We start from the raw sequence: 144,179 nt of genomic DNA on the forward strand, positions 1-144,179 counted from the left end.
GTGCTTCTTGGGCACCAGGAGGAGGTTGCCATGGCAAAGCTATGCTGAGTAATAAAGGATGCACTGTTGTCTCGCAAGCAAACAGACTTGGTGTCCACTAGTTACCACAGCCACAAAGTCAAAATTGGCTATATTGTAAAAATTGAGTTCTGGTCTTAATTTAAGATTAGGCATAATGTTAGCAGTGAGGTTAAGGTTATTGTTAGATTTAAGATCACATTTTAAGAAGAGAAAAAGAAGGGTTTATGACTCTGGTAACTTGTGTCGACCGACAGACAGGGGAGAAAGTCTCTCTCTCTCTCTCTCTCTCTCTCTCTCTCTCTCTCTCTCTCTCTCTCTCTCTCTCTCTCTCTCTCTCTCTCTCTCTCTCTCTCTCTCTCTCTCTCTCTCTCTCTCTCTCTCTCTCTCTCTCTCTCTCTCTCTCTCTCTCTCTCTCTCTCTCTCTCTCTCTCTCTCTCTCTCTCTCTCTCTCTCTCTCTCTCTCTCTCTCTCTCTCTCTCTCTCTCTCTCTCTCTCTCTCTCTCTCTCTCTCTCTCCAATACAACAGCAATTTGAGATCAGCTTGGCCGGGATTCAATCAAAGACACATTGTCAACAAACGCATTGCACTTGACTTTTAAATGTAATTTACACCTGAGCTGACATCCACATCGTTTACTGTCAATGTCACATCTATGAACATCAGGGAAATTGTCTTTAAAAGTTTACATTTATGGCATGACTGCTATTGGAGGTACTCACCTCAGAGCCTGCAGGTCCAAGACTACTGCTAGTTTCCCTTTTCCATGGTACTAGTTTTGATTGTTTAAAATAAAACGTAATTTGTCACATGCGCCGAATGCAACAGGTGTAGACTTTACCGCAAAATGCTTACTTACGAACCCTTTCCCAACAACGCAGTTAAAAAGTACGAAAATTAGCTAATAAAAATATAAAATAGTAACAGTATAACAATAATGATGCTATATACAAGGAGTCCTGGTACCGAGTCAATGTGCTGGGGTATGAGGTAGTTGAGGTAATATGTACTGTAGGTAGGGGTAAAAGTGACTAGGCAATCAGGATAGATAATAAACAGAGTAGCAGCAGCGTATGTGGAGAGTGTGTTTTGTTTGTGTGAGCATATGTAGTGTGTGTTGGAGTGTCAGTGTAAGCATGTGTGAATGTGGGGGTAGATTCCAGTGAGTGTGCATAGAGTCAGTGCAAAAAAGTGTCAATGCAGTAGTCCGGGTAGCCAATTAAAGTCACTGATTGGCCATAGATTCCACTCACCTGGTGTCCTGAATCAGTTCCTGATTAGAGGGGAAGAATAACAATCAGCAGTGTCTTGGAGATACCAATCATAGAAATAGAATCAACACACACAGACCAATAAACCACTTAAAAGACATGTTTACATTACTATTGTCTCTCATAAATGATTGATATCTGTTTTAGAGTGAATTAAGTCAGAGCGTGAAGTAAGTCCCTGTTCATTCGCATACTTGACTTGAGTTCCCAACCTCTGGGTGAGGCAGCAATTTCAGTGGAAAGTGAGAAACGTTTCAATATTCATGTCATCCCCATGTTTTATTCTCTTAAAAGTGCAGAGAACATTTTCTTAACCAAGAGTCAAACTCTTTGAATGGAAGGTGCCTTAGGGCTGAAAAACATCAGAACTCTTTTGTGGGTGTGCAGACTGACGTTCCTGTCCTCAGTTGGTTTCAAATATGGGGGTGAAACTAAGCTCGCTACGTCTAGGGGTCCTAGGTCTACCTAAGTTGTCCATAATCGGATATAAATGTGTTCATTTCACGTGAGAAGTCAGTTAAGCAATGCATGTGTCCTTATGGCAGACAGTGTACTCGGCAGGGTCCAGGGTAAGCTTGGTCCGCCAGGCCAAGCAGGTTATCAATGTTCATGAAAAGAAACAATCAATCAATCAAATGTATTTATAAAGCCCTTTTTACATCAGCAGATGTCACAAAATGCTATACAGAAACCCAGCCTAAAACCCCAAACAGCAAGCAATGCAGATGTAGAAGCATGGTGGCTAGGAAAAACTCCCTAGAAAGGCAGGAACCTAGGAAGAAACCTGGAGAGGAACCAGGCTCTGAGGGTTGCCAGTCCTCTTCTGACTGTGCCGGGTGGAGATTATAGGAGTACATGGCCATTTAAGGCCATATTGTTCTTCAAGATGATTCAATGTTCATAGATGACCCGCAGGGTCAAATAATAATCACAGTGGTTGTAGAGGGCGTAACAGGTCAGTACCTCAGGAGTAAATTTACATTTAAAATGTAAATGTAAATGTCAGTTGGCTTTTTATAGCCGAGCATTCAGAGGTCGAGACAGCAGGTGCGGTAGAGAGAGAGAAAGATTCAAAAACAGCAGGTCCGGGACAAGGTAGCACGTCAAGTGAACAGGTCAGGGTTCCCTAGCTGCAGGCAGAAGAGTGGAAACTGGAGCAGCAGCACGACCAGGTGGACTGGGGACAGCCAGGAGTCATCAGGCCAGGTAGTCCTGAGGCATGGTCCTAGGGCTCAGGTCCTCCGGGAGGGGAAGGAGAGAGGGAGAGAGAGATAATTAGAGGGAGCATACTTAAATTCACACACGGGCATATCAAATGAAAAGTGTCCAAGCAAACACAGGAAAATGCTTCCGGGATGGGAGGCTACTCAATTTACCTCTCACTCCACCATTTACTGTCAATAACTTGCACCTACCTGTAAGCAAGGGTTGGAACCGGTTCAGAACAGAAAACCAGAAAATAACAAAACATTTGTAGTAACAGAATCAGAACCGGGAACGAAAGTGATATATACTGTGCTGGAACAGAACCGTTATTTTAAAAGCATGGGAACCAGTTAATAATGTAAATTTTACAGCTTCTACCCCCAAGCCATAAGACTGCTGAACATTGAATCAAATGGCCACCCAGACTATCTGCATTGACACCCCCTTTTGTTTTTACACTGCTGCTCTATCCGCACTGATTGGTGAAGTAATTTAATGTCGAACTAAATGTAAACATTTCAGAGGTTTAAAAAGGAACAGAAAGGAAGAATATAAACCGTTACTTTTTTGGGGGTCGAACCAGTTCAGAACTTTATTTTGCAGGTTGGAACAGGCAGGTTCCAACCCCTGCCTGTGAGCAATCACTCTTTCTTAACCCTGTTGGCACTTAAAAGGACCTAGCCTGGCCACTGCTGCCCCTAGTGGTGGGATGTGTATATTGAAAATGGACTGTCTAACTGTGTACACTAACCGCTAGAATACCTAATTTCCTAGCAGTGATAGAAAATGTCCCTTGCAGATTGAGAATCCTTTTAAATAAATGAATAATTCACAGGTTAAATTATTTGTTTTGTATGGTAATCAGTGGGGTAACAACAAAATAATCAGCATTATAATAGGCATCTCTTGTTTGGCAATCAATTTGTATTGTCATTTTTAATTATGACAATTAAGCAATCCCAATGTACGGTAAATATGCAATCTCTAAGACTTAGTGAGTGCCTTTACAGCTCAACACAGAAGTGCATTGAGTATTGTGAACCATTTTAGCTTCACTTCCTCTGTGACATGTCATGAGGCATAATATATTTTTCTAATGTGCAGACATTGTTCATGTACAACCATTGTTGAATTAGTATAGTGTTGTTGTATAGTGTTCTCTCAACTCTCACTTACCTTACCTGCTACGCCCCCTATGGACATTATTTATCCTGCTGCTCCCCTGCATGTTGGAGTTCGAAGCCTACGTTTTTCACTGTACCTTGCAGTCACACCTGCAACCCTGTACATGTGAATATTAAACAATCTGAATCTATGCTCTATTGGAGTTAACACATACAGTACCAGTCAAAAGTTTGGAAACACCTACTCATTCCAGGGTTTTTCTTTATTTTTACTATTTTCTACATTGTAGAATAATAGTGAAGACATCAAAACTATGAAATAACACATATGGAATCATGTAGTAACCAAAGAATTGTCAAACAAATCAAAATTTATTTTATATTTGAGATTTTTCAAATAGCCACCCGATGACAGCTTTGCACACTCTTGGCATTCTCTCAACCAGCTTCATGAGGTAGTCACCTGGAATGCATTTCAATGAACAGGTGTGCCTTGTTAAAAGTTAATTTGTGGAATTTCTTTCCTTCTTAATGCGTTTGAGCCAATCAGTTGTGTTGTGACAAGGTAGGAGGAGGGGGGGGGGGGGTATACAGAAGATAGCCCTATTTGCTAAAAGACCAAGTCCATATTATGGCAAGAACATCAGTACTTTAAGACATGAAGGTCAGTCAATGCGGAACATTTCAAGAACTTTGAAAGTTTCTTCAAGTGCAGTCGCAAAAACCATCAAGCGCTATGATGAAACTGGCTCTCATGAGGACCACCACAGGAATGGAAGACCCAGAGTTACCTCTGCTGCAGAGGATAAGTTCATTAGCGTTACCAGCCTCAGAAATTGCAGCCCAAATAAATGCTTCACAGAGTTCAAGTAACAGACACATCTCAACATCAACTGTTCAGAGGGGACTGTGTGAATCAGGCCTTCATGGTCGAATTGCTGAAAAGAAACCACTACTAAAGGACACCAATAATAAGAAGAGACCTGCTTGGGCCAAGAAACACGAGCAATGGACATTAGACCGGTGGAAATGTCTCCTTTGGTCTGGAGTCCAAATTGGAGATTATTGGTTCCAACCACCGTGTCTTTGTGAGACTGTCTGTGATTTATTTAGAACTCAAGGCACACTTAACCAGCATGGCTACCAGAGCATTCTACAGTGCTACACCATCCCATCTGGTTTGGGCTTAGTGGGACTATAATTTGTTTTTCAACAGGACAATGACCCAACACACCTCCAGGCTGTGTAAGGGCTATTTTACCAAGACAGAGTGATGGAGTGCTGCATCAGATGACCTGGCCTCCACAATCCCCTGACCTCAATCCAATTGAGATGGTTTGGGATGAGTCGGACCGCAGAGTAAAGGACAACAAGTGCTCAGCATATGTGGGAACTCCTTCAAGACTGTTGGAAAAGCATTCCAGGTGAAGCTGGCTGAGAGAATGCCAAGAGTGTGCAAAAATGTCATCAAGGCAAAGGGTTAGGTGGCTATTTGAAGAATCTCAAATATAAAATATATTTTGATTTGTTTAACACTTTTTTGTTTACTACATGATTCCATATGTGTTATTTCATAGTTTTGATGTCTTCACTATTATTCTACAATGTAAAAAAAATAGTAAAAATAAAGAAAAACCCTTGAATTAGTAGGTGTGTGTCACACCCTGGCTCTGGGGACTCTTAAAAGTTGAGCCAGGGTGTGTAGTGTCTATGTTGTAGTTTCTACGTTTTTTGTTCTAGCTCGTGTTTTCTATGTTGACCAGGGTGGTTCCCAATCAGAGGCAGCTGATTCTCGTTGTCTCTGATTGGGAACCATACTTAGGCAGCCTGTTTTGCACAGTTGATTGTGGGATCTTGTTCTGTATAGGTTTGTGTTGGTGAACCTTTAGACTTCGCGTATCGTTTTGTTCATGTTGGAAAGTACTCATTAAAAGATGTACGCCTATCACGCTGCGCCTTGGTCTGCCTCTTACAACGATCGTGACAGTGTGTCCAAAGTTTTAACTGGTAGTGTATATATATAAAAAATCATTAGCCATGTTTCAAATGTCCACTAACCTGCATGAGCTGGAATCCACTTCTCGACCCTTCTCTGTGAAGTGTGCACTGTTTTATAACAGACTTTCTGTGGTTCTTTTGACTCCACAGGAATCTACAAAGGAAGCTGTCTTCGGATCAATCACTTCCCAGAAGATAACAACTATGACACAGACAGCTCGGAATACATCTTACGTAAGTGCTTGTCTCCCGCCATCACATCCGGATGTCTTTTCATCCTTTGTCATCGTGTGTAAAGCACACAATGCCCATAGATACACAATGGTTGCCCATAGATACTCAATGGTTGCCCATAGATACTCAATGGTAGCCAGTGGACATGGGGTGCTTTATCTGTCATAACTCTCTTGGCCCTGGCCCATAACAGCATGATGTCATGAGAGTAATTGGAGCTATGTAGAGACAGACTGTGATGGCATAAGTCCTGGGTTGATATAGAGCCATCAGTGGTGAAGAAATTACCCAATTTTCATACTTGAGTAAAAGTAAAGTTACGTAAATAGAAAATGACTCAAGTAAAAGTGAAAGTCACCCAGTAAAATACTACTTGAGTAAAAGTCTAAAAGTATTTGGTTTTAAATATACTTAAGTATCAAAAGTAAATGTATAAATAATTTCAAATTCCTTATATTAAGCAAACTATTTTTTTTACAGATAGACAGGCGCACACTCCAACATTGACATAATTTACATAAGTTAGGGAGTCCGCCAGATCAGATGCAGTAGGGATGACCAGGGATTTTCTCTTGATAAGTGTGTGAATTGGACTAGTTCCCTGTTTTGCTAAGCATTCAAAATGTAACGAGTACTTTTGGGTGTCAGGGAAAATCAATGGAGTAAAAAGTACGTTATTTTCTTTAGGAATGTAGTGGAGTAAATGTTGTCCAAATACCCCAAAAAACGACTTAAGTAAAAATGCTTTAAAGTACTACTTAAGTACTTTACACCACTGAGAGCTGTGTTTAAGAGTGGTGTGAGTAAGCAGAGGGTGTCTCCAGTATGACTGATAGAGGGTGTGCTAACCGCTGCTAGCACTCTGCCTGCTGTGTATTGGCAACACCCTTACAAAAATAAATGTATAAAACGATGCTGTCATTTTTATAGAACTAAGAAAAAAGGGCTTGTGTCATAGTTTTATTTAACTTTTAAAAAATAAACTTCAAAACTGTGTGTTAGTGACGATGCTAAAATGTTCTAGTCCTTTACATGTGTTGGCTACATGCATGTAAAGCAATAGCAGCCAAAATGGTGCACACTTCTCTGTACATCCATAATGGATTGACACCAGAAAATGCACAGATAGTGAGTTAGTGACGATGCTAAATGTGCTAATGCTGTAAACATGCTAATCATCCTAAACATACTAATGTTGTAGTCATGCTAACATTGTAAACATGCTAACCATCCTAACTGCTATGTACTACACAGGTATAGTGCGGGCCTCCAGCCTCTTCCCAATCCTGAGCAACATCTTGTTGTTGCTGGGAGGACTGTGTGCCGGGGCTGGGAGGATCTACAGCAATAGGAACAACATCCTGCTCAGCGCCGGCATCCTGTTTGTGGCTGCAGGTAGGTGGCATCACACAGCTATTGACAATATTGCAATGGCGAATCCCTGCATATTTAGCATTGCCTTTCAGTTGACATTACCCACTAATTTATGTTTACATATACTGTATAGATTTTTGAAAACACTAAGCTACTATATGGGCAAAGCCCTACAAGTCCACCTCTCAGTTCTACCTCTTTCTCTATGTATCTCCTCAGGTCTAAGCAACATCATCGGCATCATCGTCTACATCTCCAGTAATGCCGGTGACCCCAGCGACAAGAAGGACGAGGACAATAAGGCCAGCTATGGATACGGCTGGTCTTTCTACTTCGGAGCTCTGTCCTTCATCGTGGCCGAGTCCGTCGGCGTTCTCGCTGTCAACATCTACATCGAGAAGAACAAGGAAACGCGGTGCCGGGCGAGGCGTGAGTTCATCAAGACCACCTCGTCCAGCTCGCCCTACTCCCGTATCCCTAGTTACCGTTACCGGCGGCGACGCTCCCGTTCTAGTTCCCGCTCCACCGACCCGTCCCGAGAGACCTCACCCGTTGGGGTGAAGATGGGAGGAGGAGGGGGAGCAGGCATAGGAAGTGGAGCAAGCTTTGGGATGCCCATGGGTGGGATCTCCATGTACGCCCTCAGTAGGGACTCTATGAAAAGTGGGATAGCTGGGTACTGTAGTCCAGAGCGTGACACAAGCTTCCTGCAGGTCCACAACTGCTTCCAGAAAGATCTGAAGGAGGGTGTGAACAGGAGAACGACACCCGTATGAGCGTTGGAATGCATCTCTAAACTTGGTAGGATACAGGAGACTTCACAAAACTGTAAAGGAAACAGTTGGACAGCACAGGATCCAGGATCATTGTGGCAACTACAATACCCAGACTATCTTCCATGTTGAAAGGTCATAGTTCATATGATGGAGTGTGTCTTTTCTTTCGTATAACACATTTCAGTCTGTCTTTGTTTGGATGTGGAGGAGAAACTTTGGTAAAGCTACTATAAATGAACTTATGTAATAAGTTCATTTACAAAAAGACTACAGAAACCCAGACCTTTAGTAGCAATGCTTTTGTTATACAAAAAAAGTGTTTCGCATATCCCACAACAAATGGTCGTCATATCTTGTTGTTTTGATGTTGTTAAGTGATAACTCACTGGAGGGGTTTGATTTTGCCATTGCAACTGGTGCTATACACTTTCAACAACTTTGAATATTCTGATTACACTCTTAGAAAAAAGGGTTCTTCGGCTGTCCCTATAGGAGAACCCTTTTTGGTTCCAGGTAGAACCCCATGTGGAAAGGGTTCTATACTGAACAAAAATGTGAACGCAACATGTAAAGTATTGGTCCCATGTTTCACGAGCTGAAATAAAAGATCCCAGAAATGTTCCATAAGCACAAAAACCTTATTTCTCAAATGTTGTGCACAAATTTGTTTACATTCCTGTTAGTAAACATTTCTCCTTTGCCAAGATAATCCATCTACCTGACAGGTGGGGCATATCAAGAAGCTGATTAAACAGCATGATCATTACACATGCGCACCTTGTGCTGGGGACAATAAAAGGCCACTCTAAAATGTGCAGTTTTGTCAAACAACACAATGCCAAAGATGTCTCAAGTTTTGAGGGAGCGTGCAATTGACATGCTGACTGCAGGAATGTCCACCAGAGCTGTTGCTAGAGAATTTAATGTTCATTTCTCTACCATAAGCCGCCTCATACGTCGTTTTAGAGAATTTGGCAGTACGTCCAACCGGCCTCACAACTGCAGACCACGTGTAACTACGCCAGCCCATGACCTGCACATCCGGCTTCTTCATCTGCGGGATCGTCTGAGACCAGCCATCCAGACAGCTGATGAAACAGGAGTATTTCTGTCTGTAATAAAAACCTTTTGTGGGGAAAAACTCATTCTGATTGGCTGGGCCTGGCTCCCCAGTGGGTGGGCCTGGCTCCCTAGTGAGTGGGCCTATGCCCTCCCAGGCCAACCCATGGCTGCACCCCATTCATGTGAAATCCATAGATTAGGACCTAATTTATTTATTTAAATTCACTGATTTCCTTATATGAACTCTAACTCAATAAAATCGTTGAAATTGTTGCATGTTGCGTTTATATTTTTGTTTAGTATACATGAATCCCAAAAGGGTTCTACCTGGAACTAAAAAGGGTTATTCAAAGGGTTCTGTGATGCGTGTGATAGAAGTCAGGCGCAGGAGAGTAATATGCATCCAAAGAGTTTATTCTGTCGATAAACAGTTGCGCAAGCATGTGACAACAAAACTCAGGCACAGGGGAAATATCTACCCTGGCAACAACAAGGTCAGGGTAGCTCAACCGAACTACACACAGCTCACTACAAACAATCACCCACACAGACAAGGAAGCAGAGGGAACCCTTATACAATGACTAATTGGGGATAAGAACCAGGTGTGTGTGATTAATTAGACAAGTGGAGTGATGATAAATGGATCGGCAGCAGCTAGTAAGCCGGTGACGACGAACGCCAAAACCTGCCCGAACAAGAAGGGGAGGCAGCCTTGGCGGAATTCGTGACAGTACCCCCCCTTGACGCGCGGCTCCTCTGGGACGGCCAGGAGGACGCGGAGCAGGGCGAGCCGGATGGCGACGGTGGAAATCCCATAACATGGAGGGATTGAGGATATCCCTCACTGGAACTCAGCACCGTTCCTCCGGACCGTACCCCTCCCACTCCACGAGGTACTGAAGGCCCCCCACCCGACGCCTCGAATCCAGGATGGAACGGACCGAGTACGCCGGGGCCCTCTCGATGTCCAGAGGAGGTGGAGGGACCTCCCACACCTCAGACTCCTGGAGCGGACCAGCTACCACCGGCCTGAGGAGAGACACATGAAACGAGGGGTTAATACGGAAATCAGGGGGAAGTAATAACCTATATGTGACCTCGTTGACTCTCCTCAGGACTTTGAACGGTCCCACAAACCTCGGGCTCAGCTTCCGGCAGGGCAGGCGGAGGGGCAGATTCCGGGTCGAGAGCCAGACCCGATCCCCCGGTACAAAGACGGGGGCCTCACTGCGGTGGCGGTCAGCGTTGGCCTTCTGACGACGCACAGCACATTGGAGGTGAACGTGGGCAGCATCCCATGTCTCCTCCGCACGCCGAAACCAGTCATCCACTGCAGGAGCCTCGGTCTGGCTCTGGTGCCACAGTGCCAGAACCGGTTGGTAACCTAGAACACACTGGAAAGGCATTAGGTTAGTGGAGGTATCGAGTTCTGGGCATATTCTGCCCATGGCAAGAACACCGACCACTCCCCCGGCCAGTCCTGGCAGTAGGACCGCAGGAACCTACCCACGTCCTGATTTACCCGTTCCACCTGCCCATTACTCTCGGGGTGGAACCCAGAGGTCAGGCTGACCGAGACCCCCAGACGTTCCATGAACGCCTTCCAGACCTTGGATGTGAACTGGGGACCTGAGTCAGACACTATATCTTCTGGTACCCCGTAGTGCCTGAAGACGTGAGTAAACAGGGCCTCCGCAGTCTGCAGGGCCGTGGGGAGACCGGGCAGAGGAAGGAGGCAGCAGGACTTTGAGAAGCGGTCCACAACGACCAGGATGGTGGTGTTACCTTGGCAGAGGGGAAGATCAGTCAGAAAATCAATGCTAAGGTGAGACCATGGTCGTTGTGGAACTGGTAATGGTTGTAGCTTATCCGCTGGGAGGTACCTAGGTGCATTACTCTGGGCGCACACCGAGCAGGAGGAGACGTACACCCTCACGTCCTTAGCCAAGGTAGGCCACCAGTACTTTCCGCTCAGGCAGCGCACTGTCCGACCGATACCTGGGTGACCAGAGGAGGGTGACGTGTGTGCCCAGAAGATCAGACGATCACGGATAAGAGCAGGCACGTACTGCAGCCCACCTGTACACTGCGGTGGAGATGGATCTGTGCGTAATGCCTGCTCTATATCCACGTCCATCGCCCATACTACCGGCGCCACAATGCGGGAGGCCGGGAGTATGGTGGTGTTGTCTCTGGGCCTCTCTTCTGTGTCATACAGCCAGGACAGTGTGTCTGCCTTTACATTCTTTATACACGGAATGTATGACAATGTAAAATCAAACCGGGTGAAGAATAGGGCCCACCTGGCCTGGTGAGGATTCAGCCTCCTCGCTACCCGGATGTACTCCAGGTTACGGTGGTCCGTCCAGACGAGGAAAGGGTGTTTCGCCCCTTCGAGCCAATGCCTCCACACGGTCAAAGCTCGGACAACAGCCAACAGCTCCCGATCACCAACGTCCTAGTTCTGCTCCGCTGGGCTGAGCTTCTTTGAGAAGAAAGCACAAGGGCGGAGCTTGGGTGGCGTGCCCGAGCGTTGGGATCGGACAGTGCCCATCCCTACCTCGCACGCATCCACCTCCACCACAAACGGTAGTGATGGATCGGGGTGGGCTAGTACCGGAGCTGAGGTGAACAGACCCTGCAGTCTCCTGAAGGCCAGAGCCGCCTCAGCAGACCAGCGGGGCCAGGACGGCCCACCCTTCAACAGGGATGTGATGGGAGCTGCGACTTTTCCAAAGCCCCGGATAAACCTTCGATAGTAGTTGGCAAAGCCAAGGAATCGCTGCACCTCCTTAACCGTGGTTGGAGTCGGCCAACTACGCACGGCTAAAATGCGATCTCCCTCCATCTCCACCCCTGAGGTGGAAATGCGGTATCCAAGGAAGGAGATGGACTGCTGGAAAAACACTTCTCTGCCTTAGCATAAAGGTCATTCTCCAACAGTCGGGCCAGCACCTTGCAAACCAGGGACACATGCTCAGTGTGAGTAGCGGAATACACCAGGATGTCATCGATGTAGACCACTACACCGCGACCAAGCATGTCCCGAAACACCTCGTTCACAAAGGTCTGGAAAACTGAGGGAGCATTCATCAAACCATAGGGCATCACCAGGTATTCATAATGCCCCGTGGTTGTGCTGAATGCTGTCTTCCACTCATCTCCCTCTCGGATACGCACCAGGTTGTACGCACTCCTGAGATCCAATTTGGTGAAGAAGCACGCCCCATGCATCGATTCAACCACTGAAGGAATGAGGGGGAGAGGATAACTAAATCTGATTGTCTCCCAGTTCAGTGGTCGATAATCAATGTACGGGCGCAGACCTCCGCACTTCTTCACAAAGAAGAAACTCGAGGAGGTGGGTGAAGTGGAGGGACATATGTCCCTGGCGCAGGGACTCGCTGACATATGTCTCCATAGCCACTGTTTCCGCCTGTGACGGGGTATATATGACTCCTGGGAGGTACAGCGTCTACCCTGAGGTTTATCGGGCTATCCCCCGCCCGGTGAGGTGGTAACTTAGTCACCTGCGTTTTAGAGAACGCTTACGCCAGATTGCGGTATTCGGGGGGAATGCACACGGTGGAGGTACTATCTGGACTTTCCACCGTGGTTGCACCAACGGAAACATCTAGACACCTACCCTGACACTCACGCAACCACCCCGTGAGAGCCCTCTGCGGCCATGAGAAGGTGGGGTTGTGGAGTGCTAACCAAAGGATACCTAATGTGACAGGGAAAGCAGGAGATTCAATAATCGAAAATATCACCTGCTCAAAATGATTCTCCTGGGTGATCATGGTGACTGGTATAGTGACTTCCGTAACAAATCCGGACCCTAATGGTCGACTATCGAGTGCTCTGAGGGGACGTGGAATGGAAATGGAATCAATGAAATGCCTATCCATAAAGTACCCAGCTGCGCCTGAATCGACTAGCGCCTTACACTGGCGAACTACCATGTGATTGGGAAAGTGGATAGGTAGGGTACAGTGTGCAACAGAGGGCTCTGAACAAGTGTGGGTGTTCGATACCTGGGGTGATGCGTGAGTACCCTGCCTTCCGCCTCCAGGCCCAAAAAAACGTTGACTGCGATGTGTGGTGGATTGTCCCTTCGTGCCACCAGAGTGGCACTGTCGCTGTCCTCCTCCGCTCTCTCGACCGGCGGCTCCACCCAGCTCCATTGGCTCGAGGTCAGAGTCTTCCGGGGTGGAAACGGGCAGACCCCTACCAGGATGTACTCTGGCTACCAGCAGGTTGTCCAACCGAATGGCCATGTCCAGCAGTTTATCAAAGGACAACATGGTGTCCCGGCAGGCTAGCTCCCGTCGGACGTCTTCCCGCAGATGGCACCGGAAATGGTCGATCAGTGCCCGCTCGTTCCACCCGGACCCCGCTGCCAGCGTCCGAAACTCCAACGCAAAGTCCTGCGCTGTCCTCGTCCCCTGCCTCAGGTGGACCAGTCGCTCACCCGCCTCTCGACCCTCGGGCGGGTGGTCGAATACCGCCCGAAAGAGGCGAGCGAACTCGCTGTAGTCCTCCAAAGCGGCTCCTCCTTCGTTCCACACCGCGTTGGCCCACTCCAGGGCACTCCCGCAGACTCCGGAAACGAGGACGGACACCTTCTCCCGCTCCGATGGTGCCGGCCTGATGCTGGCGAAGTAAAGCTCCAATTGGAGGAGGAATCCCTGGCACAGCGCCGCTGTCCCCTCAAACGCCCGTGGTCGGGATATCTGGATCCCTCCTGGTGCTGGGGTGTACAGTGAGGGAAAAAAGTATTTGATCCCCTGCTGATTTTGTACGTTTGCCCACTGACAAAGAAATGATCAGTCTATAATTTTAATGGTAGGTTTATTTGAACAGTGAGAGACAGAATAACAACAACAAAAATCCAGAAAAACGCATGTCAAAAATGTTATAAATTGATTTGCATTTTAATGAGGGAAATAAGTATGTTGCTCTGGATAAGAGCGTCTGCTAAATGACTAAAATGTAAATAACATTTTTGACATGCGTTTTTCTGGATTTTTTTGTAGTTATTCTGTCTCTCACTGTTCAAATAAACCTACCATTAAAATTATTGACTGATCATTTCTTTGTCAGTGGGCAAACGTACAAAATCAGCAGGGGATAAAATACTTTTTTCCCTCACTGTAGGTGGCTGGATCCGGTTGGCCAGCTGGTCTCGACAGATCGGGTCTGCTCCTCTCCAGGCGTTGGACTACCTGACCAACCCGATCCATCGCTTCCCCCAAGCTGGCCAGCATCGTGGAGTGCTCCTGGACCGGTGCCACGACTCCAGGCATGCGCTCTTCTCCCGCTGACTCCATAGCGGGTGGGTGATTCTGTGATGCGTGTGATAGAAGGAGTCAGGCGCAGGAGAGTAATATGCATCCAAAGAGTTTATTCCGTCGATAAACAGTTGCGCAAGCATGCGACAACTCAGGCACAGGGGAAATATCTACCCTGGCAACAACAAGGTAAGGGTAGCTCAACCGAGCTACACACAGCTCACAACAAACAATCACCCACACAGACAAGGAAGCAGAGGGAACCGTTATACAATGACTAATTGGGGATAAGAACCAGGTGTGTGTGATTAATTAGAGAAGACAAGTGGAGTGATGATAAATGGATCGGCAGCAGCTAGTAAGCCGGTGACGACGAACGCCGAAACCTACCCGAACAAGGAGGGGAGGCAGCCTCGGCGGAAGTCCTGACAGGTTCACATATGGGGACAGATGAAGAACCCTTTTCCGGTTCTAGATAATACCTTTTTTTCTAAAACCTGGGAATTTTGGTAAACTTACTAGAATTTTGCAACACTAATCCTTCTCTCCAACTGTCATGTGATACTCATCTATCTATCTATCTATCTATCTATCTATCTATCTATCTATCTATCTATCTATCTATCTATCTATCTATCTATCTATCTATCTATCTGTCTATATGTCTGTCTGTCTGTCTGTCTGTCTGTCTGTCTGTCTGTCTGTCTGTCTGTCTGTCTGTCTGTCTGTCTGTCTGTCTGTCTGTCTGTCTGTCTGTCTGTCTGTCTGTCTGTCTGTCCTCTGTGGTCTTTGTATTGGAGGGAACTGCTGTACCTATATGCTACGTATGTTTGTACTATGATCTGACCCACTGCCATACTCTTACTATTAGTACATATCCAAATACAAACCGTTTGTCGATTGAAAATAAGTAAGGGGAAGCTGTATTGGTATTAACTCATTTACACCCTTATGAAGCATTACCTATTAGGGATATTACATAAAAGCATTTATGTTGTTATATCTTATCTAACGCCATAAAGTCATCAGTGTCCACAAATAGAGGTGAGATCACACTGTAGGCTATGTCTTGTTGTTTATGAATCTACCTATTAATCATGTGCTTCTGTAGAGGACTTTGTGTATGGCAAGCTCCACGTAGAAGTTAGCCATAGGCACAGATCTAGCATCAGCTTACCAAAATCCTAACCATGAGGCGAGAAAACGCAAAACTGACCTTGGATCAGCATCTTGAGAAAGTGTCATGCCCTTATGTGTTGGAAAACTAAAGCCTTGTTCACATTGGCAGTTTGAAGTGACTACTCGAATCTGTTCTTTTTCCTGCAGTCTGAACAGCCAGAAAGCACATGGAATCAGATATTTCAAGCCACATTTCAAACCACCTCCATAGTGTAAGAACGCTTTAAGTGTTCTTACACTAAGATTTAGAACATTCAAAACAACTGGGAAACATCCATGGAAGGCATTGCTGTCACTTTAACTTGCTACATAACTTCTGAGTGATAGGAAGTACGAGCACCACACACACGTTGTTAGTATGACAACTAGCGTAGCCATGTCAGCAAATGACTTCTGTCTGAACACACACAAATCTGATTTGGTAACTTGCTGTGGACAGTCAATATTCCAAAACGGATTTGAAAACAAAATTGATTTGAGCATTAAGGCCTGCGGTGTGAACAAGGCTTAAAAGGCCCCTATTCAGAGTAAACTTGTCACAAATAGGTTTGACGCTAAACCTTCCTTTAAATTGGATCTTCTGTGTAGCACAGCACACAACCTTCTTCCCACAAACGCCACATTGTTCATAATGTTCAGTTCCCCCTCACATTGAGCTAATGAGGCAGGCTTGATAGGCCTGTAATGCTCCATTCTGTGGCAGCACGAAAGGCATTAAGACATTACGAGCATCCACAGGGTGTGAATGAAGGGAATCAACATCAAGTCACTTCAAGCATGAGTCTACTAACTCTCCTCTCTTTCCCAACTGGAGACCTTGGAAGGGAATTGGGTAATAGACCTATTACATCACCGGTGTTCATTTAGAGTTCAAATGACCCTTCATTGGATCCTAGTGTTAGATTCACGGTTGTTCTTCTCGTGTTTATTTTTAGCGGCCATTTTGATTGATTTAATTAGGTGACTCTGTGCGACAAGACTATGTTGAAATCATCAGGGTTGGTTGCATGGTTCTGCTGCTTCCTTTGCTAGTTGTCACTCACGACTTGTGGAGACAGAGTTTGATGTCTTTGTTATGCAATAATGGTCCACTGAACATACTTCCTGTTCTGTTCATCAGCCATGAATTTGAACAATTCTCCCCCCTCACCACCGATAGTGTCATCCATGATAAAGCTGAGCTTGTTCTCCAGTGATTTTCCTCCCCCTGTAATTGAGACAGAAAATACAGGATTTTGTGTTCCACGTGGCCAAGGACTTAGCTGTTAGTTAGCTAGCTACTGTGTGACAGCACCTCTGCACTATCTATGTTGAACGATTGGTCTGGGTCTGTCAGTCATAACAATTGAGGATAACATGACCGACAAAACAGTGAATGGCAGTCCTCTTAGGAACACATTTAATCATTAACCTTTTCCATGTAAGTTTTAATTTGAATTTCACACAGCTTCATTAGATTTTTTATCATGAACTTTCAATCATCATTTACTTTAACCATGGTCCATGGCCATAACATGCTTTGCACTGTATATATTTTATTTATTTCTTAACAGCTTCACGCTAATGATTTTGGTATGCTTCAACAATAGAGAAGAGAGCTCTTCCCAACGATGCAGAGTAAAAAAATTATAGAACAAATAATAATTATATAAAATAATACAAATAAAAATAGTAACACAAAAGGAATAAAATACACAAGAATGAAGCTATATACAGGCAGTACCAGTGCCATATCACTGTGCAGGGGTACGAGGTATTTGAGGCAGATACACTATATATACACACAAAAGTATGTGGACACCCCTTCAAATCAGTGAATTCGGCTATTTCAGCCACACCCGTTGCAGACAGGTGTATAAAATCGAGAACACAGCCATGCAATCTCCATAGACAAACGTATGTGTGTGTATGTAGTGTATGTGAATGTGTGTGGTTTTGTGTGAGTGTCAGTGTAGTGTGTGTGAGTGAGTGTATATATAGTGTATATACTGTGTAGTCTTGTAAGTGTGCATTGCGTCAGTGCAAGATGGGTAACCATTTAATTAACTATTTAGAAGTCTTATGGCTATTTAGCAGTCTTCTGGCTTGGGGGTAGAAGCTGTCTCAGAGCCTGTTGGTCCGAGAGCCAATGCTCCGGTACCGTTTGCCGGACGGTAGCAGAGTGAACAGTCTATGGCTTGGGTGGCTGAAGTCATTGGCAATGTTTCGGGCCTTCCTCTGACACCACCTAATATACAGGTCCTGGATGGCAGGGAGCTCAGCCCCAGTGATGTACTGGGTCGTCCACACCACCCTCTGTAGCACTTTGTGGTCGAGGGCGGTGCCAAGTCTCTCATCGCCGTCGGTGATCAGGCCTAACACTGTCGTGTCATCAGCAAACTTGATGGTGTTGGAGTCGTATGTGGCCACACAGTCGTGGGAAAACAGGCAGTAGTCGTGGGTGAACATCCACTTTATGTTTTTTCTCTCTCAATATAGGTATTGATGTCTGCCATCGTCTTGGTAACAGCCAGTGCTACTTTAATGTAATGTTATTCCGGGAAGATAATATTAGGCTACAAGCCTTATTTTGGCTAATCTCTAGAAACTCTATTGGGGCACATGAAAGTGAGAATATGTGTGTGGTGATGCTGTCTTGGTAAACCATTTACGCCAATGATGAGGGTACTGTGTGTGTGAATGAGATTTTACATTTTAGTCATTTAGCAGACACTGTTATCCAGAGCGACTTACAGTTAGTGAGTGCATACATTTTTCATACTGGCCCCCGTGGGAATCGAACACACAACCCTGGCGTTGCAAGCGCCATGCTCTACCAACTGAGCTACACAGGGCCCAGATAGAGAATGAATGCGAGTAGCTCCATCATCTGCCAGGCTTTTTGTCTTCAAGGCTCATTCTTAGTGTAGGAACACACAACAACATCAATCCACTGAAATCTCTGTCAGGCATCCCTCTAAAATATACTTACTGTATATGATTCCAAGTGTCTTTGAACATTTGTTTTAATTGAATAGAAAAGTCCTTTTCACTGTCTGAAGTGTGATTTGATTCCAAGATATTGTCTGAATTCTCAAACAGATCAAAACACAGAACTGGAAGAAAGCACTGCCATCCTAATACATTTTTCCCTCTCAAAAGCTTCCTTTGAACATGAATCCTCATTTTCAAAATGGCCGACATTTCTCATTGTGGGGGTTCAATCCCCTAGCGTTCCTAATCACTCTGTAGAATACATCCATGTGTGAGGGTACATTTTTTATTAAATCTAATTATGTTTGAGGACTGTATTGTTTTGGAAGGCGAAATGTCAGACACTGTTCTACCGTAATTGATAGCAAATCTGAAAGTGTGGTCGAATGCTTCCTTGCCCTCTCTTTTGTGTTTTGGTTTAGAAATTAACATAGAAAGAAGTTTGCTGTGCTAAGATGAAGTATCTTCTTTTCCTTCTCTCTCAATTCCAAAAAGTATTATACTTTTACTTTAAGATAACAATGAAAAACAACTTAAAGTTGAGATTTGTAGATAGTATAATAAAAGGCTCCGTTTCAGAGAACAAGCAACAAAAAAAATTGGGAGGCAATCGTCACGATAGAATGTGTCTGGTTTCAGTGTGTTGAATACAACAATTGTTTACAAACATAACAATGCTTTTTGTCCTAACACACTAGCATAAAGTCTTCAACAAACAATGTGCTGTAAATGCATTCTGTGAATTTATTAAAAGTATGTGGACATGCCTTCAAATTAGCAGATTAGTCTATTTCAGCCACACCTGTTGCTGACAGGTGTATAAAATTAAGCACACAGTCATGCAATCTCCATAGACAAATATTGACAGTAGAATGGCCCGTACTGAAAAGCTTAGTGACTTTCAACGTGGCACAGTCATAGGATGCCACCTTTCCAACAAGTCAGTACATCAAATTTCTGCCCTGCTAGAGCTGCCCCGATCAACTGTAAGTGTTGTTATTGTGAAGTGGAAACGTCTAGAAGCAACAACGGCTCAGCCGCAGTGGTAGGCCACACAAGCTCACAGAAGGGGACCGCCGAATGCTAAAGCACGTCAAAATCGTTTGTCATCGGTTGCTGTTCGTCGGGAGCTCCATGAAATTGGTTTCCATGGCCGAGCAGCCGCACACAAGCCTAAGATCACCATGTGCAATGCCAAGCGTCGGCTGTAGTGGTGTAAATCTCGCCATTGGACTCTGGAGCAGTGGAAACGCGTTCTCTGGAGTGATTAATCACGCTTCACCATCTGGCAGTCCGACGGACTAATCTGGGTTTGGTGGATGCCAGGAGAATGTTACCTGCCCCAATGCATAGTGTCAACTGTAAAGTTTGATGCAGGAGGAATAATGGTCTGGGGCTGTTTTTCATGGTTCGGGCTAGGCCCCTTAGTTCCAGTGAAGGGAAATCTTAACGCTACAGCATACAATGACATTCTAGACGATTCTGTGCTTCCAACTTTGTGGCAACAGTTTGGGGAAGGCCCTTTCCTGTTTCAGCATGACAATGCCCCGTGCACAAAGCGAGGTCCATACAGAAATGGTTTGTCGAGATCAGTGTGGAAGAACTTGACTGGCCTGCATAGAGCCCTGACCTCAACTCCATCGAACACCTTTGGGATGAATTGGAACGCCGACTGCGAGCCAGGCGTAATCGCCCAACATCAGTGACTGACCTCACTAATGCAATGTTCCAACATCTAGTGAAAAACCTTCCCAGAAAAGTGGAGGCTGTTATAGCAGCAAAGGGGGAACCAACTCCATATTAATACCCATGATTTTGGAATGAGATATTCGACAAGCAATGACAGTGTCATTGAGAGGCATCCATAGGAAGGCAAATTGATTCAGATCAACTTGTGTCTAATTACAATCAATTAGATGTAGCTTTAAGTGGTCTAGTGGTTTTCCGGGGGCAGTTGAATGATGTGATTTAACCAGAAAGGTTTTCAGTCTTATAGAGGCCCCTGGAGGACTTACCCATCCACTTACAGTTCCATTAAACTCCCGGACCACTTGCCATTAAACAGACCCAAAGGTCAAAAGTCAGACAGCTGAGGTCAGGGGTCATAGCTCCAAGGGATGTCTTCATACAGTACGCCAACATGATCATTCAAAATGATTAGCGCAGCTACATTTTGAGAAACATCGTAACAAATCTGAACTGTTGCTGTTAAAGGGTAGTGGCAGGGTGGGACTGACTGACTGGTGTCCTTTCTAGGTGTTAACAATAGTCTGCATCATCACAACCCAAGCAGAAAAATACATATTTAAATATACTTAACTCATATTTCATTAATATATTTAAGTATCTGTGATAAATATGCTTTTGTGTATTTAAAACGTTCTAAACAGGATTTTTTATATACATTTAATGCATTTAATATCAACTTTATTAGTGTTTTATTAGCATTTATGTATATTAAATACATTGAAAATGATCTAAATTGGGACACTTTTTTATACTTAAATATATTCTTAGTATATTAGATAAAGAGCACAACAAATATATTTGGAATACATCTTAAGTACATTTTATGTACACTACCGTTCAAAAGTTTGGGGTCACTTTGAAATGTCCTTGTTTTCTAAAGAAAAGCAATTTTTTTGTCCATTAAAATATCATCAAATTGATCAGAAATACAGTGTAGACATTTTTAATGTTGTAAATGGCTATTGTAGCTGGAAACAGCTGATTTTTAATGGAATATCAACATAGGCGTACAGAGGCCCATTATCAGCAACCATCAGTCCTGTGTTCCAATGGCACGTTGTGTTTGCTAATCCAAGTTTATAATTTTAAAAGCCTAATTGATCATTAGAAAACCCTTTTGCAATTATGTTAGCACAGCTGAAAACTGTTGTGCTGATTAAAGAAGCAATACAACTGGCCTTCTTGAGACTAGTTGAGTATCTGGAGCATCAGCAATTGTGGGTTCGATTACAGGCTCAAAATGGCCAGAAACAAAGAACTTTCTTCTGAAACTCATCAGTCTATTCTTGTTCTGAGAAATTAAGGCTATTCCATGCGAGAAATTGCCAAGAAACTGAAGATCTCGTACAACGCTGTGTACTACTCCCTTCACAGAACAGTGCAAACTGGCTCTAACCAGAATAGAAGGAGGAGTGGGAGGCCCCGGTGCACAACTGAGCAAGAGGACAAAGACATTAGAGTGTCTAGTTTGAGAAACAGACACCTCACAGGTCCTCAACTGGAAGCTTCATTAAATAGTACCCGCAAAACACCAGTCTCAATGTCAACAGTGAAGAGGTGACTCCAGGATGCTGACCTTCTAGGCAGAGTTGCAAAGAAAAAGCCATATCTCAGACTGGCCAATAAAAAGAAAAGATTAAGATGGGCAAAAGAACACAGACACTGGACAGAGGAAGATTTGAAAAAAGTGTTATGGACAGACGAATCGAAGTTTGAGGTGTTCGGATCACAAAGAAGAACATTTGTGAGACGAAGACCAAATGAAAAGATGCTGGAGTTCCAGTCACTTCTACTCCGGCCCAGACACACGGCAATTTCTACCTACGCCTCTGACAGACAGACAGGGGCACACACTCCAACATTATTTGCAAACGCAGTATTTGTGTTTAGTGAGTCCGCCAGATCAGAGGCAGTAGCGATGACAACGCTTTATATTAATAGCTACGTGAATTGGACCATATTGCTGTCCTACCTGAGCATTTGACATGAAACAAGTACTTTTTGTTTCAGGGAAAATGAATGGGAGTAAGAAGTACAGATACCCCAAAATACTGCTTAAGTAAGTCTTTCAAGTATTGTATTTTTTGGGGACATTGGTGAAGCTCACTACCATGTATTATCAATCTGAAATGTGCCTGAGTTTGGCATAGAGTCAGTAATGGCAGTAAAGGTAATACCTCTTGAGTCTGGTTCCTTGAGGGGATGTCAAAGCCACTCTCATGCCTGCAGCGAGACAGCTGCTGTTTACAAACACATTTAGTCCTTATAAATAGTTTACAGATACATAGAAACTCAGACCAAGCAGTTTGAGGATAGTAACAACACAAATCCTTTTAAAACAGCATCCACTAATTGCCATAGCATGAACATGAGCGGTCAGTACCCCAATGCAGTTGTAAACCTTCCGGAGACATTTGAAACCCCACCTCTTTAAGGAATACCTGGGATAGGATAAAGTAATCATTCTACCCCCCCCCCCCCCCAAAAAAAAAGAAAAGAAAAAAAAGAAATACATTGTAAAGTGGTTATCCCACTGGCTATAAGGTGAATGCACCTATTTGTAAGTCGCTCTGGATAAGAGTGTCTGCTAAATGACGTAAATGTAAATGTAAATGTAAATGAACTGATAAAAATGGTAGGTCCTAGACTTACTCAATGACAGCACATATATAGTTCACTGAGATGTTTGCCAAATAAAGTGTGTTGAATATATTACGGTAAGTACCGGGAGATAAAAATAATTGATGTGACTAAGTCCCTTATCATGGCACTTTACACATTCCCACCCACTCGGATGTAACCCGATAAAGACAGCCTGACATCTTGAATCACTGCACACATTAATAGCAGCAGACCCCCCCCACTCCCATACCCCACCATGGCAGTCGGTCATCAACGTTCCTGATCCACCTTAACAGCTGTAGTCTGAGGCACACAGGCCCCCCTCAGTCAACACATAGTCAGAGAAAGGAGAGGGCCGTGAAAACTAGGGCACAGCAAAACTGACCCCTTTCCCTCAAACCAGAGGCACAGATCCAACAGAGAGAGAGAGACAGAGAGTGAGAAGGTATAGGCTGGGGAAGAGAGAGACATTTGTGGAAGGCTGTGTGGCTGTTAAGGAGTGAAGCCCGCGAAAATCCACCATCGACGTCCCCACAAGTCCGAAGTCCCCACAAGTTTGACATCCCTTCAAGTCTGAGCCAAGTGAGGACCTCGGTGCTACCCATTTCTTCTTCTTTGGACATCTTCTTGTCAGTGTTTCCACGTACCAACTGCACCATGCACAAGCGTACGAAGGTGAAGATCACGTTCTTTGTGATCCTGGTGGGCATGGCCTCCATGTTTACGGCGGTGGTGACGGACCATTGGGCCGTGCTCAGCCCGCAGGTGGAGCAAGTGAACGTAACGTGTGAGGCGGCCCACTTTGGCCTCTGGAGGCTGTGTAAGAAGGTCATCTACATCAGTGAGGCGGACTACAATGGAAAGGGTTGTGGCCCCATCAGCCTACCTGGAGGTAAGACAAGATACAGGGAGACGGCTTATAGCTTGGACCTGAAAATCTGTACTGTCTGTGCCTATCCTAACCCTGAACCTTTCTATCCTATGTCTGAAGCTACCTAATGTTACCTAATGTAACACAGACCAATGTGGCACTTTAAAACATTGTCTGTGTCTATAACTATTGTTAAAACAGATACACACTAACTGCTGATCAAGAAATATGTGCTATCACACAGTATTAAAAACAGTATTTGGAGTGTTGGAACAGGCCTGAGAGATTGGGTTTGGTGGAAGGGGGTCAGTTAACTCTTATTTAGGGCATGGTTCAACACTTAGCAGGTTAGCCATGTCACCAAGCACCAGTCATCTTTGCAATGTGGCCAGCTAATGTTCCTCTTAACCACAAGCCTTCCTGGTGTGGAAAACTACTTGTCAGACAATTCTTTAATTGAGATATTGGGGCTTCAGAAGCCTGGAAACAAGAGGTACAGTGGGGGAAAAAAGTATTTAGTCAGCCACCAATTGTGCAAGTTCTCCCACTTAAAAAGATGAGAGAGGCCTGTAATTTTCATCATAAGTACACGTCAACTATGACAGACAAATTGAGAAAAACAAATCCAGAAAATCACATTGTAGGATTTTTAATGAATTTATTTGCTAATTATGGTGGAAAATAAGTATTTGGTCACCTACAAACAAGCAAGATTTCTGGCTCTCACAGACCTGTAACTTCTTCTTTAAGAGGCTCCTCTGTCCTCCACTCGTTACCTGTATTAATGGCACCTGTTTGAACTTGTTATCAGTATAAAAGACACATGTCCACAACCTCAAACAGTCACACTCCAAACTCCACTATGGCCAAGACCAAAGAGCTGTCAAAAATTGTAGACCTGCACCAGGCTGGGAAGACTGAATCTGCAATAGGTAAGCAGCTTGATATGCAACTTTTCAGGGAAGTTAGGAACCAATATACACAAGCAGTTAGGAAAGCAAAGGCTAACTTTTTCAAACAGAAATTTGCATCCTGTAGCACTAACTCCAAAAAGTTTTGGGACACTGTAAAGTCCATGGAGAATAAGAGCACTTCCTCCCAGCTGCCCACTGCACTGAGGCTAGGAAACACTATCACCACCGATAAATCTACAATAATCGAGAATTTCAACAAGCATTTTGCTACGGCTGGCCATGCTTTCCACCTGGCTACCACTACCCCGGCCACCAGCTCTGCACCCTCCGCTGCAACTTGCCCATGCCCCCCCCCCCCCGCTTCTCCTTCACACAAATCCAGACAGCTGATGTTCTGAAAGAGCTGCAAAATCTGGACCCCTACAAATCATCTGGGCTAGACAATCTGGACCCTTTCTTTCTAAAACTAGCCGCCGAAATTGTCGCAACCCCTATTACTAGCCTGTTCAACCTCTCTTTCGTAACGTCTGAGATCCCCAGAGATTGGAATGCTGCCGCAGTCATCCCCCTCTTCAAAGGGGGTGACACTCTAGATCCAAACTGTTACAGACCCATATCCATCCTGCCCTGCCTTTCAAAAGTTTTTGAAAGCCAAGTTAACAAACAGATCACCGACCATTTCGAATCCCACCGTACCTTCTCCGCTATGCAATCCGGTTTCCGAGCTGGTCATGGGTGCACTTCAGCCACGCTCAAGGTCCTAAACGATATTATAACCGCGATCGATAATAGACAGTACTGTGCAGCCGTTTTCATTGACCTGGCCAAGGTTTTCGACTCTGTCAACCACCGCATTCTTATTGGCAGACTAAATAGCCTTGGTTTCTCAAATTACTGCCTCGCCTGGTTCACCAACTACTTCTCAGATAGAGTTCAATGTGTCAAATCGGAGGGCCTGTTGTCTGGACCTATGGCAGTCTCTATGGAGGTGCCACAGGGTTCAATTCTTGGGCCGACTCTTTTCTCTGTGTATATCAATGATGTCGCTCTTGCTGCTGGTGACTCTCAGATCCACCTCTACGCAGACGACACCATTTTGTATACATCTGGCCCTTCATTGGACACTGTGTTAACAAATCTCCAAACGAGCTTCAATGCCATACAACACTCCTTCAGTAGCCTCCAACTGCTCTTAAACACTAGTAAAACTAAATGCATGCTCCTCAACCGAACGCTGCTTGCACCCGCCCACCCGACTAGAATCACTACTCTCGACGGGTCTGACCTAGAGTATGTGGACAACTACAAATACCTAGGTGTCTGGTTAGACTGTAAACTCTCCTTCCAGACTCACATTAAGAATCTCCAATCCAAAGTTAAATCTAGAATCGGTTTCCTATTTCGCAACAAAGCCTCCTTCACTCATGCTGCCAAACATGCCCTCGTAAAACTGACTATCCTACCGATCCTTTACTTCGGCGATGTCATTTACAAAATAGCCTCCAACACTCTACTCAGCAAATTGGATGTAGTCTATCACAGTGCCATCCGTTTTGTCTCCAAAGCCCCATATACTACCCACCACTATGACCTGTACGCTCTTGTTGGCTGGTCCTCACTACATATTCGTCGCCAAACCCACTGGCTCCAGGCCATCTATAAATCACTGCTAGGCAAATCCCCGCCTTATCTTAGCTCATTGGTCACCATAGCAACACCCACCCGTAGTATGCGCTCCAGCAGGTATATCTCACTGGTCATCCCCAAAGCCAACACCTCCTTTGGCCGCCATTCCTTCCAGTTCTCTGCTGCCAATGACTGGAACAAATTGCAAAAATCTCTGAAGCTGGAGACACTTATCTCCCTCACTAACTTTAAGCATCAGTTGTCAGAGCACCTTACCGATCACTGCACCTGTACACAGCCCATCTGAAATTAGCCCGCCCAACTACCTCATCCCTATATTGTTATTTCTTTTGCTCATTTGTACCCCAGTATCTCTATTTGCACATCATCTCTTGCACATCTATCATTCCAGTGTTAATACTAATTGTAATTATTTTGCACTATAGACTATTTATTGCCTTACCTCCATAACTTGCTACATTTGCACACACTGTATATATATATTTTTTTCTGTTGTATTTTTGACTTTGTTTTGTTTTACCCCATATGTAACTCTGTGTTGTTGTTTTTATCGCACTGCTTTGCTTTATCTTGGCCAGGTCGCAGTTGTAAATGAGAACTTGTTCTCAACTGGCTTACCTGGTTAAATAAAGGTGAAATAAATACAATCGGTTTGAAGAAATCAACTGTGGGAGCAATTATTAGGAAATGGAAGACATACAAGACCACTGATAATCTCCCTCGATCTGGGGCTCCACGCAAGATCTCACCCCGTGGGGTCAAAATGATCACAAGAACGGTGAGCAAAAATCCCAGAACCACACGGGGGGAACTAGTGAATGACCTGCAGAGAGCTGGGACCAAAGTAACAAAGCCTACCATCAGTAACACACTACGCCGCCAGGGACTCAAATCCTGCAGTGCCAGACGTGTCCCCCTGCTTAAGCCAGTACATGTCCAGGCCCGTCTGAAGTTTGCTAGAGTGCATTTGGATGATCCAGAAGAGGATTGGGAGAATGTCATATGGTCAGATGAAACCAAAATATAACTTTTTGGTAAAAACTCAACTTGTCGTGTTTGGAGGACAAAGAATGCTGAGTTGCATCCAAAGAACACCATACCTACTGTGAAGCATTGGGGTGGAAACATCATGCTTTGGGGCTGTTTTTCTACAAAGGGACCAGGACGACTGATCCGTGTAAAGGAAAGAATGAATGGGGCCATGTATCGTGAGATTTTGAGTGAAAACCTCCTTCCATCAGCAAGGGCATCGAAGATGAAACGTGGCTGGGTCTTTCAGCATGACAATGATCCCAAATACACCGCCCGGGCAACGAAGGAGTGGCTTCGTAAGAAGCATTTCAAGGTCCTGGAGTGGCCTAGCCAGTCTCCAGATCTCAACCCCATAGAAAATCTTTGGAGGGAGTTGAAAGTCCGTGTTGCCCAGCGACAGCCCCAAAACATCACTGCTCTAGAGGAGATCTGCATGGAGGAATGGGCCAAAATGCCAGCAACAGTGTGTGAAAAACTTGTGAAGACTTACAGAAAACGTTTGACCTGTGTCATTGCCAACAAAGGGTATATAACAAAGTATTGAGAAACTTTTGTTATTGACCAAATACTTATTTTCCACCATAATTTGCAAATAAATTCATTAAAAATCCTACAATGTGATTTTCTGGATTTGTTTTTTCTCATTTTGTCTGTCATAGTTGACGTGTACCTATGATGAAAATTACAGGCCTCTCTCATCTTTTTAAGTGGGAGAACTTGCACAATTGGTGGCTGACTAAATACTTTTTTCCCCCACTGTAACTACCCAACAGTGCTAGGATTAGCCTATGCTACAGAAATAGCACAACAATAAGATCAACTAAGCTTAGTCAATCACTTTCAGACTGACCACAACACTTTCAGACTAATCTTGACCTTTAAAGTCCCAATCCAGCTACTTCCCCACAGTAATTAAACGATGCGGTGTGTCTTTCCCCCAAGCTGAGGTGTTTGCCAGCTCCTCAGCTCTTAGCAACTAAGAACGGTTGAAGCTGCAGTATTCCCTGAGTGCCAGCTCTAACAAGGCTAGCTCCAAGACCTTAAAATACACTCTATAATTACTGCAGTTGTCATTCATTCCAATCAAAACAGGACCTAGGGCAGGATTCAATCCGGACCACGGAAGATCCGTTTTGTAGCGCGGTAGCCTGGCTACTGTTATTTTACTGCTGCACAAATTTATTTTACTGCTGCTCTTTAATTATTTTCTATTTTATTTTTTACTTAACACTTATTTTCCTTAAAACTGCATTGTTGTTTAAGGGCTTGTAAGTAAGCATTTTACTGTAAGGTCTACACCTGTTGTATTTGGCGCATGTGACAAATACAATTTGATTTGATTTACATATAAAAGGTCATTTCTGATTTAACCGACATCTGCAGCGTTTTCTTTGAATGCGATCTCCGCGGCTGTGGTAGCATTGCCTTTAAATGGTCCATAGCCAAAAAGGGCAGATCGGATTGAATGACAACTAATGCTTTGATCCCGCTACACTAACTTGTGATGACTCTAACTTGTGAGTCAATATCACATTGAGTGAGAAAGAAACGCATAGACAGGAAGGGGACTAATTGAGTGGAGCTTGTGAAAGCAATACACAACACATTGTAGCTTTAGTAATGGTCTGATACAAAGCAGAATGAAGGAAACACACTTTCTGATGACTTATGCTACGTTCAGCCTTGCGTTTCTTGAAGTCTTTCTGACTGCTCCGCCATTTAAAAGCTTCAATCAGCAAAGGTCCCTTGCCTGAACACACACACCCTTAGGACAATCTTGGCTGGATTCAGTGAAGCAAAAGTGCCCACCTCATAGATAGCTCTGCTATGGGCTTCTGGGAATTCCATATGTCGACTGGTGTAGGCACATTCATGAACAGATGCAAGTGCCTGGTTGGGGCTTATTTTGTAAACATTCTTGGCTGACCCCTCCTAGCTATAAAGAATCAAGGGATTTACGATGTTAAGCTTGGGGCATTCCCGAACCAACAGCACAGTCAGATGGTGGTAGTGTGTTTAATGTAAGGGTCACTGTTGGCCAGGCTACTTAGAGATACCCAAACTTGCAATGTCTTATTAGATACATGGTGTTATGTACCATCAGACGTAGGCCTATCATGGATACATTTGGTGGTCAATGTGGGTGAGATACTCTTGGTATCTCTCCAAGTAGGGCTGGCTTTGACATTTTTGAATGATAACTCATTGGCGGAACTACAGACAACTCGCACTCCTTAACTCTGATCACAAATGAAAAAACCTAAACTTATTTTCAAATAGTCTTTATGGGAAAAACTCAATGAATATCATGTTGCTAAAACTCCTAGTGGCATTGCATGTGAGAAGCAATGCAGTGGATTGGTGCCAAGATTAATATAACCTTTTGTAGGATGTGCAATGCCAGACGCCAGGGTTTCATTTGGTATCTATATCTCTATTTGGGAATGAATAGCAATATTTATTATAGCCCCACATCTTAATGAGAGAAATACCAACCACTAGGACAGTTCATGCCACTCTGTCGTCTCTAGGATGATGGAACTGTCGAAGTGACCCTCCATGTGTTTTGCCATCTGAGTTGGAATAAAAAAATGTATATATATATATATTTTAGCTGATAGTCTACAAAGATCGAATTCTGTATATATGTACATAAATGTTGCTTCCCACTTGTTGATCACCTTGTTTGCCTTCCCAAATAATCAAAACAGATGGTTAGAAAATAAGAATGACTGTAAAACAGGATATTGATATAATTGATTTCATATGAATACTTTCCAGAACAGCAAACATGCAATCTAGGTTAGGGATGTGGCGAAATGATCAGCCGAAGCCAATATAGCAACTATTACAGAAACAAAGATATCAGTGGGATTTTCTGTTGTGCGCAGCACTATGCAGCCGGCCAATGGAGGATAAATATAGGTTGTGTAAATACCCAGCTGTCCTGGGGTAAGAGCCGTGAGGGAGTCAAGTGTGTGCACACCTTCAGAGCCCAACTGAGTGACAAGGCCACCTGCACAAGCCAGGCATAGCCCTTCAACCCCTAACCCCCGCCCTGGCGCTGCCCCGCTACCCAACCTCCAAAATCATTTCTCGTCCCCTGGGGGTGGGCTACAAGGGTCCTGGGGTGGACTAGTGAAAGCCCTGGCATGTAGGCAACCGGAACTTCAACCACATACCAGTGATGGGAGGGACACCCCGGCTGTGGAAGTGCCAATGATGACTTGCTCCCAATGTTGCATGTTGGTCTTTCTGGTTTGCTTTTCTGTATAGAACGATCTCGATGGGTAGACTATTTAATGGTTATTTATGTTTCCTTATTTCGATTTTAGATGTGAGCTTAAATGTGTGTATTTAACTTGTGTCTCGTATTCATCCTAGCTGGCACCATCGGATACAAGCTAGAGTCATCTGGGGGGGATTTTTCAGGGTGGGTCATTTTCACCTACAACACGACACATGCTGCTAGCTATAGCCTATGCAACAGGCAAAGAGAATGAAAACATGGGGCTCAGAGAAATGGCTGACTTAGCACCTTATGTTGATGAAATGGTTGTTAATAGACAGGCAGACAAACTCACTGTGAAGCACCTCAGTACAACACGAGAGTAAAGGCTTATTTTGATCTCCTCACTTAAAGACAGATTAAGGATTGTTTAGTAGTGCGTAGTGTTTCTGTTTTGAGCAGGTCAGCTGATTGAGACGCTGTTGACATACCAGTTGAGTTCCATTGGGTGCTATTACTTATCGTCTCCTTGAGATGTTGACGTCGACGAAGTGGCTCCTAGTTAGCGTGCAGTTTGGACTCCTCCACTCCCACTGAAATATACCACCAGTAAAGATCCTTGTTTCACCATCCTTGCCTACTGCCTACTGTCTATCCTGCACCGCACCTGGGTCACACCTCACACCAACCCTTACACATTACTAATCTACTCACTGATAGATAGAGCATTGTCTTGACATGTGCGAGTGATAAGGTTCCAGGGTGGAATTAATACAACACAAAGGGAGCCATGGCATCTAGTCGTGTGGGGCTATATTCATGGGTATGGATAGACATGAGGGGGAGCCTTACAAGCCCTTATAGAGACCTGGGTTTGAATTCCAAGCACATATACTGTAAGCCAGTTCCTGGAAGGCCTGAGTCTCTTCTACCCATCATTAGAGAGACTTTATGAGTGTCCTCCAATGCCATTAGAGAGCACAAAGGCACAGACCGTGTGTGTGTGTGTGTGTGAGTGAGCATGCATGTGTGCTTGCCTGCCTGTGTTCATAGTGTTTGTGTATTTGTGCCAACCTGACTGACTGCCTTCATAATGTGTGTGTGTGTGTGTGTGTGTGTGAGCATGCGCGTGTGTCTCTAAAGGTGAGGATGGGAGTGCGTAATGAGGACATCAAAAGCTAATGAGGCGAGCGATGCCTCCGCATATTTTGGCATAATCCCTGGATTTAGTGTTTCAATTAACAAACACAGAAGGACAATGACACAGCTCCAATGCCTGTCCAAGTGTCTCACTTTAGATAATGCAGCGTGGGCTATCTCTCCTCTCAGCGCAATGAAAGGGCACTTGGTCATCAGCATGATGACAAGAATCACTTCTGGTCCATTATAGTTATTAACACAGGAGTTTGTTGTGCGGAGAGATACTACCGAAGCTAGAGCCGAGGCTTTTGTTTAAGGGGTGAATGACTCAAAATGGCTGGGTTGAGCTGAGGTGACTCAGCAATTGACCTTTTAAGGACCGAATCTACTCTGACTCTTCTATAAATTAGCGCTCTCTCTCTAAACCAAAACATTGAATTCTGTGGCTAGCCACAGGTGTCTAGCCTCCTTTTCATTCCCCTGCCCGCCTTACACAATAAAAAGAGTAGAAAAGCCAGTTGCTAAGTAACCACCTCTGGGTTTTCCCTTGATGGCCAGTCTCTGTCCTCATTCACAAAAACATCCTCTATGTGTGAGAGTCAAAACTTCATGGTCCTTTCCCTTACCAAAACCAAGGTTTTTCCCAGCGGGCAATATTGGTTGCAATTATGTTTTTATGACATCATTGTCAGGCTGTATACTAGTTGTATAAGGATGTTTTGTGAACATCTTTTAAGAAACCAGAAAAATACATCTTTATCTGGTTCAAATCTAGTGATCTGACTAGATAACAAACAAAATATGACATATTTCCCTTTAGGTTTTTATCCTGTCCTGAAAAAGACATCTTTACCTGGTTTTAACACAGACCAGTGGGTTGTAATCTGGTTATATGATGTCTTCAACAAGAAAACCAGTTTACACCGAGATAATTAAGTCATTAAGACATCATGTGCCACATTTGGGCTGCTGGGTTCTACTCAATAGAGTGCTTTGCTGGTGGCATGTATGGGCGCCAAATCCAGCTAATTGAACCTACACATACTTTGTGTATCTTTCTTTATTAGCCATCTCTGAGTAATGCATCCAAACTGTCAACCCCACCCACCACTAACTCTATATTCCTGGGTGTCCTGGGAGAAGGGGAATTATCTCCAGCCCATGTCTATGTGTGGATATGAGGAACGCTGGAGCCGATGTGATAACATGCTTAGCTCACATAATTCTACATGAAAGCCTGTCACTTACTCCCCCGTGGTCCCTGTGGTTGGCCCGGAACATTAGATGCCACGTATCTGAGGCAGAGCAGGCCTCTCCGGTGACAGAACAACGTTGAGCGACTCTGAAGTTTCCCCTAACGTCTGAGAGACGAGAGACACAGCGGTCCCGCCGCCGCCGTGTACAAATATAATGTTGTTTCCCTGGCGAATGGATGTTTTGACGTTCTGGCTTAGCATCAAAGCGTAGGGCGATACTCCTAGCCCTCTGCAATCGCTGTGATCGTATGCTATGGGTCAGCTTTTACTTGTGCTTAGCACGGATGACCAGGGGTTAGCACCTTGTCTGGGCCAAGCAAAGTGAATGGGATGCCCCCACAGGTTGCGCGTGAGTTTCAAATTAGGGGAAGATAAAAATTAATCACACAAAAAAATAGCCTTTCTTTATAATAAAATATTGCATGCATCTATCTATTTGCAGACTAATGTAAGATAGCCTTCTATTCCTAATGTGATGAGTAGATTGGATTGTCTTAAATTAGGCTAATAATATAACTGATTCACTGTTCGCAAAAAATACCCTTCTGCTTTTCTTTTCCTTTCTTTGCAAACATCCAGAGCTCAGCCCCAGCTAGATGGACATTTTTATGAGGGATCCGAAAAAATCTGAGAAAAAATGTGGCCATTTATAAACATATTTCATGCAATTCTACAACACTTTAGTCTCCATAGCTGGAGACAATAGCAGAATCTTTAATGCCACAAAAATGACAGGGTAGGCTACTCTGACAAACTGAGATGAATAAAAACGACCTTGAACGAAACCATCGTTGGCTGGCCCTCACTACATATTCGTCGCCAAACCCACTGGCTCCAGGTCATCTATAAATCCCTTCTAGGCAAATCCCCGCCTTATTTTAGCTCATTGGTCACCATAGCAACACCCACCTGTAGTATGCGTTCCAGCAGGTATATCTCACTGGTCACCCCCAAAGTCAACACCTCCTTTGGTCACCATTCCTTCCAGTTCTCTGCTGCAAATGACTGGAACGAACTGCAAAAATCTCTGAAGCTGGAGACACTTATCTTCCTCACTATCTTTAAGCATCAGTTGTCAGAGCAGCTGTATTTTTGTATACAAAGGAGTAATTATATAATTTTAGCAAGTTCCATTACATTTACTTCCTATTGGATGCGCCGCCTATGGACACCCCACATAACCTATGCTAACAAAAAAGCAGACACTGTCAATCAACATTGTGCAGATAGATAAGGGTCTTATGTAAACTCAGGCAAACCATTAGCAACTGTTACATCACAACTACAGAATGCTTATTCATCGGTACTGTATAAAAGTAGTTCAAAGCTAGTCCAGGGAAAAAGCATCAAAATCCTTTTATCTGTTTTTAGAAGTTAGCGTCTTTACATTTGTGGAAGACTCGTGAAACTGTTTTTGGTAAACACATTACTCTATTATGCTACTGTATTGCAAGTGTTGTTGCATCTATTATAAAGTAAATATAGCTATTTTCACGATGGTTTAGTAACTTATGTGATGTTCAGTGTATTGATGAGAAACTGCACATTGCCTGAAGTGCTACGATCTGAACCTTCAGCTAACTTTGTGTTTTCATGTCTCCCACAGTGGAGAACTGCACCTACTTCAAACACTTCACTCCAGGGGACGAGTCTGAGATTTTTGAAGTCAAAACCCAGAAAGGTAAGGTTTATTTTGTGCCTCCTCCATACAAGAGTTAGTCATGGCCTAACAAACACACCATGATTCTGTTTGGTAACTTTCATTTACACTGAGTGTACAAAACAGTAGGAACACCTTCCTAATATTGTGTTGCACCCCCTTTCGCCCTCAAAACAGCCTCAATTCGTTGGGGCATGGACTCTACTAGGTATCGAAAGCGTTTCACAGGGATGCTGGCCCATGGTGACGCCAATGCTTCCCACAGTTGTGTCAAGTTGGCTGGATGTCCTTTGGGTGATGGACCATTCTTGATACACACGGGAAACTGTTGAGTGTGAAAAACCCAGCAGCATTGCAGTTCTTGACACATTCAAATCAGTGCACCTGGCACCTACTACCATACCCCGTTCTAATGGCACACATGCACAATCTATGTCTCACTTGTCTCAAGGCTTAAAAATCCTTCTTTAACCTGTCTCCTCCCCTTCATCTGCATTCTCCATAGACAAACATTGGCAGTAGAATGGTCGTACTAAAGAGCTCAGTGACTTTCAACGTGGCACCGTCATAGATTGCCACCTTTCCAACAAGTCAGTTCGTCAAAGTGGAAATGTCTAGGAACAACAACGGCTCAGCCTCGAAGTGGTAGGCTACACAAGCTCACAGAACGGGACCGCCGAGTGCTGAAGCGCGTAGCGCGTAAAAATCGTCTCTCCTCGGTTTGAACACTCACTACCGAGGTCCAAACTGCCTCTGGAAGCAACGTCAACACAAGAACTGTTCGTCGGGAGCTTCATGAAATGGGTTGCCATGGCCGAGCAGCCACACACAAGCCTAAGATCACCATGCGCAATGCCAAGCGTCAGCTGGAGTGGTGTAAAGCTCGCCGCCATTGGACTCTGGAGCAGTGGAAACGCGTTCTCTGGAGTGATTAATCACGCTTCACCACTTAGCAGTCCGACGGACGAATCTGGGTTTGGCGGATGCCAGGAGAACACTACCTACCCCAATGCATAGTGCCAACTGTAAAGTTTGGTGGAGGAGGAATAATGGTCTGGGGCTGTTTTTCATGGTTCGGCTAGGCCCCTTGCTACAGCATGACAATGACATTCTAGACGATTCTGTGCTTCCAACTTTGTGGCAACAGTTTACAGAAGGCCCTTTACTGTTTCAGCATGACAATACCCCCTGTGCACAAAGCAAGGTCCATACAGAACCCCATCGAACACCTTTGGGATGAATTGGAACGCCGACTGCGAACCAGGCCTAATCGCCCAACATCAGTGCCCGACCTCACTAATGCTCTTGTGGCTGAATGGAAGCAAGTCCCCACAGTAATGTTCCAACATCTATTGGAAAGCCTTCCCAGAAGAGTGGATGCTGTTCCAGCAGCAAAGGGGGGACCAACTCCATATTAATGCCCATGATTTTGGAATGTGATGAGCAGGTGTCCACATACTTTTGGTCATGTAGTGTATCTTCAAGAACAGAATAAGTGTATTCTTTGATGTCCTTCTGACATAATGTTTCATAAGAGAAGATTCAAAGGGAAGAGTTATAAAAATAAATAGGTAACTCGGGATATGAAACATGGGTGGTGAATAATACAAATGAAAGTGGATACATCTCAACTCAAACAGTCCATGGTAGGCACAAGGCAGGGCTGCCCTTTGTCTCCTTCTAAGTTTCATGGACAAATGCTAACAAAAACAAACGCACAAAGAACCAGACATACCCCTTCATTCTAAGCTTTGCACACATAACCAATGGTGCTTTGGACATTCTTAGAATTTGTCCATCAGCCTTGAATTAATTTCAACACAAGCAGAAACATTTAAGTATATAGAGTTTTCCCAGGATATTAAGGGTTGCGGCCAAGTCAACTGAGTAGATATAAGCTCTGGCAGGTAGCGTCAATGGAACTCCATGTGACAGAGCTAATCCCTGTCATCGCCCATTCCGTTCTCTTCTGGATATTTTCCTTCTCCCATCTCCCCACTAGCCCCCTTGGTGACCCTGCCTGTACTGTGCACAAGCTTGGCCCATTAGACACATGTACACTCACATATGACAGGGCTTCCATGTGATGCACATAAGGGCGCCAAGCACAGGCAGGGCCTTGTCAGACCCAGAGTGTAAATCAGAATAGATTTACACACATCCACACACACACACACACACACACACACACACACATATCTATGTCTTTCTATACTTGTGAGGACTTTTTGGAGACGAACAATTGATTCCCATTCAAAATAATTTTTTCCCTAACCCCTAAACTAACCTTAAACATAACCACAACCCTAACCCTAAACATAACCCCAACTCCTAACCCCATAATTCTAACACTAAACCTAAAATAGCCTTTTTACAAGTGAGGACCGGCAAAATGTCCTCACTTCTCTGACTTTTAGTTGGTTTACTATTCTTGTGAGGACTTGGTACTTTAGTATAGTAAATCATGTACACACACACACACACACACACTTTAAACCCCCTATGCTCCTTTGAAACCCCTCTTTCAAAGTCACTGAGATTGTTGTGGAAAATAATCACTATACTATTACAAATCAGTCCTTCCAGAGTGTTTGTGGGATTAAGAATGACTTTATTATAATGTCAACAAAGCCAATCTGCAGATTCGCCCCCCTCTCTCCCTCCCTCCTACCTATAAAGTCTCCTTCCTCCCACCCTAGGTTCAAATCCCTCCCTCTTCAGTTTCCCGCTCTTTATTACTCCGCCCACTTCCTTTGTCTCTGAGGGCGGCTAAATTCGACTTTCATTAAGTTCAGAATCACGTAGTACTACAATCAATCAATCCTTATCTTGCAAAAACACTCATGTTTAGTTTAAACTCTGTTCAACCCCGGCTCTTTTCACTGTGTTTGAAGATAGAATCAAAAGGTCCAAGCTAGTTTCAGTCTTTGATATGTAAAGACAACCATGGATCTAAGTAAGAGCAAGCAATTTGACCCTGGGTCAGCTTCCCTCTTTACCCCCACACACACAGTGAAATGACCCAATTCAATTCCTGGCCCAGTAACAAATAACTCTATGTTCGTGATTAACCCAGTTTTATCTGATAATCCATTAAAAATACACATCAAGATCTCTTCTTATAGCCATGGTAGCCAAAATAATTGGCAACTGGACATTTTTATACATGACCCCTAAGCATGGTGGGATGTTTTTAATTGCTTAATTAACTCAGGAACCACACCTGTGTGGAAGCACCTGCTTTCAATACACTTTATATTTACATTTACATTTTAGTCATTTAGCAGACGCTCTTATCCAGAGCGACTTACAGGAGCAATATCATTCATTTACACAAGTGTTTTCTTTATTTTGGCAGTTACCTGTATATTGGTTTATACTGTATATCTTCAAGAACAAAATAAGTGTATTCTTTGATGTCCTTTTGACAGAATGTTTCCTAAGACAAGATTCAAAGGGAGAGTCATAAAAACAAATAAGCAACCTGGGATATGAAACATGTGTGGTGAATAGTACAAGCCAAATTGGATACAGCTCAACTCCATGCTAAGCGCAAGGCAGAGCTTCCCATTGTCTACTTCTAAGTTTTATGGACAAACGCTAACAAAGACCAAAGCACAAAGAGCCAGAAATACCCCTTCATTCTAAGATTTGCACATATAACCAATGGTGCCTTGGGGCTGGATTCAATCTGCATTGCCAAAGTTCAGCACTATAGCGCGATTGAAATGTAAAAGTAATTTCCGATTGAGCCGACATATGGAGTCTTAACTGTCAATGCAGTCTCCGCTGACGCGGGAGGATTGCCTTTACATTTCTAACCCGCTGTAGCGCAGCTCTTCAGCGCTACGGATTGAATGGGGCCCTTGGTCTTTGTTAGCATTTGTCCATCAGCCTTGGTTTCAACACAAACAGAAACATTGAAGTATATGGAGTTTTCCCAGCATACCAAGGGATGTGGCCAAGTCAACTGAATGGATAGCCAGCTAGCACATTTGGTCCCTTGGAAGTTGTGCGAACAAAGCCATACGTTTCATGACCGGTAGAACTGAACATTTTTTAAACGTTCTGAGAACAGTATGAAAAATGCACTCACTAACTGTAAGTCGCTCTGGATAAGAGCGTCTGCTAAATGACTAAAATGTAAATGTAACAGAAGTGAAACCTATGATTTTCTGATCTCTATCCATGGAATTAGCCCACTGTGTCACGAGGACGGAGTTAGCTTGCCATGTTTTTTTTTTACTCAGCTGTTTACAAAGCTGCTCATTTTAGTCTATTCAAACAGACACCATTTCAAAGGAAACAAGCACTCATTAACATCAGGTGTGGCCAATTAGTGGGCGGGGACAACACACTTGAACACACTTAGCAAGATAGAGGCTAGAGAGAGTTTTGCTGACGCTGAGAACAAAATGTATATGTTTAAAAATATATATTCTTAGAATGTTCTTTGAACTAGTGTTGTCATGATACCAGTATCGCGATACTACGATACCAGATTTTCCATGGCAAAAAAGAAAACACGAAGCAGACTCAACTCTATGGTCCTTTAAAACCTAAGTTTGTTAAATATTGTGTGCTATAGCTTGGAAAATAAACAAATGTGACTCTGGGTGACAATATAAGGCTTCTTGTTTCCAACATTAGCACGGTTTCCCTCAAGAAATGTAGTCTGCTTCATAATTTGTTTCTTTTTCTTCCTTAGTTCCGAGTATCGCGATACTGGTATTGTGACAACACTACTTTTCTTGTGGTTTTTATGGAACGTTTTCTTAATGTTCTGAGAACATTACTTTAAATAGAACCATGAGCAAACTTGACAACACTAATTTTCTTGTGGTTTTTATGGAACGTTTTCTTAATGTTCTGAGAACATTACTTTAAATAGAACCATGAGCAAAGCTGCAGAAAACGTTATGCTGAAGTGCTGAAATTCCCACGGAAGAACAATGTTTCTTAACGTTCTCTAAACGTTCTGAGAACATGACTTTAAATAGAACCATGAGCAAACCTGCAGAAAACGTTATGCTGAAGTACTGAAATTCCCACCAAAAAACATATAGTTCTCAGAATGTTATGTGATAGCTGGGTATACGATCCGGCAGGTAGCTTCAATGGAACTCCATGTGACAGAGCTAATCCCGCTCAAGCCCATTCCCTTCTCTCTTGGATATTTTCCTTCCCCCATCTCTTCACTACCCCCCTCTGTGACCCTGCCAGTACTGTGCACGTTTGGCCCATTCAATGTATGTACTCTCACATATGACAGGACTGCTAAGCACATGCAGGGCCTTGTCAGACCCAATCAGTAGGGTGTAAATCAGAATATATTTACACACACACACACACACTTGTTTTTATAGTTTATGATGCCAGTCAGTTTATAACATGGTTTATGTGGACCCACCTTTCCCATGGTCCTATCAATGAAATGAACACATCACATTTTTTTTATTTTGTATGTAGAAGATACATCTGACTTCAGATTTCAGATTTGTTCATTGGATCATATTGAAATAATATACCTGTAAATTCACAGGCTTGTAAGGACATATGGTTTATAAGGACACTCGTTCATATAGTGGTTTATAAGGACATTGTGTATATGAGTACATATAAGGAGAGATGTAATGGATATTTGCTCAAATGAGCAATAGGAAGCAGCATAATGTCTCAGAGTAATTGCCTCGTGTGCCTCTGAACGAGCATTGCTGGTGTGAGACTGGCTACTGTCAATCTGTGATGTAATATTTTCAATATTTTCTGTAAAGAAACGTAAAAACAGTTTGCATAGATCAGGAGATACGAGCATGTCACTGTTTTGACGTCCAGGTGACCATGACAAAACCCTTTGACGTTCCGAGGACGTCCTAACGACTCATTTTTGTTTGCAGGGGTCACTGGGGAGGTGATTTCTCACAGTCAAAGTCCTGCAATATGATGTTAATATTTGTGTAAACTCTTCCGAATTGTAATCTGTGGGTGTCACTGAGTAGGCTGATTCTCCATTTCATGGGTGCACACACTATAGGTAAAGCTATATAAATGTTCAATACGTACAATAGGCTGAATAGTGAGGTGATTTCACACAGTTAAAGAGCCACTGAACACACCGATTGGCACGTCTGTTGTTCTGTTGCTCATTAGAACATTTTGATTTCAGTCTTAGAGGTGTGTTTCCTGACCGATTCCGCGTTTGGTTAATGATGTTTGTCCGCCATGAGACACTGTAGACGCGGAAGCCTATTTCACTTCCTCAAAATCCCCAGAATGAATCTAAGATAACTCAAGAAATCTGTAATTAATTTTGACGTTTTTGCCGCGGATGTTTTAGTTGTGCAATTTTACATCTAACTAAGGTGTTTGGTGCAGTATTTCCCAAGTAAAAAAATGCATGACCTGTTGTCTTATGTAAACAAAGTCGCTGGGCAGGTCTGTCTCACTGTCTATGCTATTGGATAGAGAGCAATCACTGCAGCTGTTCACCCCATGTTAGTGGGCAAATGGACATCATCAAATCAAAACCCAACCTTCATTTACCCGATGTGACGCACGGATGTTCCAAACTCCGTTTTAGACCAGACTGACTTCATTATCCTATCTACACTTTGCAGTACATTTTGACACTGGAATAACCGTTTCTGAGTCATATCGATGCCACAGGCTGTTTTCAAAGGGATTCGTTGCTTTTTAAAGGCAGTCGCTCTTTAAAGTCCCGCAATAAGCATGGTTTGAGGACTAACAACATGGTGTTTGTTGAATTACATGAGTACAAGTCTAAAACACGGTTTATGACGAAATACACAAACCTGTTTAAAGCAACAAGCAGAGTGTGGGTGCAGAATTTCAGAGGGAGAAGGATGCAGTGTATTGTGGGATGAGCAGTGGGCTCTCTCTTGTTGTAGGACTTTGACTGTGAGAAATCACCTGCCCAGTCAGTCTATTGTGTGTATTGGAAATGCATATTGCAATGTACAGCCTTGCCTATGAAGTGTGCACCCATGAAATGGGGTATCAGCCTAGTCAGTAACAACCACAGATTACAATTCCAAAGATTTTACTCAAATATTAGTATCATAGCTCTTATTGCAGGACTTTGACTGTGAGAAATCACCTGCCCAGTCAATCTATTGTGCGTATTGAACATTTGTAATGGACTGTAAAGTCCTGCAATAATAGCTATGACGCTAATATTTGTTTAAACTCTATGGAATTGCAATCTATGGGTGTCATTGAGGAGGCTGATACCTCATTTCATGGTTGCACACTCTATAGGTAAGGCTGTACATTCCAATATTAATATTTAATACACACAATAGGTTGACCGGTGAGGTAATTTTTCACAGTCAAAGTCCTGCAATAAAAGCTATGACACTAATATTTGTGTAAACTCATCATATATTTACACACACACACACACACACACAAATGCTAATGGATAGCCCCAGAGACAGAAATAGCCCGTACTTGAAATGTAGCACTGACCCATTCCAAATGCCCATTGGTATTCTTCACTCCTCAATAAACCAATGGTTACCATTTATATGGAACATGGCCATAGAGCTATGATCCAGTGCTGTCAGTACGACTCGCCACAGGCAGATCCAGCCGAGCAGCGTACACAGAGCTAAACTGGAAGTGCCACTGGGATAACAATCACTAAAGCACCAATAGAGCGCAAAAGAGATCTTTCAGCCCATACTTGAGACATTAAACCACTGATCCAGCCTACTCTGAAACCACTCACCCCTCTCTTTGGGGATGCAAGGGGAAGAGAGCTAGCACTCCATGCAGGATATAGCATGATTCCAGGATTTCTCAAGGGGTGAGAGCCAGCATTGGCCCATCCTCCCCCAGCATGAGATGAAGGGGAGCCCCTGAGGAGAGGCTCTCCCCTGGGCACCGATTCTAGGCGAGCAGGCGGCAGATCAAAGCCTAGCTCCTCCATCCACATCACAACACCAACATAACTGGAATGGCTAGTTAAAGCAGCTTGGAATAACAAGTCACTCTTCCCTACCACAGATTTCTCTGTACCAGTAAATAACTTACAGTAATGCCAAGCTTAGTTCTCTCCTTTGGTTGAATTAAGATGGCTGCCTTCCTGCAAGAGGAACTTTTTCACTGGTTAACGTCTCTCATTTCACACAACAATTTTTCCTTAAAGCGCAGTGTCATTTCAAATGTAGCCTAGTTATTCCATTCTGTTAGTTAGTTTGATTGATTTAGGTAGTTTGTTAGTTTGACGTATGGCAGATTCCACCAACCAAGTGAAATTCCGTCTTCCTTATCACGCTTCACACTCCTGTTTAGAGAGAGCTGATAAAAAATGTGTATCTTTAATTGTCCATTCTGTTGACTGTACACCACCTCATATACGGTACAATGAGGTGACAAACTAAATTGGTCTGCACACGTCAACTATTTCCTCAGGCAGAAATTAAAGCCTAATTAAAAAATTCACATAAGCGTTTGCACATCCAGTTACGCCAAGCGCTGCAATGTAATGAAATATAATTTATATAATTCAGCTGGAGACATAAGGACTCATGTTGCTCTGGAATAAAACAATCTTTCTTGGTAAGCCTCCTATCGGCTTATGGCTGATTTATATACAAATACCCAACAATGTTCCCCCACAACCCACCATAATGACTATTGCTTACCTTTTCACCTTTCCGTGTACTGTAACGTAAAAATAGAACAAATTTGAGTATTGAAAAGCTAAAGTTAATATATGCAGATCCAGTTTAGAGAGGTATTTGGTGTTACAGGAGGAAAGGAGCACTCTACAAGTCTACAGCATGTGCAATTGCTTAAGATAGAAGTTGCCCTTAACCACAGATCTAGGATCAGATTAGCCTTCCCTCAATCCTAACCTAAACCCAGGACCACCCATATGTCAAATGTATGTACGCATGACTGTAAGTCGCTTTGGATAAAAGCGTCTGCTAAATGGCATACTATATTATATATATATATATATATATATATATATATATATATATATATATATATTATATTCATAGGTCAGGGGTCATCTTGAAGTAACCTCTATTTGCTCTCTTTTCAGAGTACAATATCTCGGCAGCGGCCATCGCCATCTTCAGCCTGGCCTTTATGATCCTGGGCACCTTGTGTCTCCTGTGCTCCTTCAAGAAGGGGAATGACTACATCCTCAAACCTGCCGGAATGTTCTTCGCTTTCGCAGGTAAGACCAGACAAGCTCAGCTGGTAGAGCACGGCGCTTGTAACGCCATGGTAGTGGGTTCGATCCCCGGGACCACCCATACACAAAAAAATAAAAGAAAGAAAAGAAAAGAAAAAGAAAAGAAATGTATGCACGCATGACTGTAAGTCGCTTTGGATAAAAGCGTCTGCTAAATGGCATATTATTATTATTATTATTATTATTTATTATATTAAGCAGATAACACACTACCTTTGTAATATTTTGGTTGTACTGTTATCAATGGGTTAAGGGAACAGATACAGTACTAAAATCGTAATATAGTATAACAAATTAAAAACAAATCATATCTGATTCACCTGCTTACCTGTGATTGGAGGTCATGATCGTTAACCCATCCTCCTCTCTCCCTCGCTGCCCAATCGCAGGCCTGTGCGCCATCATCTCAGTGGAGGTGATGCGTCAGTCGGTGAAGCGGATGATCGAGAGCGAGGACACCATCTGGATCGACTACTCCTATGCCTGGTCCTTCGCCTGCGCCTGCGCTGGCTTCTGCCTCCTCTTCCTCGGTGGCCTCGGCCTCCTTCTGCTCTCCATGCCCCGCATGCCCCAAAACCCCTGGGAGTCCTGCATGGACGCTGAACACGAAGTGGAGTAATAGACGGAGAGGGATGAGAGGAGGAAGAGAGTGACACTTTCTTTAACAGCAATAAGATCACGATCAAGATCAACTTCGTGCGGTTATATAGTGGAACCAGAGGGTTCTTCCCCCCCCGATCTGGTCTTGGCACGTGCGCTCTAGGCAACAGGTCGCAGATACAGTGCGGGTAGGCTACCTACTTTTTGAGATTATTATGGATATGAGCGATACAATTTTTATTTGTCAAATGGCACTTTCACCACCCTGTGAAGTTCATCATAATTTCATCTGTAGCCTAATAAACTGCATGCTTTCCCGGGTCATGGTGGGAGGACCACACAACATACAGTATCATCGCGTGACTCCAAGTTTACTTCGATATGATGGTTATTATATAAATATTTGCCAATAAAGGCATTTCCACCGCCATTTCTCGCATAATTAATTTTACAGACACAAAAACACCCCACCATGTCGAACGAGCAAATTGTCTGTATTATAAAATTGTACCGGCATTTCCTGTTTCCATCTGCCCAGTCGCGATATTTTCAAGCGTCAGGTAATTCATCAGCATGAAATGGTTGGATGGAAACCTGGTTAATTATACATTTTGCCATGTTATTTAATGGTATAAATAGTAATGGATTGACATTTGACCTATGAATTCACCTTTTCTGCACTGTGTGTTTTGTATGATAATTCTGTACATAACGCAATCAATTTGTAACTGAGATGGTTCTTCTGTTATTTTCAGTGCATCAAGCACTTGCAATGAATTTATGTGAAATGTATTCATGCAGATTTCAAGATAACACAGGAAATTGTTAGAATCAGATGCCAAATTATTACTTAATGATTACGTATTTAATATTATTACAACTCCTTAAAAAAATATATATTCACAGCATACATAACCCTAATTGTGATGTAAAGAAGTGATATCAAAATCATCCGTTTTAATTCTAGAATTTCGGCCATGTTAGATTTATAGTGACAAGTATTTATTTTCAGTATTCAAATGGACTTACTTTTATAAGAATAATACATGGATGTCACAGCAAATTGGAGAGGTTGAAGCTACAGCTAATGCTGTCTGGTGGGTTTGGTGTGCATACCATGCCGAATGCTAAACACCAACAGTCTCTGAACCAGAATGCTAAACACCAACAGTCTCTGAACCAGAATGCTAAACACCAACAGTCTCTGAACCAGAATGCTAAACATCAACAGTCTCTGAACCAGAATGGTAAACACCAACAGTCTCTGAACCAGAATGCTAAACATCAACAGTCTCTGAACCAGAATGCTAAACACCAACAGTCTCTGAACCAGAATGCTAAACACCAACAGTCTCTGAACCAGAATGCTAAACACCAACAGTCTCTGAACCAGAATGCTAAACACCAACAGTCTCTGAACCACTGAATGCTTGGGTTGCCATGTTGGAAAAGGTTCAGTTCTAGCAGGTGCACACCAAACACTAAACCCCCCCCCCAGCTTTTTAGAGCTGAACACATGGCAGCCCAATTTCTTTGACTACTTGATCCCATTCAATTTAGGAGCGCTCTATTTTTAATCAAGGTTAGGTATCAATTTCTTCTCTTTCTTATTTTAGTTAGCGTCTGATGCATTTAATTTAAAACTCCCAAGGTACTCAGTAGCCAACACTTTCAGGGGCTTTCAGTTCAAATGGTTAGGGAAAAACTCAGAACCTTAATATGTACCATCTAGATCCAGTATATGGCTTTAACATATATTTTTTCCTAATGTCCAGTCTTCAGCCAAACTAAACTGGACTGCTCTCCCTGGCTTGCTCTCCCATGTTACCATTCATCTTTGGCTTCTATGGATAGGCAGGAAATAGGTGTACTGTAAAAACCCAGTGGATACATTCTTTTTGTTATGGATGATACTGCTTTTGTATTTACTCAGTGGAAGTGTTAAACTAGGATTCTTTTTGATACAGAAATTTACATTACTAATGTCTCAAAACAAGCTTGCAAGTTCTAATACCATTGCTTTCCCCATATGATATTTGATTGAATAGATGAGGGCAGTTGATAAAGGTATTGGCAGTATGGTACTTAAACGCTACATAAGACTTCATGAATGTAGCAGATAAAAACTTGCTTAGCCATCTTATCTGTTCTTGTCTGTTAGAACTAGCTTTTTGTATGCAATGATGAATTACAGTACAGTGGTTGTCTTTAGTGGTATATACATGTTATGATAACCACAAAACCATACATTTCTAATGAAAATAAAATCACTGATATCTAGCTTTGATGAAAGCCAGTTTCCTGCATCTCTTTCATCCTTCTCTCCTGTATACAAGACACCTGGGTCATGTTCATTTAGGCACCAAACGGAAGAAATGGGATGGACTACCTGGACTTGCACAATAAGAAAAGCTCATTTTGTTTACTGTTGCAAAAAGTTTTCCTTTGCGTGTCCCAATGAACACAAACCTGTTTTGAGAATAAAGCCTTGCAGCATGGTCATAGAGGGGAATATCCAGAAAACTCGGGTCTCGGACAGTGAGTGTGTCGATAGAGCGAAGACATGTTAACTGGTGATGATGAAAGGAGTCGTCTGTGGAGGCATCCCCTCACTGGGGGGGGGTTGATGAAAGAAGGAATCTGTGGAAGTGTCCCCTCACTGTGTGTGTGTGTAGGGGGGTGATGAAAGGAGTCGTCTGTGGAGGCATCCCCTCACTAGGTGTGTGTGTGTGGGGGGGGGGGGGGGGGGGGGGGGGGTTGATGAAGGAAGGAGTCTGTGGAAACGTCCCCTCACTGTGTGTGTGTGTGTGTAGGGGGGTGATGAAACATGAACAAGAGCACCCTCCCTGTCCTTCGCCACATCAGAGAGTCCAGGCTTTTGATCCGGATCTTTTCAGTCTATGCTCCCTTGATGGGTTAATTTAGATTCCAAACGCACAGCCGGGGTTAGTTTGGTGGCAGAGAGAGAGTAACTGCATGATGGAGAATGGATCAAAATCGAAAACAGAAACATTGAGAGAGAAAAAGACATCAGAGCTGCCTCGGTTGATTCTAAGCCAATAGTAACATCAAATGCCAAAGACGCAAGTCTATTGGCCTTGGGTCTTGAGTTGAGCGTCTTGAGTGCAAACTGTTGGGGTACTGTACACCACTAGGGTAGGGGTTCTATACACCTGTGGAGAAAATGGTTGAGACGGCTAGGGGTAAACCGGTCCTAAGACGGATACAGTGTGTTGGGGGTAAGTCAGTCCCTACACCCAAACGAGGGCATTGCGTTCATCCACCTCTGGCCTGCTGGCCCCCCTACCTCTGCGGAAGCACAGTTCCCGCTCAGCCCAGTCAAAACTGTTCGCTGCTCTGGCACCCCAATGGTGGAACAAGCTCCCTCACGACGCCAGGACAGCAGAGTCACTCACCACCTTCCGGAGACACTTGAAACCCCACCTCTTTAAGGAATACCTGGGATAGGATAAAGTAATCCTTCTACCCCCCCTTATCCCACCCCAAAGAGACAAAAAAAAGGTGAATGCACCAATTTGTAAGTCGCTCTGGATAAGAACGTCTGCTAAATGACGTAAATGTAAATGTAAATGTTCCTCAGGGGCCACATTACTTCTGAATGAGATAATGACAAGTTCTATAACTTCAATGGAAGACACCCAGCGACTTAATGAGAGTCAAGTAAATTGTGTAACCCTTCGGTCCCTTTGGGGACATTGAGCCACATGGTGTGCACTTCATTTCCACACAGGGAAATCACTCAGAGCAATAAAACTCTCCCTCATCCAATCCAACAATTGAAGTATGTCTCTGCAATAAAAACAAGAGTAACTGATTCAATAAAAACACTTTAATAGAGAAACACATTTTAAAAAACAAAACAAAAAATAAAATAAAACCTTTGAAACAAAGTCTAAATCCTTTATCATAACCACCACCAATTGAATTGAAAAGAGTGAAAGGGAAATATTCATCATTATGTAGCCCACTCGTGTGGATCCAGTGGAGGGTAACAGTTAACAGGTGTGCCATTGATTTACTGTAGGAGGGGAAGAAACAGAGGAGACTGGAGACAAGATGGATGACAACAGGAGATGTGGTTTTACAAAAGGCTGAACACAGTGCTCTCTACTGGCTGGGCAAAAGGCTGCTCCCAAAACAAAACCGTCCGTTCAAGTTAGGGTTGTTTTACGAAGGCATTTACACGATGATATGTGACTGGGTCTGGGTGGAGGCTAACTGACATCCAAACTGTTGACGACAAACAAATTAAAAGCTCCCGTCTCGATGCAAAGTCAGTCAGGTCACGAGTCATGACACGGCACAAAATTGAGATTTTGATAGTGACTAAGCAATAATAAAGGTCTGAATAGGCGCGGTATGGACACAAGCACAGACCTACTATTACTTACTCTTGGACAAGATTATTAAGAACAAACACTTAGAATGGCTCAATCTCTTATGGTTTGGATTTCACGCAAATACAGATCAGAGACTGCAGAAATTGTGAGGAATATTGCACAATTTAGAGATTAACCAATAACTAATTTGTGGAAAACTGATTCAAATTTGATATCCACTTCTTTGCAAAGATTTTCAAAGCTTATAATATGTGCCCCGTAAGTCTGGGAGCAACTTTCGCCCAGCAAAATAATTTGGAGGAAAAACAACTCTTACATGAGCATTACATAATTCATTGACATGTTAATAAAATATCATACTTTTTTGTTCATAATGTCACAAGTCATTGTACACATCAAATAATATGCCAAAATGTTACTTTGTAGGGATAGAACAAAAACATGATATTTTTATTGTTGTTGCACAAATCAATACAAACTTTTTGATAAAACCGGGGATATAAACAAGCCAGGTCTTCTTGGCATGCACAGAATTAATGTAGTTTTACGTGAAAAATAATTGTCGAACCACAAAGCACCGCTGAAATGAAAAAATATTTAACAGATTTTGCGAAAAAAAACTTCAACAAGGACAAATAATTCCTGCAACATTGATTTTAAAAATAAGTATTCTACCGTAAAATAACATGTTTTATATGCCTGCAACAAAAAAACGTAAAAGCAGCCAGACACCATCTTATAAAAATGAATTAAAAAAGTTATATTACTATAAGATGCTGTGACTGCCAACACGGTCCATGTCAATTTCTGTGAGTTGATTTTGTGAATTTGCATAATTAAAAAAGGGCATACCTCTTCTTTTAAACAGCTTCTACAAAATTGAGGCACTCCCTAAACCTTGTTTGTAAATACCTAGAAAATGCATATTTACAAGTATGTTTTTTTTGTGACAACCTCTTGAATCTGGACCTTGGAAAGTTAACAATGACCAAAAATTTGAATGAACTGATGTTCCCGTAAATGTTTTTAATGATAGTTTCAACTATGTTTAAGGGATGTTTTTAATTCCGACTAGATTTGCTTCCTGAATAGCTGACAGCATGTTTGACTCAAAAACAAACAAAAAAAATATATATCTGATTGACATACATTAAAATGAATGACAAAATAGTTACATAAATGTACCAGTTAGAATCAAAGGGTATTTTATTACAATATACTGAAACAAACCATTAACACATTTTTATTTTATTTATTTTAGATTGGGGAGAAAAGGCTGCAACACAAATGAATCATGAAAAGTTGAGATAAAATGGTTTCCAGTAAATGTGACAACTGTGGCTTTTACACTAAAAAAAAATCTACCAAGTCAATCAAAATCAGTCACAAATGTGCATTTGATAATCATTGTCAATACTTTTCATGATAATTTTATCCTACTGGCAATTAATTATTTGAGTGTGCACACTATACAAATGTATAAAGATTGGACAGCTTGATGAAGGTTGTTTGCTAATTATTTTACAAAAATGCAAATAGATTTCACTCACAAGATATGTGTATGTCACCCTAAAAACAAAATACCTCAATGATTGGAATGCATGTCAGAAAAGTCATACAAACGGCTGAACAATTTTTTTTATTTTGTGGTTAAAATAACCCACACTGATTGCATTTATTTGTTAACAAAACATTTTGAGATGTCAAAATAAAAGCAGATTTTTTTTTCTGTCTAAATTTCCTGGGAAATTGCCAGGGCAAACAGACAGAATGAGTTACCTCAGTCATCTAAGCAACTATTTAAATCAGAGCAAGAGGTTGGTAGCTAAAAGTGATGTCCACTGATGACACAAAGAGTACATGGAATATCGGTGAAAAAGACTGTGGGAAACTCAGATGATAAGACCGAACCAAAATGTAACTGATGGCTCTGGTCTAAACCAGCCGGTTTTCTTTCGGGCCGAAGTCCTACATAAGTTAAAAAATAGTCTACGGTTGCAAAATTCCCAAAATTCCCAGGTTTTTCGGGAATCCTGGTTGAAGAATTCCAAGTCGGACGATTCCCTCGTTGCTTACTCCCTTGCTGATTCCAGAAAACATCCAACCGGGATTTCAGAAAAACCAGGGAATGTTGGGAATGTTTGTGACAGGATCTTTCTCAAGCCTTTCTAAATGACCTTAAAGCTCTGAAGTGGGTCAAAGAAAAGCAAGGAGACAACGTAGACCCAACATCTTCTAAATCTTCACTCACTCAACATGAAAAAAATAATTTTCAACTTAGCCGTGATCCCTCTCTAAACCTTCAGATCCCCTCAGCAGCCATGCCTTAGTTATGCCTTTTCAATAGACTTCACATTACCCATCCACTCACATATGCACTTTGTCTCAAGTTTCACCACATACCATTTTTTGTATATGCAGTTTTGCTTGACTGATTAGATGTTTGGTCGACGGGATTTCACATGTAACACGTTGGAATTTAACCCCATCACGCAATACACCTACTTCAAAAGACAGTGTAAAGGGAAAGCCATTCGCCCAACAGGAGAACAACTATCTTTGGACCTCAGATGAAACTGCAGAGGAAGCATACCATGGTTCTTTCTGAAACTAGTTTTTCCAAGTTGGAATCAGACAACAGTAGACCTCACTTCGATGTGGCCCTTCATGCTTATCATTATCTATCCTATATTTTTCTATCTTTTAAAAGAGAGGAGAGGGCCAGTGAAATGGGGGATTTACATGCAACCAACACATTTGTATAAATGTATCATAAAGTAATTGTTTTTTTCTGAACGGTGTGTGTTTGCGTGTGCATGTTTGTATGCATGTAAGAATCCCATTTACTGCACTAATCTGTCACTGAAGATGATTTTCAGGTGAGAATGTCTAAGATTAAGGATCAAAAGCAAACCAAATGAAGTCTAATGTAAATGCTAACATGATACAGGAATTTAGATACATGTCTGTGGCATACAACTCAGTCATTTATTTTCTTCATATGTACAGATTAGAGGAAAATGTATCTACTTCTATACAATGTTCCATATATTTTATATGAAATTAGTTGACCACTTAGCTTTTTCCCTGTTAACACAACTACGATGAAAATCAAGACATAGAAAGTCCACTCAAAATTAAAAAACGAACGAAAACAAAAAAACCTTCAACATAAAGTGGCCAACATAACCAACTTCAATAAGGGAAAACAGACAGGCAGCCAAGTGGTCAACCAAATCTTGTGTTTTTATTTTTTATTTTTTTATACTTTTCTTTGCATTACGTACATATACAAGTGTACATAATATAAGTATATATTCATATATACATAATGTGTATGTATATATACCAGTAATGCAATCCATTATATATACTTATGTTTTACATATTTTTTTTATTTTTTTTGTCAGATATGTGAAACAGAAGAAAGATTTGACTGTTACAAATAAAAGTTTAAAACAAAACAAAAAGCGGGAAACGAAACTATCAATAGAAACGATTTGTAAAAGCACTTGTACCGTTTTTTTTTTCTTTTTCACAAAGGTTTTGCTATTATTTGCTTTTTTTTCTTTCTTTATATTTTACATGTTTTTTTATTTTATATTTTTCAAGGGGGTACTTCTAAGGGGTGAAACTCATTTAAAATAGGAATAGTATCCGTTGCTACCGTTTGAACTTCCTATGCTGAGCTCTTGGAGTAGGGAAAGTGGGTCGCTGTGCTTTTTGACCTGTTCAGGGCGAGCTCTGGGTTTGGGTGGGGCACGGAGGGCACTGGCGTAGGACATGGTGGGGGGTTTTCCAGGGTTTTGGGGGCCCCCCGGGCCCTGGCCGGGCTCTGGGGGGGCCTGCTGCTGCTGCTGCGGCTGCTGCTGCTTGCTGTTGGGCATGAGAGGGGGGAACTGTCCGAGGTGCTGGAGGGAGTGGGCGGGAGGCTGGGCCGCAGCTACTGCTGCTTCAGCCTTCATCTGCTCCTCTGCTGCCTGCCGCAGGGCCTTGGAAGCTACTGGAGAGAGGGAGGAGGAGGAGGAGGAAGGAGAGTGAGGAAGAAGGAGGAGGATGAGGGGAAAGACGAGAGGGGAAAGAGGAGGAAGAAGGACAAGAGGGAGAAGGAAGGGAAAGAGGAGAAATATACAATACATTGGGGGTTACTTGTCAATGTCAGGAGAACAAATGGACACTTAGGAAGAAAACTGACACTTTTGGTTTTGCCACGCTTGCATTGTTGGAATCATTGACAATGACAGCCACACGACAGGCATTTCAACTTGCGGATTCGTCAACCTTACAGTGGCCAACAAGCCAACAACCTTCAAATTGTATTCACCAGGTCAATCCCTGATGACAACTGTCAGAAATTGAACACCTGACCGGCTCCCACCTGAGTGTCACCGATCACTACTCTGCCACTGCTAGTTATCACAGGCACTGCCAAGTACAATTTGAGTGCAGTAGGCTACACTTGAACCATTATATATTTTTATTTTTAAATGCAGTGATCTGCACTGTACCTCACTCAGGTACATAGTCAATAAAATACTGACTAATTAGCATAACAGTTTGATAATGGTTTAAAAAGTCATTTGTGGTGCTTCTGATGCGTACCTAGGAGGTCCCGGTGTTGGTGTTGAACGAGTGTGCTGGCTCCGTTGCATGGAATGTTCTGGAACGGGCCGGGGCCACCCCCGTTGCCGGGCCACAGCTCGGGCGGGGGGTAGCCGTAGGGGTGTTGGTGGGGGTGAGGGTGTTGGTGTTGGTGTGTGTGGGGGTGCTCCTGGGGGTCTGCCGGGCAGGGCTGTGGCTGCTGCTGGGCCAAGGCGGCGGCGTTGGCGGGGGATCCCTCATCTGGGTAGCTGGAGGAGATCCGCCGCTGGTAGAGGGGCCGCCCGGGACCCCTGGGTTCATACTGAGAGAGGGAGACAGAGGGAGAGAGAGAGAAAAAAAAAAGACAATTTAGGTAAATCAAAATCACCCATGGTACATTGAGAGATCATCCCCATTCCTTTCCTCACAGTGCCATGTCATAGCTGTAGGAATCACAACACGCTCCTCGGCGCTCCTCTTATTTGTCAACTAGTAACAGCAGGTGTGAGTGAATACATTCCACTCCACAAAATTCTAATTTCACTTACACAACTCATTCACTCTTCTGCCAGAGCGCCTATTACACGTCCCGTAAGCTGGGAACATGCATAGTATCATGATAAAAATCCTGGAAAAATCATCGGAATACCAATAAGACGGGATAAGAGCCACGCGAGGGGACAGGCTGAGCATTCTGAAGAGCAGTCGAGAAACACCCGTTCCTAAATTGAACAGTGGTATGAAAACAGAACAGCCCTCGGACCAGAACACTATCCAGAGGTGTTGATGACTGTGGTGAGGTGAGCCTTTGGGGAGTGACAGTGTTATACTCAACACCCTGTGAGGGAACCTTTCTTCTCTGGAAATTTTAGTTGCATTGGGGGTGTGTGTGTGTGGGGGTGGGGTTTCGGGGGCATACACCCCCCGGGACAAAACATTTTTTTGAGACTTGACTAGTGCAGTGTTGAGACTTGATTAGGTGAGGAGTGAGGTGGTGTGCTGTCTCTCCAGGTCTGACTAGCGTGCCGTCTTGAGGACGGAGTGAGGTGGTGAGCTGTCTCTCCAGGTCTGACTAGCGTGCCGTCTTGAGGACGGAGTGAGGTGGTGAGCTGTCTCTCCAGGTCTGACTAGCGTGCCGTCTTGAGGACGGAGTGAGGTGGTGAGCTGTCTCTCCAGGTCTGACTAGCGTGCCGTCTTGAGGACGGAGTGAGGTGGTGAGCTGTCTCTCCAGGTCTGACTAGCGTGCCGTCTTGAGGACGGAGTGAGGTGGTGAGCTGTCTCTCCAGGTCTGACTAGCGTGCCGTCTTGAGGACGGAGTGAGGTGGTGAGCTGTCTCTCCAGGTCTGACTAGCGTGCCGTCTTGAGGACGGAGTGAGGTGGTGTGCTGTCTCTCCAGGTCTGACTAGCGTGCCGTCTTGAGGACGGAGTGAGGTGGTGTGCTGTCTCTCCAGGTCTGACTAGCGTGCCGTCTTGAGGACGGAGTGAGGTGGTGTGCTGTCTCTCCAGGTCTGACTAGCGTGCCGTCTTGAGGACGGAGTGAGGTGGTGTGCTGTCTCTCCAGGTCTGACTAGCGTGCCGTCTTGAGGACGGAGTGAGGTGGTGTGCTGTCTCTCCAGGTCTGACTAGCGTGCCGTCTTGAGGACGGAGTGAGGTGGTGTGCTGTCTCTCCAGGTCTGACTAGCGTGCCGTCTTGAGGACGGAGTGAGGTGGTGTGCTGTCTCTCCAGGTCTGACTAGCGTGCCGTCTTGAGGACGGAGTGAGGTGGTGTGCTGTCTCTCCAGGTCTGACTAGCGTGCCGTCTTGAGGACGGAGTGAGGTGGTGTGCTGTCTCTCCAGGTCTGACTAGCGTGTCGTCTTGAGGACGGAGTGAGGTGGTGTGCTGTCTCTCCAGGTCTGACTAGCGTGCCGTCTTGAGGACGGAGTGAGGTGGTGAGCTGTCTCTCCAGGTCTGACTAGCGTGCCGTCTTGAGGACGGAGTGAGGTGGTGTGCTGTCTCTCCAGGTCTGACTAGCGTGCCGTCTTGAGGACGGAGTGAGGTGGTGTGCTGTCTCTCCAGGTCTGACTAGCGTGCCGTCTTGAGGACGGAGTGAGGTGGTGTGCTGTCTCTCCAGGTCTGACTAGCGTGCCGTCTTGAGGACGGAGTGAGGTGGTGTGCTGTCTCTCCAGGTCTGACTAGCGTGCCGTCTTGAGGACGGAGTGAGGTGGTGTGCTGTCTCTCCAGGTCTGACTAGCGTGCCGTCTTGAGGACGGAGTGAGGTGGTGTGCTGTCTCTCCAGGTCTGACTAGCGTGCCGTCTTGAGGACGGAGTGAGGTGGTGTGCTGTCTCTCCAGGTCTGACTAGCGTGCCGTCTTGAGGACGGAGTGAGGTGGTGTGCTGTCTCTCCAGGTCTGACTAGCGTGCCGTCTTGAGGACGGAGTGAGGTGGTGTGCTGTCTCTCCAGGTCTGACTAGCGTGCCGTCTTGAGGACGGAGTGAGGTGGTGTGCTGTCTCTCCAGGTCTGACTAGCGTGCCGTCTTGAGGACGGAGTGAGGTGGTGTGCTGTCTCTCCAGGTCTGACTAGCGTGCCGTCTTGAGGACGGAGTGAGGTGGTGTGCTGTCTCTCCAGGTCTGACTAGCGTGCCGTCTTGAGGACGGAGTGAGGTGGTGTGCTGTCTCTCCAGGTCTGACTAGCGTGCCGTCTTGAGGACGGAGTGAGGTGGTGTGCTGTCTCTCCAGGTCTGACTAGCGTGCCGTCTTGAGGACGGAGTGAGGTGGTGTGCTGTCTCTCCAGGTCTGACTAGCGTGCCGTCTTGAGGACGGAGTGAGGTGGTGTGCTGTCTCTCCAGGTCTGACTAGCGTGCCGTCTTGAGGACGGAGTGAGGTGGTGTGCTGTCTCTCCAGGTCTGACTAGCGTGCCGTCTTGAGGACGGAGTGAGGTGGTGTGCTGTCTCTCCAGGTCTGACTAGCGTGCCGTCTTGAGGACGGAGTGAGGTGGTGTGCTGTCTCTCCAGGTCTGACTAGCGTGCCGTCTTGAGGACGGAGTGAGGTGGTGTGCTGTCTCTCCAGGTCTGACTAGCGTGCCGTCTTGAGGATGGTGCACTGTGTCTCGTGCTCAGGCAGGTTTGACTGTCACAGCAGCACAAAGAGCTAAATAACATTTTGAACGGTGTTGTACCTTGACAAATTATCTGAAGTATGTTTGGTAGAAATACTTTGTACATTTTGTATATACAGTGGGGAGAACAAGTATTTGATACACTGCCGATTTTGCAGGTTTTCCTACTTACAAAGCATGTAGAGGTCTGTCATTTTTATCATAGGTTCAACTGTGAGAGACGGAATCTAAAACAAAAATCCAGAAAATCACATTGTATGATTTCTAAGTAATTAATTTGCATTTTATTGCATGACATAAGTATTTGATCACCTACCAACCAGTAAGAATTCCGGCTCTCACAGACCTGTTAGTTTTTCTTTAAGAAGCCCTACTGTTCTCCACTCATTACCTGTATTAACTGCACCTGTTTGAACTCGTTACCTGTATAAAAGACACCTGTCCACACAATCAAACAGACTCCAACCTCTCCACAATGGCCAAGACCAAAGAGCTGTGTAAGGACATCAGGGATAAAATTGTAGACCTGCACAAGGCTGGGATGGGCTACAGGACAATAGGCAAGCAGCTTGGTGAGGAGGCAACAACTGTTGGCGCAATTATTAGAAAATGGAAGAAGTTCAAGATGACGGTCAATCACCCTCGGTCTGGGGCTCCATGCAAGATCTCACCTCGTGGGGCATCAATGATCATGAGGAAGGTGAGGGATCAGCCCAGAACTACACGGCAGGACCTGGTCAATGACCTGAAGAGAGCTGGGACCACAGTCTCAAAGAAAACCATTAGTAACACACTACGCTGTCATGGATTAAAATCCTGCAGCGCACGCAAGGTCCCCCTGCTCAAGCCAGCGCATGTCCAGGCCCGTCTGAAGTTTGCCAATGACCATCTGGATGATCCAGAGGAGGAATGGGAGAAGGTCATGTGGTCTGATGAGACAAAAATATAGCTTTTTGGTCTAAACTCCACTCGCCGTGTTTGGAGGAAGAAGAAGGATGAGTACAACCCCACGAACACCATCCAAACCGTGAAGCATGGAGGTGGAAACATCATTCTTTGGGGATGCTTTTCTGCAAAGGGGACAGGACGACTGCACCGTATTGAGGGGAGGATGGATGGGGCCATGTTTCGCGAGATCTTGACCAACAACCTCCTTCCCTCAGTAAGAGCATTGAAGATGGGTCGTGGCTGGGTCTTCCAGCATGACAACGACCCGAAACACACAGCCAGGGCAACTAAGGAGTGGCTCCGTAAGAAGCATCTCAAGGTCCTGGAGTGGCCTAGCCAGTCTCCAGACCTGAACCCAATAGAAAATCTTTGGAGGGAGCTGAAAGTTCGTATTGCCCAGCGACAGCCCTGAAACCTGAAGGATCTGGAGAAGGTCTGTATGGAGGAGTGGGCCAAAATCCCTGCTGCAGTGTGTGCAAACCTGGTCAAGACCTACAGGAAACGTATGATCTCTGTAATTGCAAACAAAGGTTTCTGTACCAAATATTAAGTTCTGCTTTTCTGATGTATCAAATACTTATGTCATGCAATAAAATGCTAATTAATTACTTAAAAATCATACAATGTGATTTTCTGGATTTTTGTTTTAGATTCCATCTCTCACAGTTGAAGTGTACATATGATAAAAATTACAGACCTCTACATGCTTTGTAAGTAGGAAAACCTGCAAAATCGGCAGTGTATCAAATACTTGTTCTCCCCACTGTATACACACACCTGTATATTTTTTTTGCAGCGCCACAGCTAAATGAATGCAGCGAAAACACTGGAGAGTCCTAACACGTCAACTGGATAAACAGTGGGCGAATATCCTTTTCAGACCGGATATTGGCATCCGAAAAGAGCAATGTCTTCCAATAACGTTCATTTCCTGTTAAAATCCAATAAAGGAAAATGCCACGAGGTCAACTGAGCTGCCACGTTATCGAACAGGCTAGACAATAACACATAAGTAAGATGGAGAAGGCTGCTTATTCACTATGTGGTCTGACCAGCTGGGTAGGACCAAAAGTCTGGGTCGTGTTCATTAGGGCACGCAACAGAAAATGTTTTAAAACATTTTCCACTGGGAAATGAAAATGAGTGTTGGACAAGTCCATGTAGCCCCTGCCCGTTTGTAAGTTTTCTTCCGTTTCTGTGCCTAATGAACAACCTGCACACACACTGTAGTTCTCCAGGACCAGAGTCTCCCAAACCCTGGACCACACCTTCACCCATAGGAATCCTTAATGATATGCCCTAGCTTCTCCTGTCCTCATAGTCACCTGGCTTTAACTTTCTACTCAGACAAAGTTAGCAATGTTGAGGCAACGGTTAGGAAATGAGCTTTAGAGCAATATGCTGCGCTTTAACTGATACATTTCTCTCCTTTTCTCACAGTAATTTTTAGGTCAGACAATTACAGAAGGTGAGAAAGTCACAGATTCCATTTCCTGTGATGTTGTCATTGTGAGAAAAATGTTTTCAATGTATTCAAATCTTTAAATATATTTGCATGTACCCGTCCGTGCTAATATGTAGCATTGGAAGTGAGGTGAAAAGACAGTTTACTGTAACATGAAACTGTGACAGACAGGGCACACTAGTATAATAGTCACAGCAATTCTATTCTTCACACACATGGATGGAGCATGGTCCTTACCTCTTCTACATTGTGAAGGGCGGTGGCACCTGCTGTTCTGGGGGAGAGGGGGTGGTAGGGCTCCTGGCTTGGGCCTTGACCCTGCTGCTGTTGTTGTTGGTGCTGCTGGTGCTGGTGGTGGAGCTGCATGAGGTGGACCTGCTCCTGTCTACTGGGGTGGGCCATGACGGGCAGCCCGTAGGGGAAGCCCTGGCCCTGGGCCAGCATGTGGTTCTGGGTCACGCCAGCTCCGCCGTGAGGCCACTGGGCTTCCTGGAGGAGGTACTTGACCTGCGGGGGCGGGGTGGTGGAGTGGCCCAGCTGGTGGGGGTAGGCGTTGGGGTTGTAGAGCGGGTTCCCCGGGTGCTGCTGGAGACCCGGGTTATTGAGGAGCTCCAGCTCGTGGCTGGTGGGGTCTCGGCCGGGATAGGGGCCAGGGGGGAAGGGGCCGGTGTGGTTGGAGGTTGCGGCCGAGGGGGAGGATGGGTCGCCCGGGGAGCGGGACTGGACCTGGCGATACTGGAGCAGGCGGGACTGGGGAGGGGGCTGCATCTCAGCCGGGTCCCTGGGATCGGGCTGATCCTGGGGGGGCATCTCTCGCAGGAGGCCTGGGAACCTACGGAGGAGAGAAGACGGATACATACCCTTAATATCCAAAGGCAGTCAAATCAGTAGAAAAAGAGGGAGTGTGAGCGGTATAGAGAGAGGAAAAGCAGCCAGAGATCGAGTGCGCAGGAGAACAAGACAATGGGAAAGCCGTTCTCGGCCCTGAAGGTTACCTGGTGAAAGGCGGTCCGCCAGCCTCGTCCTCCATGCCGGCACTCATCCTCCAGTTGGCCCGTGCCAGCAGCTGAGGGGGGAAGCGGGCTAGGCCAGGCTGGGCCAGATGGGCCAGCTGCTGGGGCAGAGGGAAGGCCACACCGCCCTGGAGGAAGGGCCCGGGCTCACCCCACTGGCCCAGCCGCGCCTGCTGGCTCAGGGCCTCCAGAGCTAGAGGGTCTGTTGTAGGTAAAGGAAAAGAGGGAGAAGAGAGAGCAAGATTGTACGATTATCATGGTTGGGTACAAAACAACTTTCAAAATACAGAAAGTGTCACATCATATGATTCAAAAAGCATCATACTGTGACACTTGTTGTATTTTGAAAGTTGTATATCTTGAAAACGTAATTGCTGACATGCAAAACATTTTGGGACTGTATCAACAGTGGACTAATGAAACAAATACCAAAAGATAGTTTGAGTGGTATTTTCTCTCAAGTGTTTGCCTAGGTAGTAGAAGCATTGGAAGACTAGGAGTCATCACCAGATTGCTTAAACCTAGGCCTGTCCGAGTTTCTTTAGGTATGCAAATATCGAAGTGGTAGTGACAAGGGGTTGTTTCTGGAACCGGTCAAAGTCTCAGATTAAAAACAAGGCATAGCCTACTGTCGCTACCTTACAGCCCAACCAAGGTGTGTGAAACAAAGAGCAAACTGGAACTACGAAAGATGTTTATAGACTCTTTTGGAGAATAATTTCAATAAAAGGTGTTTTATTATTAAAAACATGTCTGCGTAATTAAACCCAGATGAATGCTGTAGTGTCACAATGTGTTGTGTTTTATTAATAAAGAAACACCTTTTATTAAACTTTCCCTTTCCTCAGAGAATGGATGATATATTTTGTGAAAGTATAAGGTTGACAGTGTAATGTTATTCTTTCTGGGTGAAAAAGAACTTGGAAGTTTGTCTAAGGTCGGTAGCTGTTTTGTTTTTCTGAAATATTTCGCAAACTGTACTGAAATTCAGCCACTCGAAGGGAAAGTACAAATAAACTGTTTTATTCTTACCCTGATGCAAGCCTTCATGCCAACATGTATTGCATTTTATCAACAGGAACACCCTTTACTGAAATTCCCCTTTCAGAGAATGGTTGAATATTTTATTTTATTTTAAACCTCAGTCGACAGTGTAGCACTATTTCAATATTTTTATCGTTGTACTCAATTAGTGGATAATCTGTGAGTTGTTTTCAGAAAGCCATTTCAAATAAAGAATTTCAGTCGAACGCTATTTTCTCTGGATTAACCGTGACTTGAACCCTTCAAAGTTCAAAAACGTTGTTTCCCTATAGCTAATTACCTGACCTTTTGTATAATTATGTGAAAGTGATACCTGCCTCAACTTCAAACAAAAAGTGAGGTGCAACACTGATTACTGGATCTCCCACAACAACAGGAGGCACTCACTGAAGTGCCCAGAACCATCAGTTAATGCAAACGTGACCTCAGACTGTTGCATGTCAAAGATACAGACCACACACCCACTACTACTACCACCTCTCAGGGATTCTGAAGAAAAGGACGTTGAAAAAGAGGTGACCAATAATAACCTTATCTGTGCCCTACAGCCTCTCGGCCCAAGCCATATAAAAACAGACTAGGAAGAGATTGCAGAGATGTAGCAAAAGCTCTACATGTATACAGTAAATATATCAAGAGGATATATACACAGCAGTGAAATAACTCCAGGTCTTCATTCCACTGGACAAGTCATCTCATCAATGTTTCGTCCCATTAGAAAGAGGAGATTCCTTCTATGTACACAGGCCTTTATTTGTCACTGAATGTCAAGAAATGTTTCTGGCCAAGAAATGTATTTCCTTGGACAAACTATAGAGTGACCATCACCTCATTCTATTGAACCAGTGTCTCCTTCACAAGAAAGATGAGGCTGTTCAGTTTGGACTATTTGCAGCTTGGATTGTTGGTTCCTGAGGTTGGTTAAGTAACAAATGCATCCTCTATGAGAAGACTATTGATTATTGGGAGTTCTTTCACCCTAACTGCCCATATGGCAACCTCAGTGCCACGTGCCGTGATGTATGCAACCTCAACATCATTCCGTCAAACTACAATGCCCTCTGTCTTGAGATTAGAGAAGGTTCTGTCCTGCAGTCTGGCGCTTGGTCTCTGCCTCAAGAGCTTTTACATACAGGGCTGTCTGCCCACGATTCTTCCTGAGACCTTCAGGGGGCTGTCCAGGGTGAAGAAACTCTCTCTGTACTGCAGTAAGTGTTATAATTCATCACTTCTATCCAACACCTTTACTGACCTGACTAACCTGGAGGAACTGTCTATTAATAACTACAGGCTTTCGGTGATGGCACCGGACACATTGGGAGGGATCCCTCTTCTGAAGCAACTCACAGTCAACACCTGTACACAGGAGCTCTCTGATTTGCTATGTGGGATTGTCAATATGTCACAGTCATTGACAAGCCTAGACTTTACATCAGACGGGATAGTCATTTTGAGACACCAGAACTGCTTTGAAAACAAAAAGGAGCTGTTCTTGAGCTTCCTTACTTCTACCTTCAAGAGGTGTTTTTTACATTCCCTAATGCACGTCGTTTAGAAAAAGGACCATTCAAATTCTTTGAAAACATCTCCTCTCTGTATTTGCCCCCTATCGATGAGGTACAGACACAGCTTCTGCAGGCTGGTATCAGCAGATTAGGTTATTTTCCCTTTGACGAGAAAAGCATTTCCTTCGAGTCAGTTTGTGAGACGGTATTCAAACTCTCAACTTGAATTAGATCACTGTAAATTCGGGAACTACACCACATCTGCAGTCAGAAACTGCGGATTTCATGCCAGCATAAACTTGAGCTTGATACATTATTTGAAGAATGTCACCGACATGAGTTTCCCTTTTTGACAAAGCTGAGCTTGGTGTCTCAGAGCAGTTCTGTTGTTTCCCACATCTGGAGCAGCTGGATTTAGCACTCAATCAAATCACCACTATTGTCGACTTTACATTTAATGGACATGGTCAATTGAGGTTCCTAGACCTAAATCGTAACAGATTACCAAGCACGTTTTCTATGGCCTGCGAAGCTTGGAGACCCCAGTAGTTTATTTTTATTTCACCTTTATTTAACCAGGTAAGCCAGTTGAGAACAAGTTCTCATTTACAACTGCGACCTGGCCAAGATAAAGTGGCTCAGGCTCCGACTCCTGAGTGGCGCAGTGGTCTAAGGCACTGCATTGCAGTGCTAACTGTGCCACTAGAGATCCTGGTTCGAATCCAGGCTCTGTCGCAGCCGGCCGCGACCGGGAGACTCATGGGCGGCGCACAATTGGCCCAGCGTCGTCCAGGGTAGGGGAGGGAATGGCCGGCAGGGATGTAGCTCAGTTGATAGAGCATGGCGTTTGCAACGCCAGGGTTGTGGGTTCAATTCCCACGGGGGGCCAGTATAAAAAAAATTAAAATTAAAATTCACTAACTGTAAGTCGCTCTGGATAAGAGCGTCTGCTAAATGACTAAAATGTAAATGTAAATAAAGCAAAGCAGTGTGATAAAAACAACAACAACACAGAGTTACGTATGGCATTGAAGCTTGTTTGGAGGTTTGTTAACAGTGTCCAATGAAGGGCCAGATGTATACAAAATGGTGTCGTCTGCGTAGAGGTGGATCTGAGAGTCACCAGCAGCAAGAGCGACATCATTGATATACACAGAGAATAGAGTCGGCCCGAGAATTGAACCCTGTGGCACCCCCATAGAGACTGCCATCGAAGCTCATGCATTAATCCACCTCACTTCCCTAAAGAGTGTAGATTTAGGAAACGTTCTCCCTCCAACCAGTGAGTCAGAGAATAGTGTAAATCTGACGCACATATTTGGAATCTTCCGTTAGGGGTTGATGCACATGACAATTTTCTCATTGCAGAACAAACTGACCATTAACATTGGCAACGACAGCACCCCAAAACCAGGCTTGTCCCTTCGATTCCGTGCCCCAACCGTGTCCTTCCAAGACTGCTGGAGGCCGTTCTTCCAGTCTGTCGTCAGCCTCATGGCCAAGACAGAGCGCCTCCTGTGTGGGTCTCACTTCGCCGCAAAGTACTTCCCCTCCCTGCAGGAGTTTGACTTCCTTTCAAAGCTCTATGCCAAGTTTATGGACATGACTGACCTGAACAGGCTTGTGCACTTGTGGTATCTGAAGCTGGAAGAATTGGACCTTTACCTGGAGCCAGGGCTGGCCATCATGTTCCACAACCTGATCAGGCTGGAGAGCCTGAACCTTATCGACTGTGGAATCCTATGTCTAGAGGAGGACCTGAGCAGAAACCTGCACTCCCCTCAGGCAGCGCGAATCGATGAGGTGTTCACCGTGATGGAGAGCTTCCCAGAACCCCTGATCCTCACCTGTACTGCAGCTGTGACAATGCTTGGCTAATCACCTGGGCCCAGAGACAAAAACAAGTCCAGGTCATCTTGTTTTAGGCCGGAGAAGCGGAGCTGACATGCAAAAATGCTAACGGTATCCAGACCTTTGGCAGGTACTTGGAGGCCAACTGTACCCTGGACCTGAGATTTGTCCTGTTCCTCTGCACATCTCTGGGCCTGCTCCTCTTCATGATGGTGGTCCTGCTCCATCTGCTGGCCCTTTTCCACATAGCCCGAGGCTGGCTGGAGGAAGCAGTGCGGAGGCCCAACCCCAGGTACCGCAGCTGCCCAACCTGGAACAGAGGGGGCCTCCCTTCCTACGTCTCTGTCTGCACAGCAGGGACTTCCAGCAAGGGAAGGACATCGTGGATAACATCACAGCGAGCCTCTACGTCACTTCCTGCGCAGTAACTGGTGCACGCTGGAGCTGAGACTGGCCACTCTCTGGGACATCCTCATCCTGGTCTTCATGGAGGACATCCCACATAGGCAGCTGTCTGCCCACCACTGTCTGGCCAGAATGGTCAAGACCAGGACCTACCTGGACTGGCACCGGGACACGGCCCTGCAGCCTGCCTTCTGGGACCGTCTGTGGACCAAACTGGCTCCTCCTGAACCACAGCCCAGACTGTAATGCAACACACAGATATACATTTCCACCTGTATACCTACCTGTATCATAACAAGAGTATTCAATATTTACAGATATTTAGCTTCTTGAGTTTTTTTTAATCATTCAACATTTACAGATTCTTGTTAGATATTTTGTTGTTATTATTGTTCCCTTGCTTTGAATAAACCTCCCGGTTAGAGGGGACAAAAAATAATAAAAGTTGCACTCGTAGAATTTGAACTCTATGGTAGAACTCACCCATCCCGTCTCCCAGGCCTCCTTCCTGGATCTCCTCCCCGAAGCTGTTAACCCGGCTGGGCTGTGACAGGGCCGGGTGGTGCCCCCCCTGGTGGCCCATCTGGGACCTCATGGAGTTCCCCATCTCCTCTGGCCCCTCCTCCTCAGTCTCCAGCACACCCCTGTGGGAGGCCATGGCCCCGCCAAAGAAGGAGGGGTTGTGGCTGCCACTGGCGTAGGCTGGGGAGAGCTGGGCCGAGTGATGCTGGTTAGGCTGGCCCATGGCCGGGACCCCGCCTGGGTGCTGGGGCGGCACCCTAAAGGGGAGCCTGGACACGCCGGGGTACTGTGGGGGGAAGGCCCGGCCCACGGGGTGGGGGGCAAAGGCCGGGTTGGGGGGTGCCAAGTGGTAGTTGAGGGTTCTTTGGCTTGAGTTGTCCTTGCGGTGGAGCATGGCATTGGGGAAACCCAGTCCGTCTGTCTGAGAGTCCAGAACCCGGCCACCGCCCGGATCACACTCTCCCTGGAGGAGGTGAAGACAAACAGTGTGAGCAGGGCTACAATCACATTGCTCATTTAGTCATGTAGCAATTCTACAGAATTAATTAAACTATAACTTATTCAGATACGTATTAATTTATCCATGTATCAATTCAAAATAGTTCATTAACTATAGATGCGTTAGCTGACAATGTCACGAAAACGATGTGCACGCTTCAATGGGGAAGAAGTCCGTGTGTTGTTGTGATTCTGGATGGCCAGATAGATAGAAACAATGACAAGAAACTGCCATGTGAGGAATCGTAGGTTGCTTGTTTCAGCTAGTTTTATCTTGTTCTTGATAGCATGTGTTGTTTTGTGTTTTGACACGTCTATGCTAATATGGCTCAAATTCGCTAGCTCGCTAACCAACAACTAACGATGTATTTGAGAGAAAACAAGTACTCATTGTGCAAATGTATTTATGTTTTCAATAAACATTGGAGACTAAATACAGTTTACTTGTCAACAATCAAGCCAACCCAGTCTGTTTTGCCCCATAGTTGCACACACACACGTCGGTTTTGTTGCTAAACAACCAACCCGTCTATATCAATACTTATTTGTGTAAATGTGTGAGCAAAGCAAAACTCATTTTTGAAATCATGTATTATTTGAATTATTGATCAATAAAGAGGCTTTAAATGGAGACTTTTTCTCATTGTGTTAATGCACCAACAGCGTGACTACAGAGCGAGTCAACAACAACGGACCTGTTTGTCCTTCATCTCCGAGGTCTTCCTCTCTGGTGTCTGCAGCCGGCTCTGCTCGGACTTTGGACACCCGTCCATTTTACCTGAGGGGATCAAAGATGCAGGCACTTTTTCAGCTACTGTACTATGTGTGAGTTACTGTGCTAAGACACCGACATCACTGTACATTTTCACCCACACAGTTTCTACCCATTTCCACAATCAAGTACTACAACTTATTTGCTACACACCGTTTCTGATGGAATCAGCCTGAAGCTCCTTGTCAGGACTGGTCTGCTGGCCCATGCCCAAGGGGGAGGGGTGTGTGACTCCGCCGTAGGGGGTGGGCGAGCCCCGGTTCTGGGCCTGCAGCAGGTTCAGGTTATAGGCCATGGCCGCCTGGTGGCTCATGATGCGTGGGTCCATGGCAAAGCGGTTTTGGTAGCCGGGCCATGGCAACTGGATGGGGACAGACTGGACACCACATCAATACGAGTCAATATAAAATCAATGCACACACATCAATACATGTCAAATACACAAAATACAATATGCCTAGTCATAGCATAGCGGATAGGGTTGACAGGAAGTAGGTTAGCTAATTCCAGTGGTTATATCGTAGTTCATTCAAAAATGTGGATTACAGCCCATTGTCCCTGTTAAATAAAATATAAAAATATCGGTAGACCCAAATAAGTGCAAGTCTAGGTAACAGGTCATTCCTAAAAGAGTGATGTTGGTACCTAGGCAAATTTTGATAAAGGGTCTACGAAATTCTCTTTTTCTCATGGACGTTCTAGTAAAATGCTTTAAGACTTTCACAACTGACAAGTTCGGACAAGAAAATACATATGCAGGAGATACTGCACTTAGTGGTTAAGAGCGTTGTGCCAGTAACCGAAAGGTTGCTGGTTCTAATCCCCGAACCGACTAGGTGAAAAATCTATCGATGTGCCCTTGAGCAAGGCACTTAACCCCAATTGCTCCTGTAAGTCGCTCTGGATAAGAGCGTCTGCTAAATGACTAAAATGTAAATGTAAAAAATGTGAATGTAGCTTGCAGTGATGCTTCGCACTGAATTACCATGTTAGATATTTTCAAATATAATATAGTCTAGACTAGTGTTCCCCCCTGATGTGCAGACTGTCTATGTGAAAAGCACAGTGGCTGATGCAGGTCGGAGGAAACAGACAGTGTATTAAAAATATTGATCTGGCTATGAAAGGGAGAGCAGGTTGATGTTGGATTGCCACCCGTCAGGTCGGCTGGTGAGTGAAACATATCCCTTTATTTCAGTGGATGCAAATTGGCTGACAACAGTGAGCAGAAATACATCATACAATGAACATTTAGAAAAAGGCCATTTTGAACAAAAGCACATCCATCCATAATTTCCACAAGAGGTACAAAAAAAAGGCATTGGTATATGAAGGAATGGAGGCTCTCCAATTGTTTGCATGGTCATAGAATAAACTAATTTCTATATATTTGCATCTTCAAAAGAATGCTTACAAAAAAAGTACGCGAAAAAATCCTCGTCAAATATGAAGAAAAATGGCCCTGAAAATAGTAAAATAATCCAGTTTGTTTCCTAAAATGATGAAATATTAGTGCAGCAAAGAACTGAAAAAAGGATGGCATCTATCTAACGAGAACATCATTTTCCAAACAGCCTTCCCCTCCGTGTGCCGACACAGCCATTTGCCGTGTCAAATCATCCTCCTGATTAAAAATGCTCATTCTATCAGCCAAGTGCCATTATGGTTTAATGGGGAAATAAACAGCCTAGATTGGTTTAGATGGAGAGTTAACTTTCTTTCCATTACTGTACGAGGAATAACAAGTGTGAAATCTCACCCGCGGGCCGAATTGAAAATATTCAGACTAACAGAAGTCATTATTCTCAATTAAAGTGATGTTCTTTGTCTTGTTTTCAGAGGAAGATGAGAGTAATGGAGACAGAGAGGGCCCAAACACAAAAGGAACATTTCGCAATCAAGCTTATGGGGATTTTGGCACGATTAGCGATCGTTACGCGCTGCTGAGTTTTCGTTAACTACTCGGCATAACACCACAGCCCAACTGACACGTCTGAATTAAATGCAGTATTGCATAAGGGGTCCATGTTTTTTCCTCAACTGATTCATCATATTACACCCAAAAAGTATTCTTGTTTTCTTTTAAACTCAAATAAACTGTGCATTTAGACCAAGAACAAACACCAACAGAAGGATTTGTGTAAGTGAGTGTGTGTGTGTGTGCTAGTATACATATGCATAAGACTGTACGGTACACTGTAGGCCCTGCACACACATTTGACTCTTTCCTCAACACCGTCCAACTGACACAAAGCAGTAGACTTCCAACAATTCATTCGAACCAAAACCCACACATTGAGTCTTTCCTCAACAATAAAACTACAATTCTCCAACAACTACAATTCCCAGTAGCAGTATACTTACGGGCAGTGGCATGGACATGACCATGTTGCCCCCGTAGACGGCGGGCACGTAGAGGATGCTGGCGCCCGTGTGGGGGTCTATCCTCTGCACGGGACTGGGGGACTTGCCCATGCTGCCAGGTGTGCCCCCCAGGGGCGGCGAGAACGCCCGGATGGGGTTGCCCATCAACACTGCAGGGTTGGGTTGAACTGGAGAGGGTTGGGGGAGGAAGAGAAGAGAAGATAGCAAGTTAATATCTGCTAATAATGTGCAACTCCTAGAAGTAGAAGAGAACAGTAGAACAAAATATAAAAGTTAATATTTGCTAATGATTTGCTACTCCAAAAAGTGATATTCATTACAGCAGTGGCTAGTCTTGTAGCTAATCCTGAAGGATTTTGTTATCTAGACCTAATCATTGTTTTGGTCTGTGTTATTTGCGCCTATGCAGATCAAGCTAATTTCCCCATGAGATAACGTTATTGTATTTTGAAACAATTGGTACTTCTTTGGCAATAAGATGTCTTAACTTTATATCGTATTCTATTATTTTTCACAACAACAATTGCACCATGTTGGTCTTCAAGTGTAGACAGCTCCTGTGATGATCTGGCTAGAAAGAGATGTTTGTTGGTGCAGAATTCCTTGTCCCCCAGTCGAGGAGAAAGAACAGTTAACCTGACTTCACGTCTTCCCAGACTACACCATATTATGACTTCATGCTGTGTTCTTATACTGCCACAGCAGCCTTGGGTCTAAAGCTCTGCAGTTGATGAGGGTGGGGGGACAGGATGGTGACGGAGAGTTCAGTACTGTTGCGTGATGATGTTGCCGATGACGGCAGTTATTACTGTGTTGATAGCAATAATAACAACATGTTATATGATGGTACTCCTGGTGCACCTCACTGTCCTCATCTTCACTCTTGCTCTCTGTCTAAAGTCATGGCACAATATACCTCCTTTCTCCTTCTATCTCTCCCCTGTCCCCCTTGTGCTTTCTCCATACGGGGTGACTAGATTCATGGTGACAGCGCTCCTACACAGTAGGGTACATAATGATCCACGTTACAGCTCTCTAATTCTGAATCTTCACATCCCAGTGAAACATGAACCATTGAGAAGTGAACCCAATCAATGGAAAATAAATAAATATGGTCTCCTTCCTGTATTATGACTAAAAGAAAAATAGGTATGTTTTGTAGAAGAGGGAAACACATTGAGTATGTTTGTGGAGAGATGGAAGTTTAAGACTGGGACAGTGCTTCACCTTCAAACTACATACAGCTAGAGTGTAGTGTTATTGACTTGCAGTTTGCATTGGCAATGTTTAACCTTACACTACCAGTGGTAACTACCAGTGTTTAACCTTACACTACCAGTGGTAACTAACAGCGTTTAACCTTACACTACCAGTGGTAACTAACAGTGTTTAACCTTACACTACCAGTGGTAACTAACAGTGTTTAACCTTACACTACCAGTGGTAACTAACAGTGTTTAACCTTACACTACCAGTGGTAACTAACAGTGTTTAACCTTACACTACCAGTGGTAACTAACAGTGTTTAACCTTACACTACCAGTGGTAACTAACAGTGTTTAACCTTACACTACCAGTGGTAACTAACAGTGTTTAACCTTACACTACCAGTGGTAACTAACAGTGTTTAACCTTACACTACCAGTGGTAACTAACAGTGTTTAACCTTACACTACCAGTGGTAACTAACAGTGTTTAACCTTACACTACCAGTGGTAACTAACAGTGTTTAACCTTACACTAACAGTGGTAACTAACAGTGTTTAACCTTACACTAACAGTGGTAACTAACAGTGTTTAACCTTACACTACCAGTGGTAACTAACAGTGTTTAACCTTACACTACCAGTGGTAACTAACAGTGTTTAACCTTACACTACCAGTGGTAACTAACAGTGTTTAACCTTACACTACCAGTGGTAACTAACAGTGTTTAACCTTACACTACCAGTGGTAACTAACAGTGTTTAACCTTACACTACCAGTGGTAACTAACAGTGTTTAACCTTACACTACCAGTGGTAACTAACAGTGTTTAACCTTACACTACCAGTGGTAACTAACAGTGTTTAACCTTACACTACCAGTGGTAACTAACAGTGTTTAACCTTACACTACCAGTGGTAACTAACAGTGTTTAACCTTACACTACCAGTGGTAACTAACAGTGTTTAACCTTACACTACCAGTGGTAACTGTTTGTCTGTGTGTGTGTATGTGTTGTTTGTATTGGGATGTGTGTGGACCCCAGAAAGAGTATCCCAAAGGGGATACAAATAGACAAGTCATCACTTAGATAATGGAGGGAAGAGAAGCGATGGACACTCACCAAATCCTTCAGGTGGGAAGTGCTCCGTGTGGTTTGCATGTTGCCCTTTCCCCTGGAAGAGAAGGAGAGAGAGGGAGGCATCCTTTAGAAAGCGCTGGAGCGAGAGAAGTCCATAGAAAAAGAGGGGGAGGGAAGGAGGGAGCAAGTGGAGGAGTGCGAGGCTCCCTATGTGAAGGGGCGGGCAGGCAGCGGTAACCGTAACGTCCTGGTGGCCCACATATGTCACAATGGCTACATGGTTAACGCTTCCAGAACGCTTTAATTAGCCAACGCTGTTGAATCTAAATGGCAACAACAGTCTTAGAGGATAATGCATTCTGCTGCAGCTCTTGAAGAATATACATCCACTGTGTGGATTCATGGAGGCAGCTATAGTGCTCTAGGGCCAGGAGTTACACCTAATGCGACCTGACTAGGGAAAACGCTGGGGCGCTTTGCAATATCTTCCATTAAAAAATGTAACTGATAGAACGAATAAGCAATGGGTCGAAACATTTTAAACATACTGCATTTGAGTTCTTAGCGAAAGTAGGCTTTCATGTGGCCAAGTCATGTGGGCAGAAATACTACTGGCCCTAAGATATCAAAACGCTGTAGGTTTGGTTACATTATTACTATATTAAAAGGAACATTATGCACGTTTTTCATCCGTTTCTCTGCTAATGAGAACTGACACTGACTGGAGTGAGCAAACACACCCACACACACACACAAAATACCCCATTTAGCAGACACTTTTATCCAAAGCAAATTAGACACACTCACACACCAATACATCTGCATAAAACAAGCAGGACCTTAATTCTCTCTCTCCATCTCTACTCTTCTATATACAGAGAATAAAGAGGCAATTCTGTGCACCCCGGTTCCATTTTAACGCCCTCACAACGTTGGGCCGTATCCATTTTCAGACAACAACAAAGTCTAACATTGACATTGATTGTTACGTGACCGACAACATGGAAGTTCTCGATCCAATTGACTTTAGGTGGCTTGTAACCTGTTGTATTATTGATGCGCGGAGGAATGTACACAATAATCTACTTTAGCGTGTTTTAGCGTAGCCGAGCGGAGTCATGCAATCCCACTACAAGGTGGTGTTAACTGATAACACCTGACGTGAATTCCCTTGGGTGACGCGCCTCATGATGGGTTAGACGGCTGGTTTGGTTTCCCTTTATCTGTTTAGACATTTAGTTATGTGTTAAACTATTACAAGTGTGAGGTGAAAACAGGGAACTGTGGTTCAAACGAAGGGAAAGAAACTGTAGTCAGGGTCAGGGGTCAATTAGATGACAAGCCAGCCTATTCAGCATATGATTTGAAATTAGTTGAGACCAATGATGTACAGTCTGGACCTATGATTGAGACCCCTCAATAGCGAATGTAGTAACTATTAGCCTACCAGGTTAGAGAGTTGTCATTACGACTGATATTACAAGGCATAAGAGCTGGGTTATTTGTTAGAAGTTCAGTGACAACTACCTACAGCACACAATAAATAAAAACGACCTTGGAAAATCCATCATAACATACAGTGAGGAAAAAAAGTATTTGATCCCCTGCTGATTTTGTACGTTTGCCCACTGACAAAGAAATTATCAGTCTATAATTTTAATGGTAGGTTTATTTGAACAGTGAGAGACAGAATAAGAATAAAAAGTCCAGAAAAACGCATGTCAAAAATGTTATAAATTGATTTGCATTTTAAATGAGGTAAATAAGTATTTGACCCCTCTGCAAAACATGACTTAGTACTTGGTGGCAAAACCCTTGTTGGCAATCACAGAGGTCAGACGTTTCTTGTAGTTGGCCACCAGGTTTGCACACATCTCAGGAGGGATTTTGTCCCACTCCTCTTTGCAGATCTTCTCCAAGTCATTAAGGTTTCGAGGCTGATGTTTGGCAACTCGAACCTTCAGCTCCCTCCACAGATTTCCTATGGGATTAAGGTCTGGAGACTGGCTAGGCCACTCCAGGACCTTAATGTGCTTCTTCTTGAGCCACTCCTTTGTTGCCTTGGCCGTGTGTTACGAGTCATTACTGAATAATTTCACGTTAGAAATCAAACATTAAAATAGCGTTATAGACGACTAGGGTAAAAATCCAAACCGGTCCAGGAATGAATACCGGTATGTTGTTTTTTACGGTTTACTGCCCAGACAATGAGCCGTACAACTGACCTTTCTGTATGGAGTAGTATTTTGAGAAGTGTAAGAGCCTGTAATCAACCCACTTTGTGTGTGTGTGCTCTTATGTGTTACTGTGTGTGTACACACACGCAAGTGGCGCACGTGCGTGTGATGTGGATATCCACCTCATTAGACCCAGTGGGGGTGGCAGCTGTGGTGATTTAGTTAACCTTTACGCCAGTAGCGAGGACAGCAGAAAAACTGTTTACATTTTCACAGGCGGAGACAATAAAAAAGACACTCGTGCAAACTCAAGTGGTTATTCTCTCCTTGTCGTTTCAAACCCACTTTCGAAAAGAAAACATGGTTTTGCGATAATAATAAAAACTACCTAGAGGACTTACTTGAGAGGAAACTACTCTTGATGCAACCACAAAAAGTACAAAATGTTCTAAAAATGTTTTCCAAAAAAGGCCCGCGAGGGAACCAATTACGTTGTATTTAATTGAAAATAAGATTCATTCCTTGAGGCTAAAACCACTGAATATGTGAATTGTGAGTGTACTGTTGTACTACTACCAAGACTTAAAAACACTGATAGCCCGAGCCATGCATCCCTCTCATTAGGGCTATGACGGTCATGGAATTTTGGATGAAGGTTATTGGTCAGCCAAATGATCCCCCACAAAAAAAACGATATACATCTCAAATGTATTTATAGAGCCTTTTTACAACAGCAGTTGTCACAAAATGCTTATACAGAAACGGAGCCTAAAACCCCAGAGAGCAAGCAATGCAGATGTAGAGGCACGGTGGCTAGAAAAACTCCCTAGAAAGCAAGGAACCTAAGAAGAAACCTAGAGAGGAATCAGGCTCTGAGGGGTGGCCAGTCCTTTCCCCGCCCTCCTTTTATTTTGGTTATATATTTTTTTAGACTGACATTTTCTCCTCCGCTCTTGACTGCATGTGCTGCTGCTGCAGGAAGGGGGCGTTGCCTAGGCAAACAAAGACTTGTTTGCTACAACACCTTGATTGTTTCAGCAACGAGCAACAAAGTTTCATCATGTTGTAGAGTCCATGTTACAGCAGAAACGGACTCAAATGCACGAATGCCCTGCCGTCCTGTCTTCAATCAGCTGTTTGTTCAACACAAAAAAATATTTTACGGTTATGATGGTTATTTTATTTTCATGACGTCTTCATCCATAACCGTCGGTTACACGGTTATAAGGTAATTGTGCCAGCCCCATCTTTCATCGCTGTTCGCTTAATATACACAGTGTACATAACATTAGGAACACCTTCCCGATATTGACTTGCACCCCCTTTTGCCATCAGAACAGCCTCAATTCGTCGGGGCATGGACTCTACAAGGTGTCGAAAGCGTTCCACAGGGATGCTGGCCCATGTTGACTCCAATGCTTCCCACAGTTGTGTCAAGTTGGCTGGATGTCCTTTGGGTGGTGGACTATTTTTGATTCACACAGGAAACTGTTGAGCGTGAAAAACCCAGCAGCGTTACAGTTCTTGACACACAAACCGGTGCAATCAAGACCTCAATGCACAGTCCCTCCAGCCTTCAGAGTCCTAGTACACCTCCCATAGCCCCAGACCCAAGACCCATAGCCCCAGACCCAAGCTGCTCTGCCACCCCTCCCCCAGTCTTAACCCACTTACCTTCGGGGGAGACTGCTGCTGCTGTTGCTGATGGGACCCGGGCTGCTTGCTGGCCGTGTGTCCCTGGGGGTGTGGGTGTTGGTGATGATGTTGATGTTGATGGGGGTGCTGGGTCGGCTGGGGCCGCAAGGCGCGGGGGATGAACTCGGGCGCCAGCGGGTTGAGCACGTATGTCTTCTTGAGCTCAAGGGCCTCCAGCTGGGCCTTGATCTGCTCAAAGGTGATGCCGTGCAGGCTGGCGTTCTCGTGGCAGATGGAGATGAACTTCTCCCAGAACTTTCTGTTAGAGGGGAGGAGAGGGGGTGATGTGAGTGGCATGGACATATATGGACGTGTTCTCATAACATACACTTTATCTTGACTCTCAAACACTCGGTTGCACATTCGCTCACATGCTGACTTAATAGTCATCTTTATTTCAAGAAAGGCACAGTGCACACACACACACCTTCAGATTCTGAAGTCACGTCGATCACATCATTACGCTCTTTTTTTTTTTACAAAGCCCTGCTCAACAAACTTCCGACTTACCTAACTTCACTGTTGAGATTTAAAATGACAAGTTATCAAAACCGTTCACAGGGTTGGTTAACTCTGGAGACTCTTTTAGGTAAATCAGCCTTTCATTTCCTTGCACCTTACATGTGGAATGATCTACAATACGCTTTAAAATTTGAGGAATTGGTGCCTCTGGGGTATTTCAGGCTGTTGTTAGGGTGCCTTTTTACTGAAGAATGTCTGTTTTTTTATGATTGTGTTTTGCTTTTCGTGTATTGTGTATAATAATGTCGTGTTCTTACCAACATGGGGGGGGTGTGACATATCGAAAATGAGTCAACATCCCAATCATCTCTCCCTCTCTCTTTCATACTCCTCCTTCCCAACCTCCATGTGCGTGTTTGAGTGTGAATGTGTACGAGTGAGTGTGTCTGTAAGTCATGCGCGTATGTACTGTGCAGCCTACTCTATGGTGTCACGACCAGCCCACTTGTCTGTTCTTCTTAAAGGTGACAGTTTGATGTTGGGGGTTTCCCCCCTCTCCAGGCATTAAGACAGTCCATCTAAACAGAGCATCTTCCTCGTTAGCTCCATTGATTTAACTGGGAGAGACATTTTCGAAACAACTGCCGCAGCCGGATGCCGCGATTGGCTGACACTCAACGGTTGCCATGGCGACGAGAGAGAGGGACTGCAGATGGGGCTCGGCGAGCGCCGTGGGAGTGTTGTTTGTGTGCGTTTGTGTGTTTGCAGTGGGGAATGGGGTAGCAGAATCTGTGCCCCAGCCCTAAAGATGTTTTGAGTATGGGGAAAATATTTGGACGTAATCAACACAGAACTAGGCAAAGTGTTTTGGCATAATTCCATTCAGGGAAGAAATGAGAAGTCCTTAGATTACAAATAGCTGCACCAAATTCAATACCCCCCCCCTCATATTTCAGTTCCATTGGAGAAAAATGAATTTTCTAAAATATGGTTTCTGAGAGTAATGCACCCTTGCCCCACCCCTCCTACAATATGAGAACATTATCAAAACAAACACACCCCAGAAACAGAGCACATTGCTCATGTCAATGGCTCTGTCAAGGCCTGGCGCTATGATGTAATCCTAAACTGACACTCCGCGGGCGTGCATTGGAGAGAGCTTGGGGAGGGTGTGTGAATGTGTGTGTGTGGTAGGGGTAGAGCGGGCCTGCCTGGCAGGGAGACATACCCCCACTGTGCTACTTCTTCCTGCACAGCTGGCACACTGACTGTGCCCCTTCCCCACCCTCACACACACACACACTGCAACACGTAACATATTTACAGTGAGCCTTCAGAACATGTAATGGAACGTGAAAACAGCAAGATTTCAAACCCAGTCAAGTGCAATACTTCGATGACTAGGACGTGACCAGGGGAAACTCCAGGCCCTGTTTGAATACTATAAAAACACACCCATCCCTCCACCATCCCTTGGAGTAATCACTGCTCTAACACAAATTGATAGGTGTAAGCAACAGTTCTACCGTATAGCTTTCACCAATCCAGCCATGTCAGATCAGGGATTTCTTCAAGGAAGGGAGCAGGGAAGGATTCATTTCAGTATTCTAACAGGGCCCTAACCCATGACAACACTTCCTGGTTGGTTTTTTCGTACCTGCAGCGGCCCACCGAGCAGAGCGCTATGGGGTCTCCCACCACGGCCACCAGGGACTGGGCGCGAGTGATGGCCGTGTTGAGCAGCTTGTAGTTGGACAGGAAGCCGTAGTCCAGGTCCTCCGTCGAGTCCTCCACCATCTGCTCCTTGCGCTTGATGGCCGTCTGTTTGTGCTTGCACGTGTGCCGCGTGCGTACAGTGCTCAGGAAGAGCACCCGGAACTGCTTCCCTGAAGAGGTTTGAGAGGTACATACAAGGTCAGTTTAGCCTTTCGTTTTCAGCCAATGAGAAGCTAGTGTGTAGTATGGCAAAGGTTATTATCAAATCAAATTGTATTTGTCAGATGCGGCGAATACAACAGGTGTAGACCTTACAGTGAAATGCTTACTTACAAGCCCTTAACCAACAATGCAGTTTTAAGAAAGAATACCAACAAACAAAAAAAATCCCACACAAAAATACAATATAAAATAATACTAAATAAAAGTAACAAATCATTAAAGAGCAGCAGTAAAAATAACAATAGCGAGGCTATATACAGGGGGTACCGGTACCGAGTCAATGTGCGGGGGCACCGGTTAGTCGAGGTAATATGTACATGTAGGTAGAGTTATTAAAGTGACTACGCATAGATAATAAACAGAGAGTAGAAGCAGCGTAAATGAGGGGGTGAGGGACAGTGCAGATAGTCTAGGAGGCCATTTGATTAGATGTTCAGGAGTCTTATGGCTTGGGGGTAGAAGCTGTTAAGAAGCCTCTTGGACCTAGACTTGGCGCTCCGTTACCGCTTACCGTGCGGCAGCAGAGAGAACAGTCTATGACTTGGGTGGCTGGAGCCTTTGACATATTAGTAATGAATTGCATTCATACAACGCTTTTTCATTAGGTCACTAGATATTAATCTCATAGAAACATCATTATTAATTCATTACATTATAATAATTATATGATCCAAGTACCTCGACCCAGCACTGACATCATTCATGACCCAAAATACGATCCAATTACTGCAGAAATGATTCACGATAAAGCATATGCGTTTGGCAATACAGAAAAACAAAACACTATTCACACCCTCTCAAACTCCAGGTCCTGTGTGTGTACTGTACACCAACACCACATTGAGAAACACAGAGACAGCTGTGTGTTGTGAGATCCGTCCTGATCACTGCATCTTCTCCTTAATGAGAGAGTTAATGAGCTGGAAGCAGCAGCGTATGGCTGTGTGAGAGTGTGTTGCCAGTGGGAGCGTTAGCCTCGTCCCGGAGACGAGAGGAGCTGCTAGCTGGGTGATGAGAGACAGACTATGTTAGGAGAGTGGATGTGAAGTGCTGCTGCCAACTCCCCAGGCCCACATCTCACACACTATCACTGAGAGACTGAGAATCTCAGAGTTGTCGGGTAAAAATGGGAAGAGTCACACTTTCAATCGCTGCAGTCTTAGAATGTCAGAACAGAATTTAAATTGGAGAATGGGAAAGTTCCACAGTAAAAGTCCCGTAAATGCTTAATCAGTGTATGATTAGTATGATTTGATCTTCACTATTCCATTGTGATTGCGGTATTGAAATTGTTATTCTATTTGATAGCAAATATGTGCCAAATGTCCGTCTGAGACATGGGTTACAGTGGAATGTAGTGTCATAAGTTAAATAAAATAAACATTGTATATTTATTGATCCATTGTAAGGTAATGGCTCAATAAAGTATTCAAAAAGTATTATTCTCACCTTGGACGTTGAGCACCCTCTCCACGCTGACCTCGTGCATCCTCTTCTTTCGGAGCTCGGCGCGAATGCGGAATACCTGGTCGGCGTAGGGCGATACCACGCCGATGCTGCCCTCGTCCAGCTTGCCCCACGCCACCGGCCACTTCTTACGCATCTCCTCCACCCGCTCCACGATCTCAAACACCTCGAGTAACACAGGAAGGAGAGACTGGTTACAAGTGCCAGTGTTTCTCATAGATCATGTCCAAAAACTGGCATCTCTCTGGGGTGACGTTTCCCCTAGGTACAGATCTAGGATCAGCTTCCCCTCCCCAATACTAGCCTTAACCATAAGTGGGGGAAATGCAAAACTGACCCAAGATCAGTGGCTAGGGGCAATTTCACCCTACTCCCCACTGACTACAAGGTGGCACGCTTTTTCATGGTCCTTTGAGCTGGATAGAAACATTTGTCCTGGAAGGTTGTTGAAATGTGTTGCCTCCAAACAAAAACCTTTTCATCCTCCATAGGTGTCAATTGAAACATTACAAGCTCAACGCAGGGGACATCAGTACATTTTAAATCAACTTGTTTTATTAGTCGTCAAAGTACTTAACCAGGGCCTAAAACCCCCAAAGAGTAAGCAGAACTAAAGAGACGGCGGAAATGACTGCTGCTCAAGGGGCCTTTTCAGCCAAGGATGGAAAAAAACTAGGAGAATCCAGCGCAGACATCACATCAGCAGACATACAACAGGACACACACACTTAATTAAGGCAACCTAAACCTATGAGATTATGCTAATGTCCCGAGCCATTTGACACAGGTGCGGTATCATCAAAGGGAGGTAGGGTAATTCCTGTGGCGTCTATGACAGGTTGGCGCAGCGCTGTGATGGGAGCAGATCCAATTTAATTGGGCAGCTTCTGTCAAGCTTCTGTCAGCTGGGTTCAGGGGTCAACTTGGCGAGTTTCCCCTCAGATCTAGGAGAGGCACCTCTGACTGTCAAACTCAGTCCCTGGAGTGCCTGGTTTAAATGCTGGGCTTTCACAAGGAATTAGCATTTAGTGCCGGGTATTTTCCAAATACATGTCTGGTTGTGAAGCTCAGTAAATAATATGAGGCACAAGTAATACATTACAGTAATGTTGACTGCATGGGGTGTGTTTTGTCTGTGTGTGCATTTCAACTCAATTCCCTTGAATGATTCACCATTTAAATTCACCATGAACGCACTAATTCAATCAACACTCAATTCACCATGAACGCACTAATTCAATTCAATCAACATTCAATTCATTCTATCAATACAGTCCTAAGTCAGTGGTGTACAGGGAACTAAATGGTTTATACCTCGGCGTTGTTGTAGTAGGCCGTGCTGTTTTTCTCCTGGACGTCCTCGCCACGAGCCGTGAAGAAGGTCAGCGGGTAGAAGTCCTTGTGAGACGGCTGCTTCCCGCTGGCCATCAGTTTCCCGTCGTAGAACAGCTCTGACGTGTAGCTGAAGGTAGGGAGGGTGGGAGACTTAACATCAGTGGTCTTCACAAATGTCACAGTTGCAACAGGCGTCAGTTGAGAAAGGAATGGTTGCATGGGCGTGCAGTGTATACGGATACGGTTGCGTGCATTGCGGCTATTCTTCGACAATTGTGCCATCTGTCTGGATAGTTTTCCATTCCATACGGTCCTCGCCGTTCCTAGTGACTTTCGAGATTCTTGTAAAAAAATCTGCATTCACAATGTTCTCCAAATGTAAATGTGTATGAATGAAAAGCATTTGAACATCACAACTATATAAAATACCAAAACCACTTTAAAGTGGAGTAACCACTTCAAACCCATTGCGTAAGCTTCTTTCATAAACCACCACTTAAAACTTTCAGCATCCCCATCTGAGCATTGTTTAACACTGTGGTCATGGGACTCAGAGTGTACATTGGGCTTTTATGTATGTCAATAGCCAAGAGGGACTGTCAACTCTGTCAAGTCTTCTGCTTGCATAAAACCTCCCATTTGTAAACGATGTTGCAGAGTCGGGGTCAAATTCGATTTATTTAACAAATCAATACTTGGAGTCAAAGTATCGATATAATATCATCAAAAATATTGCGATATGTAACGATCAATTCCCCCCCCCCCCCCCCCCCACTATTTTTTATTCATGATGCGCTGACTGCACTCACCACCTCCTCCCCATCCTTCCCCTCCCACCCCCTCTTGGCGGCGTGATAGAGTTCACACCTACCTGATGATAGCTTCGTGGGAGCGGTAGTTTTCACAGAGCAGGATGCGGCAGGGGAACTCGGCTGGGTAGTGCTCGTACAGCCGGTCCAACAGCGACACATGCAGGTTCCGCTCTCGAGAAAACTCGCTGTACACAAACGGACTGAGCTGGAGGGAGGGAACGGGGAAAAGAGAGAGATGGAGGTAGAGAAGTAAGGGCAACCCTAAAACATTGAATAAAATGCATCTTGAGTAACATCCTCAATTTATTTTTTGTTTGTTTCTTTTCAATTCAACAGGGATGTGCAGGTGACGATATAACCTGACTGGAGTTTTGTATGTTCTGCATTTGTAGTCAATAAAACTGGAACTGTAAATGTTTAGTGGCAATATTTGGTTTGATCAAAATTCATTCTACATCTACTTTTGGTTTCAAATAATGTCCATTTGGCTAATGGAACAGACCGTCTTGCCGTACTCAAAAGACAACTTCTTCGACAGCTCATGTCATGTAGTCTGTGTACCTAACAATGCTCCAAATCAATGAGTTCCCGTCCAACCGAATCTAAATAAAATAGAAAATGTACCTGTGTCTCTAAAACCAAAGATGCCAGTATCTTATCATCAGTCGCTACATTTCTGCAGAGATGTTGTGCCATTAGCGTGATTTGTCAAATTTCAAGTTTTATTAGTCGTATGTACAGGATACACATGGTATATATACACTGTCCAACTAAATGCTTACTTGCAGGTTCCTTCGACAATGCAACAATAAGAAATAATAAAATAGTTAAAGTTAGCAGAACACGTTGAGGTGCTCCGAAAAACATCCTCAACAGCACCTTTGATTAAGATGCGCTAAAATACACACAACCCCCTCCAATAGCAATTACCTCTAATCTGACACAGGCTGAACTAGATTGTTTTGTGTTTGTGGTAATTTAGCTCCAGGTTGAACCTCCCAGTCTCTCAGGGGAAAAGTTCAGCCAGGCTTTTAAAGAGGCACACACAGTGAATAGAAGACCTGAAGTCAATAGGAGCCGAGGACCTTCATTCACTATTCTCAGCCTACTTCGTTCAGCCGAGAGACAAAACAACATCCCATAATGAACAGTGATAACAGACAGAAGAGAGTAAGAGAGGGGGGGGAAAATCCTCCTTGGCAACAGACACGCAGCGTACAGACAAAGTGCAACAGATTAAGCTGTAGAGGGAGAGGGAGCGAGAGAGAGAGGGGTAGACAGAAAGAGAGCGAGACAGAGAGAGAGAGAGAGAGCGAGAGAGAGAGGGGTAGACAGAAAGAGAGCGAGACAGAGAGAGAGAGAGCGAGAGAGAGAGGGGTAGACAGAAAGAGAGCGAGACAGAGAGAGAGCGCAAGAGAGAAAGAAAGCGACAGAGGAGAGGCAGGAGAGGAGAATTGAGCATTTGTCGAGGCGTTGTTCCTTCTGAGAAAGGTCGCAAGAAGGAGTAGAGAAAGAATTAAAACCGTTATCGCATGGTTAAACTCCCGCCAGGTATATTTGTCTACTGCCCACTCTTAATCCTTTCCTGTCGCACTCATTAAACACAATGTCCAGAACACAAAAAGAAACTGAAATAAGAGTAGTGTTCCACAAAGCTTGACTGACAGGGGGAGTTTACTTTAGTTTGCCTCGTCTGACTGGACTATGAAAGGTAAACATGCTCTCTCTGCCAAGTTCTTTCTTTCCTCAGTCTGTTTCACTCACGGCCAATGTGAAGTTAGCCACAGGCTAACGACGGAGTCCAAAACACACGGAAATGTAAAGGACTTGGGGGATACACTGGTTTTTATTTGCTAGCTTGGCAAAGGACTACAGAACTCGGAGGTCATTTGCATGAGAGAATATGAGTAAGGCCGCAAGTTTTTCCACTACATGACCTGACCAAGAAAAACTCAAGGCCCTAAAAATTGAGTTACAGTGAGTTCGTTTCAAAAGGTCAGAGTTTGTTCAAACCAATGACATCATCATAAACCTCATCCTAAACCGCAGTTTTACCTGCATGTGGTCCCCAGCCAGCACGATGCGGGTGCTTTTGCTGGCAAGCGCGAAAGGCATGATGGTCTCACACTCCATGGCCTGGGCTGCCTCGTCCAATAGGATATGAGAGAAGATCCCTGCGGACACACAAGAACACAACAAACCATTTCAGTCACAGCACCGTTAGAGGACCCATTCATTACCATGAGGTGAGGATTCATTAGGCTCCTTGAAACAAATGGTGCACGGGTCATTGCAGGCTAGCAAGGTCAAGACATCAGCAATGCATTGGTCTGTGGTGCTTATGGTGGATGCTATTAGTAATACCCAATGACACTTGTAACATCACAACCTCATTGGATAATGATTGATTTGATATTGTGTGGTATAGGTCTGCTATGTATAGTTTTGCAGTTTGGTCCTCTTGGATCGGGGTCCAACGTTCCGATGTGTTGGTCTTAGTCGTTACTAGCGCATTGTACTTTAAATATTAAAATTGACAAACGAACTCTCTAACCCCAAATAAACTATGACGAACGCTCTCATTTACTCTTCGTTCTGTAAACTTGTAGGCTTTACTTTCGATTCGCTTATTGTTCCAGCTCTTATGTTGTGTCTTGCCTGTCTGGTTTTGTGATTGTATCAACTAAACAAAAAAACACATTGGAGCAAAAAGGTTTATCTTCTGCCCCCTCTATCCATCTTCAACAGTAGCCCCTACAAACCAATGCTGGTTTTGCTGACGTTTGAAAGGGTTTGAGCGGTGGTATCCCTGATTTAAAATACTCAAACACTGCTCAGCCCATGAGGAGAAGGTTATGTACAGACAGTTAGTTTTTTCGTTTCTTGTCCGTCTGGTTTTGTGATTGAGTCGACAGCAAAAACAAACCAAAACACAGAAATAAAATAGAAAATGCGGGCTTGTCTTCTGCCCCATCTCTTTCTCTCCCTCAACTTCAGACAGCAGCCCCTATACACACTAAAGCTGGTATTGCAGACGTTTGAAAGGGATCGAGCGGTAACCCTGATTTAAAAAGGCTCAAGCGCTGCTCGGCACATGAGGATGAAACGGCATAGTAGAGGACTGTCGGAGCAGAGCAGGCAGGGAGAGGTGGAAGAAACATCCACCATACAGCCGGGTCCAAACGCCTCACCATTTCCACACGACAAGTGGAGACATACAGTATGATGGTGGAGAAACTGATCAATCGAGGCCGTTGGAGGGTTTTCGTGGATTTTTCTTGAACTTTTGGTACTAGCATACTTCAGAATAAAAAAAACTGACAGGAGTGGAATGCATTCATGTTCTGTATAGTCCAAGGTCATATTACAATATTTATCTTTACAAAATCTTTTGCAAAATGCACGACAAAGTTTGTATTCATGTTGAGCGTTGGAACTGCAGTTGCACTTGAGCAAGAGACAAAATATAAAGCACATTTTACCATCTATTGTAGTAGGGTTATTTGCATATAGCACCCTGTATGTCAGTTAAGAGACTACAAAGACACCAAAGTACCATAACTTCACCTCCCATTGTCATACGAGTCATTATTAACAACATGCACTATAGGTGACCTGTAACCCCAGTTATCTAACCCCAGCCAAAGGTGAAGCTAGCACTACCGCTCCCTGCTGCTCCACCCTCATAAATATGTAATGCAGCGCATAACGCACAGGAATGATGTACAATGATGTACATGGATAATTACATATGGGTCTGTAGTGTACCTCGAGGCTTGCCGTAAAAGAGGGAAGTAAGGCAGGTTCTGTTCTGTTTATGAGCGGGGCCAGGCGGACATGAATGGGGAGGACGGGCTGTAAATGCCATTCGGGGCCGTCCAAAAACCAGGGGGCAAATTGCATTTCCATACCCGCTATCCATCATATGTCTAACGATGGCCGTGGAATTTGGCCTGAACTGGGGGAGGAAAGAGAGCACTGGGGGGGTGCGGTGGTGTTAGGAGGTAGACTATTTAGGAGTCAAATGTAGTTCTAGGAGACAAATGTAATTCTCTCGGTCATCTCACACATACACAGACAAACCACAGGCTGCCAAAAGCCTGGCCCATAGAGAAGAGGAGATGGAAAAAGCCAAAACAAAAAAAGATAAGAGTCAAAGCAACCTGTTCGACGTGTGTACAGCATTAGTGATTTGTTATCACTACAAAAGGTGTGTGGGGCTCCCAATTGCCTCATTTGTCGGCGGTTTTCATCAACGGCGAGCGTGGGAGATAGATGAAACGCAAGGGGGGGCCTAATAATGTAAAGTGCATTCGAAACAGGCAGATGGTGTTCCTAAGCAACAGACAAAGCCCCCCGCTGACACATTAGAGACGGTTATTAGCTTGTTGCTGACAAATTGGTTTTTGTTTTCACCATCCTCTCTTTGCCATGCAGTCTCCTGGCGTTACGGGGAAGGCGTGGCGGCTGATCAAAAGACGGGTTTGGGGCGGGTTTGAGATGTGTGATGTAGCTACATCTCGGTAGGTGGGTGTTGGGATCGTTTAAAGGCCCTGTTGTCATTCTGTTGACTTTATGAGCTTGTTAAAACAAAACTGCTTGTTAAATGCATAACATTTGCATGTAGCCTAAGCCGTCTTAACAAGCAGTTTGCAGTTGCACCGCTCACTTAGGTTCATTTAAAGGCTTTTACAGTATGTTCCTAGCTATACAGCTCCTTGTATCAAATAGTTATAGCACCAGTGTATGCTACGTTTGCTGTGTATGCTACATTAGCTATGTGCTACGTTAGCTGTGTATTCCATGTTGATTAATGTGGCTATACAGCTCAATGTATCAAGTCATTGTAGCACCAGTGTATTCTATGTTAGCTATGTATGCTACCTTATCTATGTGCTACGTTAGCGGTGTATGCTATGTTATCTGCGTATGCCATGTTATCTGTGTATGCTACGTTACCTGTGTATTCCTATTATGTTAGCAGTTAGCAATCCAAGCACCAGTACAGTATATGCTGCTACATTAGCCATATTTGCTACGTTAAGCAGTTAGCAAACCAAGCACCTGTGTATTCTACGTAAGCTGTGTATGCTACATTGAGTAGATATGCTATGTCAGCGGTTAGCCACTCACCTGGCTCCAGGTCCAGCTGGCAGAGGTACTGGGAGGTGCTGAGGGTGACCACCACCACGCGGTGCCTGAGGATGTCCTCCCTCTCGGGCATCTGGAAAGTGTACTGTGTGTTAGAGATCAAACAGTACTGCTGCACCAACGGGTGGACAGTCTTCACCCAGCGGTTCCTGAAGTATACCCTGGGGATAGAGAGAGGACACAGTGGGATGGTTAATTCCAGACAAACTGGGCTGACAAATCAATAGCAACCGATACATATTAACGTTGAGAAGTATCCATTTACTGGTTTTAATACGATGGGATTATTTATTTATTTTACATTTCTATTACTCTACTTGCAATTGACAAGTAGAGACACAAATCAGCAACATCTCAACTTTTTATACTTTTAGCATTTTGCAACTGTCCTGACATTTTCATATCACTCCATTGGTTGTATCGTCTCATTCCTTATGGGATTTTGTGCCTCGACAGGATTTAGCTGACCTAAAGAACTGTCTGTGTATCGCCTTCAGCATGTACACTTATGGCCTTCTCACTTGGCTAAGCACACAAAGCCCCGGGAGAAATTGGCTGATCGCCCAATTACATGGCGATTACAGTGGGATTCCCAACACAGCCCTTGGTATCAGGCCATCAGTCAAGCGTAACAAGTCATTTGTTCCCCCTGCAGGGCCTTCAATGCCACATGGAGTCTGGCTAGAAGTCAGGGATACATTTTTATTTTGTTGGGGGGCTGGATTACAGTTACTGTGATTAGAAGTCACTGAAGCACTAGTCGAGGGAAGGAGATTGAGTGTAGGGGAGAAAGGGAGGAATATAGGAGTCTTTATGTCACAGCTGCTGTGTTGTGGGGCCAGGACACATCTCCTCAGAAAGATTGAGGTCTGCCAAGCTCACTGCCATAAGGCAACCGCTGTTCCGTTCCACTGCACCTCTAACCTCAATGATGTGGATGGATCAAGCTGATCATTGGTTTTGACTGCGATTCCATGCAACTATGAGTGGATTTGGGTTTGTTGATGTCTCAGGCAGCAGTGAGAACTGAATGGCCGAAAGCACACTGTTCACAAGAGGTGGGGATTGATTTCAGGCGGCAGACATGTTCCTTTAAAGATGTGTAAGCAATGAACTCTCAAGGTTGGGTACTGGTACAGCAAAAAATGATAAATATCTTGGAATAAAGCAAGTATTGCATTGTATTGTTTCTTATGAGGGTCTCAGTGTTCTGAAGAGGTGCTGCCCTTGTAGAGTGTTTGTAGACCCTTACCTGAGAGGTCTTGCATGCGTGTTGCCAGCTTCTACATATGGATGAAGGTAGTCCTTTATGTACAGGTCAGCCGCACTGTTGGAATGGGTGCAAATGAGGACCCTGCAGAAAAAAAAGGGGACAAATGTGTCAGGACTTAAGAGATCTTCACCAAATAAATATGGCCAGGAGATTCTGTTGACCACGTGATCTGACCAAGGAAAAACGGCAGGCCCTAATAATAAAGACAAGTAGGTATGTCAGAGAATCATTGACTAGAAGTGACATAACACCTACTGTTTCTACTTTGAGGCAATACTGACAATTCTAGGACATTCATTTTGAAGTGAACATGTTAACACATCCCTTAAAACAGCGTTGCAGGAACGTTGTGCACTTGACCGTGGACTGCATGTTCCTATTTCTCAGAATGTTAACATGATGAACAACTGTATATAGGGGTCAATCAACCTCCTTGTATCTGCTTTTAAAACATCCATAATTCATTCCCACCATATAATATTTAACATATTCAGTTGGAAAGTTTCAGATGAATATTGCATTCCTACACATTTTTTCAGAACATATTTTTTTATTATGTATGAAGGCTTTATAAAATAAAAAAACATCTTATGTTCAAGGCCAAATGCCACAATGTATTGTATAATTTTTTTATAAAAACGCAGGAAACATTGTCATTTCCTATTTTTACACCAGCCAATATCATTTCCTGTCAGCGTCTCGCCGTACTAACAAGAGAATGAGTAAAAAGTAGAAGAGCGGGAACCTTCTGGGCATTTTGCATTCTATTACAACAAGGCATTCTGTTGGAACAGACTTCACAGGCCGTTGTAACGACAATTCAGTTGAACACAACATGGTTCACTTGAATGGAGATTGCGGAGCAACATGGTCTTCGATTTGTCATTCAATCATCCAAACACAATCAACCAAACAATCGCTGTCTCAATCCCAATCGACAGACATTTGCATAACCCACACACATCCCCCAACTGCCTTCAGTGACACATTCTGATTGGAAGATACACCCAACTTGACAATGTCACCCGGAGTGTTTTCTTAACTAAATGCCAACTCCAAGGCTGCCGGTTGCCCCAGCAGCAGCAGTAACCTTGCCCTTTCGCCCTTTGCCCTTTTAGAGCGACCCGTCTGGCCGTAGCGGTGTTGGCGTGTGGTGCCCGCCTCACCTGCTGTCGTCCTGCCTGAGGATGTGCTTGACGGCCTGTGCCAGGGTGAAGGTCTTGCCCGTGCCGTAGGGCCCGATGATGAGCACAGGGGGCAGGGGGATGGTGAGAGGCGTGGTGATGGCCAGGATGGCCTCCTTCTGCTTGGCGTTTAGACGCGGGTCCAGCTGCTCGTCCCACTGCCTGCAGGGTGGGAGAGAGAGAGAGGGGATGAGATTCACATTGAAACTAAGTCGATTAGTTTGCTGGCTGGCTCACAAGCAGCATCGCTCATGGGGTCCCTAACAAGGAGGGAACATAGATCCACACACACACAGCCATATTCACACACCAAACCCCACCAAAGCCCACCAAAGCCCACTTGCACACCCTCTTAAGTGTGATAAACCGTGGGCCAGTCTCCCAGTATCCCGGTCCTCATTAGAAAGCACTGGCCCAATGGAGCTGAACAGACGCCCAGTCGATCGTATACAGGCCGAGCCATGCTAAAGGCAGCTGTAAGCACCGTGATGGGGCTGTGAATAGGTAGGGCAGAAGGATGGGTTCAGAGGTCAGTGGGGATGAATGGAGAGCCAGGTCAGGGTTTAAACTGAGCTGGGAGGCCCACCCACAGAGTAATGAGGTCTGAAAAGGGGTGAGGACTCTCAAGGTCTTGGTATGGCTGGCTGGTGAGGCTGATCAAAAGCATTGTGTATGGGTGATGAAACAAACAGACACAGGGTGCACAGCTGGTCTGAGAAACCCAGACACAGGAGACAAGTGCATTGGCGCTGGCCAAATAGTTTATTCACGACCAATCAACATGGCAGTCAATAGTCCCCATGCAGTCAGGCAAGGCAGGGGCTTTGTTCGGCCTACATAACTAGTGACAAGCAAGATAACCTACGTATTCTAACAGGCAACACTTTCCATATTATTTAAAACCCATTTTTAATACCACTTATTCTCATACAATTATCTTAATGATGTGAAGCACACATGGACCCATAGTATTTACGAACTTTATCCAAAGCTGGTTATTGCCATATGGAGCTAGTTTAGGAGGTGATTTTCCTAATAAACATCGTCAAAAGTTACAGCGCATTAAAACTTTAATCAAAGCCTATACAGTGTCAATCATATTCAGGAAACCAGATAAATTAATTATTTGGAAGCAAAGGATTAGTCTTGACAGTTGACTCTTGGGTTCTTGTCAATAAAGATTAATCTCTGACTTTAGACGAGATATCTAAAGCCGGTAGAACTGACAGCTTTTCAAAATGGCCGCCTAGTCAGCGAGGGCAGCTAGTCTCGGTCACCTTTCTCAACTTCATTCCGGTGTGAACGTATTAGCGAAGCTAATTTATCATGCATGTTTTAGGGAGACTTCTGTATTTAACCTAAAGGAGTATGCAAGCTAGAATAACATTTTACACACACACACACGTAGGTTATTGCATAATCTTTATTGAAAAATGTCCTCTGCCAAAATTCATGTCAAAACCTCACATGGATCGATGGGGGTGAGTAAGGGGACTGTTGGTACCTGTTGGGGCTACAGGAATGGTGTGTGTGTGTGTGTGTGTGTGTACCTGTTGGGGCTCCAGGGGATGGTGGGAGTAAGGCTGGCGTCTGGGAACAGGATGCCATTGTCTTTGATGCGGTCCAGAGCATAGTGCATCTCACACAGGGGCAGGCGGTTCAACTGGAACTGCAACTCCACCTGGGTCAGAGGGGAACACAGGAGTGGTCACTCATGGACGATCAGAAGACAGAGGTGGTCTCGGTCAGTCGTCAGACGGTCAGGAGCAGTCAGTGTTGTGGTCACTCATTTATGTCACTCAAACCAAGTGTTTTGAGTGACTAAATAAAGATCCAGTTTAGAGGATGGATACAAGTGGCTCTGAACAAAAGCACTCTCACATATTACTCAATGGCCTATCATCAATAAATGCAATGCTAAGATGGTTGTTACGAATTCAAAGTGTCGGTCTCCCTCACTCCTTTTCATGGACGGAGCAACCATTTATAGGGCCCTATAAAATCCTGTTTCAGTTTTTTTCTCCAGGTTTTCGCTCTCAAAATCACTTTTTTATATATAAAAACAACTAAATTGGATCTTTGAAGTCCACAACAATACTTAAATCACATCAAGATACCACTTGAGGTCTGGGAAAAAATTGCGAAATTTAGATTTTTGGGCTGTAGTCACCCTTTAATTCCAGTGTGCACCTTGGAAAAGGCTGTTGTTTAGAAATGTTTTTGTAGTGCACATGTGATGGTAGAGTTTCCAAAACAAATAACCACTGGATTGGTGCAAATAACCATGATATTCTGTCAGGTAGGCATAGGCTACTTTGTATAACTAACATTTAACTGAGAAGGTTCTTGGGAAAGCCTTTCCATCTACCAGAATCCTTTTTATATCATCATCGCTAACAGCTACATATAGCGGTAGACACACCGCACACACAGTCGTGGAATTCTCATTGCCTCTTCAGAAAGTTGCAGGAAATACGATTCACTGATGCATTCTGTTCATGTCTGATGATAAACTTGAGCAAATTAACTAACTTTCAATACATTTAGTTGATTCCCTACTAAGTTCAATATGTTTTTTGAATATTGTTTAATTCCATTTTAATGTCTGGATTCTGTGATTCCGTCCGTGTTCTCCGCATCGCAGATTTTATGTGGCCCTAGTGTAGTTACCCTTTAATTCTATTGCACTCCTAGAAAGAGGCTGGAGATGTTTTTGAGGCGCACATGTAATGGCAGAATTTGCTAAACAAATAAGCAAATAATCATGATATCATTCTGCCAGTTAAGCATAGGCTACTTTGTACTTAACATTTAATTGAGAAGGCTTTTGGGAAAGCCTTTCCATCTACCAGAAGATTTTTCATTAGCATCATCGCTAACAGCTACATATAGTGGAAGCTGCGCTCAATGCAACATACAAGTTCAAAAATGGTTTTTATATTGTTGAATTCCGTTTTATTGTCTGGATTCCATCCCTACATTTGTTCCTTATATGGGGTCAGTCTGCTTGGCACTGGCAATCAAGGCTCTTCGTTGATAACTAGGGAGGCTAGGGGGCACATTCTCCCCCTGACAAACTTCTGTTTAATTTCATAATAGCATGGGTTTCCACCGGGTGGCTAGATAGCTAGCTTTAATTCCCCCATCGCCACGGGCCCTGTCCTAATCACTTAGCCAGACATGAGCTGCTAACAGGTACAGAGGCCAGCAGTAAAGTGTGGAGAAAGAGGAATAAAGAAGGAAACCAAAAAAGAGAGGGAGGAGAGAGCAAGAGAGAGAGCAAGAGAGTGACAGAGAGAAAGGAAGCGAGAGAGAGGGGGATGTAAGAGAAAAAAATTACAATAAAAACATTGAGGGGAGAGAGAAATTCAAAAAGGCAAAAGGATAATAACAGAAAGACCAAGAGATAGAAAGACACGTGCAACCAAGCGGCACTCTCCAAAACATGACGGACAGATTATATTCCCAGCAACAGGCTTGTTTGGATAATTGCACATGCCCGGGCCTCGTTTTCCCCACCAGCCAATCATTCACACCGGCGAGAAAGATCAGCCTTCAGCCGCCACTGGGCAAAGTAATCTAGATCTCTCGCTGCGCTGGCAGAGTGCAATTTTCCCTGGAGAGCCAGCCTTACCGTCGACGGCGCTAACCTTTGTGAAGTGGTAATCGATACGGGGACCTTTCACCCTGAGAGTTTGCTTTCGCTAAAGCATCAGACGTTGGAGAGGTGGAGGTGAGGCTTTCATTAATGATTTCTCAGCTCTCAAATGGTAGAGGACACAATGGAATGGGAGATTGGCCCTGGGCTGAAAGAAGGATGGGGTGGTGGGCCTTTTGGGGGTTGAAACCATTCACCTGACTCATAGAATAGTTTCTATGCCACCTCCTCTGACAGTGGTGACATGGGACATAAACAAGCTTCTCGAGGCTGACGCCATGTCAAGGAAGATGTCCTTGTGACTCAAAAGCATAGACCTCCCCCGTGGTGTGATTATATGTTGTATTGAACTACACATAATGGCATTGACGCCATACTGGACTTTGGAAAACACCTATTGTGGCAGCTGCCATTTTTAAAGTCTCAGATGAAAAATAAATGATCTATTCTAACCAATCAACTCCTCTGTAGCCACTTGTTGCTAGGTCAATCACAGTGTTATCCAATGGCGTATTTGGTCCGTACCTGCAGTTCCCTATCAGGTATCAACCCCAGCTCCTCGCAGCAGTCCTTGCATATCCGCAGGAAGATGTAGTCCTTGGTCTTCTCTTCGATGCAGGCCTCGTAGACCCGCTCCTTGACCCCCGGGGGCTGGCTGCACCACTCCTGGCGGGCCAGGGGCAGCAGCAAGACTGAGTTAACCTTGGTCATGACTAGGCGGCCCGCCAGCGTGTCCTCCGACAGCGTCTCCGTCAGCTTGAAGCGGGCGAAGAGCTGCCCGTTCTGGGCGTACTTGGCGCCACCCGAGATGCCCGTCAGCATGAAGCTGGTGACCAGCTGGAGGTTGACTTTGATGTTGAACCTGGTGGGAGAGGAGAGTTAGCGTCATTAGCCAGAAATGAGGCTAGGAATGGGAGCCTTAGCACTGCTAGAAAACACTAATGTGACTGATGAGAGGGGAGACATGCGGAGAGTGGGCCTAAGCGAAGTTAGCCAGAAATGGACATTAGCATTGTTATCCAATGCTGAGGCAACTTTGATGTTGAACTTGGGAGGGGAGAGAGTAGCAAAGATAGCTAGCAATGAAATGGGACTGGACTGGAGTTGTCACATCAAGATATGCACCATGTTTAACTGGAATAAGGTTGAATCTCTTTACTTCCAGAAATGTGACCTTTTCACATTCATTTAAATGCAAACAGTAGTTGTTGTTATCCACAGAGGGCCTAACTTTGCCATATGGTTTACAGGGCAAACTTTTTTCCCGGAGGCATTCACATAGACAGCTGTTAGTGGTAGCAACCTGTTTGCGTTGGGAAGAAGGATCTTTGTTTGGCATGGAAATCTATCAATTCATCACTTGCTATTTCAGCAGAGTGGCAAAACTGACTTGGACCATATGTTTGTCAGCTTTGGGAATCCCTTAGGTAAGCTAGGGACCTTAATTAGACAGCTTTGCAGATTGATTGTTGAATGACCATTTGTTTGGGGAGAAAGAGGACACTGGAGTTGGGCGAAGTAGTCACGGGTTGTTCATGGACAGCCAAAATAATTTCAAGAGTTCAACATCTCTTATCAAGACTGTGAGGGTATTTGACAGGGACATTAGACTATATTATAGTATTATTGATACAATATTCATATTTGTATTATATAGCCTATTATTGTGTATTATTAATTACAGTACATTCGGAAAGTATTCAGACCCCTTGACTTTTAACATTTTGTTACGTTACAGCCTTATTCTAAAATAGATTAAATATTTTTTTCCCCCTCAATCTACACACAATACCCCATAATGACAAAGCGAAAACAGGTTTTTAGACATTTTAGAAAATGTATTAAAAATAAACTGAAATACCTTATTTACATAAGTATTCAGACCCTTTGTTGAGACTCGAAATTGAGCTCAGGTGCATCCGGTTTCCATTGATCATCCTTGAGATGTTTCTACAACTTGATTGGAGTCCACCTGTGCTAAATTCAATTGATTGGACATGATTTCAAAAGGCACAAACCTGTCTATATAAGGTCCCACAGTTGACATTGGATGTCAGAGAAAAAAACAGCCATGAGGTCGAAGGAATTGTCCGTAGAGCATAGATCTGAGGAAGGGTACCAGAAAATGTATGCAGCATTGAAGGTCCCCAAGAACACAGTGGCTCCATCATTCTTAAATGGAAAAACAAACACTCTTCCTAGAGCTGGCCGCCCGGCCAAACTGAGCAATTGGGGGAGAAGGGCCGTGGTCAGGGAGGTGACCAAGAACCCGATGGTCACTCTAACAGAGCTCCAGAGTTCCTCTGTAAATATATTAATAATAATAATTAGTCATTTAGCAGACGCTCGTATCCAGAGCGACTTACAGGAGCAATTAGGGTTAAGTGCCTTGCTCAAGGGCACCGACAGATTTTTCACCTAGTCGGCTCGGGGATTAGAACCAGCGACCTTTCGGTTACTGGCACAACGCTCTTAACCACTAAGCTACCTGCCGCCCTATGGGAGAACCTTCCAGATGGACAACCATCTCTGCAGCACTCCACCAATCAGGCCTTTATGGTAGAGTGGCCAGACGGAAGCCACTCCTCAGTAAAAGGCACATGACAGCCTGCTTGGAGTTTGCCAAAAAGGCACCTAAAGGACTCTATGACCATGAGAAAACAAGATTCTCTGGTCTGATGAAACCAAGATTTAACTCTTTGGCTTGAATGCCAAGCGTCACGTCTGGAGGAAACCTGGCACCATCCCTACGGTGAAGCATTGGGGTGGCAGAATTATGCTGTGGGGATGTTTTTCAGCGGCAGGGACTGGGAGACTAGTCAGGATCGAGGGAAAGATGAACGGAGCAAAGTACAGAGAGATCCTTGATGAAAACCTGCTCCAGGGCGCTCAGGACCTCAGACTGGGGTGAAGGTTCACCTTCCAACAGGACAACGACCCTAAGCACACAGCCAAGACAATGCAGGAGTGGCTTCAGGACAAGTCTCTGAATGTCCTTGAGTGGCCCAGCCAGAGCCTGGACTTGAACCCGATTGAACATCTCTGGAAAGACCTGAAAAAAGCTGTGCAGCAACACTCCCCATCCAACCTGACAGAGCTTGAGAGGATCTGCAGAGAGAAATGGGAGAAACTCCCCAAATACAGGTGTGCCAAGCTTGTAACGTCATACCCAGGAAGACTCGATGCTGTAATCGCTGCCAAAGGTGCTTCAACAAAGTACTGAGTAAAGGGTCTGAATACTTATGTAAATGTGATATTTCAGTTTTTTTTATTTTGTATAAATTTGCTAACATTTCTACAAACCTGTTTTTGCTTTGTCATTGTGGGGTATTGTGTGTAGATTGATGAGCGGGGAAAAAACAATTTAATAAATGTTTGAATAAGGCTAACGTAACAAAATGTGGAAAAAGTCAAGGAGTCTGAATTTTTCCAAATGCACGGTATATTGTAAAGTATTATATAGTCTGTATTAAATCAGATAAGCATGTATACAAAGCCAGAAATTCACAGGTCCTGGATCAGATTATTCTGATGAACAGAGTCACCTTGAAGAACACCCCACGAAGCCACACTTCCCAGACACAGATTAAGTCCTGGACATAAAAACACTTTAAAATGGAGAATCTCCATAGAACATGCTTCTTGTCCAGGACTCAGCTTAATCTGTTTCCGGGAAACCGGCCCTCAATGGTAAATTTGATGATTGAGAAGAATCCATCATTCCACAGCCCCAGGCAAATGACAAAAAACAGTGATGAGGGGGACCAGTGAAGAAGTGGGGGAGGGGGAGAGCAACCCTGGTTACTTCCACTCGGTTGACTGAGCGAAGGCTTGGGGGCCTTTGATTCGGTCTTAATCAGGGTTGGATTGCTGTAATAACCTGGTCTCCTTCTCACCTTCCACTGAGGAGAGTAGCAGGTGCCGAATTACAGGGGGGTTTTGGGGAGGCCCTCCTTTTATACACAATAAATTACTTCTGTTCTAAAACACATTTCCAGCTCTGGGGAAATCTCTGGGGATGCCGAGGAGATATGCATTATTAAAAGGGCTTTAGCTGTGTGCCTGGCCACGTGTGTAGTGTACACACACACACACACACACACACAGGCAACCCCTTTTACTGTGGAAGATCGACTCTGACACCTTGTGGTGGGCCACAATCTCACAGACCTCCACTCAATCCATACTGTTGCTCCATATTGTCTACACACTATATAAAACATTACACTAAATGTCTAATCGCAGGTATCAAGAGGTGTGACTGACTAAACCTCAATAAAAGGACCACTAAAGGACCAACCCATCCGAGAAAATACAGAATCAAAATCAGTACACACTCGTTACAATTAAGCACTATTTAAAAAGTGTATTTTTAGCAATAAAATCCATTGTCAGTGGTTGAAGGTCTTCAGAATAGGACTGATTGGAAACAAAAGACTTCAACAACAGAGGCTCTCACTCACTTGCTGACTTCTTTGTACTGGGCGATCTCCTCGATGTAGAGCAGGTCGTGCAGGCGGGCCTGGTAGTTGTCCCGGGTCAGGGTCTTGTCCAGCACCGACTGGGTGAAGAGCTGGTCTGCCGACAGGGGGATCTGGTATCGGGCCAGCAGGCTGCGGTCCAGGTCCACCGTCTCATTGGGGCTGAACTCCACGATGGTCTTGCAGGACGGGTCCCAGCGCTTGGCCGTCATCAGGAGCTGCTGCCTGGCTTGCATCAGGTGCTCCAGGTCTGGAGAGGGGAGGGTTTATTGTGAAAACCACACCTTCCAACATTAATATTGACACTTGAGCATGAGGGTTATAGGGAAATATTGGCCTGCGCTTGACTGGTTCTGATGGCTCAGTTGGTAAGACCAGGGTTGTGGGTTTGATTCCCGCATGGGCCATATATACATTTTACTGTAAGTCACAGGGGATTTGGGGAATCTGCAGGTTTTCTTACTCATAGAGACCTATATTATCCTGATATTGTTATTCCAATCCTATAGAATCTTATCAATAGCTTTCATGCTTTTGTCTGTAAACATAGTAATGGCTAACAGTGTTCTTATGAATGTTCTGAAGTTCTGATTCCACAAGTATTACTTTATTTCAAATCCTCTTCCAGCTTAGGAAGAGGAGCATAGGAAAATTCTGCCCACGCAGATTCCACCTGGCCCAAATCATGGGAAATACTGGCCTGCTCCTAAAGCTGAGGACTGGCCAGTACACAGAAGAACATTAGACATCGTATTTGCACGTCTGAAATTGTAAAATAAGTCTAAAGTAAGTCTGCCGATATAGAAGGCTGCCCTGTCACTCAGGTGGATGCTACACATTGGTGGTGGATAGGGTGAGTTTAGTTACCTCCAATACATTGCTAAGCACTTTGAGGCCTTGTAAGAAATGTCACAAATGCAACCCATTATCAATATAACTCAACTTCTCTTTTCCTAATAATTTTAGTTTTGGTTATATTTTATGTTAGAAACTTGGACTACTAAGGGAGGGTGGGAGGTTCTTTTTGGGGTTGTATGTTATAATTGAAACTAAACTAAAAAACAACCTTCTATGGAGGCGGCGTCCACCATGATGCGCTGCATCAGCACGGGCTCCGAGCCAAAGTCGAAGACGATGGTCTGGCGGAAGGTGCCGAAGATCTCGGTGCTGAAGCCCACCGCCACCGTGTAGATGCAGTGGTCCATGCCGTTGTTGGCCGCCAGCGCCTCCTCGCCCGCCGTCCACTCCTGGCAGCCCTCTGCCTCCGCCTGCAGCCGCTGGGCACCGGCATCGCCAACCGACACGCCCGTGATGGAAAAGTGGGGTCGGTGGGCATCGTAGAGCAGGGCGATGCGGTACAGCTTCCTCACAGGCTGAGGGGGAGGGGAAGAAAGTGTGAGAGTGGCCAATCAGAGAAGAAGGGCAGCTGAAGTGCTACTTTGCTTCACATGTGGGTGCTCTTTGGAAGCATTGTCAGTCAGTAAGTTATAGTCTAAGAGTATATCAATGGGTATATGAAAAAGTTGGCTTTGAGAGTGAATGTTCAGACGCACACGCATGTGGTCGCCTGCAGTGGTGCTGGGAATGGGGGAAAAAAATACTGCTTCAGTCAATGATACAAATTACTCCCACACGCGACTTCTGCAAAATTATTTTATCTGTGTTATGAGAATGTCTTGATAAAGGTCGGCATGACCAAACCGCCGGCAAAATCAAAATGCGGAGGTTACCGGTGTGTGGGAGCAGTCTTTATCAAAGTTGGCCTTTTGAGTTGCTTTCAATGATATGGCCATGTATGGCCTATGGATAACAGCCAGATGTTGATTTCAAATCAAAATCTACTTGTGTGGAGCTTTTGGATATATATATTTTTCAACCATTGTGTAAGTCCCAAACGGCACTCTATTCCCTATATAGCGCACTACCTTTGACCAAAAACCCTATGGGCCCTGGTCAAAAGTAGTGCACTATATAGGGAATAGGGTGCCATTTGGGGAGCTGACATTGAGTGAGACATAGCCCCTGTTACCTTGCAGAACAGGGAGAAGGTCCAGGAGTGAGCTGATTTCTTGGTGGTGACAGTTACAGACAGGTTGGAGCTGTGTTCCACGTTGACGCCATCCAAATAGTCACTCAGCTATGGCAGGGACAGAACACAAGACCATTCATGCCAAGTTAAGGAGAGTTTAACAAAATTAAGTCTTGCTAAAATGAGGACATAACAGCTTAATACAATTTACATTAGAAGGGCAGTTTATTTGAGATAAGTAGACACTAATGAGAGGGTCAACGAGTCTAAAAATCAACACATGCTGAGAGTACAGCAGTGCATCTACCACCTGATTCAGCCTCAAGGGCTCTGTTCCAATACAAGCATCCTTCCTTCCTCCCTTCCATGAAGTACTAATCCCTGATCTGACGTGGCTGGATTGGTGAAAGCTATGTGATTGGTGAAAGCTATGTGATTGAAACATTGTTTGCACCTCTCAATCTGTGTTAGATCAGTGACTACTTCAAGGAAGAGAGGAAGGAAGCGTGTGGTTTAATGTATAAGAACAAGACCCTAGCGCCCAGCCTCTCTGCCTATCCTCCACTAGTTAAATCAGTGATTACTTCTAGTAAAAGAGGGTGTATTTTTACAACATGCTAACAGGGCCATAGATAAGTGACTAGACTAGGGTTAAACTCACCACTTTCTCAGGGGAGAGAGAGTTCATCCACTTCTCGATGAGCGCCTCCATGTAGTTCTCGGTGAAGTGTTTGCTCTCCTGCTGCTGCTTGAGGCGGATGAGGCGCGAGGCGTAGCGCTTCTGCCACTCCATCAGCTCCTCCTGGGAGTGGGCCGACGTGCACTGGGCACCGTAGCGGCACAGGCCCTGCTCCAGGAACCTGGAGGAGGGGGAGGACAACAGGACATTCCACCAGGTGGCCTCAACTTGTTCAAATGTTTTCCATTTCCAATAGTGTCCGGAAAACCAACCCCCAAGGGCCTAAAGCCAAAGGGCCTCACCCTCTGAACCAACACTGAAAAACTGTGTCAGTTACTTAGCTAGGTGACAGTGATAATAAATGTTTAGTTGCTTGTAAAGCAAGCCCATGTTTGCAGCAGGTGGACATAATACAAGTACAATAACAATGGCTTTAATTGTAGGCCACTCAATGTCCAAACATGACAAAGTGATTGCATACAACATGCCAATTACATGTTAAACTAGTCTTCCCATATGTTATATGAACTATGGTCTTATGCCACTGTTATAACAGTTAGCAACGCACAATAACATTACCTTTTACACAGCGTGTACTCCTCACTGCTGGTAACTCCTCTAGGCGGGGGGCGAAACTGCCATCCATCCCTCACTTCTGACCACAAAGACATCATTGCATCAACAAAACATCCCACTCACCATTCCTACAGTAAATAACCTCCTACATACAGTATGGAAATTGAGTCAAACTTTTGAGACTTGAGTCAAAGTGAAAATGAAATCCAATTCTAAAGGCTTCGTCTTTCGATATTCAGCGACCAGGCGTTAAATGAGAGCTTTCCTTTTTGAAGCGAATCTGAGCATTGAGCCTAACTGAAGTTGTGAATCCAAACATTGACATACAGTACCAGTCAAAAGTTTGGCCACAACAACTCATTCCAGGGTTTTTCTTTATTTTTACAATTTTCTACATTGTAGAATAATAGTGAAGACAATAGTGAAATAACACATATGGAATCATGTAGTAACCCAAAAAGTGTTAAACAAAACAAAATATATTTTAGATTCTTCAAAGCAGCTACCCTTTGCCTCGATGACAGCTTTGCACACTCTTGGCATTCTCTCAACCAGCTTCATGAGGAATGTTTTTTCCAACAGTCTTGAAGGAGTTCCCACATATGCAGAGCACTTGTTGTCTGCTTTTCCTTCACCTCTGCGGTCCAACTCATCCCAAACCATCTCAACTGGGTTGAGGTCGGGTGATTGTGGAGGCCAGGTCATCTGATGCAGCACTCCATCACTCTCCTTCTTGGTCAAATAGCCCTTACACAGCCTGGAGGTATGTTTTGGGTCATTGTCCTGTTGAAAAACAAATGATAGTCCCACTAAGCGGAAACCAGATGGGATGGCGTATCGCTGCAGAATGCTGTTGTAGCCATGCTGGTTAAGTGTGCCTTGAATTCTAAATAAATCACCAACAGTGTCACCAGCAAAGCACCCCCACACCATCACACCTCCTCCATGCTTCACGCTGGGAACCACACATGCGGAGATAATCCGTTCACCTAATCTGCGTCTCACAAAGACACGGCGGGTGGAACCAAAAATCTCAAAATCAGACCAAAGGACAGATTTCCAACGGTCTAATGTCCATTGCTCATGTTTCTTGGCCCAAGCAAGTCTCTTCTTCTTATTGGTGTCCTTTAGTAGTGGTTTCTTTGCAGCAATTCGACCATGAAGGCCTGATTCACGCAGTCTCCTCTGAACAGTTGATGTTGAGATTTGTCTGTTACTTGAACTCTGTGAAGCATTTATTTGGGCTGCAATCTGAGGTGCAGTTAACTCAAATGAATTTATCCTCTGCAGCAGAGGTAACTCTGGGTCTTCCTTTCCTGTTTCATCATAGCGCTTGATGGTTTTTGCAACTGCACTTGAAGAAACTTTCAAAGTTCTTGACATTTTCCATATTGACTGACCTTCATGTCTTAAAGTAATGATGGACTGCTGTTTCCCTTTGCTTATTTGAGCTGTTCTTGCCATAATATGGACTTGGTCTTTTAGCAAATAGGGCTATCTTCTGTATACCACCCCTACCTTGTCACAACACAACTGATTGGCTCAAACACATTAAGAAGGAAAGAAGTTCCACAAATTAACTTTTAACAAGGCACACCTGTTAATTGAAATGCATTCCAGGTGCCTACCTCATGAAGCTGGTTGAGAGAATGCCAAGAGTGTGCAAAGCTGTCATCAAGGCAAAGGGTGGCTACTTTGAAGAATCTCAAATATAATATATTTTGATTTGTTTAACACTTTTTTGGTTACTACATGATTCCATATGTGTTATTTCATAGTTTTGATGTCTTCACTATTATTCTACAATGTAGAAAATAGTCAAAATAAAGAAAAACCCTGGAATGAGTAGGTGTCCAAATGTTTGACTGGTACTGTATATAAATGCATCCAAATACACTGCTCAAAAAAATAAAGGGAACACTTAAACAACACAATGTAACTCCAAGTCAATCACACTTCTGTGAAATCAAACTGTCCACTTAGGAAGCAACACTGATTGACAATACATTTTACTTGCTTGTTGTGCAAATGGAATAGACAACAGGTGGAAATTATAGGCAATTAGCAAGACACCCCCAATAAAGGACTGGTTTTGCAGGTGGTGACCACAGACCACTTCTCAGTTCCTATGCTTCCTGGCTGATGTTTTGGTCACTTTTGAATGCTGGCGGTGCTTTCACTCTAGTGGTAGCATGAGAGGGAGTCTACAACCCACACAAGTGGCTCAGGTAGTTCAGCTCATCCAGGATGGCACATCAATGCGAGCTGTGGCAAGAAGGTTTGCTGTGTCTGTCAGCGTAGTGTCCAGAGCATGGAGGCGCTACCAGGAGGCAGGCCAATACATCAGGAGACGTAGGAGGGCAACAACCCAGCAGCAGGACTGCTACCTCCGCCTTTGTGCAAGGAGGAGCAGGAGGAGCACTGCCAGAGCCCTGCAAAATGACCTCCAGCAGGCCACAAATGTGCATGTGTCTGCTCAAACGGTCAGAAACAGACTCCATGAGGGTGATATGAGGGCCCGACGTCCACAGGTGGGGGTTGTGCTTACAGCCCAACACCGTGCAGGACGTTTGGCATTTGCCAGAGAACACCAAGATTGGCAAATACGCCACTGGCGTCCTGTGCTCTTCACAGATGAAAGCAGGTTCACCCTGAGCACGTGACAGACGTGACAGAGTCTGGAGACGCCGTGGAGAACGTTCTGCTGCCTGCAACATCCTCCAGCATGACCGGTTTGGCGGTGGGTCAGTCATGGTGTGGGGTGGCATTTCTTTGGGGGGCCGCACAGCCCTCCATGTGCTCGCCAGAGGTAGCCTGACTGCCATTAGGAACCGAGATGAGATCCTCAGACCCCTTGTGAGACCATATGCTGGTGCGGTTGGCCCTGGGTTCCTCCTAATGCAAGACAATGCTAGACCTCATGTGGCTGGAGTGTGTCAACAGTTCCTGCAAGAGGAAGGCATTGATGCTATGGACTGGCCCGCCCATTCCCCAGACCTGAATCCAATTGAGCACATCTGGGACATCATGTCTCGCTCCATCCACCAACGCCACGTTGAACCACAGACTGTCCAGGAGTTGGCGGATGCTTTAGTCCAGGTCTGGGAGGAGATCCCTGAAGAGACCATCCGCCACCTCATCAGGAGCATGCCCAGGCGTTGTAGGGAGGTCATACAGGCACGTGGAGGCCACACACACTACTGAGCCTCATTTTGACTTGTTTTAAGGACATTACATCAAAGTTGGATCAGCCTGTAGTGTGGTTTTCCACTTTAATTTTGAGGGTGACTCCAAATCCAGACCTCCATGGGTTGATACATTTGATTTCCATTGATAATTTTTGTGTGATTTTGTTGTCAGCACATTCAACTATGTAAAGAAAAAAGTATTTAATAAGATTATTTCATTCATTCAGATCTAGGATGTGTTATTTTAGTGTTCCCTTTATTTTTTTGAGCAGTGTATATTTTTTTGCATGTGGATGACTTGCTCACCTTCCTCATTGTCCTCTGTATATTCTGTGGCCATCTCGCTACGAACGGCCTGAGAGGGAGAGATAGAGAGAAAGGGAGAGAGATGTATTGTATTCATAAGACAATAACATTTAATATGTATTCACACATTTTGTTGACCTCTTGAGAACTGCAACAGGTGATAAACCTGCAGTGTCATTCACTTTTAAATATGATCAATACTCATAGCCCAAAGTCCAACATAAGGCAAGACACCTCACACACACTTACTTCAATTTCTGAGAGAAGCATTTTTAATCTAGTTAAGTCCTTTGTGACGATGCCGTTCTGAGGAAGAAGAGAAGGTACAGGAAATACATTACAACACAAACAATATCAGCAAGAATATCCAAAAGGTTTTAGACTATATCAATTAAAGAGACTTGGCAGATAGTCACTGGCCAATTCAAAATATTCTTCCATACATCAATTCTCCGAATAACACATTTGTTTACCCCAAAACCAATTACAGTGGGGAGAACAAGTATTTGATACACTGCCGATTTTGCAGGTTTTCCTACTTACAAAGCATGTAGAGGTCTGTAATTTTTATCATAGGTACACTTCAACTGTGAGACGGAATCTAAAACAAAAATCCAGAAAATCACATTGTATGATTTTTAAGTAATTAATTTGCATTTTATTGCATCTGGATCTCCAGATCCTTCAGGTTTCGGGGCTGTCGCTGGGCAATACGGACTTTCAGCTCCCTCCAAAGATTTTCTATTGGGTTCAGTTCTGGAGACTGGCTAGGCCACTCCAGGACCTTGAGATGCTTCTTACGGAGCCACTCCTTAGTTGCCCTGGCTGTGTGTTTCGGGTCGTTGTCATGCTGGAAGACCCAGCCACGACCCATCTTCAATGCACTTACTGAGGGAAGGAGGTTGTTGGCCAAGATCTCGCGATACATGGCCCCATCCATCCTCCCCTCAATACGGTGCAGTCGTCCTGTCCCCTTTGCAGAAAAGCATCCCCAAAGAATGATGTTTCCACCTCCATTCTTCACGGTTGGGATGGTGTTCTTGGGGTTGTACTCAACCTTCTTCTTCCTCCAAACACAGCGAGTGGAGTTTTGACCAAAAAGCTCTATTTTTGTCTCATCAGACCAGATGACCTTCTCCCATTCCTCCTCTGGATCATCCAGATGGTCATTGGCAAACTTCAGACGGGCCTGGACATGCGCTGGCTTGAGCAGGGGGACCTTGCGTGCGCTGCAGGATTTTAATCCATGACGGCGTAGTGTGTTACTAATGGTTTTCTTTGAGACTGTGGTCCCAGCTCTCTTCAGGTCATTGACCAGGTCCTGTCGTGTAGTTCTGGGCTGATCCCTCACCTTCCTCATGATCATTGATGCCCCACGAGGTGAGATCTTGCATGGAGCCCCAGACCGAGGGTGATTGACCGTCATCTTGAACTTCTTCCATTTTCGAATAATGGCGCCAACAGTTGTTGCCTTCTCACCAAGCTGCTTGCCTATTGTCCTGTAGCCCATCCCAGCCTTGTGCAGGTCTACAATTTTATCCCTGATGTCCTTCCACAGCTCTCTGGTCTTGGCCATTGTGGAGAGGTTGGAGTCTGTTTGATTGAGTGTGTGGACAGGTGTCTTTTATACAGGTAACGAGTTCAAACAGGTGCAGTTAATACAGGTAATGAGTGGAGAACAGGAGGGCTTCTTAAAGAAAAACCAACAGGTCTGTGAGAGCCGGAATTCTTACTGGTTGGTAGGTGATCAAATACTTATGTCATGCAATAAAATGCAAATTAATTACTTAGAAATCATACAATTTGATTTTCTGGAGTTTTGTTTTAGATTCCGTCTCTCACAGTTGAAGTGTACATATGATAAAAATTACAGACCTCTACATGCTTTGTAAGTAGGAAAACCTGTAAAATCGGCAGTGTATCAAATACTTGTTCTCCCCACTGTATATTTACAGGGTGGTCGTGCCACTTATGATTCTAATACTTTATGCAGTAGCATGGTTGTTGCTCCCAGGATCTAATCAACTTGAGAACAATAAACTGATTTCATATCTATGCTTTTTGGTTGCCAGATTAGACACCAGAGTGTTCAGGCTTCGCGTTTCACTGTTGGGAGTTTAATCTGCTGTTGGGAGTTTAATTAAGGCACAGTATCCTCGTGTGATAATCAAGCTTGTTTCCTGACACCAGAATGATGACCATTCTACACTACATTAACTAGACTTATGTCATGATAGAGGGGCATTACACATTTTCAAAAATCACAAAATAAAACGGTCACTTTTGGCCTGCCTGTTAATCTGAAAAGCTATTGATATTTTAGGAAATACTTTTTTTCAAGTCAATTGAGATACACAACACTAATATTTTGAAGTCAATTGAGATACACAACACTAATATTTTGCTATTTGTTTTACATTTGCCATCATGTAAAGTGGCTAGAAAATAATATAGCTACAAACCCTTAAAAGCATATGGATTCAACAGTCAACATGAACACTTCCTCTGTGCTCAGAGAACCTGCTTCATAAAAAACCGAGGACATTTCCTGGAAAAGTCAAAGGAACTAAATGTTCCAGCTGCTCCCAGAGCTAAATGGCTGTATTTGTCTCCATATATCAGTTATAGGAGGAGGTGGAGGGAGGAGGAAAAAGGAGCAAAATGGAAGAGAAGGAAAAATAACAGAGGGAGAAAGAGGAGGAGGTGATGAAGTAGGATGGTGAAAAAGATGGTGGAGGTGTTGGGCGAGAGGCAGAGTAAACAGTGGAGTAAGGCCGGGAGCCAGTCTTACCAGAGGCTCCCCAAACAGGGACTTGGAGAGGAGGCCGGACACTTCTTGCAGGCTGCCGTCCAGCAGCATGCAGCGCAGGCTGACCTGAAATGACCCGTCTCCCTTGGCCAGCTCCTCGGCCAGGACTGCAATAAAACACACACAGGATGACAATTCAACGTTACTGTGCATGATCGCACTGCACTACATTGCATGGAACGTGTGCTCACTCCCATCACATCGCACTGAACTGTATTCTCTCCACCCAAGTCATGTGACATGGGCATAGCTGCTGAACAGAAGCAGGCATGGTGTGGTAAAGTCCTGCTACCCAGGGCTATGGCCGCCAATGTTATTCTAACCGCTTGTCTTGACATGGGCATAGCTAGCTACTGAAGCAGGCATGGCATGGAAAAGTCCCGCTTCACGCGGCTACGACCGCAAATATTATGCTAACCACTTGTCTTGTAAGTTTTCACTGACTTCAGCCTGAACCTTAGCTCTGACCTTTACCCAAAACACTGACCCGTTTCTAACCCTAACATGTGTTAAGCATATCAACACGCCTGGAATGATTTTAATAGCAATGAAATGCCAAATCAATTATCTGAGATGAAGCTAATTGCCAAAAAACAAACGTAAATTGCTTGTGGTTGCAGTCTGTTCAGTAGGACTGTGTTATACTTATGGAGTTGGATAGAGGGCATCTTTGCCGCAATGGCTCTGGGAAAGTGCCATTGAGGGCTATATCCATTTTAAATAGTGACAAAAAATAAAAAAGGTTACATATCGGAATATTACCATATATCGTATCATTTTAACAATAACACAATTTTATTTTTGCGATAGTTGGCTGTATCTGCACCAAAACTCCATTATTTTTCCTTCATAGCTTGTTCTCAATATTTTTAAATAGGGAGCCAATTTGTTTTGAGCTGTTTTATTTCCGTAACGGATCAAAACTCGTTTTCTCATGCTCTCTCGTCTCTCTGCAGCAGACATATGGTGGGGCTCCCGAGTGGCGCAGCGCCGCAGTGCTAGAGGTGTCACTACAGACCCAGGTTCGATCCCGGGCTGTATCACAACCGGCCTCTTGATCGAGAGTCCCATAGGGCGGCGCACAATTGGCCCAGCATCGTCCGGGTTAGGGGAGGGTTTGGCCAGGGGGGGCTTTACAAGTAGGCCGTCATTGTAAATAATATATTTTTCTTAACTGACTTGCCTAGTTAAATAACGGTTAAATAAAATAAAAAAGCAATATGTTTGGAACATCGAATCGCAAAAAAATTATGGTATTTGAATAGCAATACATAGAGAATCAAGAGAATCGCAATACGTCGTGTCGGCACCTAAGTATTGTAATAACATCGTATCGTGAGGTCCCTGGCAACTACCATTTTAGTAGTCAATGTCATCTTTCTCTACGAGTTTTTAAATGGTGAAAGCCCTCCATGGCGCTGCCCATACCAAAACAGGATTTATGGCAAGTGCATCCTCTATCCAACTCTATAGTTGGTATATGACTGTGTAACCTGGGGATGGGACTTCAATACAATGGGTTATGTCTTCACTATTATAAGTACTCAACCAACCGCCCCCACCCCCCCCAAAAAAAAAATGCAACTCACCATGTTTGCAGTCTTCATCTGCTTGATCATAGTTTTTCTGGTGGTAGAAAGAAAAATAGACAATGTCAAAGCAGTAGAATGGCTGTCCTCGTAAAGGAGGGTTTTATATGACAGAGGTCCTTGACTGAGTTTTAGATAAGTGCCCAGAATGGATATCTTTGCTACTCAGCGCGGAGTCACTCGCAATATAATTATAGTACTTAAGTAGTCTCTATTATCGTGAGGCTTAAGTAGTGGGGTATAATTGTAGTGCTAGAAGGAGATAACAACACAGTGCAGTTTGCAGCAGAGAAATGAAAGGAGGCAGGACCTTTCTCATTTTATCTGCTTCTCAGAAAACAAATTTAAGTCAAGATGGGCTTAAGACACTTGACTTGAACACACTTAACAAATTCAAACATGCTGGTTAAGTCATAATGCGGAGGAATTTGAGCAAAGAGTACTTTGTTACAATGAGTAAGCTACTGGCTCTTCTTGCCCCACTTAGACGACTGCTTATGCAAAACAGGCCACAATTTAGTTTTCTGTGTGTTTGTATCAGTGAACTCGTGTGTGTGTGAGCATGCGTGCACGAGTGCCATTTTTGTGTGGGTAGAGATCAGGGGGCCATATGCCCACTGAGGGAGTGGGTACGGGTGTGGGCCAAAAGGTGTGCCTCCCGGGTCAGTGTCACGCCTCACCAGCTGTAGCAGGGCGGCTATCCTGTAGAGCAGGGCGCGGCTGCGGAGGGGGGTAACCGTGTTGTTGGGGGGGTTGGATGCGGAGGGTCCAGGGCTGGGAGGGGCCGGGGGGCCGATGGCCAGCAGCGCATCTGTGCAGTGGCTCACCGCCGCCTCGTACTCCCGCCTGGCTAACGATCCGCTGGCTTCTTCACATGACTTCTCTGCTCTCCTGTCCGCCATGACTCAGCGACAGAATGTCTGGAGAGAGAGGGAGGAGAGAGAGAGAGAGAGAGAAAGGGGGTTTAAGTTGCCCCTAGACACTGACCGTGTGTCAGTTTAGCATTTTCCCCACTAACGGTAAAGGTTAGGATTGGGGGAGAGGAAGCTGATTCTAGATCTGTACCTAGTGGAAACTTCACCCCGGAGTGAGAGACAGGGGGAGAAGGGGGGGCAATGCTATTTCTGTGATGGGGTACTTGGGGTAGTAGGCTGGTAGGTCTATTTGTAGACACTTGCTTTGACGAGTTGAAATATCTTGGAATACATAAGTAGTCATGTGTGGCACTACAAACCTAAGTTAGTCCTACTGGCTCTTAAGCCGGGTGTACACTAGGCTTGGGCGGTATACCGTATTTGGAAATAGCCACAGGATGGTTTTTCAATACCCTTTAAACGTTTTTTTTTTATACATTTGAATATTTGTAGCTACTTTTTAAGTAAATACCTGCAGTCAACTTGTGCAATACGTTAGGAAATGACGTAAATGTAAATGTAAATAAAGAAGATCGCATTCTTTATTTCACCCGCCACAACTTTTCATTATGAAGCTTACCGGTAGTCCCCAGTCACATGGTGTTTGTTTACAAGCACACAATGATGAGAGACCAGAGCCTTGTGAGTCAATCTGTTGTGCAGCATGCGGCAGGTGATCTAGTTACAATATGGAATTCACAACTAAATGTTTGCCAGGTAGATATCTTATAACTATTAAGTTAACTGTGCTAAATGCTCTGTAGTTGTGCATTTGGTTTGCTAATTTAGTGGTTAGCGTCTTCCAAAATCATGCTTCTCTCTGTAATAGCAAAGACTCCCCTCCTGGATCAAGAGCCTTGCCGTCTAATATTTGTTTTGTGCGTGCAGCAAACTGAGTAGTATTTTTTAGTTACTTTTATAAAAGATGAGCTGGGATGTCTGTCCTACAGATAGTTTAGGTCAATGACTGTATAAAATGTTAGCAATGCGCTCGTTAGCATTTAGTTAGCATTCTCTATGGGATTTTACATTAACTTGTTTGTATTGCTAACCTTCGGATTACAGAGGCTCAGTGGGGTTTGAAAATAGCGTCCCTTGTGTTCAGTGCCGGTATTACCAAATATCCCGGGATGGCACAAGGTCGGTATGAAGGTATGACAATCTTTAGCTGTCCCAGACAAGTTTTTTTGAGAGACAAAATCTCCTTGGGGAGTTTGTCTGTCACCGACGCTCGTTTAATGTGAGCGGGTCAGAGATGCAATCTGAGGGCTACCGATCCTGTCTTTGAGCAGTCCCAGACGTCCCAATATTTTCAAACGTGATTTTAAAACCGGCACAAAATCAGTGAGATGAGTTGTTTCACATCACCCAGAATGTGTTGACTCCCAAGCAGGAGTGATGACTTCTAGTCTGCATTTGTACTTGACTTCTACCAAAGCGTCAAATCGTTACAGTTCTGAAGTTCACAATCAATAATATTTCATTCAAAATGTTGGCTAGATATTTCATCTCCGTATGGCAAGCGTGAATGTCTGACTGAAAACGTTTGCAGCTGCGTTAAGCCACAGCTTGTTCTAACTACGTTAACAATGTAATCACATTATTGTTTTCGCGAGACAGCGTGGTATCGAGAATCCTCACGACCAACTGAAGAATCTTATATAGTGTGACCCCTTTCTGCGCCACATCATTTAGTGTGCGCACCACTACGTTTGCAAGACAACAAAGTACACGAAAGATGGTTGTTTAATGTCAGAGGCTCAGCGAGGTTAGGATTTTCAAAGTGGTGTAGGGTACACCCGGCATTACACAGGTGGTGCGCAATATTTACAATGCCACAGCATTCTAGGCCATGTATTCATAATTTCATAGTGGCAACAATTTTGTAAGTGATTCAAAGTTGGTTGGGTACTAGGCCAGGGGTTTTCAAATATAGTAGTCAAATATTTGTACTATTCCACAGCTAGCACACTTGATTCAACTAGTCGTGGTCCTCTGTAGCTCAGCTGGTAGAGCATGGCACTTGTAAGGCCAAGGTAGTGGGTTCGATCCCCGGGACCACCCATACACAAAACATTTATGCACGCATGACTGTAAGTCGCTTTGGATAAAAGTGTCTGCTAAATGGCATATCATATTATTATATTATTATAGTCAACTAATCATTGAGCCTGTGAGTAGGTGAATCAGGTGAGCTGGTTCAGGGCTAGGACCCGTCTGATATGGTCAGAGAAAGAGCGCTACGTGGGGTTCCTTAAAGCAAGAACCACATCCTCTTTTGATGTCATCACAAATGTGCTGAGAGGCCGAGCAGTAGCTCATACCTAATTTCCTCTGAGGTAGTAGGTCTATATATATAGGCTTACTTGTTTACCAAGGCATTTCAATACATTTGACTCGACAATAAAAGCACCAAGTCATATGACAAGCTTGTTTTAGGCAGGTTTTTCATAGAAACATGTAGGCCCCAAAAAGGCTTCACGGCCAACGCCACTTGAGTCAACTGAAGTTATCCATTGGCGGAGTCAAACCACAATTGAATGGTTAGCAAAGGAAGGACCCATCAACGGCACTTAATCAATAGAAAAGATTGTGCGCAGCTGCGGCATGTGTACTCCTGCATGCTGTCTACAGGTGACACTGGAGTATTTCTGCACCTAATAGGCCTATATGCACAACTACAGGCAACAGGGCAGTTGAGTTCACTACTAGACACTTGTGGCTGTTAAAACTTGTGGTGGTGTCTGTCCTCTGCAGGGAGTGCGGTGTCCTCTAGCGTTAATCACAGCACAGAGCTGAGCCTGGCATGCAGGGATTCAAGGGATACAGTGTCACTAATAGAAACACACTACCCTGCCGCAACAGAGTGCAATAAGAAGTAGCTGGAGGGGAGAAGGGGGCGACTATCCGATGGCAACAATGTTTTCAAGCACGTTAGGCACAGCCAGACATTGGGAGGAACATGGAGAGGCCTACATTTAAACCTGACATGCAGTGCCTGTGGAGAGTGGTCATCCCTGTTCGAGATAGCCTCTGCTTTGACTAAAAACAGAGAAGGCCTCCGGGCCCGAGGAGCAACTTGTATAACAAAGTCCCTATTTCTCCTCATCAGGGTTTGATATGGTTCTTTCATAGTGAAACAACATACTATGCCACAGCAGTTATATCTAAGAACAGTAGCCTTTTATACACCACCTATAATTTAGCAGAAGTAGGGCTTGTCTTTGTTTATGACCGTCACTGACTGAGTCAGCTCTCAGTGTAGGGTGTCCAATCAAAAACGCATATTTTGACCAATGGGATAATCCGTTCAAATGTTATTGGAGTTTTAACCCTTGTATCCTAGGGTGACTAAATCAATGGAGGCCAGAAGAAAAAAAAAGTGGTAATTTTTTTTGCATTGCATCAGCTAGGTTGGATGCTGTGCGAGAATTAAGGCAAACTGACAGGCTCACCGTTGAACTCGTCATCCTTCTTCTCGAATCCAGAGGACATAAAACTAAAGGGGCAAGATAGATATCGAATTTGAGACATGACATGTAGCATTTTAAGACTTTTTGGATATGTTAATGATATGTTCGAGAAAGACCAACTGAAAAATTCAGAACATGAAGAATCATATTTGTCTTGGTAAAATTTATTTTATAACATAAGGAAGCACGTTTTCACCCACTCTGGGAAAAGTGGTTGGACCCCCCACTCAGTGTCTTATGTTTCCACAGAGTGAATCACACATATTTCAATTCCCTCATGATGACCAAGATGAGTGTATAAGCTAGGTTACTTAGTTAGGCTACATTTTAGTCATCATGCCATAGTACTAGCCTAAACCAACACAAAGGCCATCCCCCAGAATGTGTGTAACATTATCTTTTAAGGAATACCTCAGATCAGGCCAAGGTTCAGAGGCAGGTTTCCAGAGAATTCAAAGCATGTTAGGAAATGCTACTGTAGTGGAAATATCACTCACAGCACGTTGGAATGCCTAATGCAAATACAGTGTTTGATTACCAAAATATTGGCCAACACCTTTTGTTTGGCATCTTAAGTCTATTAGCTTGAACTTTTTTACTATTATGGATTGGTCAATAGACAAGAAATTGAGACAACCAAGGACATGACATTAGCATGCTATGGGCAGTTTGTAAGAGCAAAAGGACAACCATGTGGCTTGCAAGTAATGGCATGAAGAATATTCTACTGTAAAATGAAACGCATCATTTCAAATAAACAAATATTTTAACAAGGTAAAGGTAGTCTCACCAGCAGTAGCTTACTACTACCACCACCTTGGATATGTAGGCTATGTTAGCTAGCTATTTACTACATCTCTATGATTTAGCTACCTTAGTGCTTACCTAACGGCAAGTTTGATCAAAACACATTGCCCTATTCGGCATGATCGCTCCAAAAAAGGGCACTCCTATTGGCTAATAAAAATATAAACAGTCTATTTTGAGATTCCAGGTCAGTTAATAATAGATGTACCATGTCTGTTGGCGAGCCACTAACGTTAGCTAGTTACTTGTCCATCATCGGTATTAGGTCAAACAACACGGTAGAAGCACCGCTAGCTGTGACTGGCTTCGAGTTCGCTCGCTTATTTGTTGGGACCACAGTGCAATGGTCGTGTAGCGCGATCTAGCTAGTTAACTCACATTATTACCTTGTATCAAGGCATTCAGCTATCTATTGCGACATATGTGTGTGCAACGACACGACTAAATATATGAGGAATTTCAACCATGGAAATGTCTTGCTTCTAACGTTAAAAACAAATAAATTAGATTGGCAAATAATTTTGCTAGCTAGGAGGGCTAGCAATCATTTTGTGATAGACTGAAGACTCACTGAGCGATAGTAGCCAATACCATTGCATTGGCACATAATTTACAATGTTACGAGAATAAACATAAAATAGTTCCATAATTATTGTCGTTGATTTCATCATGAGTACATATAGTTAGAAAATTATGCTGTCAACATTACAGTTTGCACGTCAGCCAAAATAGGCCCTTTGCTTTTGGCACCAAGCTAGCTCGCCAACGTTAGCGATCTGGCTAGCAAGCTGGCCAAAACGTAAGCAGAACGGATACACAACTAGCGAGCTATCGTTAGCGATATGGTCCGGGCCTGTAATTTTGGCTCGGTTTTTAGACGTATAGATGTGACATGACATTATATTGTGGTGTCGGCATGAATTTTACACCTTCATTATTCTCAGAACGTGTTACAGACTGGAGTCAAGTCGGTGTCCTTGCCTCTGAAAAAGACAACTGAAAGGACTGAAAATGGGAAGTCTACACTTACCTAGCTTTACTTTCTACGCCATCTTGGATCCACTTGTCAGCCCATCGCAAAGGATACTGGGATGTAGCTCATCTGAAGGTTGAGGGGATTTGGGTCTTTTTGGTGTAGGTTGGGGTTTGACCATTGTAAACTTCTAACCAAGTCATATACCAGTCTTTATAGCTAGTCATTATACCAGTTTTCATATATTTCCCTAGATAATTGCACAAACCAGTTTCCAGTGTTCTCCTAGCTGAGCACTGTAAATTATATAACAGTATTGCATAAACAAAACATTCTGTGTAGTATTTTGTCCACCTCATATAGGCTACTGTGTGGACAATTTTCAGAGATATTTTGATGTATAGAGGATTTGGATAATTAAAACAATAGAAAGGTACTACATTATTTGTATTTTATGTCTACATAATATCCGATTGCCTTTACTTTTGTATAACTGCTATATTTCTATTTTCATATGGATATAACTACACAGTAAGGTAGAAACTGTCAACATCTTGCATAAGCTCACCAAATAAGTATTGATTTAGTGTCCGCTGTGCGTGGAGTAACATTTACAGTTATCACTAGATGGCTACAGAGGATCCACAACCTATCAAACCAACAACAAAAAGCTGTATCTGTCAGGTTTGCATTTCACAGCTTTTAAATAAGTATTCTTAACTTGATCTGACAACAGTTAAATACAACTCTGTACTAATCCAATTTTCTGTTACAATACTCAACAAAATACTTTCCATTATGCCAGGTGAGAATAGTTTGTTTACATTGCGAAGTAGACATTAAAAAAAAGACGTCAAGAACTTACAGCAAATGTTTTAATACAGCAAGTTGCACGCAAATGCTCCAATACTAAATCCCTTATAACGGTTACATGAAAAAGAGAGTTGGAACAGGAAGGAAAACATTTACAGTGTATTCCCCTCTGTGGTCTAGGTTCTAGAACAAAGCACATGCCCAAATTGTGGTAGATAAAATTGGGACACCACTCTAAACAGTGTAATTTGTATTCCATCGGTGGGACGAGAGATAGTAACAACATATGGCCTTAAGACTTGTTCATTGTAAATGCTTCAACTTTGCTGACCATAAGAAACAAAAGGGAACTAGGTGTGATGTGGTATTTGATATTCCAAAAATTGGGGTGGTTGACATTGGAATAACGGTTCATTCATCAATTCAGGAAAAACTCAAAAGTAAAGGAAAAAAAAAGAAGAAAACAAAGCACTCGGTCCTCATCACTGCAGGTTGTGGATCATCTCCTCTTTGGCGATGAGATGTGTGGTTTTGTTGACCAGGGACATGAGGGAGTTCAGTTTGTGGGACCAGTCATTGAGCAGGTCGTTGGGGTCCTTCGGTCTCTGGAAGTTGATGATGCCGGCTAGCCTGTCCACCTTGGCGTAGATGGTTTTGTTCACCACCAGGTTGGAGAGGAACTCCTCAGACTCCTGCAAGAGACGTTAGAGATGTTAGAACCTGTGTCTTCAAAGACCATCAATAACTAATCACACATTTCATTTAGGGTACTATAGTACTTCTATAGATCACTCCAAAATATCTGTTTTTAACACTTCAAAATCAAGTTGAGAATATGGATTGAGCTCAACTGTAGACCACTTTTAAAAGGTAGACTCAGCGAAAATTACGTTGCCACAAGGAGCACCGCAGATATTGCAATGAGCGAGATGCAAGACTTCGCTCTCACAGTCACACACACTATCTGTGCATGTGCACAGGTTCGCTTCACGCAGTTACAGCGTGGTAGCAACGGGACCAAAACAGTATTATTATTATTATTATTATTAGTGGAGAAGTTTAGCCTTGCACTTCAACGCTCTTAGTTATTGCGGAAATTGACACACTATGCTGTTTACTTTGTCCATTACGTCATATCTCTGAGTCTACCTTTGATTTTACCTTTAATGTATGAAAATGTCTATTATTTTGTATTTTTTAGGATCCCCATTACCTACTGCTAAAGCAGCAGCTACTCTTCCTGGGGTCCAGACAAAACATAAAACATGACATAATACATAACATTAGTAGACAAGTACAGCATAGGGACAGAACTACATACAATAAAAATACACGCTTTCATCCATTCCTTTGCTCTACTGTTACAATTGCTTTGTCTAAGCAGGTTCTGACATCCTAATCTCACAGCACCAGTTGTTCTGTAAACACCAGAGAGAATCTCACATCAGGAGCCATCAGTGTCCTTGGTTCTTCCGTAAGCATTTTGTTGGACGGTGTATCCCGTACATACGACTAACAAAACATGAAACTTGACGTCAATACTATGCATAATCATGTGATTCATAGATGCTATTGAATGCAAGTGCAACACACAAAAACGGAAATGCAACAATCATATGGAGTTTCACCGAAGTCGTTAACTCCTGTTCAGTTCCCCTGGCTTGAACAGAGCCACATCAAATCATATGGAGCTGCACCGAAGTTTCAACCTTATTTTGGAGGGAAAACTATCCCTTTAAGGCTGCATTCATTAGGGTTGAGGAACAGTAAGAATTCCATTCCCTGCCAAAAATGTAACAGATGTAAAGAGTAGATTGGGGTGCTTACATCGATGGAGAGGTCCAGGAGTCCAGCCATCCTCTTCATTGTGATCCTTGTGTAATATTTGGCCATAATTCTTATATTCTGAGGAGAGATTAAGAAAAACACAAAAATAAGCAACATAACATAGTTGGATTAAAAAATACCAATTATGTGAAATTATTCTAGATGTGAAAGGGACGTTTCCAGATCATTTTCAGCAACCATGTTCCATCGAAAGACAGCTTTGTGATCCCACCAGACCCTTTGCTAAAATGAACTATCCCACTAAAGTAAATCTGTGATATTCTATCTATAGATGAAAGCAGTTCCATAAACGACTTACGTGCTCCACCACTCTATTCTTGAGGTCCTTCCACCTCTTCTCGCCCTCCTCTGAACAGTTGAATACGTCGGTGGCCGGGCTGTCGGGGGAGCCCTCCCTCAGCTCCTTCCCATAATCCTCCACCAGGGAGGCCCAACGCATCAGCTCCATGGTGGTGAACTGCTTCAGGAGGTCCCTGGAGGGAGAGGTAAGAGAGAAACCATGATGAGAGATTAATCACAGCACGGCAACTGGTGCCACCCCACAATTATATGTAGTTGAGGCATCAGCGTTTAGCCTAGGTTTCACCGTACCACAATTGTCAAGCATATGCAGTTGGGAGCTTAGTAGGTTTCACCATTGGGAATTGGCTAGGTTATATGGTACCTTGGTGAATATATAGTTAATTACTGTGTTACAGAATTGGATGATGTGCTAGGGTGATGAGGAATATTGTGAAACAGTATTGAATACTAAGATTTTTACTAATTAATCATCTCGAGGTTACATTCTTCTGATGAGGAATATTTTGGCATTGCTGATGAGAAATAACGTGTTATACCATGGAAGATTTTAAGGAATTAACCATCGACGCTAGATTACATTCTTGGTATTTGAGGGGAGAAATGAAAGCACATGAATATAATGTGATTGAATGTCTTACTTGTATTTGGGGATTTCTTCCAATTTCTTGTCTTCGTTGATTCTGTGCACCAGGTCGGACTGCTCATTGTCATAGGGAGCCAGTATCACGTACAGCACAACACTTTTCAGGGCCTGGAACAGGAAAGAACATTAGAGTTATATTGTTACGTATTTTAAATGTACAATCTGTAACGTCTTAGTCCCCTGTGAAGGCAGACCCAATCTTAGTTCCATTTACGCCAATCAGTGTGCAGTACACTCGCTAAGACCCTCCCACCAGCTCCTGCTGCCAGAGCAATATTTTTCCAGAAACAAAATCTACAGCTTGTGCATTTAAAAGGCATCAAATCATATCAAAAGACTATCATCCTGAAGCCTAAAACAGTCTTCTGAGACCAGTGTTTACCTGCTGCCATTTGGAGCCATCCTCCAGAATGCAGGGGGTATCGTAGATGGCACGGTAGTGTTTGCAGATGGACAAGTAAGATCCCTCGTGCTGGTCTACTTGGATCATCAGATTGTAATACTTCAGCTTAGACTCCTAAGGAAAAATAATGACGTAAATGGTTAATAATATTGCAGCTTGGTTCTTAACTGCTATGATTGTTCATCGGGACCAACGTAGACAGCCAAAACAAACAGAAAATCAGATTTCAATATTTTGTCAGGAAACGACAGTGAACGTTCTGATTGGAACATTAAATGTTTAGGTAGTTCCTCCTCCCCAATAGACAAAAACATGGTTGCATCCCAAATGGCACCCTATTCCCTACATAGCACACCCAGAGCCCTATGGGCCCTTGTGAAAAGCAGGGCACTATATAGGGAATAGGGTGCCATTTGGGAGGGAGCCCATATCATAACACCCAGCCTGAATAAACTCTTCGGCTTTGCTTGCTTCTCTCACCTCAGTGCCGTCCTCTGTAAAGAACTTGGTGTTGATCTTCTTGCTGATGATCTGGGTGCGGATGTAGTCCTTGACGGCGATGCACAGCCTCATTTGCTCCAGGATGAACTCCACCTTCTCTTTCTTCTCCATGGAGCCGTAAGTCTCCACCTGTAGGGTGAAAGAGTGCATGTTGTCAGAGGCAGAATGTTATACTCTAGCCCTGGGTCGTGTTCATTAGGGCATGTCGTAGCAAAACGTTACTCTTTCGGCATGTTCAGATAATACCACTCCATTTTGTGCCTACTGAACACGGCCCAGCTGTGCTACATCACAGCCTGGACCGGGAGAAGAATGGTTTGTGAACAACTGTTGTAGTGGTTCTGCCATCAATAAGGACATACTGATGGAGGGCGTAACACTTCACAGACACCAGATTTTATTTAGAATACTTATGGTGTCTCAGACAACTTTCACTGAAATGATTAAAGGGAAATGTCACCGTTTTTTAACTTCATATTCATCATCTCCAGCACCACCCCAACATCAACCTGTGAAAATGGTGCGTTTCTATGTTTTGTAGTAGGAAGATAAGTGTTTCCAATAATAATAATAATAATTGGTCATTTAGCAGACGCTCTTATCCAGAGCGACTTACAGGAGCAATTAGGGTTAAGTGCCTTGCTCAAGGGCACATCGACAGATTTTTCACCTAGTCTGCTCGGGGATTAGAACCAGCGACCTTTCGGTTACTGGCACAATGCTCTTAACCACTAAGCTACCTGCCGCCCAGAATTGACATCATCCACCAATTAGTAGGCAATGTCTACTCATAATTGGTTCAAATCACACGATGCACACCGATGATGTCATTGGAAGCACTTATCTTCTATCTTTTTTACTACAAAACATAGAAACATACCATTTTCACATACAGTTGAAGTCGGAAGTTTACATACACCTTAGCCAAATACAGTTAATCTCAGTTTTTCACAATTCCTGACATTTAATCCTAGTAAAAATGCCCTGTCTTAGGTCAGTTAGGATCACCACTTTATTTTAAGAATGTGAAATGTCAGAATAATAGTAGAGAGAATTATTTATTTCAGCTTTTATTTCTTTCATCACATTCCCAGTGGGTCAGAAGTTTACATACACTCAATTAGTATTTGGTAGGATTGCCTTTAAATTGTTTAACTTGGTGAAACGTTTCGGGTAGCCTTCCACAAGCTTCCCACAATAAGTTGGGTGAATTTTGGCCCATTCCTCCTGACACAGCTGGTGTAACTGAGTCAGGTTTGTAGGCCTCCTTGCTCGCACACGCTTTTTCAGTTCTGCCCACAAATGTTCTATATGATTGAGGTCAGGGCTTTGTGATGGCCACTCCAATACCTTGACTTTGTTGTCCTTCAGCCATTTTGCCACAACTTTGGAAGTATGCTTGGGGTCATTGTCCATTTGGAAGACCCATTTGCGACCAAGCTTTAACTTCCTGACTGATGTCTTGAGATGTTGCTTCAATATATCCACATAATTTTCCTTCCTCATGATGCCATCTATTTTGTGAAGTGTACCAGTCCCTCCTGCAGCAAAGCACACCCACAGCATGATGCTGCCATCCCCGTGCTTCACGGTTGGGATGGTGTTCTTTGGCTTGCAAGCAACCCCCTTTCTCCTCCAAACATAACGATGGTCATTATGGCCAAACAGTTCTATTTTAGTTTAATCAGACCAGAGGAAATTTCTCTAAAAAGTACGATCTTTGTCCCCATGTACCGTTGCAAACAGTAGTCTGGCTTTTTTATGGCGGTTTTGGAGCAGTGGCTTCTTCCTTGCTGAGCGGCCTTTCAGGTTATGTCGATATAGGACTTGTTTTACTGTGGATATAGTTACTTTTGTACCTGTTTTCTCCAGCATCTTCACAAGGTCCTTTGCTGTTGTTCTGGGATTGATTTGCACTTTTCGCACCAAAGTACGTTAGTCTCTAGGAGACAGAACGCGTCTCCTTCCTGTGCGGTATGACGGCTGCGTGGTCCCATGGTGTTTATACTTGCGTACTATTGTTTGTACAGATGAACGTGGTACCTTCAGGCATTTGGAAATTGCTCCCAAGGATGAACCAGACTTGTGGAGGTCTACAATTTTCTTTCTGAAGTCTTGGCTGATTTCTTTTGATTTTCACATGATGTCAAGCAAAGAGGCACTGAGTTTGAAGGTAGGCCTTGAAATACATCCACAGGTACACCTCCAATTGACTCAAATGATGTCAATTAGCCTATCAGAAGCTTCTAAAGCAAGATATCATTTTCTGGAATTTTCCAAGCTGTTTAAAGGCACCGTCAACTTAGTGTATGTAAACTTCTGACCCACTGGAATTGTGATACAGTGAATTATATGTGAAATAATCTGTCTGTAAACAATTGTTGGAAAAATTACTTGTGTCATGTACAAAGTAGATGTCCTAACCGACTTGCCAAAACTATAGTTTGTTAACAATAAAGAAATGTGTGGAGTGGTTGAAAAAACGAGTTTTAATGACTCCAACCTAAGTGTATGTAAACTTCCGACTTCAACTGTATGTTGATGTTGGGGTGGTGCTGGAGATGATTAATGTGAAGTTGAAATTTGTTTTAAATATCCTTTTATTTGATGTCAAGGGGATTTGGCCGCAAGTTTGAGTTCTGCACTTGTGCCTAACGATTCAGTCCAGTAAGTAAAAAAGCTTAATGTAACATGGATGGTTGAAACCGCTTACCTCCAGTCTATAAGAAATTGTGAAAGCTGCCAAGGAATGCCAGCGAAACCCCTATAACCCTTACCTGCAGCTCTTGGAGGATTGCTGCGGCCTCTTTGACCTCGCCATGCTGCTCCTTGATGTTTGCCAATGTTTTGGTCAGCCTGGCCCGCTCAATCTCTACATAGATCTGAGTGAGGGAAACAAAGCCATTAACGCATTTGAATTGCATGGAGACATGACTTACGCCCACAAGAGTACAAAAAATGTTTTAGGCTATCTGAATATGCATGATTGGTGGTATCATCTTAATGTCATTTTAGGATGATCCAAGTAAGGCTAATCAGAGAAAGTTCATGACACCATGTACCTTGCCAGCGGTCACTGTGCGTAGTGTGTCAATGAGTCTCAGCTTAATGGTCAGGTCTGTCACGGTATCTACGTACTTGTAACATTCTTGCACCATCTTAGCAACAGCCTGAGTAGAGAGAAACAAAGCAAAAGAGAAGGTTCTATATCGAAAGATCTAACATCAGTCAACACTTTACTGAAGAAAACTTTGTTTTGATGGCAAAGCACCTTAACCTACTGGTGCACACCTGCAGTGTGTTCACGATAAACCAAACAGAATGAAACGGGACCTTCATTAATTTGTCCAGTAGAAACTTTTATTGCATTGCACTAATGAATACACCCCTGCCTCAATGGTTTCCCTTCCCTTAGTATCCATTCAAAGAAGAAGCCCCAAGTCTCACCCCTTTGAGCTGACTCCTCCTTTTAGAGAGCAGCATGATGTTTTCATTCAGGGCGTCCATGTCCTTCGCTTCATAGCACATCTGCACAATGGCCACCAGGATTCTGGAGGTTGACACCATGTCAGAAGCCTGTGTGGAGGGATAAAAAGAGACAATGTTACTCCCAAAGATAGCTATGTGATTAGTCAGAGGAGTATGATCATCGTTTAATCTAAATGAGTGTGATGTTTAATTAGAAATTAATGAATGAATGAATTCACGCTCACCGTTCTTGTTTGCTTCTCCAGCGACAAGAGGCTTTCAACGGCCTCCTGCAGCCTCCCTTCCTAGAAGAGAGGAGATACATCTTACAGTCAGGAGAAATGACAGACAATTCTTACAAAGATCAATTTAATGACCACACATGATGAAATTGCGAGATGGATGACCAAAAATACTATTGAAAACTGTATCATCCATAATGTCATTGATGATCAGTCTGGTTTGGGAAAGCCAAAGATGTCAACAACACATTTCTGTCAGCTTTGACGATTCAAACTTCACTAGCTAGCTAGCTATAACGTTAGCATATTTCTAACTAAAGTAAAGGGGTCTTCGAAAAACAATAACTGTGGTACCTACGTTAGCTAACTATAGTAGTTGGTTGATAGTCTAAAATCCGACTAAAAAGACCAAACAGCTAGCTAACATAACACAACACCAAGAGCGAAGCTACTGTACTACAGTCTGTAGCCTAGTAGGTAGCTAGAGACGCTACCTGAAGAAAAAAATAACAGTTGCCACATAACTAACTAATCTAGATGTATACCTTACACGTAAACCGACTCAATATTTGTGATACTTTGTTATAATACAGTCGCAATGTTGCCTATTATTACAAACAGCATTTTATTTGCTAACAAGTTTCCGTTAGCTAGCTAGCGATTTTGCTAACATTCGTGTTGATGCACCATGACTCAGCCAGCGCTGGCCTCATTCATGCTCAACTTACTTTTGCCATTTTGGCACACTCCGGTAGACGTGTATCTACAGTTGAACTGTAGTCAACCTCCATCTTCACAAGCTTGCCATCTGATCTTTCTGATCGCTCCACCTCTGCAGACATGTTTTCCGACATCGTAAATTGAATACTACGGCGAACTTACAAGTGAAATGTCTGCTAAGTGCTAATTGCTGATAGCCCGCTGCTGTTGTGTCAAAACTACAGGAAGTGAAGGAAAACCGGCCAATCACAATGAACTGCAAAGGCCACCTAAGCTGCCAGAAGGACCCAGAGAAGGACCCTAAAACATATTAATTATTTTTGTCAGGCGTTTTGACAGTCAAACTTTAGTTATTCACACAGCATCCCTCGCTCTCAATTTAACCTTTCCAGCTGTCCTCACTGATATTGTTTAATATTTTTTCCATTAATAGGTTGTTGATGGGGGAAAACTGTACTCAGAGTGACACGTTATAATTTCCAGAATTATTTTCTAGGTTATTCTGGTATCTTTTTTTAAGGATTAAAATAGTGGGCCACGAACAAAAAGACCCCTGTCTCTGTGAAGGAGGTGTGTTAAGTAAAGTGAATGTAAACCCAAATATGTTACAAATTGTCTAATTGACGATGATGATGATGATGGTGATGATGATGATGTAGTCTGGAGGCCATCCTTCCAAATCTCATCTCATTGACTCAACCATCAAAGTTTCAAGACAGTTGTGCTCTATTGGTAATAGGGTTCCATTTCAGACACAGACAGTCCTGTTTTAAAAAACAATGAGGGAGAGATAGTGAGGAATGTGTTTTCTTCGCAAATGGCTTAAACCCATGGTGGAATGAGAACATTTCCCCACCTGCCCAGGGAAAACCTCTCTATGCACTTTGAGATTATTCAGTATAATGAAAAGTGCTTTACAAATGTCATGAATTATTATTATTATTATTATTATTATTATTATTAAACCAACTGGATAGAGAACCATGCCTCAGGAAGCCTATCATATTGAGGTACGATTCTGAAAAATACTGCCCACTTTCACACTATTGACACAATGTTGTGAATAATTCACACTAAATTCATATATTCATTAAGTTTCTTTCCTGAGCTTGAAATGTGAACATCACTTATAGTGCCTTCAGTAAGTATTCATACCCCTTGACTTATTCCACATTTTGTTGTGTTACAGCCTGAATTCAAAATTGATTAAATATATTTTTTAATTCACCCAATACCCCATAATCACTAAATGAAAACATGTACAAGCTTCCTTTTTTCCACTCTGTCATTTAGGTTAGTATTGTATAGTAACTACAATATTGTTGATCCATCCTCAGTTTTCTCCTATCACAGCCATTCAACTCTGTAACTGTTTTAAAGTCACCATTGGCTCATGGTGAAATTCCTGAGCGGTTTCCTTCCTCTCCGGCAACTGAGTTAGGAAGGACGCCTGTATCTTTGTAGTGACTGGGTGTATTGATACACCATCCAAAGTGTAATTAATAACTTCACCATGCTCAAAGAGATGTTCAATGTCTGCTTTTATATTTTTTCCCATCTACCAATAGGTGCCCTTCTTTGCGAGGCATTGGAAAACCTCCCTGGTCTTTGTGGTTGAATCTGTGTTTGAAATTCACTGCTCAACTGAGGGACCTTACAGATAATTGTGGTGTGAGGTTCAGAGATGAGGTAATCATTCAAAAATAATGTTAAACACTATTATTGCACACAGAGTGAGTCCATGCAATTTATTATGTGACTTGCTCGTTCCACCATTGGGGTGCCAGGACAGAGAAAATCTTTGACTGGGCTGAGCGGGAGCTGACCCCCATAGGGGTGGGAGGGCCAAGAGACCAGAGGTGACAGAATGGAGTGCTCGGGTTGAGGTGTAGGGTTTGAGCATAGCCTGAAAGTAGGGAGGGACAGTTCCCCTTGCTGCTCCGTAGGCAAGTAAAGGGGTCTTAAAGGGGATGCAAGCTTCTACTGGAAGCCAGTGGAGTGTGCGGAGGAGCGGGGTGACATGGGAGAACTTGGGAAGGTTGAACACCAGGCGAGCTGGATAAGTTGCAGGGGTTTGATGGTAAAAGTGGGGAGCCCAGCCAACAGAGAGTTGCAGTAGTCCAGACGGGAGATGATAAATGCATGGATTAGGACCTTGGATTTGAATGGTGAACATAGAATGTAGCAGTATGTTGCTGCTGACACATAGGCTGAAACAATGAATGAAGGGGTATTGACTCCAGTTTACCAGCAGATGTCACTAGGACATGACTGTTCATTATTTGGTTTCATTCACACAGTTCATTGCTTTGAAAGATTTCCCTCTGAAATATATTCAACTCATGTAGGTCAATGATTTTCCTGCACCGGGGAGAGGCTGCCCCTAAGCGCTGGCCTAGGATCAGATTTCCCCAACACAGTCTAAACCTCAACAGCTTGAACATTAAACATGGCCTGTATCAGGTCAGAGAGGAGACCAAGTATGAAATAATGAAAATATTGTCTGAATAAAACAGGGCTGGAGAGGCATCCAAATATTTGCAGGATCCAAAAGCACTCATTCAAGTAATGTAAGGGAAATATCAACAGTACCGATCAAGCCTCCATCGATAACAACCATGTCATCTTAATGATGGAGTTGTGTCTCCAATAAACTGCATGAGAATTCATTTGAGACTGCCTGAGAATTAATTTGATTACTTTTATAAGCATAGAGGTTTAAAGTTATATGGAGAACGAGAAATCCATTCTGAGTGTGACCATGCAAATCATAATGAGGACATTTGTATTGTATCATCCTGAATCCACCCTTTGTTACCCTGTACTGAAATGACCTGAGATCCATTGACAGACTGGAGATGAAACCACATCCAGCACTCTCATCAAACACACGGCTGAGAGCTTGAGTCCGACCCATGCCCATTGTCCACTGCTGAAAAGTGGGCCACAGGTATTGCGTAACATGACTTCATTTGAGGATGTTCTGAGCTGGAGCTTTATGTAGCCATGGTCCTATATACAGGGCTATTGTGTGCGTTGAGACGGTCATATATCTAACATAGAGCCTAATCCCCTTTCTAATCAAAAACAGATGTTATTCAAATGTTGGAGTTACATCATTATTGTAATGTTGGTCAAACTACAGACTAGATCACATGAAAAGCTATTGGATGTGTCCAAAATGGCATCCTATCCCCTGTATAGTGAATTACTTTTGACCAGGGCCCATAGGGAATTGGGTGCCATTTGAGATGCAGCCATTGTTCTTGTCCATTAAACCAAATTGGCACAAAGCCCTATAGACATTGGACCTGGGAATAAAGTCCTAAAAGATTAAACCATATAACCAAGTCATATTTCCTGACACATGCAACTGGTTCATTTATTCCACTTCTAATTGCTTGATCAGTTTGCCCCCTCTATTTTGTTGGAAAATAGCCTATAAAATGCATACTTTTGATCTGTTTTATTATTATTGGTAATTCTGTCACCATAGCTTGTTGGAGAATAGCCTTTAGGCTAAGTACATTATTTGTATCTGTTATTATTATTTATTTATTTCCAATTAGACCTTGGTTTCTAAGAAATGCATGTTGTCAGAATTTCTTTTTTTTTGTAGGCCTACATCTCTGTCATAAGGCCTATAACTAGTCTGCGCTCCAGCAGGTATATCTCACTGGTCATTCCCAAAGCCAACACCTCCTTTGGCCGCCATTCCTTCCAGTTCTCTGCTGCCAATGACTGGAACGAATTGCAAAAATCTCTGAAGCTGGAGACTCTTATCTCCCTCAATAACTTTAAGCATCAGTTGTCAGAGCACCTTACCGATCACTGCACCTGTACACAGCCCATCTGAAATTAACCCACCCAACTACCTCATCCCTATATTGTTATTTATTTTGCTCTTTTGCACCCCAGTATCTCTATTTGCACATAATCTCTTTCACATCTAGCATTCCAGTGTTAATACTATTGTAATTATTCTGCACTATAGCCTATTTATTGCCTTACCTCCATAACTTGCTACATTTGCACACACTGTATATATATTTTCTGTTGTATTTTTGACTTTATGTTTTTTTACCCCATATGTAACTCTGTGTTGTTTTTATTGCACTGCTTTGCTTTATCTTGGCCAGGTCGCAGTTGTAAATGAGAACCTGTTCTCAACTGGTTTACCTGGTTAAATAAAGGTGGAAAAAAATAATAATAATAAAAAAAAATATATATATAACACTGTTATGGCCAAGTCAGGCCAAAGAGCCATGAACTAGCAGTCTATGGATTATGGACACAGAGTCATCAAAAACCGTTATTTAGGCCTAGGTAAAATAACAGACTACTCAGGCTGCATAGTCGAGTCATGTAGCCTAGTCTTTTGACGGGGTTTCATGCACTTTCTAGGGAAGATAATAGTTCACGCTTGAATAGAACCCAAGACAATGCAAGAGAGAGTGAACTCTAATGTGCTTGCTTTCGCGCTCCTTGTTTCCTGCCCGCGTGGTTTGTGCTGGCTGCATGTTTCCGTGGCAGCAACAAAGTAGCTCGTCGTCGCACTGAGTTAGAAACGACAGTCAAAGGAAGAGCTCGTAGCATTTGCTTGAATTTTTTCACTTCCTAAGATAGGACACCGCAACATAAAGCTAGGCCGATGTAAAGAAGACTCGTATGTGTAGGAACACAGAAGAGTGAGGAAGAGCACATTTGAGCCTAGTAGCCTACGCAAGGACGGACCTGACCCTCGCTTTTTTAGATAAACCTCGATTTTATTGTTTGCTATGGTTTGAGAAAGCTGCAGTTTAAACAATTTGACTGTTTTGATACCGCCCACTTTGGAAAGCAACATCTGCTTGGCAGATTTTCAATCGAATCACATGTATTTCGCTGAGGGCATATCCTAGTAAGGTACAGTTGTATGCTCTTTTTTTTACCCACGTCCTGTCCGGAATAAAAATAGGAGAGGATAGTTTTTTAACGCTGGCCGTGAGAAATTCCTAGTGAAGATTCCATTCGTTCCGATGAGACAAGACAACTCACGGTGGTCATCTGTTTTCAAGGCAATCCACATGCATTGCCAAATTCAGCGTTTTTATTAGCTAAAGCTTTGGTGGTCATAACTTGTTAGACAGGTTACATTGTAAAAAAAGAAGAGACTTATTAAAGAAGATGTTGCTCAAGGAATACAGGATATGCATGCCACTGACTGTTGAGGAGGTAATACAAACAATTTTGTAACATTGTAGCATGTAGTTATCTATCATTGCCATTGTTTGATGATGTTTCATATTTATTTTGACTTAAAAATGTCAAACAACATGCAACTTGACTGTCAGCTAACTTTCTTGTGCGAGAAGAGGAACATATAGGAAGGGCGGGGTGGAGGTAACATTTTATAAATATATATGTTTTTTCTTACAGTATTCTGTAACATTGTAGCATGTAGTTATCTATCATTGCCATTGTTTGATGATGTTTCATATTTATTTTGACTTAAAAAATGAGATATTGTCAAACAACATGCAACTTGACTGTCAGCTAACTTTCTTGTGCGAGAAGAGGAACATATAGGAAGGGCCTGGTGGAGGTAACATTTTATAAATATATATGTTTTTTCTTACAGTAAGCCTGCCTAACCTTTCCACCCATAGCCTCTATTGTCAGTCTATTTGAAAGTAAATGCCATGTCCATATGTAATAGGTGCCATGTGTGATGAACACACACACACACACACACACACACACACACACACACACACACACACACACACACACACACACACACACACCAGATCTGCTTATTAGACTACACCTGAGAAAAACGATAGACTGTAAGTAAGTACATCACTTATAATCTGCGATTAACATATAAACACCCTCTTATGTTTTCAGCAAGCTAAAGGTAATTGACTCAAGCTTGATATTTAAATAGAATATGAGTCTAGAGGAGGTCAGTAGGCTACTGTTATTTCTCAATGGCTTTGATACTGTACCACTAGATGGGGCTGTTGTAACTACCGTTTATAGCGTATAGCCTAGTAGAGTATGGTGAATTAAAATCAATAAATCAATAATGATGACACTGTAATATTGCACCATAACCATAATCGAATAGGTCACTCTTATGAACATTCTTAATAATAGGTTGCTATAATTTGTGGACTACATTGTAGGCCTAATGCTGTTTTATGTTGCTCTAGCATAATTCTGCTCCTCCTCGAGCACTGTTGGGTGCACAATGCACATCTTTATGCAAAGGAATGAGCAGCACCTCCCCTAAGAATCTGTTTAGTTACACTTCATTCTCAGTTAGTCATCTCTGCATGCTTGTAGGTCTCTGTGAAAAGGGGGAATCATTCTTCTCTGATCAGTCAATGTGTCAGGCTGTCCTCCATCTCACACTGTTGCCTTGATAATATAGTTCTAGGCCTGCATAGCTGTCACGCTCGTGATGTCTTCAATGTCAATTGTTGTCACTCATGTTGATTGCATTTCTACATTCCTCCTGCCTTTGTCCGTGCCACATTGTCCATTAGAAATGCATGAGTGTTGATCGGTTTTCTTAGAACACTGCTATTCCATAAATTCTAATGTGTCTATAGGCCTATTTATTGCCAATGTCACAGTCATGCCTTTTTAATTCTACACAACACAAGCCTCCGGTCTTCTTAGAATTACAACCCAATGGAACTCAGGCCTCATTTAAAACCTTTACTTTCCATAAACTCCCTCAACATTTAATAACGAGTGTCAGCCAAAACACTTTATGTGGTATCAGCAGTGTCATAACAGAAGGACAGGTTCATAGGTTCATTGACTGAGGGCTCAGTTTCTCTGTTTGGCATTAAGCAACACTTTGTCTTCCAGCGTGGGTTCAAATCAGCACCCAGTCAGTCATTTCAACAGTCACTTTGACCTAGAGGATGGTCAAAGTGAAGACAGTGACTGAATCGTTTTTTCGTTGTGAGTCTGGGAAGAGATTAAAATGATACATTTGTGTGTTTTCTCTTCAATGATCTATTTATCACTCAGACACTAATAGCTTGCTGACTAACATGCAAAATAGCGTCACTGAAGGCACTCAAGGCATGAAGGCGTTGCTATGGAACAGCACTACCGTAAGATGTAAGGAAGTCACATATTTTAAAAAATTGCTTCTGAACTTTGTGTGTGTGACTCAACTAACCTGTAGTGTACTATGGTATGTAAGGGCAGAGAGAATATAAAGAGAGCGCTATCTTTGTCTCTTGAAGTGTCCTTGTCATAGAGTCAACACATGTGAAGGAGTCATTGGAAGGGCACATAACGTTATCAACCATGACAGTTGCCACCCAATGTCACTACCATTCAGTTCTCACCTTGACTTGTCATCGAGAAGATTGCTTTCTTTCCTTCTCTCATTCAATCACATTGCGCTTATCATGACTGTGTGCGTTGAGTTGGGAGTCGTCCATATCTCTGATAACATGAATGGCTGCTTCCTGACCGGGGGAGGGGTGTATTCGCTTGGGGAGGAAGTGTCCTCAGGCCAGATATCTTCTCTGGCCAAGTCTGTTTTGTCTGAAAACCCCAGGGCCACTGGCTTAATGAAGTGTGTGTGTGTGTGGTAATGGGGACATACGAGGTCACCCCTCTCTTTGCATTGTCTCTTTCTGGGAAGTGATTGGCCTGGCTCCGGCCTCTAGTGACATGTTACCTCAGCATAGTGCAGTAGTGTAGATGGTGATACTAGAAATGTGTCAGTTTATTATTGTGGAATTTTACACCTTGTTTTTACAGCATGTTTCTATTCACGAAAGCATGTACGTTCATGTGTTACTACTGTGGGTTGTTTGGATAACGTATAAGAAAAGTTCTGTGAACCCCAACTCCTATCATATCCTCCACTGTCTATCTTCACTTGACAAAGTCACCTAGTTCCACCCACACCAATCAGATCCTGTCATCCTTAGGCACATATCTTAGATCAGCTTACCCACCCCAAATCCTAACCTTAACCATTAGGGAGGAAATGCAAAATTGACCTTGGCTCAGATTCTAGGCCATTAACGTCATGCTATGCCATTTCCCATAGTCATTTATCAGGCACCACGCCTGCTTATTCCATTCAGAGGATGGAACAGTGATTCATTTCAGAGGACACAGACAGGCTAATGAACTATCTCTCAAGATGTCACTCCTCCCATCTAGTTCCTACAGATCTGTTGGCATTGAAAAAGGTGATGATTCATCATTCTTACCTAGGGCAACAGTCATTTAGCAGACGCTCTTATCCAGAGCGACTTACAGAAGCAATTAGGGTTAAGTGCCTTGCTCAAGGGCACATCGACAGATTTTTCACCTAGTCGGCTCGGGGATTAGAACCAGCAACCTTTCGGTTACTGACACAACGCTCTTAACCACTAAGCCACCTGCCGCCCAATACTCAATACTTACTAATGTTGCAGATATGTGATACTAATGGGTGAATGACCTTAGGCATTTAGGAAAAATTCACTATAAGGTGTCTCTAAGAGCTTATCCAGGATTAGCTTACTCCAACCCGGTAATGGTAACTTTAATCATCAGGAAATAAGATTAAATGACCTCAGAGCAGTGTTTAGGGCCAATTGCCACCTACACCAGAAACCTTAAACAGTGATTCAGGATCATGGACATCCTTAGAAAGACATGTTATGCATCCCAAATGGCACCCTATTCCTTATATAGTGCACTACTTTTGACCAGAGCCCTATGGGTATAGGGAATAGGGTGCCATTTGTGATGCATCCACAGTGATTCATTCAAACACACCTTGTGACCTCATAGCAGCCTGTTTCCTTTCCTGTTGTGAAGGTTTTAAAATAGCTGAGATGCAGTTTTCTCTATCCCTTTCGAATATATATAATTAAATTAGTATTTGCCGTGCTTGAAATTTCTCTGCTTTCCAGCTTCGGCAATAACTGGAGGGATTATAGCGCTGGTCTGACGTAAAAGTTTATAATCCTCACTAATGCTAATGTTGTGGATGGTATTAATTGCAAAAAATAGAATCCAATTCCTTTTTCTCGTTTTGGGACATAAGCTCTTATTCAGGACCATCTGTGTGAGTAGATGTGAATAAAGCCCAAAGGTGCAACAACTGTCTATTTTTACCCCCTTTATCACCGAGCCATCTCACTCTCTGGCAGAGAAGGGGATTTGAGGTAGTGGAGAATATGTGTTTAATTTTAATATGGATGGCTGCTAGCCATCACAGGGAATGTACTCTATAGAAGTGGATCATAGAAGCTCATTCGTTTTCGTGTATGTTATGTTAGTTGATGAAGGATGATGTGATATTCCCAAAACATTGATGTAGAAAGCATCTGTGCCTATCAAAAGTCAATTAGCAAAGTTAATTGTAACGTTGATGAAATTCTCTTGTGACCCTTTGAGAGGTCCTCTATCTTTCTGCTTTAGTGGCACGCACGCACGCACGCACACACACACACACACACACACACACACACACACACACAATCACTCACTACGTCAGTGTTGTGGGTAGGGCTGTGTGATCAACCATCATCCATGTGTGTTAGCTTGTCTTCTGACGATTTATCATTAGCAGTAATTTATGCAAAGTGATTTACAGTTCACACATTCAGTAAATATGTAGCCAATGTGGGAATCAAACCTCATAACTGGTGTTGCTAGCACTATGGTCCAACCATCAGGGCCAACAGAACCAATAAATTCCCGCTACGGTATGGCCTAATGAACATGACCCTGGCTTCATTTGAACTAACATCCCCTGAAATTAGCAGGGGGATTTCAGCTGGCTCTCATTCGGTGTGTCAAACGCTGCTCTCCGTGCCCCATCTGCTGTCTACGTTGAGTTAATCAGCCGCTCCTTTATCTTCCGTCTGAATTGGGATTTAGCCTCCCTCTCGGCAAGCTGCTGCTTTTGCCTGATTGCTGTCTTGTTCCAGCCTGGCATAGAATACTACTCCCCTGGGCATTGCCAATCAGCCCTGTGCTGATAACTAGCCACCACAGTTGTAGTAATGTGAAACAGGTGTTATGCGTTCCATTGGTGCAATGTTACTGAACATTACAAATTAAAAAGGAGTGTATTCTAGGCATACAGTATTTTTATACAGTTACCTCAAGGGACTACTTTCTCCAACGAGGCCCATGGGGTTTTTAATGGCTGGAAAGTAGTTCCGTGGCCTCAAGTTGCCTCATCATGATGCGTCTCCCTCCTCCCTCCACATCAAGTTTCTGTAAAGACTTTGTTAAACTTCCTTTAAAGGCTCTTTATCTCGATGGCTTGTCATTGTTAGGTCCCCCAGCCTGTTTCCATGACGGCGGGAGTTAATTTAATAATAATTATAGAAACAGACATAAGAGAGAGAGAGAGTGACATAGATAAGGAGACAATGGCAGACAGACAGAGAGAGACAGCGAGAGGCAACAAGAGGCAGACAGAGAGAGAGAGGATCATATTGAAATGGAAGTCAGTCTCTTTCATGGCTGTCGTCAGTTTACGGCACAAACTTGAAAAAGACTATTCCCGTGGGTGTTTACTGTCAGGGTGAGATGAGAATAGCGATGTTGCGAACATCACAAGGTGTTGTCAAGCATGTTCAGAAGTGTAAGAACCAAATAACCTCGCTACTCAAGAGGTTGTCTGTCTTTCTCGCTGCTTTTTGGGAGTGTGTCCTAAGGCTGTGTGTATCAAGCGTCTCAGAGAAGGAAAACTGGTGGTCATCTCCATGTAAAAGGACCCATGAGCACCAACACGTTTATAGGAGCATATCATATTTGGTGTCAAATTAAAGCTACAAGTCTATATTTTTGGGAAATAAAGGTATAGATACATTTTTCAACCATTTTCCATTCTGAAAATTTTTAATAACCAAAGGCTTTGATTTCTGGTCACACAGATGGAAAATGCCAGGCCCAGCCAATTAGAATGAGTTTTTCCGCACAAAATGACTTTATTACAGACAGAAATACTCCTCAGATTCCGCAGCCGGATGTGGAGGTCCTGGGCTGGCGTGGTTACACGTGGTCTGTGGTTGTGAGGCCAGTTGGATGTACTGCCAAATTCTCTAAAACGACATTGGAGGCGGCTTATAGTAGAGAAATTAACATTAAATTCTCTGGAAACAGCTCTGTTGGACATTCCTGCAGTCAGCATGCCAATTGCACGCTCCCTCAAAACTTGAGACATCTGTGGCATTGTGTTGTGTGACAAGTGCACATTATGGCCTTTTATTGTCCCCAGCACAAGGTGCACCTGTGTAATGATCATACTGTTTAATCAGCTTGTTGATATGCCACACCTGTCAGGTGGATGGATTATCTTGGCAAAGGAGAAATGCTCACTAACAGGGATGTAAACAAATGTGTGCACAACATTTGAGAGAAATAAGCTTTTTGTGCGTATGGAACATTTCTGGGATATTTTATTTCAGCTCTTGTTGCGTTTATATTTTTGGTCAGTATAGAAATACATCAAACCTCAATAATGTTGAAGTAAAGGCCCCTGCCAACTAATATAACATTTATATTTAATTTTGCAGAAATTGTTTGCCTTCTGTAAGTTTAAGAAATATTGCCTTGTGTCTTGTCATTCTGTTACCAAAAACCCACATATCTTTAAAATATTTTCTAATTTCTCTCCCTCATGAGGAGGGAGGATTATGAAAGTTCACAGAAGTAACAAGCAAAGGTAGACCTACCCATTAGTTACAGTGTTTGTACTGATAACAATTTTGTTTATGAATTATTAAGTGTTTAAAACGCATCACTCCAAATAGGTAACAGTGACCAAAAAATCTTTAACAGGATGACTGCAATTGAATTAGCCACAATGGGAAATCATAGTAGTCACAAGTTGCAGTAGAGTACAGCACAGACCAGTAGAGTATAGTACATTAGAGTACAGTGGAGTACAGTACAGTAGAGTACGGTAAGGAAAAGTAGAGTATAGTTCAGTAGAGTACAGTTCAGTAGAGCACACATGAGTAGGGTACAGTATAATGAAATATATACTAGTCTACTCTACTAGATTGTACACTACTTTTCTTTACAGATCTTTGAATCTGTGCTCTACTGTACTAAACTAAACTCTACTTTTCTTTACTGAACTATACTCTACTCTACTTTTCTGTACTGTACTTATGTAACATATCATAGCGGACACCCCATTCTTTCTGCAGACATCTTTGAAGTAATTCAAAGTAGATATTTAACAGAGGTTTTGGGAAACGTGGTCACATAAAAAAAAGAGGGAGATTTTATGTGTTTTAGTGACATTTTCAGTGGCAATTGTTAAAAGTAGACTTCTGCATATACAGTACCAGTCAAAGGTTTGGACACACCTACTCATTCAAGGGTTTTTCTTTATTTTTACTATTTTCTACATAGTAGAATAATAGTGAAGACATCAAAACTATGAAATAACACATAGAATCCTGTAGTAACCAAAAAAGTGTTAAACAAATCAACACACCAGCTTCATGAGATAGTCACCTGGAATGCATTTCAATTAACAGGTGTGCCTTCTTAAAAGTTAATTTGTGGAATTTCTTTCCTTCTTAATGCGTTTGAGCCAATCAGTTGTGTTGTGACAAGGTAGGGTGGTATACAGAAGATAGCCCTATTTGGTAAAAGACCAAGTCCATATTATGGCAAGAACATAATATGCAAAGAGAAAGAACAGTCCATCATTACTTTAAGACATGAAGGTCAGTCAATACAGAACATTTCAAGAACTTTGAAAGTTTCTTAAAGTGCAGTCACAAAAACCATCAAGCGCTGTGATGAAACTGGCTCTCATGAAGACCGCCACAGGAATGGAAGACCCTGAGTTACCTCTGCTGCAGAGGATAAGTTCATTAGAGTTACCAGCCTCAGAAATTGCAGCCCAAATAAATGCTTCACAGAGTTCAAGTAACAGACACATCTCAACATCAACTGTTCAGAGGAGACTGTGTGAATCAGGCCTTCATGGTCGAATTGCTGCAAAGAAACCACTACTAAAGGACACCAATAAGAAGAAGAGACTTGCTTGGGCCAAGAAACACGAGCAATGGACATTAGACCGATGGAAATGTGTCCTTTGGTCTGGAGTCCAAATTGGAGATTTTTGATTCCAACCGCCGTGGCTTTGTGAGACGCGGTGTGGGTGAACGGATGATCTCCTCATGTGTATTTCCCACCATAAAACATGGAGGAGGAGGTGTTATGGTGTGGGGGTGCTTTGCTTGTGACACTGTCTGTGATTTATTTAGAATTCAACGCACACTTAACCAGCATGGCTACCACAGCATTCTGTAGTGATATGCCATCCCATCTGGTTTGGGCTTAGTGGGACTCATTTGTTTTTCAACAGGACAATGACCCAACACACCTCCAGGCTGTGCAAGGGCTATTTTACCAAGAAGAAGAGTGATGGAATGCTGCATCAGATGACCTGGCCTCCACAATCCCCCGACCTCAACCCAATTGAGATGGTTTGGGATGAGTCGGACCGCAGAGTGAAGGAAAAGCAGCCAACAAGTGCTCAGCATATGTGGGAACTCCTTCAAGACTGTTGGAAAAGCATTCCAGGTGAAGCTGGTTGAGAGAATGCCAAGAGTGTGCAAAGGTGTCATCAAGGCAAAGGGTGGCTATTTGAAGAATCTCAAATCTCAAATATATTTTGATTTGTTTAACACTTTTTTGGTTACTAGATGATTAAATATGTGTTATTTCATAGTTTTGTTGTCTTCACTATTATTCTACAATGTAGAAAATAGTAAAAATAAAGAAAAACCCTGGAACAAGTAGGTGTGTCCAAACTTTTGACTGGTACTGTAAGTGTATGGTTTGTTCAACTTTGCAATCAATGGTCTTTCCTTGGCATACATTTTAAAGTGAAAAGGTGAGTCTCAGCGTCACTCTGTTACCATGGAATTGCCCTGATTTAAGATCAATTTGGCCTTTTAGATCACAATGAATAAGATTACATGGACAGGGGGGACCTGATCCTAGATCAGTCCTCCTACTCTGAGACACTTGATCCATACATCGCCTGGTTTTAAATTGTCCATTAACAGTTAATTGTGAATATTCAATGTTGTGTTGATGATTAGGAAATGGACCTAACATTTTCCATGGGTGGATCGGTGCAAGACACAGTTGCGATCTGGTGTAGATGACAGTGTTGTGATTTGATAAGATGCCATTTGTTGCTATTTGTTGCTCCAGCAGAAGTACCATCATGGCTTTTGCTAGACCATTATCCACGGATGAGGCCTCCTCTCATTTCCTCGATGGTGTGCGTGTGCGTGCGTGCGTGCGTGCGTGTGTGTGTGTGTGTGTGTAGCCTGCGGAAGGCTATTCCATAGCGCCTCTGCAACATGAGATCGTCACGCGATGGACAGAATCCATTTCAATTAACTGGAGAGCGAACACACACACACACTATCACGTATGTATGCAGTCTGTACACATGTCAATGCACAAGTGGCCATACTATAACATAGCAGACACACATGCGCGCACACACACACACACATACACACATACACATACACACATTCTCACAGATGCACGTTGTTGTGGTTTCCATACTAGGCCCATTCATCCTACAGTAGCTGTGGTCTGTCTTTAGCGTTTCCATTACAGGTCTCTCTTTCACTCCCACAGCCTTTCGTGTCAGACTTTCATTTAAAAATGACTTTGTTATCAACCCCAATACAAACATCACATCATTCACATTCATAATTCAGCACTCTTGTATTGACTAAAGACAATCAAGCAGTCAACCAAGTTGTTATTTTACTGTACCTTAAATCACAGTACACTTTGACTAGCCATTTGATTTCCTTGTAATATTAAAAGGGTCATACCATGCTCAATTACATTATTTGTGCACCACGCTGAATTTTAACCACATCTTTCCATTATAAATGATTGAGAAGAGTCTATAGGGGAGCTGGGAACTGAACAAGTAAACACGCACGCACACACACACACACAGACAGGCTGAATCCATTGATTTGGGATTGAAATTAATAGAAAATGAGAAGACAATACACACTGTATAAACATGTCCTCATTCTGAGAAATATTGGCTCCAGCAGGTAGCCTTTGGCAGTGTAATAACAGTCGGGCTAAGCCACATCTTCAAAGAGTGTTTTGGACAGGAGGGACGGGCCCTTTGGCTTGATGAGTTCATTTGGAGCTTCCGTTTCACCATTATTGTCTCTCTGTTCTTTCGTTTTTGTTCTTGTTCTCTGTCTGTCTGTCTGTCTGTCTGTCTGTCTGTCTGTCTGTCTGTCTGTCTGTCTGTCTGTCTGTCTGTCTGTCTCTTCTTGCTCATTTCTCATTTTTCCCCTGTCTTTCTCTGCTTTTCATTTCTCTCCCTTTCTCTGCTTTTCTTTTAAGGCTGACCCCAATTAGTTGATTGGTCGATTGTTTGGTCGATAGGCTGTTGGTCGACAAAGATTTCATTTTTTGGGGCACATGAGACACCTGTCTGATTCGCGCTCATCTCAGTGAACTAATCCATCGCGGAGGCCGAGACTAATCCGCGGGGATGGCACAGTCCAAGAAGAAGGGGAGTGTGGCTAAAATGCACAATGCACTTCTCTCTCTAGAATGCGCTCTCTCCTGCCAATTTGTGCACATTTATTGTTTCATAACATCGTGTGAATTGTTTGATTGTTAGTTTCTATCAATTCCCCATTACATATATCACCAGTAGTACATTTACCGTTAATTCCTATAATTTCTAATCTACAATGTTTGTTTGGTTATGGTCATTTCTGTTAATAGATTCAATATATTATTATTCCAGACTTTTACTGTTTTCATTGTCGGAGTGGACACATTGTTTGCAGAGCGCACAACCTATGCTACACTTGTGAGACTTTTCTTGTTGGTTTATGTCATTCCATTTACCAGTTTTGTCAATTTAGTAATTGTCTTTTTTTTTGGAGCGCTCCTGACAATGTTGAGTAAGGACGCACACCTGATTACGCATAGATGTAGGCCTATAGGCTAAAATGTTCCCATTTGGGGATCTGATAATATTTCTGATTGGCTTAACGCACCACCACTAATGAGCTGTGGAGCTTCTCAAAGTAATGTTTTCTTCACCTCAAACAGCAAGCAAACAAAGTATGTTTTTACATCCATTGAGAATGACAATAGTTCCTCAATGTATTTGAAAAATCTTTCCAGCTCTCTCCCTTTCAATAACCACTCAGTGTGAAAGGGAAAAATGTCATGCTCTGATCCAGTGGAAACGTCATAAAATACCTGATGACCTCTTATCCCTTGCACAAATAGCCTACAGCTGTGTCTGTCCGGAGCTCACTGGCATGGGAAACTCTGAGGGCCCAGAATATTTTATACAATGTTGCAAGTTTGCTAGAAGAGCTTTAGGCCAGACCCAAGTTGATAAAAATGTTCACGTTCGGTGCAGACAGCCCATGCATAGCCAATGTGGTTTATAGGATATTTATTTTTATCAGGATATTTTCTACCTGCAGGCTGCAGTGTTTTTATTTGTTGGCTTTATGTAGGCTATTTGTACATAGTTGGCAATGGCAATAGAAGTAACTTTTTGGTTTGTATCATTTTCATTTAGATTTGGATAGAATTTTGATTAACCACATGACAATGATTTAGATTTACGAAGATGTTATTATAAATGAAATTAAACTGTTCCACGAAAATGTGCATATGAAAACCATAATTGGGATGCAGATCGGTAGAAATGGTAAGATAAATTGGCATTCCACATGAAAAAGGTTGCCAACTCCTGGTGTAGCCTATTACCGGCAACTTCAGGAGAGTAAAGGCAGAATCTGCGAAAGCCAGCAGGAGTGGTAGAAGGATGGTCAGGTAAAGTTTTTTAAATTCTGGTTATCTTGATCTCTGGCTCCCTCTTGAGTCATTTGTGTCTTATTTCATCACACAGTGAGCTTAAAGCATTAGACAAGCTCAATGCATATACAGTTGAAGTCGGAAGTTTACATACACCTTAGCCAAATACAGTTAAACTCAGTTTTTCACAATTCCTGACATTTAATCCTAGTAAAAATGCCCTGTCTTAGGTCAGTTAGGATCACCACTTTATTTTAAGAATGTGAAATGTCAGAATAATAGTAGAGAGAATTATTTATTTCAGTTTTTATTTCTTTCATCACATTCCCAGTGGGTCAGAAGTTTACATACACTCAATTAGTATTTGGTAGCATTGCCTTTAAATTGTGTAACTTGGGTCAAACGTTTCGGGTAGCCTTCCACAAGCTTCCCACAATAAGTTGGGTGAATTTTGGCCCATTCCTGACAGAGCTTGTGTAACTGAGCCAGGTTTGTAGGCCTCCTTGCTCGCACACGCTTTTTCAGTTCTGCCCACACATTTTCTATAGGATTGAGGTCAGGGCTTTGTGATGGCCACTCCAATACCTTGACTTTGTTGTCCTTAAGCCATTTTGCCACAACTTTGGAAATGTGGTCATTGTCCATTTGGAAGACCCATTTGCGACCAAGCTTTAACTTCCTGACTGATGTCTTAAGATGTTGCTTCAATATATCCACATCATTTTCCTTCCTCATGATGCCATCTATTTTGTGAAGTGCACCAGTCCCTCCTGCAGCAAAGCACTCCCACAGCATGATGCTGCCACCCCCGTGCTTCACGGTTGGGATGGTGTTCTTCGGCTTGCAAGCGGCCCCCTTTTTCCTCCAAACATAACGATGGTCATTATGGCCAAACAGTTCTATTTTTGTTTCATCAGACCAGAGGACATTTCTCCAAAAAGTACGATCTTTGTCCCCATGTGCAGTTGCAAACCGTAGTCTGGCTTTTTTATGGCGGTTTTGGAGCAGTGGCTTCTTCCTTGCTGAGCGGCCTTTCAGGTTATGTCGATATAGGACTTGTTTTACTGTGGATATAGATACTTTTGTACCTGTTTCCTCCAGCATCTTCACAAGGTCCTTTGCTGTTGTTCTGGGATTGATTTGCACTTTTCGCACCAAAGTACGTTAGTCTCTAGGAGACAGAATGCGTCTCCTTCCTGTGCGGTATGACGGCTGCGTGGTCCCATGGTGTTTATACTTGCGTACTATTGTTTGTACAGATGAACGTGGTACCTTCAGGCATTTGGAAATTGCTCCCAAGGATGAACCAGACTAGTGGAGGTCTACAATTTTCTTTCTGAGATCTTGGCTGATTTCTTTTGATTTTCCCACGATGTCTCACAAAGAGGCACTGAGTTTGAAGGTAGGCCTTGAAATACATCCACAGGTACACCTCCAATTGACTCAAATGATGTCAATTAGCCTATCAGAAGCTTCTAAAGCCATGACATCATTTTCTGGAATTTTCCAAGCTGTTTAAAGGCACAGTCAACTTAGTGTATGTAAACTTCTGACCCACTGGAATTGTGATACAGTGAATTATAAGTGAAATAATCTGTCTGTAAACAATTGTTGGAAAAATTACTTGTGTCATGCACAAAGTAGATGTCCTAACCGACTTGCCAAAACTATTTGTGGAGTGGTTGAAAAACTAGTTTTATTGACTCCACCCTAAGTGTGTGTAAACTTCCGATTTCGACTGTAGTTGATTTTATTAAAACACAGGGTGTGTCTATATATGGAAATATATACGTTTAAAGATTTTGAAGAATGTATTGGTTGAAAGAACAGACGACTTTCGGTCGACCAAGATCATTTTTTATTCGGGGACAGCCCTATTTTCTTTTCCCTCCCTTTCTCTATCACCCACTTTCTACCTCACATCTCTCGTCTTTCTTTTTCTCTCTCACTCCCTTCCTCATCTATCCCTCTACCTGAGCTTTGTTACCCTCTCCATATCCAATGTCCCTTTCCTGTGCCACGATCACACACACACACATAAGGTGACCCATGGCTCCAGAGTGGCTGAATCCCCAAGGCTTTGGGTGTAGCACTGCTCTACTGCTGCTATATCGTCCTGGTTACACTTTTCAGTGTGTACGTGTGTTACTACTGCTGTTGTATCGCCCTGGTTAAGCTTCTCTCCATCATTGCTAGAGGACTGTACTTGTATCTAGACCCAAGGACAGAAGGGTTATTGTTCCCCAGCTCTGGTGGAACTCAGCCCAGACCCACTCCCCACTCCTCCCCCTCCTCTGGATCTTAAAGGCTAAACACTTAAGAGTCTAGGACAGGGCGGGCTATTGTCATCTTCTGGGAGATAGCTTCCTGTGTCGGGCTTTCATCATGCGCACGTGTGGTGTGTGTTAGCTTTGTTACAATCATCCAGTTTTTCATCCTTCAGTTGGGGTGGTGAGAAAATGGGATCATGCTGTATCAACTAAACAAAACTTGGCGTACACTGTAGCATAATACAACCATTATTCAACAACAAATGTCACACTGATGATTCTATTGCCTCAGAGTCAACCGAACCAACGCTTGGTCTTCTCTTCTATTTTGACATGCTATCGATGTCAGGCTAATTGTTATGGAATGTAGGCTACTGACTCGATTTGGTCCCCTGTTCTGTCTTCACCTTTATTACCCAGTCGGTTAAAATCACGTGGTGTCATGCGGTGATGGGTGTTTTGAAAGTGAAATGGGAGTTTGTTCCCCAGACTTAATGGGATTGAGAGACTCGTTGGTGTTTTTATAAGCCTCGCTGGTAGCTGTTAGCCTCTAGCTTAATCTGTGGAGGGAGAGCGAGAGAGAGAGAGAGGGGAGGGTGTAGCTTTTCCTGCTTTTTAATCTCTCTGTCGAGAGGAAAAGAGAGGTAGGTGCTCTCTAGTCTATAGAGCGACTGACAGAAGAGGGGAGGAAGAGAGGGGGAGCGAAAGAGTGAGAGATTTTTGCAGATGCTCTCATAAATGTCGATTTACAGAGAGAGACAGAGAGAGTGAGAGGAATAGAGAAAAGAGAGAGAGATAGAGGGAGAGAAAGATGGAGAGAATAAGTGGTAGTAAAAGGAGGTGTTGAGCCCCAGAGCTTGGAGTGGAATGTTTGAAGTATTCACCTGCCCACAGGCCCCATATCAGCTGTAAAGAACATCATCTGGCCTCTCTTGCAGCAGATGGGTCTGGCAGAGTGGCCATTAAACCAAATTGAAGCATAATTGTGAGAATGTTTCTCTGCACTCTGCTAGTGTGATGTTAACGGCTGTAATGGACTCTATGAGACAGTCTGTGTGTGCACGTGTGCGTGTGCCGTTGGTGTGCGTTTACATGCACGTGTGTGTGTGTGCATGTGTATGTGTACGCTTGCGTGCATGTGTGCGCACGCCTGTTCAGGTTTGGGCCCTGGTCAAAAGTAGTGCACTATATAGGGAAAAGGGTGCCATTTGGGCCGCAGTCAGAGTCACACACACACAAACACGCGTATGAACACACACACACACAACATGCTTCTCTGATATGCTTCAAACCAATATGCAGGTGATATGCATTTGGACAGCAAGATTGGCTCAACCCACACGACAGACAGACGGGCTATAGATAGCTACTGTATATGTTGCCTGGGTGTGTTGCCGTCATTGCTGTTTCTATGGCAACCATCGGTCGTTTACCATTCCCTGAATATATGATAGGATTACACAGTTTATCATTTAAGACCATTTCAGGGCTAACTGTCAAATAATGAGAGATGTAATAGTCTTACGTTACCAAAGGCCAGGATTTAGTAGGGAGCTCTACTCTCAAATGTGGAGACTTGGATACAGTTTTACTAACTAGAGTCTGATATCCATACTAACACTGTACCAGATAGATCATGGAAGAGAAGAATGTTACTTATGGGTAAATTATTGTTCACATGCAGAGTTTTGGGCTCCTTCGAATCACGTTGTACAAAATATAAATTTGTTAAAAAATATATGTATTTGTCAATATCCCCAAATACCCCATATGCTATCCAGTTTCATGATTGCCCAATGTGTATGTGTGCTTTTTTAATAAAACAGTATGATTTAATTCAAGTGTTCAAGTATTTAATTAACTTAATTTAGTTAACAGGTTGATTTCATCAGTTTGTGTTTGCTCTACGGGATGTTAGCGATAATATCATACTCCTAGCTCTATGATTC

At 43.6% G+C, this 144,179-nt stretch overlaps 5 protein-coding genes and 1 pseudogene across 9 annotated transcripts in view; 4 read left to right on the forward strand and 2 right to left on the reverse strand.

Moving 5' to 3' along the window:
* Positions 1-8,002, forward strand: part of LOC311113464 (voltage-dependent calcium channel gamma-4 subunit-like) — a gene marked incomplete at both ends in the record, with an annotated part of 10,656 nt that extends 2,654 nt beyond the window's left edge. Inside the window, 3 exons of the mRNA XM_084156685.1 lie at positions 5,769-5,852; positions 7,107-7,247; positions 7,446-8,002. Coding sequence (XP_084012811.1) covers positions 5,769-5,852; positions 7,107-7,247; positions 7,446-8,002 — 782 coding nt within the window. The remainder of the gene's footprint in view (positions 1-5,768; positions 5,853-7,106; positions 7,248-7,445) is intronic.
* Positions 8,003-23,539: 15,537 nt separating this feature from the next.
* LOC311113468 (voltage-dependent calcium channel gamma-1 subunit-like) lies at positions 23,540-44,482 on the forward strand (the record flags this gene model as incomplete). Its single annotated transcript, XM_084156692.1, has 4 exons — positions 23,540-23,774; positions 34,578-34,652; positions 43,708-43,845; positions 44,253-44,482. The coding sequence occupies 4 exons, from the start codon at positions 23,540-23,542 to the stop codon at positions 44,480-44,482; spliced, it is 678 nt and encodes a 225-aa protein (XP_084012818.1).
* A 3,816-nt stretch (positions 44,483-48,298) lies between these two features.
* On the reverse strand, positions 48,299-114,296 carry LOC311113460 (putative helicase with zinc finger domain). 4 transcript variants are annotated; one of them, XM_084156678.1, is made up of 33 exons: positions 114,229-114,245; positions 112,374-112,417; positions 108,685-108,924; positions 108,005-108,041; positions 106,398-106,522; positions 103,856-103,912; positions 103,607-103,655; positions 100,116-100,191; positions 99,519-99,717; positions 98,858-98,965; positions 97,895-98,201; positions 96,811-97,078; positions 92,873-93,209; positions 90,240-90,370; positions 88,672-88,851; positions 87,485-87,586; positions 86,215-86,393; positions 83,137-83,255; positions 81,141-81,286; positions 80,249-80,396; positions 78,917-79,100; positions 77,187-77,415; positions 75,047-75,326; positions 71,238-71,289; positions 68,888-69,075; positions 66,677-66,899; positions 66,447-66,529; positions 65,215-65,716; positions 64,885-64,971; positions 59,909-60,128; positions 59,151-59,745; positions 53,427-53,727; positions 48,299-52,827 (listed from the first exon to the last, which is right to left on the reverse strand). In XM_084156678.1, exons 3-33 carry the CDS (start codon positions 108,904-108,906, stop codon positions 52,460-52,462), a joined length of 6,102 nt encoding a protein of 2,033 aa, XP_084012804.1. In that variant the 5' UTR covers positions 108,907-108,924; positions 112,374-112,417; positions 114,229-114,245; the 3' UTR covers positions 48,299-52,459. The 4 variants fall into 4 exon arrangements, with proteins under 4 accessions (XP_084012804.1, XP_084012806.1, XP_084012807.1 ...); XM_084156680.1 differs by lacking the exons at positions 64,885-64,971; positions 112,374-112,417 and having other exon boundaries at positions 100,116-100,188; positions 114,229-114,296; XM_084156681.1 differs by lacking the exons at positions 64,885-64,971; positions 112,374-112,417 and having other exon boundaries at positions 48,299-52,824; positions 114,229-114,296.
* On the forward strand, positions 60,183-63,012 carry LOC311113334 (annotated as a pseudogene). The gene is made up of 2 exons: positions 60,183-60,190; positions 61,897-63,012. The product of its transcript is annotated as an uncharacterized misc_RNA (transcript).
* LOC311113469 (uncharacterized protein) lies at positions 63,610-64,847 on the forward strand. Its single transcript, XM_084156693.1, has one exon. The coding sequence runs from the start codon at positions 63,817-63,819 to the stop codon at positions 64,351-64,353; it is 537 nt and encodes a 178-aa protein (XP_084012819.1). The 5' UTR covers positions 63,610-63,816; the 3' UTR covers positions 64,354-64,847.
* Positions 114,297-115,028: 732 nt separating the features above from the next.
* Positions 115,029-123,348, reverse strand: LOC311113463 (26S proteasome non-ATPase regulatory subunit 12). The gene is made up of 11 exons (XM_084156684.1): positions 123,121-123,348; positions 122,396-122,455; positions 122,130-122,258; positions 121,745-121,852; positions 121,460-121,564; positions 118,662-118,811; positions 118,161-118,295; positions 117,774-117,886; positions 117,131-117,305; positions 116,812-116,889; positions 115,029-115,676 (listed from the first exon to the last, which is right to left on the reverse strand). The coding sequence occupies exons 1-11, from the start codon at positions 123,244-123,246 to the stop codon at positions 115,467-115,469; spliced, it is 1,389 nt and encodes a 462-aa protein (XP_084012810.1). The 5' UTR covers positions 123,247-123,348; the 3' UTR covers positions 115,029-115,466.
* Positions 123,349-144,179: the final 20,831 nt, after the last annotated feature.

Source organism: Coregonus lavaretus (genome assembly GCF_964263955.1).
Source record: "Coregonus lavaretus genome assembly, chromosome: 40".
Lineage (NCBI taxonomy): Eukaryota > Metazoa > Chordata > Actinopteri > Salmoniformes > Salmonidae > Coregonus > Coregonus lavaretus.

Bases quoted from the DNA above. Each gene is read 5' to 3' on its own strand.
- LOC311113469 (XM_084156693.1), top strand. From the start codon at position 63,817: ATGCACATGACAATTTTCTCATTGCAGAACAAACTGACCATTAACATT.
- LOC311113460 (XM_084156678.1), bottom strand. From the start codon at position 108,906: ATGGCGGACAGGAGAGCAGAGAAGTCATGTGAAGAAGCCAGCGGATCG. The intron at 88,852-90,239 runs GTACACACACAC...CCCACCCTGCAG, and splicing joins ATCCCCTGGAGCCCCAACAG to GCAGTGGGACGAGCAGCTGG. The intron at 86,394-87,484 runs GTAAGGGTCTAC...CTCTATCCCCAG, and splicing joins ACGCATGCAAGACCTCTCAG to GGTATACTTCAGGAACCGCT.
- LOC311113463 (XM_084156684.1), bottom strand. From the start codon at position 123,246: ATGTCGGAAAACATGTCTGCAGAGGTGGAGCGATCAGAAAGATCAGAT. The intron at 118,296-118,661 runs GTGAGAGAAGCA...ATTTTTCCTTAG, and splicing joins TTACAGAGGACGGCACTGAG to GAGTCTAAGCTGAAGTATTA. The intron at 115,677-116,811 runs GTAAGCACCCCA...CGTCTCTTGCAG, and splicing joins TCCTGGACCTCTCCATCGAT to GAGTCTGAGGAGTTCCTCTC.